This window comes from Tachysurus fulvidraco, chromosome 1 (genome assembly GCF_022655615.1).
Source record: "Tachysurus fulvidraco isolate hzauxx_2018 chromosome 1, HZAU_PFXX_2.0, whole genome shotgun sequence".
In the NCBI taxonomy this organism is placed as follows: domain Eukaryota; kingdom Metazoa; phylum Chordata; class Actinopteri; order Siluriformes; family Bagridae; genus Tachysurus; species Tachysurus fulvidraco.
This window is the reverse complement of record NC_062518.1, coordinates 47,556,452-47,693,491: the sequence shown is the minus strand read 5'-3', so window position 1 is coordinate 47,693,491 and position 137,040 is coordinate 47,556,452. Positions and strand designations below refer to the sequence as shown.

Genomic DNA, 137,040 nt, shown 5'->3' with positions numbered 1-137,040 from the left:
CAGGAACCCAAAGCTCTTAGTCTAGACTTTTATAGTGAGTCATATGACCTGATTTAATAAGAAAAAAAAACTGATTTCCTTTTCCAACCTGGTATTAAGGTGTGTCTTGGGTGATCGGCGATGAGCAAAAAATATGTAAATCAAAAGAAAGGAAAACAAGTATAACTTAGATATCACACCCTGAGAAAAAACAAATGGCTGACACAAACTGAGCATTACTTTACAGCAAGCTGAATCCTGGAGGTTTGTTCATATCCAAGCAGGTGAAAGATTAAACAGGTGTAAAATTCTGGGACATGTAGTCTGGAGCTGCCATGGTGTGTCATGGGTGTTGGGAGAAGTAGAGTTTGTTACACTGACTAATACGTTTGAACTCTTTCTTGAAGAAGCCGTGGGATAAAATGAAAAACTATTCTGACTCATAAACAGAGGTGATGATTCTGATGAATAATTCTGAAATGTTCCTGTAGTCATCAGTCACTCTGTTGTAATATTATGGAGGCAGTGTGTGTTTATCACATCACATGAAAACAGAAACCACAGTGACAGTGTGTGTTTGTAACACTGGGTTTAACATCATCCACAAACACAAACAAAAAGCTAGATAATTTAAAGAACCATCATTTTATCCAGCATAGACATTAACCTTACACATCACTTTGATATAAAAAAAATAGATAAATAAAACACAACATAGTTTATATTTGTACTAAGTAAATTTCTTAAAAAAAAAAAGGCCAAAATTAGAACGTGTGTCTGTGTGTGGGAACTGTGCGGTAAGTAGTGTGTTTATCTTGTTCTTATCAAAGTGCACACACACATTAGTATAGCATGCACACAAACATACACACACACGCACACTCACACGCACACACAAACACACACACTGTAATGAAAAATAAGAGATACTCTTTTACTCCAGTGAAGCTGCACATATCTGTCTTTGCTTTATTTGATGCATTTGTGCGATGTAAGTTTGGCATTGAAGTGCTAGATGTTCTTTTTCTTTAACTAGAACTTCATGCAGGTTGCCTGTGCAAGGGCTGCTTTTTATCTTTCTTAATCAAAGTGCAACTTTTTGTTGCCTTCAATCTGCCGCCATCATGTCAAACCACACTCTCTTCTTAAGCATGATGTTGCAAAAACAGATCAACAAGTCAATATTCAGTGTATCATGAGCAGATGTTCACATCCATATCGAAAAAAATGTGTGCTGCATATATCAAATCTCATTTCTTGGAAATGGCTGAACAGTTTGTTTATTAATATCATTTCTATAGCAACGTGGACTTGCTTAGTAGACATCCCACATCGTCGCACTGAAAAACTGTTTAAGTGTTTTCACACACAGCTCAGCTCTCGTCTGCAAAAAAACTAAAATCCAGTAAGATTAGAAAACCTCTCCTGAGTGGGTGTCAATGTAATCATAAGAATCTAATGTGATCGACTTTAAATCGTATCATTTATGATGAGTCACTGCTTTTTTTGGTTATGTTCATTTTTTTATTGAATATTTAACCTAAACTAATCAAATATTTAACAAAATATGCCAATATTTCCATTTTTAATTACAGTTTTTGTGAAAAGTAAGTGGCTGCTATTGGTAGTGGTGGCTTAAGTGGTTAAGGCTCTGGGTTGTTGATCAGAGGATTATGCCAAGTCAAGAATGGGGTTCAAGTCCCAGCACTGCCAAGCTGCTACTGTTTCCCTCCTCGAGTAAGGCATTTAACACTCTCTGCTCCAGAGGTACTGTATCATAGCTGCCTGTGCTCTGACCCCAACCTTCTCAGTTGGGTTATGTGAGTAAAAGAATTACACTATGCCACTCCGGTTTCCTCCCCCGGTCCAAAGACATGCATGGTAGGTTGATTGGTATCTCTGGAAAAAAATTGTCCGTAGTGTGTGAGTGTGTGAGTGAATGAGAGTGTGTGTGTGCACTGCGATGGGTTGGCACTCCGTCCAGGGTGTATCATGCCTTGATGCCCGATGACGCCTGAGGTTGGCACAGGCTCCCCGTGACCCGAGTAAATCGGATAAGTGGTAGAAAGTTAATGAATGAGTGAATGAGTGAATGAATGATGAATAAATGAACGAATGAATGAATGACTGAATGTAATGTATATGTGGTGATAATAAAGGCTTCCATTATTATTGGTGAAAATTGCCCATCCTTTTTTCCATGTTCCTTATCCTACACAGGGTAATGGGGAACATGCAGCCCATACATCCCAGGGAATTCTGGATAGAAGTCAGGGGAAACACTGGACAGGGTGCCAACCCATCTCTGGGCACAATCACACACTGAACTTTTTACCCATCACCCAACCAGTCATGTTCCTTGGACTGAAGGAGGAAACTGGTGTACTCAGAAGAAGCCCCCTGGCATACAGGAAGAATATTCAAATTCCATTCAGTCACAGTGTAGGCAGCGTTCCAACCCCCAACCCCGGAGGTGCAAGGCTAACCTGTAAGCCACGTGCCCCACTGTTATTTAAGACAAATAGCACAAATTGAGACAAACAAGAACTCACGATCAATTAACAAGAAAAGCTACAGTATAAAATGATAAGCTGCAGCAGCTCAGTGTATAAATAAAATCAGCTTTTTTAAATACTTTGCAACTAAGTCTTAACTGATTGATGTGAAATGACAGGGCTGGTATGTCAAGCTGCAATGTGCCATACACTCTGTAGTGCTCTGATGATATAAAGTATAAATTTCTTCTTTTCTAACATGGCATCAGGGCAGGTGTAAGAGATTTCAACCCGAAAGTTACTTTACTTTAAAACATGCTCCCTGGGCACTCTCTGGTTTTCGCAAAACAACAACAGAAAGTTGTCATATTAGAGAACTGCAAACTGGTGCTGAAAAAAATGAAGGTGTCATTGTGACATGTCAGGTCATTGGATACATCAGTGTAGAATGGAGTGAAGAGATATGTAGTGTAAGGGTGCAATCGAGTCAAACCAACAGACACCAGTTCTACACCTATCCCCTCAACTTTCACTACTGCTTCAGGGGTGTTAGACATTGCAGTTTAACAACAAACATGACTGTGCACTGAGTGAAACCACATGTTACACGCTCTTGCATCTAAATGTGGTACATGGCTTCATCAACATTCTTGTGATAGAGATCTACCCTCTAGGAAATCAAACATTCTATCTTTAAAAATACACTCTGCCATCTAAATGCACTAATGTTTCTGTGTTTACTGTAATTCATGTTCTGTTCATGTCTAGCATTCCTGCACATTGGGAGCTGCAGGCCTTCACCTCCATTATTAAGATCCAGGAGTTCACTGGGACTCATTGCCTGCCTCAGGGTTTTGTGGACTTCCAAAGGTGTTCATCAGGGTGGTATCTGCTTCTCTCTGCTGAAAATGAGACTTTGAGTATTGAGAATTGCTGCACATAATCAATTATCTGGCTGCCAAGTGTTTTAAAGCCTCACTGTCTAAATTACAGTTCTGTCAATCCACTGTAATCTACCTGGGTTTCACTTTGTCTCATGGACAGTGTCCGTTCTCCAATCAAGGATGTTCTCCAAAGACAAAGAAAGGTCCACTTAGTTTGCTGGGCAACTTTTGTCGCTCCCTTACTATGCCTGCTGGGGCAAGATTTTGAGGGCCCTGGTGAATTAGTTTAGACAAAACCTATGGCTACCACCTTCACACATCTCAAACAATCATTTCTTATACCCAAGGCCTAGCCACCAAAATACAACAATGTCCTCCACCAACCCCATTACTGGTGATTATCAGTTATCAGTACACTAACCCTATCAGAATATGAGTATTTTAATCCTAACCCCTAACTTTAACCCTAACCACAGGCCCACTCAAGTCCCTTTCAGTCTGCAGAGGCGGCTGAATTAGTGCAGCGCATTATCACGTGATATGATTGTGACATTTTACACTGACACCTGTTATGCATTCATTTGTAATCTGTTGTGCTCATGGTGTCCACTCTGCTGCCCAGTTTGCATGTATCCCTGCATTCTGATTTATTACATGCCTGTCTGCTACTCAAAGAGCTGGCTGTAGTAAAAGTGATGTTACCTGATGACCGATGGAGGTTTGAAGGTGTCATTAATTGCAAATTAGCTATAACTGCATACCTCTGTCAATTTGTGATTTCATTCATCAACATACACACAGGAATATGAGGAAAAAAACTTACTGAACTTTACTTTATCTTAGGGAATCTAGCAACAGGGTTTGCAAGCCAGTGATTTCTGTGAAACAAATGATTCGCTGTGGAGAAGATGAAGTAAATCAAAGAAACAGTAAATCTTGTGGAAATCATTAGGTTGGTTTGATGTAAATAAAAATGTATGTGTTTTTTTTTACATTATTTAAATGTAACTTTACAATAGGGTTGATAACATGAGGCCTGTTATTCATGAGATTGCACTCTTTCTGTCCTCTGATGCTGATGAGACCAGAATAAATTAGTGACCAGAATGAATTAGTGACTATGATGCAATTTCTCTTACAGATGTCATGTGACCCTTCCCAAAGCAATGGCTCTGAACCAGGAAAAGTGGTTCTAAAGTAGCACCAAAATATTGCTGTCTAGACTGTCTAGAAATGTTTTTTTTTTTTTAATTCACTCTGTTCTATTTTGTATTACTATGAGGGAAATGTGAGGTAAAACTGTGCTGTCATATAAAACCATGACCTAATTTACTTTCATCCACAAACAAAATGGAACTTAATTCAAATGTTCCTAAGTGTTTAATTCCACAATTTTTTGGTGTGGAGGTGAAGGTTGGAGTGAAGATCTCGAGTGTCCTGCACCGTTCTTTATTATACATGTTTACCTACGAGTGACATTGTTGCGCATCTACAAAACTACTTCTAAACTCTATGTGCCTGCTAATCGTTATTACATACTCATCAAACCACTTCCTCTCTACCACTTGACTCTGTAAAAAAAACCACAAACTACACATTTTCTACTGAAATCCCTGCACTAATAATCTTGCTCACATGCTCAGTCTTATTCATATCTTTTTTTTAACAATTTTCTTGACAATTGGCTGCCAAATATCACAAAATTTACAAATTTGACTTCTGGATATAAAAAAAATTAATAAATTTTTACGTAATACATTAACTATAGCTATTAGCTATAATTCCCACATTTTCCACATCTGTGTCGCTTGTGAATGATTCATTTATAACATTTTTCACACATTTTCATGTGTAGATGTTTGATAAATATGTAAAAAAAAATGTAGAGGTTTCTATTTTTACTTCAAGATTTTCTTACTTCAATGTTTTTTCGAAAGTGATCTCATTGTTATCTGCATGCCATCAAATGTATTTACTTGGGCTCACGTCTGCAGTTTCAGAACATGAAGAATACATGAAATATCAAATGATGCAATGATCCTTAATACAAATCTCCTGTGGGCCCACCACCTGCAGGAGGAACCGTAAGGGGCAGGTGCAATGTGGATTGGGTGGCACTAGGGACATGGATTTTTCCTTATCTCTGCTTTATTTCTTTTCCTCAGCAGCTTCTCTTTTTACTCTCTCAGAGATTTTTCCTTAATACATATCTTATATACATTTCCCATGATATCTATGGTGTATACAAACATTTTACCCTTTTTTAAGCCTGCAAGTTATTATGCACGTGCCCCCGTGAACGAGTTGCTATAGAAACATTGACATATCAGAACAAGTATATTACTATAAACATTAATATTCAGCAGTGATGTGGTTCAGTCCAACATATACAAAAGGCTGCATCTTCCACCTTCAATCTTTTTTTTTTTTTTTGTCAACATTTAATCACAGAACTCAATGCCTATGTTTTCACACAGGTGCACATGGACCATCTAACTGCTGTTTCAGATATCAGACACAGCCAATTTCTGCAAAAGCCATTGCAGCGTATGCAGTGACAGAGCTTCAGTGTACAAAACCTGGAGTCATGTAAGCTTTCAGCAACTTGTATTTTGAATTTTATTTAATGACTGTTAATTCTTTAGGTTTATGTGTAATAGAATTGAACTTGGTACTGAACCTAACTTATAAATCTTATATATGAATCTAACTTTATATTATCTTGGAGGTTTGGGGCCTGTCAGAGTGTCTGATTTTCTGATTTTATTACAGTTTCACACTGATGTAAATCTTCTCTCTCCTCTACAGCTTTACTCTACAGAACGGTCGTCATGTGTGTGCAGATCCCCAAGACAAGTGGGTGAAGAACAACATGAACAGTATTGACCAGTGCCTTTTTAACATCCTGATCAAAACTACAAAGTGTGTTTAAATCCTCTCTCCATTAATAAGACATGCGTTTATTATTTTGATTCTTATTTTATTGCCAAATGCTCTTTGTATAACTGAATTAAATCTTTTTTTAAATTTGGTATTTCATTTTATTTTTATATTAAAAAACATTTTAAATGGAACATAATTTTTATTTCTTTTTTTGATAGTTTTCACTAATCACTATCTTGTATTCTTTCAAAATTATTTCCTCTGATTGTTGAGTTCCTGTCTAGCTACTGAATTGCATTTGATTTGCTGATGCACTGAACTATAAATATACAAAAAAAAAAAACAGTATGATGTTCATTAATAAATAAAGCTTTAATATTTGTCAAACTGCTGTTGGTGTGAGAGGATTTTTAAATTCAAATGATGTGGTTCAGGACATGTGGTAGCATCAAAGATTAATATATTTGAAAAAAAATTCTACTTGAAAGTAATGTTGATTGTATTTAGAAAAAAAATAAAATAAAAACAAAAGCTGTTTTATAATCTGCATATTTTTATTTATTTTTATTGGTCCTCACCTGAAATCCACTGATCAATGCTGCAGGCTGCATCACACAAACAGAAGATGTGGCTTCAGTCAATAAAACCCAGACAGACAAGTGAAGTATTAAGAAAGTATGACCATATAACCCCAATTGTATCATCTCTACACTGGCTTCCTGTTAAGTTTAGAATTGATTACAAACTGCTGCTACTTACATACAAGGCTTTAAATGGTTTAGCTCCCATGTATCTAACTAGTCTTCTAACACGTTACAATCCTTCACACTCTCTGAGATCACAAAACTCAGGAGACTTCTGGTAGTTTCCAGAATATCTAAGTCTACTAATGGTGGTAGAGCATTTTATTATTTAGCTCCCAAACTCTGGAATAGTCTTCCTGATAATGTTCAGGGCTCAGACACACTTTCCCAGTTCAAAAGCAGATTAAAAACTCATCTCTTTAGTTAGGCGTACTCATAATACATCCCATAATATTGTCCACTTTTACATTAGACTTGCAAATTTTTATGAACAGCAGATATGTTAATCCCTCTACACTGCTTCTCTCTTTCTACCCATCCCGAGGCATCCAGACATTGTACCAGCTCTGATCGTCTTCCGTGCGATGAGGATTTTGGACCGCCACTCAGATGAGGCCAAATCTGTGAGAATCCTGAGACATCTACTGATCTATCAGCTCCAGTTGGACTCTGTGCTACTAACAGGAGATCTGAACTCCATGTGATCCTTACACCAATACAACATTTGTTTGACTGTATATTTGTAATCACACCCTCTAGTTTCACCCATATGAGGATCTTATTAGTGCACTGAATTAGTGCAGCGCATTATCACGTGATACGATTGTGACATTTTACACTGACACCTCTTTTGCATTCATTTGTAATCTGTTGTGCTCATGGTGTCCACTCTGCTGATAGGAAGCCCAGTTTGCATGTATTCCTGGATTCTGATTTATTACATGCTTGTCTGCTACTCAAAGAGCTGGCTGTAATAAAAGTGATGTTACATGATGATTGATGGAGGTTTGAAGGTGTCATTAATTGCAAATTAGCTATAACTGCATACCTCTGTCAATTTATCTGTGATTTCATTCATCAACATACACACAGGAATATGAGGAAAGTACTTACTGAACATTACTAAATCTTAGGGAATCTAGCGACAGGGTTTACAAGCCAGTGATTTCTGTGAAACAAATGATTCGCTGTGGAGAAGATGAATTAAATCAAAGAAACAGTAAATCTTGTGGAAATCATTAGGTTGGTTTGATGTAAATAAAAATGTATGTGTTTTTTTACATTATTTAAATGTAACTTTACAATAAGGTTGATAACATGAGGCCTGTTATTCATGAGATTGCACTCTTTCTGTCCTCTGATGCTGATGAGACCAGAATGAATTAGTGACCAGAATGAATTAGTGACTATGATGCAATTTCTCTTACAGATGTCATGTGACCCTTCCCAAAGCAATGGCTCTGAACCAGGAAAAGTGGTTCTAAAGTAGCAACAAAACATTGCTGTCTAAACTGTCTAGCAATGTTTTTTTTTTTTAAATTCACTCTGTTCTATTTTGTAATACTATGAGGCAGTGGTGTAGTCTAGTTTTTTGTAGTGAGTATACTGTGACACACCCCCCCCCCCAGCCTCATACGCACCCATCCTAGAGCAACACCCCATAGGCACCAGCACACTCACTAATGCGTAAAATAAGCATCTACATGTAATTGAGAGCATTATTAAAGACTGCTTATGTGTTATCAACATTCCAATTTATTATAAGCAACAAAAGACAGTCAGCGGATAAAACCTGTGCTCCAGGTGCCATATTCATATAACATTTAAGGCTAAATGTAGCTCTTAAAAGATGATATTTTTGATATTTTCCAAAATATCATCTTTTGTGTTAAACAGAAGAAAGAAACTCATACAGTTTTGGAACAAATTGAGGGTGAGGAAATAACACAATTTTCATTTTTGGGTGAACTATACCTTTAAGAGCTACATTTAGCTTTAAATGTTATATGAATATGGGACCTGGAGCACAGGTTTTATCAGCTGTCAATTTTCAATGTACATTTAAGAGTGAACAATAAACACTGAATGAGATGGTAGTTTACAAAGCTTTCCAAATACATTTGTACTGGGGCTGTGGGTGAAATGCCAACCGAAGCTGCTGTAGCTTTAAGCGCAGGCTTCCGAAAACACTCAAGTCAAGTCAAGTCAAGTCACCTTTATTGTCACATCACCACGGCACATGTGCCTTGGTGAGTGAAATTCTTGGGAGCGAGCTCCAGAAATTGCAGAACCATTTACATACAATAGTAGAAACATAAACAGAACAATTTACAGACAGGTTAGAAAAAAGAATGTGCAAAATGCTCAGTACCATTGAAATGTGCAAATGTGGAAAATGTGGAAAGGATGCAATGTGCTCATACATAGTCAGTAAACACAGTGTACTACTAGACATATATATATAACCATACATATATGTATGTATAAGTATAAATATAAATAATATATATAAGTATTATATACATGTAATATATATGTAACATGTTAAGGTGCAACGGACTGTACAGATACAGAAATGTCCTGTGGTACCGATAGCTTATTGTCAGATAGATTTTTTTATTATTTTTTTATTAATTATTATTTATTTATTTATTATTATATTTATTTATTTATTTATTTATTTTAGATTTTTAAATTAAATGCAGTGTGTGTGTGTGTAGTCCCGTGTGTATTGATGCAGTATGAATGCAGTGTGCGTGTGTGCATGTGTGTATAGTCTGGTGTTGAACTGTTGAATATTGTGGGAGTGTTCTGTATGCTGTGTTAGTTATGGCTGTTAATTAGTCTGATGGCCTGAGGGAAAAAGCTATCCCTCAGTCGACTAGTGCGGGATCGGATGCTGCGGAGACGTCTTCCTGAGGGGAGCACAGAGAGCAGTCTGTGGGACGGGTGGCTGGAGTCATTAGTGATCCTCCGAGCTTTCCTTATACACCGCCTGTTGTAGATGTCCTGGAGGGAGGGAAGCTCACCTCCAACAATGTGGCTGGCAGTTCGCACGACCCTTTTCAGAGCTTTACGGTTGCCAGAGGTGCTGTTTCCAAACCAGGCGGTGATGCAGCCCATCAGGATGCTCTCTATAGTGCAAGTGTAGAATGTTCTGAGGATGCTGGGGCTCATTCCAAACTTCCTCAGCCGTCTCAGGAAGAAGAGGCGTTGGTGTGCCTTCTTCAGCACTGTGTCGGTGTGTGTGGACAAGGTGAGATCCTCACTGATGTTAACACCCAGAAACTTAAAGCTGCTCACACGCTCCACAGGTGTCTTGTCGATGGTGATGGGTCTGTGTTCTCTGCTCTGTCTCCTGAAATCAACCACCAGCTCCTTGGTCTTGTCAATGTTTAGTGAGAGGTGGTTCTTCTGACACCATTTGGTCAGGGTGCTCACCTCTTCTCTGTAGGCCGTCTCATCGTTGTCGGTGATCAGGCCTATCACCGTTGTATCATCAGCGAATTTGACGATGACATTGGAGCTGTGTGTGGTTGTACAGTCGTGTGTATACAGGGAATACAGGAGTGGGCTGAGGACACAGCCCTGAGGTGCACTGGTGTTGAGGATCAACTTGGATGAAGTATTGCTACCCATTCTCACCAACCTAACTTCTGCCTGTCAGGAAGTCCAGAATCCAGTTGCACAGAGATCTGTTTAGTCCCAGAGTCTGGAGCTTCGCTAGAAGTGTGGCAGGCACTATTGTGTTAAATGCTGAGCTGTAGTCCACAAACAGCATTCTCACATAGGTGTTCTTATTTTCCAGGTGGGAGAGAGCGGTGTGTAGGGTGAAAGCGATAGCATCATCTGTGGAACGGTTGCTGCGGTATGCAAACTGTAGCGGATCAAGTGAGGCAGGCAGCACAGAGCAGATGTATTCTCTGACTAGTCTCTCAAAACACTTACTGAAGATGGGTGTGAGAGTGTGACGATTGTTAATATAAGTAAAATATTGATGTATTTCACTAATTATCCTTTCATTTCCAACTGTTTATTTAGTGTTAATTTGCTCATGAAAACCTTATTATTTTCATTCGTATTTTATTTTTTTGCCATTTTGGAAAAATATTTTGTATGTCTCTTTAATGGTGACGTCATTCTGGTTCAGCCCGCGCTGCTTCCTCAGACCGCAGTGTGCGTGCTGAGTAGAGGTGAAGAATCACAGACTACGGTTTATTCTTGTGCTGTACTCTTTGGTTTGTGCAGAATAAACTCTCCAGTTCAGCAGCAGCTCCAGTTCTTCCGGGTCTTTTATTACACAACGCAGGGAGTAGAAGTTGCCAGAGCTCGGCCGGTTACAAGAGCAACTGGCCTCCAGTCATTTAGGCATGTGATTTTATTTTTCTTTGGTATGGGCACAATGGTGGATTTTTTGAAACATGATGGAACCACAGACAGACACAGGGAGAGGTTGAAAATGTCTGTGAACACACCGGCCAGTTGGTATGCGCATGCTCTGAGCACACGGCCTGGGATACCGTCAGAACCCGCAGCCTTGCGGATGTTTACCCTTCGGAAGGATCGGGTTACATCCGCGACAGAGACGGAGAGTGCACTCACATCTTCTGCGGCAGCCGCGGGAGCGCTCTCTGTGTGGGCGGGGTTGTGAGCCTCGAAACGAGCATAAAAGTTATTTAGCTCATCCGGTAAGAGGCAACAATGTTCACAGTCGCTGGTTTGTTCCCTTTAAAGTCCGTGATGTTGTTGATGCCCTGCCACATGCTTCTTGCGTTGTTGGTGTTTAAATGTTCTTCAACTTTGTGTTTGTATTGTCTTTTTGCGGCTTTGATGGTTTTCCTGAGATCGTAGCTGGCTTGTTTGCGATCGTCAGGATTCCCGGATTTAAAAGCAGACGTCCGCGCTGACAAGGCCGCTTGAACATCGCTATTAATCCACGGTTTTTGGTTGGGGTAGACGTGTATTGTTTTTGTCGGCACAACATCTTCTACACACTTCCTGATGAAACACGTGACAGAATCTGAGTACGCCTCTATGTCGTCATCAGACGCTGCCCGGAACATGTCCCAGTCCACGTGATCAAAACAGTCCTGTAGTATAGCATCTGATTGGTCCGACCAGCATTGGATTGTCCTGAGGGCTGGTGCTTCCCGTTTCAGTTTCTGCATATAAGCAGGCAGGAGCAGAATGGACGAGTGGTCCGATTTGCCGAGAGGTGGGCGGGGGAGGGATTTGTAAGCATCCCGGGAGGGTAGCAGTGGTCCAGTATACGGTCACCAGGCGTGTTGATGGTGATGTGTTGGAGGTATTTTGGAGATATTGTTCTGAAGTTGGCTTTCTTAAAGTCCCCTGTTACAATAAACGCTGCATCTGGGTGCGCGGTTTGCTGCTCACTTATATTCCCATACAGTTCCTTGAGTGCCTGGTCTGTGTTAGCTTGAGGAGGAATATAAACAGCTGTGATAATGACCCCTATAAATTCCCTCGGTAGCCAGAATGGTCGACACAGAAGCATAATAAATTCCAGATCAGGGGAGCAGAAGGATTTAATAGAGTGTAGGTTCCTTTCATCACACCACGAGTTGTTGATAAAAAAACAAACACCTCCACCTCTGCTTTTCCCTGTGAGCTCTTTTGTCCTGTCTGAGCGGTGCACGGAGAACCCCGTGAGCTCAATGGCTGAGTCTGGAACCTCCGCAGACATCCAGGTTTCTGTGAGGCAAATAATGCAGCAGTCCCTCGTTTCTCGTTGGTAGGAGATACGTGCCCGTAGTTCACAGAGTTTGTTGTCTAGTGACTGAACATTAGCCAGCAAAATGGTTGGGAGAGGAGGTCGGAGGGGACGACGTCTGAGTCTAACAAGGACGCCGGCTCTCTTCCCTCTTTTCCGGCGGCGATTCCTCTGTCGCATTCGTGCGGCCCAGACAAAGGGCTCCGATGCGGTGTTGGTAAACAAATCGCCAGCGTTCAAGAACTCAAAGTCCAGTTTGCGTTTTGCGACATAGGAACCTATATTTAGAAGCGTGTGTCTGTCGTAGGCAGTTATGCAAACAAATTCCAACATGCAGAACAGCAGAATAACTAGTAAGATAAATGAAAAACTGCAAAGTTTCCTCGGAGCTCGCAACACGGCTGCCATGCTCGGCGCCATCTTGCTCAAAGAGTGTAATTTGAGTCTGCTTTCGTTTCATATCTTCTTTTACATTACTTAGTTAATTTCAAATTTGCACCCAAAAAACACTGCCTAGCAACTGATTTTCCTCCTTGGTAGGTGACGTCAGATCAGGTCACAGGCCACGGAAGCCCCAATGGTCCAAAAACGTTAGTGATTCGCAATTGCACCCACAGTCTGTGTTCGCAACACAGACGGGGTGAATTTATGAATGAAAGTTCTGTCACAAAACGATATTGTTACGTATCCTCACGCTTTTTAAGTGGGTATACGGAAATCCTTGGCCTTTCCTAGTGGGTATACGGCGTATACCTGCGTATCACGTAGACTACACCAGTGCTATGAGGGAAATGTGAGGTTACGCTGCACTGTCATATAAAACCATGACCTAATTTACTTTCATCCACAAACAAAACGAAACTTAATTCAAATGTTCCTAAGTGTTTAATTCCACAATTCTTTTGGTGTGGAGGTGAAGGTTGGAGTGAAAATCTCGAGTGTCCTGCACCGTTCTTTATTATACATGTTTACCTACGAATGACATTGTTGCGCATCTACAAAACAACTTCTAAACTCTATCTGCCTGCTAATCGTTATTACACACTCATCAAACCACTTCCTCTCTACCACTTGACTCTGTAAAAAAAAAACACAAACTGCACATTTTCTACTGAAATCTATTTTTCTCTGCACTAATAATCTTGCTCACATGCTCAGTCTTATTCAAATCTTTTTTTAACAATTTTCTTGACAAATGGCTGTCAAATCTCACAAAATTTACAAATTTTGCTTCTAAACATAAAAAAATAATAATACATTTTTACATAATACATTAACTATAGCTATTAGCTATGATTCCCACATTTTCCACATCTGTGTCGCTTTTGAATGATTCATTTATTACATTTTTCAGACATTTTTATGTGTAGATGTTTGTGCACGTAGTTTATATTTTTACTTCAAGACTTTCTCACTTCAGTGTTTTTTCAAAAGTGATCTCATTGTTATCCGCATGCCATCAAATGTATTTACTTGGGCTTACGTCTGCAGTTTGAGAGCATGAAGAATTCACATGGGTTACAGTCAACAGGAAATATCAAAGTCATCTATCTATCTATCTATCTATCTATCTATCTATCTATCTATCTATCTATCTATCTATCTATCTATCTATCTATCTATCTATCTATCTAAAACAACACTTTCGAAAGTGATCTCATTGTTATCCGCATGCCATTGAATGTATTTACTATTTACTTGAGCTCACTTCTGCAGTTTCAGAGCATAAAGAATTCACATGGGTTACAGTCAACAGGAAATATCAAAGTCTATCTCTCTCTCTCTCTCTCTCTCTCTCTCTCTCTCTCTCTCTCTCTATCTATCTATCTATCTATCTATCTATCTATCTATCTATCTAAAACAACTTCTTTCCAGAAGCAGTGAGGCTCAATGATGAAGGTGTGTTGCAAGGCCCTTAACCTTCAATTGCTCCATTGTATAAAAATGAGATAAGATGTATGTTGCTCTGGATAGGGATGTTTGACAAATACACTTATTGATATTTTAGTATTTTTATAAGTTGTATCATTTTTGGGACCTCAGTAGTTTTGTTCCATTACGCCAGGGTTAGGGTTAGGGTTGGTATTGTTGTTTTGGATAAATGAGGTGTTAAAGTGTTAAATGATTGTATCTATTTTTTATTTTGTAAGTGAAAAACACGTAGTCGTTTCTGACGAAGGTTCGCTTTTTTCACAGTCACAGTCACAGTGAAACTTTTATGTCACCTCCAAACCCCTAAACCACACTCCACCCGCCTCCACTTTACAGCTTATATAAACTCTAGACTCAGGTGAAACCTGCATTAATATCGTTCGGTTTGCATCAAGACCATCATCCTCATCCTCATCATCCTCATCATCATCATCATCAGCAGTCATGTTCACTCGTTGTCTCCTGCTGTTTCTTCTGGCTCTCTACAGCTTTCAGTTCTCAACAGCTCAGAGTAAGATCAATTTAATCATTTTTATACCATTTATTAGGTAGCTGTATGAGCTGTTACATAGTTTTGGTGTATATAGATACATTAGAAGACGAGCAGGTCAGAAAACATGAGATTAATAGTAAATAATAATAAAGTTTGTTACACTGTTGCAGTAAAATCCTGAGTGATGTGGGGGTGTGATGAAGCAGAGTTACTGCTTAAGACAATAATCTTTCTGTAACATCACGCCCCTAATAGTTTTAGTCCTCTTATACCAAGTTACTGTACTCCATTATACTTATTATCTATTTAGATTTTTTTCCTTATCTCTGCTTTATTTCATTTCCTCAGCAGCTTTTCTTTTTACTCTCTCCGAGCTTTATTTTTATAACAGATGAGCTCCTTAATATATATCTCATAGACATTTTCCACCATATCTATGGTGTAAACATTTTACCTTTTTTTAAAGCCTGCATGTTATTACGCACGTTCCCCCGTGAACGAGTTGCTATAGAAACATCAACATATCACAACGAGTGTATTAATATAAACATTAATATTCCACTGTGATGTGGTTCAGTCCAACATATACAAAAGGCAATCTTTTTTTTTGTCAACATTTAATCACAGAACTTGATGCCTATGTTTTCACACAGGTGCAAATGAGCCAGATACGTGCTGTTTCAGTTTTCAGACACAGCCAATTCCTGTAAAAGTCATTACAGCGTATGCAGTGACAGACCTTCGGTGTACAAAACCTGGAGTCATGTAAGCTTTCAGCAACTTGTTAATTTTTTTAATAAATTTTAATTAATGTATATTAATTCTTTATGTTTATATGTAATAGAATTGAACTTGGTACTGAATCTAACTCATAAATCTTATATATGAATCTAACTTTATATTATTTTGGAGGTTTGGGGCGTGTCAGAGTGTCTGATTTTCTGATTTTATTACAGTTTCACACTGATGTAAATCTTCTCTCTCCTCTACAGCTTTACTCTACAGGACGGTCGTCGTGTGTGTGCAGATCCCCAAGTCAAGTGGGTGAAGAACAACATGAACAATATTGAACAGCGCCTTTTTAACAACCCGACCAAACCTACAGATAATTAAATCCTCTCTCCATTAATAAGACGTGTTTATTATTCTGATTATTATTTTATTGACAAATTATTTTTTGCATATATTTAGACAGAAAGACAGAATATATTTTTGTTTACCTGAATTAAATCATTTTTTAAAATTCAGTAATTCAAATTATTTTTAAACATATTAAAGAACATTTTAAATGGAACATAATTTTTCTTTCTTTTTTTTTTTTGCTAGATTTTACAGTCAATATCTTGCATTCTTTCATATTATTTCCTATGATTGTTGAGTTCCTGTCTAGATACTGAATTGCATTTGATTTGCTGATGCACTGAACTATAAATATACAAAAAAAAAAAAAAAAAAAAAAAAAAAAAACAGTATGATGTTCATTAATAAATAAAGCTTTAATCTTTGTCAAACTGCTGGTGGTGTGAGAGGATTTTTAAATTCAAAGGATGTGGTTCAGGACATGTGGTAGCATTAAATATTAATATATTTGAAAAATTAATTTTTCTACTTGATAGTAATGTTGATTGTATTTAGAAAAAAAAATTAAAATCAAAAACTTTTTATAATATGGATATTTTTATTTTTATTTATTTTTATTGGTCCTCACCTGAAATCCACTGATCAATGCTGCAGGCTGCATAACAAAAACAGAAGATGTGGCTTCAGTCAATAAAACCCAGACAGACAAGTGACAGTTTAAGGAGAAACCTCTAAAGTGTGTTACTGAAGCTTTAAACCATCAAAACATTCTCTTCTGCACAGATACCATGTGCTTCTAAACCATGTTTTCCCTCAGTTGGTGTTGTGATGGTGGTGGAAACACTTGACTAATACATCAATCCAATATCTGTCACGTTTGTTTAAGATTTACACAGAATCATTCTCACAAAACCTCTCAGGGAGGCATCTCATCCTGTGATGGGGGTGGAGTCACCCTGAAACTGAAGGAACCACAGATTTTCCTTTATTTTGTCATCCAGCTGTAGCTCAGTGTGTGATTCAGTTGAATTTTTGCAGTTGAATTTCAGCTTAAAGCTACAGCAGCTTCGGGTGACATTTCACCCACAGCCCCAGTACAAATGTATTTGGAAAGCTTTGTAAACTACCATCTCATTCTGTGTTTATTGTTCACTCTTAAATGTACATTGAAAATTGACAGCTGATAAAACCTGTGCTCCAGGTCCCATATTCATATAACATTTAAAGCTAAATGTAGCTCTTAAAGGTATAGTTCACCCAAAAATGAAAATTGTGTTATTTCCTCACCCTCAATTTGTTCCAAAACTGTATGAGTTTAACAACAAATATGACTGTGCACTGAGTGAAACCACATGTCACACACTTAAGCACTGAGCTCTCGCATCTAAATGTGGTACATGGCTTCATCAACATTCCTGTGATAAAGATCTCCCCTCTAGGAGATCAAACTTTCTATGTTTAAAAATACACTCTGCCATCTAAATGCACTAATGATTCTGTGTTTAATTCATGTTCTGTTCATGTCTAGCATTCCTGCACATTGGGAGATGCAGGCCTTCACCTCCATTATTAAGATCCAGGAGTTCACTGGGACTCATTGTCTGCCTCAGGGTTTTGTGGACTTCCCAAGGTGTTCATCCGTGAACACCTTCCCAAGGTGTTCATCCACTTTGTCTCATGGTCAGTGTCCGTTCTCCAATCAAGGATGTTCTCCAAAGACAAAGAAAGGTCCACTTAGTTTGCTGGGCAACTTTTGTCGCTCCCTTACTATGCCTGCTGGGGCAAGATTTTGAGGGCCCTGGTGAATTAGTTTAGACAAAACCTATGGCTACCACCTTCACACATCTCAAACAATCATTTCTTATACCCAAGGCCTAGCCACCAAAATACAACAATGTCCTCCACCAACCCCATTACTGGTGATTATCAGTTATCAGTACACTAACCCTATCAGAATATGAGTATTTTAATCCTAACCCCTAACTTTAACCCTAACCACAGGCCCACTCAAGTCCCTTTCAGTCTGCAGAGGCGGCTGAATTAGTGCAGCGCATTATCACGTGATATGATTGTGACATTTTACACTGACACCTGTTATGCATTCATTTGTAATCTGTTGTGCTCATGGTGTCCACTCTGCTGCCCAGTTTGCATGTATCCCTGCATTCTGATTTATTACATGCCTGTCTGCTACTCAAAGAGCTGGCTGTAGTAAAAGTGATGTTACCTGATGACCGATGGAGGTTTGAAGGTGTCATTAATTGCAAATTAGCTATAACTGCATACCTCTGTCAATTTGTGATTTCATTCATCAACATACACACAGGAATATGAGGAAAAAAACTTACTGAACTTTACTTTATCTTAGGGAATCTAGCAACAGGGTTTGCAAGCCAGTGATTTCTGTGAAACAAATGATTCGCTGTGGAGAAGATGAAGTAAATCAAAGAAACAGTAAATCTTGTGGAAATCATTAGGTTGGTTTGATGTAAATAAAAATGTATGTTTTTTTTACATTATTTAAATGTAACTTTACAATAGGGTTGATAACATGAGGACTGTTATTCATGAGATTGCACTCTTTCTGTCCTCTTATGCTGATGAGACCAGAATGAATTAGTGACTATGATGCAATTTCTCTTACAGATGTCATGTGACCCTTCCCAAAGCAATGGCTCTGAACCAGGAAAAGTGGTTCTAAAGTAGCACCAAAACATTGCTGTCTAGACTGTCTAGAAATGTTTTTTTTTTAAATTCACTCTGTTTTATTTTGTATTACTATAAGGGAAATGTGAGGTAAAACTGTGCTGTCATATAAAACCATGACCTCATTTACTTTCATCCACAAACAAAACAAAACTTAATTCAAGTGTTTAATTCCACAATTTTTTTGGTGTGGAGGTGAAGGTTGGAGTGAAAATCTCGAGTGTCCTGCACCGTTCTTTATTATACATGTTTACCTACGAGTGACATTGTTGCGCATCTGCAAAACTACTTCTAAACTCTATCTGCCTGCTAATCGTTATTACACACTCATCAAACCACTTCCTCTCTACCACTTGACTCTGTAAAAAAACCACAAACTACACATTTACTACTGAAATCTATTTTTCACTGCACTAAATCTATAATCTTGCTCACATGCTCAGTCTTATTTTTTAACGATTTTCTTTACAAATGGCTGCCAAATTTCACAAAATTTACAAATTTGGCTTCTGAACATAAAAAAAATAATATTTTTTTCATAATACATTCACTATAGTATATAATAACTATAATCTGTCATTTTTGAATTTTCATGTTTAGATGTTTGTGCACGCAGTTTATATTTTTACTTTGATTTTCTTACTTCAATGTTTTTTCGAAAGTGATCTCATTGTTATTTGCATACCAGCAAATGTATTTACTTGAGCTCATGCCTGCAGTTTCAGAGCATGAAGTGTTCAACCCATGTGAGCTTTTACATGGGTTACTGTCAACAGGAAATATCAAAGTCTATCTATCTATCTATCTATCTATCTATCTATCTATCTATCTATCTATCTATCTATCTATCTATCTATCTATCTATCTATCTATCTATCTATCTATCTATCTATCTATCTAAAACAACTTCTTACCAGAAGCAGTGAGGCTCAAAGATGTTGGTGTGTTGCTATAAGTGTTTAAGGACTCCAGCTACTGATCTAAATGTTTCAAGATCAAATCCCAAGCTGTCACTGCTGGGCCCCTGAGCAAGGCCCTTAACCTTCAATTGCTCCATTGTATAAAAATGAGATAATATGTATGTTGCTCTGGATAGGGATGTCTGAAAAATACAGTTTTAGAGTTATATTTTAGTATTTTTCTAATTTGTATCATTTTTGGGACCTCAGTAGTTTTGTTCCATTACGACAGTTGTGTTGGATAATTGAGGTGTTAAAGTGTTAAATGCTTGTAGGTATTTTTTATTTTGTAAGTGAAAAACACACTTCGCTTTTTTTTCTCAGTGAAACTTTTTTTTCACCTCCAAACCCCTAAACCACACTCCACCCGCCTCCACTTTACAGCTTATATAAACTCTAGACTCAGGTGAAACCTGCATTAATATCGTTCGGTTTGCATCAAGACCATCATCATCCTCATCATCCTCATCCTCATCATCATCATCATCATCATCATCAGCAGTCATGTTCACTCGTTGTCTCCTGCTGTTTCTTCTGGCTCTCTACAGCTTTCAGTTCTCAACAGCTCAGAGTAAGATCAATTTAATAATTTTTATAACATTTATTAGGCAGCTGTATGAGCTGTTACATAGTTTTGGTGTATATATAGATACATTAGAAGACGAGCAGGTCGCGGAACGTAAGATTAATAGTAAATAATAATAAAGTTTGTCACACTGTTACAGTAAAATCCTGAGTGATGTGGGGGTGTGACGAGGCAGAGTTACTGCATAATCTTTCTGTAACATCACGTCCCTAATTGTTTTATTCCTCTTATACCAAGTTACTCCATTATACTTATTATCTATTTAGATATTTTTCCTTATCTCTGTTTTTATCTCATTTCCTCAGCAGTTTCTCTTTTTACTCGCTCAGAGCTTTTTTTTTTTATATAACAGATGAGGTTATACATGTCTCATAAACATTTTCCACCATACAGTATCTATGGCTTATACAAACATTTTACCTTTTTTTAAGCCCGCATGTTATTACGCACCTGCCCCTGTGAACGAGTGTATTAATATAAACATTAATATTCCACAGTGATGTGGTTCAGTCCAACATATACAAAAGGCAGTCTTCTTTTCTGTCAAAATTTAATCACAGAACTCAATGCCTATGTTTTCACACAGATCAAAATGCACCAGATAAGTGCTGTTTCAGTTTTCAGTCACAGCCAGTTCCTGCAAGAGTCATTGTAGCGTGTAGAGTGACAGACCATCGGTGTACAAAACCTGGAGTCATGTAAGCTTTCAGCAACTTGTATTTTGAATTTTATTTAATGACTGTTAATTCTTTATGTTTATGTGTAATAGAATTGAACTTGGTACTGAATCTAACTTATAAATCTTATATATGAATCTAACTTTATATTATCTTGGAGGTTTGGGGCGTGTCAGAGTGTCTGATTTTCTGATTTTATTACAGTTTCACACTGATGTAAATCTTTTCTCTCCTCTACAGCTTTACCCTGAATGATGGTAAGCAGGTGTGTGCAAATTCCCAAGACAAGTGGGTGAAGAACAACATGAACAAAATTGACCAGCACCTGATTAAAAACCAGAACAAACCTACGTAGAATGTTTAAATCCTCTTTCCATTAATAAGACATGCGTTTATTATTCTGATTATTATTTTATTGTCAAATGCTCTTTTTCATATATTTAGACAGAAAGACAGAATTTATTTTTAGCTGAATATTTTTTTTAATTCAGTAATTAATTTTATTTTTAACCATATTAAAGAACATTATAAATGGAATATACTTTTGATTTCTTTTTTTTTTTGCTCTTTTTTTAGTTTTCACTAATGAGTATCTTGTATTCTTTCATATTATTTCCTCTGATTGTTGAGTTTTGTATACTACAAATATACAAAAAAAAAACAGTATGATGTTCATTAATAAATAAAGTTTTAATCTTTGTCAAACTGCTGGTGGTGTGAGAAGATTTTAAATGCAAAGGATGTGGTTCAGGACATGTGTTAGCATCAAAGATTAATATATAGAAGAAAAAACTAAAAACGAAAGCTTTTTATAATCTGGATATTTTTATTTTTTGGTCCTTACCTGAAATCCACTGATCAATGCTGCAGGCTGAATTACACAAATAGAAGATGTGGCTTCAGTCAATAAAACCCAGACAGACAAGTGACAGTTTAAGGAGAAACCTCTAAAGTGTGTTACTGAAGCTTTAAAACATCAAAAGATTCTCTTCTACAGAGATACGACGTTCTTCTAAACCATGTTTTCTGTCAGTTGGTGTTGTGATGGTGGTGGAAACACTCAACTAATACATCAATTCAATATCTGTCACATGTTTGTTTAAGATTTACACAGAATCATTCTCACAAAAGCTCTCATGGAGTCATCTCGTCCTGTGATGGGGGTGGAGTCACCCTGAAACTGAACATGCCCCTCAAAGCATCATGTGTTGCATAATTAGATATAACGGAACCACAGTTTTTCCTTTATTTTGTCATCCAGCTGTAGCTCAGTATGTGATTCAGTTGAATTTTTGCTGCACACAAGTCAAATTCATTTCGGGAAAAAAAATTTAAAACCGAAGCAGAAATATCAGTTTACTGGCCCATTAAAAAAAAATGCGAATAGAAATTTTAAAAACACAAGAGTCTGTAATATTGTGTAAAATAAGTCCCTTATTTCCTCTTGTACTTATAGTAGCTTTGTCCTTAAGTGAACATTTCACTAGTCTCTAGTAAACAACTCTCATCTCATTTAAATAAATAAATAAATAAATAAATAAATAAATAAATAAATAAATAAATATCCTGTTGATTTCTGAAGTTAAAATGGGGTGTGTGTCTTAAGGTCGCATCTATCCAGCCTCATTTTCAACCATCCCAAAATAAACCTGCGTTAAATTTGAGGCCTTGATGCTCACGATCTTCTCTGGAACAACATCGCCAACCTCAACACTCCCTTGAGGTTTTATTTTCCCTCCCACAACTCGCCTTCAGTTTTGTGCCACCACCAATGCTTGGTTTTGCCGACTCAGCGAGGCACAAGGTTTCTTTCTATAACCTTCTGTCTGTCCTTCAGCGAGAGAACATGAGAAATCTTGAAAATAAAAAAAAAAAATTTTTCACTTTTTTATCTGCATTGCAAACCAACTCTTGAACCTCTACTCTCTGCTTTCCGTCTTTCCTCTAAGGCTCTGGCAACAGAAAAAGAAAATACTACTTTGACTCATAAATAGAAGTTCAAATGAAATGAGTGACGATGCTGTCTGACAGGAATAATTCTGAAATGTTTCACTTGTCATCATGTTATTAATATTACGATGGAAGAGTGTGGTTTAGCAGATTTGTCATATTAACCATGACCTAATTTTTCCTGTCCACACCTCCTCCCTCCACTCTCTCTCTCTCTCTCTCTCTCTCTCTCTCTCTCTCTCTCTCTCTCTCTCTCTCTCTCTCTCTCTGTATTTTCCAAATCTCTTACTTTCTCCACTCTATTAACCCACTGACCACCACATGAGCTAAGCATTTCTCCCACATCAACACTGATTATTAAATAAATCGATTCCTATTCTCGATACCTTTTTCTATTCTTATAGTGATTTTTTTATTATTCCGCCTATACCACAGTGGTTGGACTAGAATGCTATATTTTTTTATTTATTAAATATATTTTTCTTTATCTGTTCAGGGATATATAGAATTCAGTAAAAGGTCAACAAAACTCATTATTTCTAGCTATTTGTTCTCATCATTATCTAAACCCTCCCCTCCCCCACTCCACTCTCCAGACCACAATCTGAACTTTTTTCTACTCTTGTCTCTAAGTCTTTTTCCCCTCATTATGCCCTTCCTTTTTCCCCTTTCATATGTTTATTCTTATTCACAGCATGTATTATTTCATTATTTACAAATTTAGAAAATGGACTTAATTTAAAAAAAAAAATAAGACATTTAACATTTCTCACCAACTGTTTTCAGTTGGGATCAAAGGTTTGTCCAGTACACCCTTATATTCTTCTGAATGTCTTGTTACAGATTTATTTCTTCTCTTTTTCCTGTTATAACCAGCTCCACTCTTCTCTTCTCTTCTGGAAGTCTTACCACTACATTGTGTGTGTGGATTAGTGTTCATTCAGCTACAAGAGCATCAGTAAGATCAGACTCTGATGTTCAGGATGATGTTGAGGAGACTCCAGTTCCAGTTCATTATAAAGGTGTTCAGTGGGGTTAAATCACAGTCAGAGCTCAGTGCAGGACATTCGAGTTCTTCACTCCAGCCTTCACCTTCACATTGTTTCTTAACGGAGCTCTGTGCTTTGTACACAGCAGCATTCTCATGCTCAAGGGTTTGAGTCTCTGAGTTTTAAAGAAAAGTATAAATACATTGTGTGCTTCAGACTCAGTATGAAGACGAAACAGAGCATTGGAAAATAGGTTTTATGGGGTGCGCATACTTTTGACTTTGTAGTTTAATAACGTGTGCGGCTTGAATGCCTTAATGTGGTGAAATGCACCTTCACCATGTTTTTTTTTGGTCACATGCAGAAAAACACATGCGGATGTGAAATCTAGGGGATTTTTCAGAATCATTATTTAAAATTAATGACAATTTTATACTTTTTTATTAAAGGGTGATGAGAAAGTACAAGATGTGTGAATAATGAGTAACATTTAATAATAAATGTATACGATCATTTTGTATTGTGTGTGATATGAGAGTTTTGATCTGAACAGATTTAGTGTTTCACTTCAGTAAAGTTTCAATCATTCATCTTTCTTTGTCTTAATTACAAACTATTCTCACTTCTTTCTTGCTGTAGGAAAGTGGATGTGAAAACCGCAGACAGGCTTCCAATAGAAGATGATTTTATTTTTACTTCTGGTAGAACTTTTTCCTCACCTTCAAACTCAAACCACACTCTCCACCTTCTCATTTCAGCTTATATAAACTCTAGAGTCAGTTGATGCCTGCATTAATACCTTTCCGGTTGTGTTGAGATCATCACCATCATCATAATCATCATCAGCAGCAGCAGCAGCAGCATCACCACCATCATTCTCATCAGCAGTCATGATCCCTCGTTGTCTCCTTCTGGTTCTGCTGGTTCTTGCCTGCCTTCAGTCCTTCGCGACAGCCGAAAGTAAGATAAACTTCACCTTTATAATATTTAAACCTTTTGCGATCACTTATAACATGACAGCAGACCTTTAATCCGGTCAGGGATTCTTCCTTAAAACTAGTTCTTTCCCTCTCTCACTTACATTATAGCAGCTACAAACAGTCATCTCTTCACCAGGCTCTCTTTATTCTGAAAAAAAATATATATTATTAAAAAAAAAGTTTATTAAAAAAAGATTCTTTTATCCCAGAACTAAAATGTTTTTCTGCAGGTGAAAGCGGACCATCTCAGTGCTGTTTCAGGTTTCAGACACATCGAGTCCCAGTGAGACTCATTTCAGTGTATCACAGAACAGAGCGTCAGTGTCCAAAACCTGGAGTCATGTAAGTGTTTATTTTACATTTAGTTAATAATATTTTTGTACATTTTTTATTTAAATCGATGTCTATTATTGCTTTATGTACAATTCAATTCAGTTTTATTTGTATAGCACTTTTTACAATTGACAATGTCTCATAGCAGCTTTACAGAACAAAAACACAAAATTTTATTATAAAGAATAATATAAAGATTAATATAATCTCCCTTGGATGGTAAAGGAAGAAACCTTGAGAGGAACCAGACTCAAAGGGGATCCTCATTTTCATATGGATGACACTAGAGGGTGTGATTATAAATACAGTATACAGTCTGACAAATGTTGTATTGATGCAAAAGACCATACAACGATATACATTTAAAATATCAGTTTGGGGAGTGTCATAGAAGGAAGGAAGGAAGGAAGGAAGGAAGGAAGGAAGGAAGGAAGGAAGGAAGGAAGGAAGGAAGGAAGACAGACAGACAGACAGACTGACTGACTGACTGACTGACTGACTGGACTGACTGACTGACAGACAGACAGACAGACAGACAGACAGACAGACAGACAGACAGACAGACAGACAGACAGACAGACAGATAGATAGATAGATAGATAGATAGATAGATAGATAGATAGATAGATAGATAGATAGATAGATAGATAGATAGATAGATAGATACTTTATTCATCTTACATGGAAATTCACAAATTCAGTATCCACAAACTTGGACAAACTAAGACATACAATAAATTCTAAAATAATAATAATAATAATAATAATAATAATAATAATAATAATAATAATAAATTAAAATTTAAGTTAAAACGTCTGTGCAGATCTAGGTGTTAAGGTGTGTTATGTACAGTACATTGTGTATTATGGTATAGAACAGTAAGGAATGTCAGCATTGACTTTTTCCCCCTGAGTGGAATTAATGAGTGTGTGATGGTCTGATTTTATTACAGTTTCACACTGATCACTCTTTATCTTCTCTCTCCTCTACAGCTTTACCCTAAAGACCGGCCGTCATTTCTGTGCAGACCCCGAAGTCCAGTGGGTGAAGAACAACATGAACAAAATTGACAAACCTAAAGAAAGTGCTTAAAACCGCTCTCATTATATATATATATCTATATATATATATATATGAACAACATTTGTTTGGCTGTGGACATGAATTAATGATGTTCCCATTCAGACCAGCAGAGGGCTGGCAACTGTTACATCATAGCCTGTTTTATTTGTCATTATTGTCCCAATGTGTGTTATGCCATGCCACTCTTACTGTTTCACCTTTTTCCCCATTTACCTTTTTACCTTGATGTTCTGCCTTGTCTTCTTGTCTCTGTTCTAATCAGTCATTATATTCAAGCTGTACAGTTGAAGCCATTGTGTTTTCACCTTCCCATGTCATAGTTATGTTTTTTTTTTTACTTGTGTTGTATTATTCCTGTGTTTTTTTTAATAAATAATCATTCTGCATGTAGGTCTGAGTTTCTGTACACGAGTGATCGAGACCACCTTAGAGACCCTTAGAGACCCTTAGAGACTTTAGAGGCTGGCTAGGTCACAGATTAAGCATACCATCAGTGTAAATCTCTGTTTGGAGGAAATACGGCACCCAGACAAACATTTTTTAAGCAAACAAGAAGCGCTAGTTTAAGTATTTCAGGAAGAGGTAGGTCTTCACGTTTGTCTTTTAGTGTTTATTTGTCTTATGCTTAAAGAAGTTCTGAGACCCGGTGTGGCTGCAGGCCTTCGTTCCTGACATATAAAATGTAAACCTGATGGCTGATAACAGATGTGAATTGATTAACAACTGGAATCAGATGTTTTTTGGAATGAAAGTCTGGAGCCACAATAAAAGCAATGACCAAAACATATCCTTTATAATTCATAGTGACATCACAAAATAACTTTGTGTTAACCTTTCGCCACCTACTGGTCACATATATTAATCCAGAAGGCCACATCAGGAGAAAAAAGATGTGATTTGCCCAGATGACTAAAAGCCTGCTCCATAATGAAGAAACCAATATAAAGTATGTTACTGAGGCTTTAAAGCACAATCTCCACCCACCATTTAAAGATGTTGAGGTTCCTCTTAACACTTTTTTCTGTCTTTTCAAATTTATTTCTATAGCGCCTTTTTCAGTTGATGTTGTCTCAAAGAAGCTTTACAGAACATAAACATAGAACAAAAGGTTAATATAAAGAATAATATAAGGATAATAGAAAACAAAATTCAAGATTAATAATATTAGATATATTTAAATGTCTTTGTATTTATCCACAATGAGCAAGTCTGAGGTGACTCAGGTGACTGTGGTGAGGAAAAACTCCCTTGAATGTAAGGAAGAAACCTTTAGAGGAACCAGACTCAAAGGGAAACCCATCCTCATATAGGTGACAATGGAGGGTGTGATTATAAATATACCGTCTGAAAAATGTTCAGGATTCTCACAAAGTCGACCTTATCTCAGTGGGGGTCCAAAATTATCATGGCATAGAAGACAATCAGAGCTGGTACAATTTCTGCATGCCTCGGTATGGGTAGAAAGAGAGAAGCAGTGGAGAGGGATTAACATAGCTGTTGCTCATAATATTAGCAAGCACTAGATGATAGTGTGCATTTGGTCAGATGTAATAGAGCACAAAATGGTAATTTTGTAAGCGATCTAGGAGAATGTTGTGCTCTATAGTGTCGAATGCAGCAGTTAACAATATTAAGAAGAGGCTCAGCAGCTTTATGTAACACTTCTTTCAGTAATTTAGTTGGAATGGGGTCTAGTGGACAAGTTGTTGATTTAGCTGTAGTAATGTTTATCTAACTCTTCCTGTCCTGTGCTTGCAAAGCACTGTAGTTGTGAGTGTAGCACTTTAGGTGAGACTGGGTCACTAGTTGCTCTCACATGTTGAACATCAACTATTTTGTTCCTGATACTTTCAATGTTATCAGTGAAGAATCTCATAAAATCCTCACAACTGAACTGTGATGGAATAGTTTGTGTTCAGATTTCTGTTTTTTTTTTTTTGTAAATCTAGCCACTGTGCTTCCGACATTTAAAGTATTTAAAAAATAAAAAGCTTTTTTTTTTCACTTGTTAATAGAAGAGACCTTATTTTTATTTGTATATTTTTATCTGTACAAGAACAAAGTAAATGGATGAAAAGTTAAAGCAGCCTAATGTGTTAAAATACAGTCAGATTTAGGTATTTTTCTCTTGTCATTGTTTTGATCAACTCACTTTGTTGTGTTTTGTAATATTGCACAGGAAGTGTGTGGTAAAGAGGCTTTATTGTATAAAACCATGACCTAATTTACTTCCTCTACACCCATCCTCCACTACTCTCTGTCTCTGTAGATCAGGATGGAAAAAAACAAATCAGCAGTAAATCTGGGAGCTATTCTTCTGAGATGGAGAAACCCAACCTATGCAAAAAGGGATTATTATCATGTTACAAATGATTGCATATGATATCATTACTGTAACAGACTTGGTGTGCAGAATTAAATCAGTAGGTTATTATCAATACTTCAGGTTACATGTTTATGATGGTTTTTTGATCACTGATACGAGAATCTGTCTTTCCTAACCAATCACTGATCACTATTGTTCCTACTAACCAATTAATGAGCTCCAGTGTTCCTACTAACCAATCAATGATCACTGTTGGTTCCACCAGCCAATCACTGATCAGCACTAGTTTTAACCTTGTTTTTCTTTGTGTTAAACCATTTTCATTGTGATATTTCTCACAAGAACAACATGTTTAATCTGAGTTTATCATTGACGAATAAAATCTTGTCATTATATAAATAATCTGCTGTCCCATAACCAGCCTGTAAGAGATCTGTTTCTTCCTGTAAGAGATAAGTTATAATCTCTAAAACTATTCAGCACCATTCTGATCTATTGCAAGCAGAAAATCTTTCTTTTTTTAACTAACACATTTTGATATGAAAATATTACAACAATCTACTTAATATGCAATTCATTCCATTGTGTCACAGGATGACCCCTAGTGACTTTTTTCAGCAGGTATTATCTAATTTCACCTGAACAGGCTTTACAGCAATGGTGTCACCACTGGATTGTTCATCAGAGAATTTCTGAATTTTCTGAAAAGCTGCTTCGTGGCATGTGGATTTCGAAAGGCTCGATGTAAATAAAATGGAATTAAAATGAAGGAAATCTAGAGTGATCAACTTAAATCTAGTGGAATAAGAAATCTGTTAGTTTGCTGGTTCTTCAGGCTCGAAGTGTTGAATATGGACTATAGACTTGTGTGTGACAAACAGCAAGCTGATAGATATTTCCTTCTCATCAAACCACACAGAGCTCCTGCTGACCACAAACAGCACATGTAGCACTGAGTGTGGTTTTGTTTCTCATCACAGCCTGCCAGCTTTTTCCGGATGTTCAGACTCTTTCCATTTGATTTCAAAAGAACAGGTGATTTGATTTTATTCTTTTACTTTTATCTATTTATCTATCTACTTTTATCTAAAAATCTAACTTAGCAGAATTCTTGCCAAAGGTATTAATCCTAATATAAATACCGATGCTGTCATTTTCCCGCTGTCATTATGTTAACTGAACTCACTCTGTACTATTTAACAATATCAGAAAGGAAGTGTGTGGTACAAAACATTTATAAAACCATGACCTAATTTTCTTCCTGCCCACCCCTCCCCTGCTATTCTCTATCTCTCTAATTTATAAATGAAAGAGAAGATATGACATATTGTATAAATGCACACTAATATCAAATAAAAATAAATCTAACAGGGAGAAATCTGTTGGATGAAGAGTTTATACTGCACTTGATACTGCTCTTTACCTCATGCCTATAGCCAATGAGAAAGCAGGTAAACTTGACTCATTAGCAGTATGCAAGTTCAAAAAACAATCATTGTTCACCATTATTTTCAGCTGGCTAATAAATAAATAAAAAACAATGTTCCCAACAACCAATCACTTATCTATCTGACCCGTCACCGATCACTATTGTTTCCTCTGATCAATCAGTAGCGGTTCCCTCAGACCAACCATTGATCAAGTCAAGTCAAGTCACTTTTATTGTCACATCACCACAGCACATGTGCCTTGGTGAGTGAAATTCCCTAGAGCAAACTCCAGAAATTGCAAAAACAATTAACATATAACAGGGTCACGGTGGCTTAGTGGTTAGCACGTTCGCCTCACACCTCCAGGGTTGGGGGTTCGATTCCCGCCTCCACCTTGTGTGTGTGGAGTTTGCATGTTTCCTCTTGGTACTCTGGTTTCCTCCCCTGGTCCAGAGACATGCATGGTAGGTTGATTGGGATCTCTGGAAAATTGTCTGTAGTGTGTGAGTGAATGAGAGTGTGTGTGCCCTGTGATGGGTTGGCACTCCATCCAGAGTGTAACCTGCCTTGATGCCCCATGATGCCTGTGGCACAGGCTCCCCGTGATCCGAGAAGTTCGGATAAGCGGTAGAAAATGAATGAATGAATGAATTAACATATAACCATACAGACTTCAACAGGTGAAAACGTGCAATATGCACATACATATAATCAGTACACACAGTGTACTACTACACCTTACACATAGGGAAGTCATGGCCTAATGGTTAGAGAGTCTTACTCTTAACCCTAAGGTTGTGGGTTTGAGTCTCGGGCTGGCAACGAATGAGGTGCCCTTGAGCAAGGCACCCCCCCCCCTCAACTGCTCCCCAAGTGGCTGCCCACTGCTCTGGGTGTGTGTTCACTGCTGTGTGTGTGTTCACTGCTGTGTGTGTGCGCACTTTGGATGGGATAAATGCAGAGAACGAATTCTGAGTATGGGTCACCATACTTAGCCGTATGTCATGTCACTTTCACTTCATTGTACGCAATATGTACATACATACAGTTAGCATTACACATTATACACTATACACAGAATGTACACATTTGTACATTATATAAACATATACAGTATACACATACATACTAATATACATACAAACAGACTGTATGTGAGCTACATACAGAAATGTCATGGATGTGCATGGGATGGTATCCAGTGGTAACAGATAGATTATTGTATTAAATGCAGTGTGTATGTATAGTCCAGTGTTGAACTTTTAGAGTTAAAGTGCACTGTGTGGCATACCATATTGTGGAAGTATGCTGTAGGGTGTATTAGTTTTGACTGTTAATTAGTCTGATAGCCTCAGGGAAAAATCTATCCCTCAGTCGGCTAGTGCGGGATCGGATGCTGCAGAGATGTCTTCCTGAGGGCAGCAGAGAGAGCAACCTGTGGGACGGGTGCCTGGAGTCACTGATGATCCTCTGGGTTTCCTTATACACCACCTTGTGTAGATGTCCTGGAGGGAGGGAAGCTCACCACCAACAATGTAGCTGGCAGTTTGCACGACCCTTTTTAGAGCTTTAAGGTTGCCAGTGGTGCTGTTTCCAAACCAGGCAGTGATGCATCCCATCAGGATGCTTTCTATAGTGCAGGTGTAAAATGTTCTGAGGATGCTCATTCCAAACTTCCTCAGCCATCTCAGGAAGAAGAGGCGTTGATGTGCCTTCTTCATCACTGCATCAGTGTGTATGGACCAAGTGAGATCCTCACTGATGTTAATGCATGGGAACTTAAAGCTGCTTACCCGCTCCACAGGTGTCTTGTCGATGGTGATGGGTTTGTGTTCTCTGGTCTGTCTCCTGAAATCTCATCGTTGTCGGTGATGCAGCCTTGTGGATGTTTACCCGTCGGAAGGATCGGGTTACATCCGCAACAGAGACGGAGAGTGCACTCACATCTGCTGCAACAGCCACAGGAGCGCTCTCTGTGTGGGCGGTGTTGTGAGCCTTGAAACGAGCATAAAGGTTATTAAGCTCATCCAGTAGAGAGGCGGCAATGTTCACAGTAGCTGGTTTATTCCCTTTGAAATCTGAGATGTTATTGATGCCCTGCCACATGCTGATCATGACTGTTTCTACTGTACAATCAGTGACCACCCCCCCACAACCAATAAAAGATCACTATTCTCCCCTCCAACCAATCACTGAACACCATAATTCCATATTCCCTCTGTCACTGATCGCCTCTGTTCCCAACAATCACTGATCTATCTGACCAATCAAAAGTTACTATTCTTCCCTCTGACCAATCACAGAACACCATCATTCCCTCTGACCAATCACAGAACACCATCATCCCTTCTAACCAATGACAGAACACCATCATTCCCTCTGACCAATCACATATCACCATTGTTCCCTCAGACTATTCATTTATCACTACTGTTCTGACTGATCATTATTGTTCTCTTTGACCAATCACTGATCATCAACATTCCCTCTAACCAGTCACTAACCACTATTGTTCCCTCTGATCAATACTGTTCCTTTTGACCAATCACTGTTCCCTCTGACCAATCACTGTTCACTCTGACCAATCACTGACTACATCTATGTGTTTCATTTGTGTTATTGCTAGAAAGTATAATATTTAATACATAAATATGTAAATATGTGACTATATCCAGATTTCTGAAAAGCCTGTGACAGCGTGGATTTCTAAAAGTTCAATGTAAATCAACTTAAATCTAGAAATCTGTTAGTTTGCTGGTCCTTCAGGCTTGAAGTGTTGAATATAGACTCTGTGTGTGACAAACAGCAAGCTGATAGTTATTTCCTTCTCACCAAATCACTCTGAGCTCCTGCTGACCACAAACAGCACATGTAGCACTGAGGGTGGTTTTGTTTCTCATTTTTTCCTGGGTGTTTGAGCCTGTATTTTCATAGATTTTTTTTTAACTTTATAAATACTGATTTCTTTTTATCTGATCTTAATAGAATTGCAATCCATTAAACTAAATGACTAGGCTAATTTATTAATTAATTATTCATATACACTGTATGTGAGTTTGGTTATGAAGTGTGAAACAGTCCTCAGTGTCAGTTAAGGTAAAAACCACAGACAGGTTTCCTGTTTAAGAGGTGCACCCCCCCCCCCCATCATATTGCATTGCATATAAACTGCCATCCTCTCCTTAAACCACCTTTGTCCACGCCTCTAATCAGCTAATAAAAGCACTGCTGTGCTGATATTTGCATTAAAACGATTCTATTCAAATTGTCTTTATCCTAATCATCACCATCAGCAGTCATGATCTTCTGTTTTCTCTTGCTGGTTCTCACCTGCCTTCAATCCTTCTCAATGGCCAACAGTAAGATAAAGTCCATCTTTTCTTTTTAATCTATTGTTATTTGCCTTATTGTCCATATTTTATGAATCAAAGTTGGAGCATAATTGCTTAAGACATAATAAGGGCTGTTTATTATGCAACCAACAATCTCATACAGATGTAATATTGATATTAGATAGATTCTTGTATTTTTCTTCTTAATAATATTAATATTCATTACATCCACCCCCTCATTTTCCATTTGCTTTCATTAAAATATTTGAATATTTTTTAATATTTACAAAAATCTCTCTAAAAAAATTTACTACTCTCATGCTACCATAATTTATCACCGTATTTAACATCATTTATACCTTATATGCTTATAGAGTGTGCATAATTGGAATGTATGAAGTGCTTGTATTCATACTCTTAGGCTTTCAGGCACAGTTTGGACATTTCCGAATCTGACCACCAGAGGGAAACCTTGCAGGAATATTTATATGACATTGTTTGGAATAAAAATATCATAGTATGCTTACATTTACATTTACATTTTTAACATGTGACAGACTCTCTTATCCAGAGCAACATACAAAAGTGCTTTAAGTCTCTATCATCAAAAACTGGTTCACTAGGTAACAGACTTCAGATACCATGAGACTAAAACACTGTTCAAAGTTTTTTTTTTTTCTTTTTTTTTTTTAAATACAAACATACAACAAACAGGGGAGAAAGTGCTAGTTCAAGTATTTCATAAAGAAGTAGGTCTTCAACTGCCAGTGACGCAAAGTATCAATGTTTAAATCTGATGTGTTCAGATACCGGATGGTAGTGGACGGAGCACAGCAGCTGCACACATGCTTCCTTTTTATCCTCACCTGTTTCCCTTGTACCCTTGATTACTTGCCCTATTCATACCTGACATTTAGTGTCTTCCTCTGCTGAGTTTTGTCGAGTGATTCTGTGAGGCCATTTGGGTTTTTGTTTGTTGGGTTTTTCATTTCACAGTAAATTACCTTGTCTTGTTTTTATCCTGCCTTTGGCTCTGGAACTTTGTACAATGGGTAAATTTTCTGCCCTCTTCTGGGAGTTGTTTTATGACATACTGTAGGTAGGTTTTCCACATACAGTACATCTCACCAGGTAAAGTATCTAAACTAAAATACAAAATACAGGGTGGAAATAAAGGTAAGATGGGATAAGGTAACATAATATCAGTCCATAATAGTAAATAGTGAATAAACGTTTTCCCACACATTTGCTAAGAATCCAGTCCCTGTAAAATTCATTAAAGACTACACAGAAACAAGGCATGACTGTACATATCCTGGAGTCATGTAGGTTTTCAACAAAAAATCTTAATTTCTTTCTCTTATGGATATTCTGATATTTTCTGTAGTCCGCATAAATGTCCTAACCCATTTCTCTTCTCCTACAGTTTTTCCTTCTTTAATGGTCGCAGGCTGTGTGCCAACCCAAGCTTGGCCTGGGTGCAGCGAACACTGAAAAAAATTGAACGCCATTTGTATGAAAACTCAACTCGACCAGCTTCTACTGTTTAATTTCTTTTCCTTAAAACACCTTTCACCAATAGCTTGTTGCTCTGCATCTGAGGTCTTCAAGTGTGCATGAATTCATTTTATATTTTGCACTCGCTATTACTTGCATTATTTGTTATTGCCATGCTTTTGAAATAAATTCACATTTTCAAAGAAAACATTGTTATTTGTGTATAACAAGCCATCAGTAGCTACATTTCTAAGCTATGTCTTTATTTTAAAAAAAGCATAAACATTTCAATGTGTTTATTTCACGTTTCCATTCTGTAACTCATTCCATATATATATATATATATATATTTATATATATATATATATATATATATATATATATATATATATATATATATGTTTCAACAAACACTGTTACAGAGCACTAACACTCCATAAATGACTGTTGTGGTTGTTATGGTTAGGGATTTCTAATAATGAGAAGACCTATCTGGAGGAAAATAAATGCCTGGAGAACTAGTGCCAGGAAAACAACCTCCTCTTGAAAGATAAATTAATTGATCATGGACTTCAGCATGATGAGATTCCAGCCACTTCAGGAGATGAGATTCCAGCCACTTAAGATCAACAGGACCCCAGTGAAGAGAGGGGACAGTTTCAGATACCTGATCGTTCACATAACACAGGACTTGTTATAGGTCGGTCACATCAACACCCTACTACAGAAACATTCATCAACATTTTACCACCTTAGGTTTTGGCTTATTTCACTTCAAACAGCCGTCTTAGGTGCTAACGAACTTTTACACCTTTGCTAATAAGTTCATTCTTTTGGGAATCGCCACAGCCAGGGTTAGGAAGAGTCAGGACTGGTGGCTCCTCATAGGGTGGTGCAATCAGCTTATTGTATCATCTGTTCTGAGTTCCTGACCTGCAGATGATCTACTGCAAGTGGTGCTAGACCAAGGCCAGGAACATGGTAAAGGACCTCAACCATCCCAACAATGTAATCTCTCTGTTGTGGTCTGAGAAGTTCTTTTACTTTTATACCATGTGTACCTCAGCATGTGTGCAGCAAAATATCTATCCACCACAACATTAAGTTCCTAACTGAAAAGCTATGACTTATTACTTAAAATGTCTAGTGAACATTTTTGCTGGAAATAAACATGTTAACCTTCAGTCATCTTTTTCAAGGTCATGGCAGACGCCTATCCTGGGAAAAATTTCTACAAGGTGTGAGAGTATGACCTGGATGCATATATACAGCTTCGCAGTGATTTAGCACAGCCAACACATCATCTGCATATTTTCAAACCTGGAACATTTACAGCATTTGGCAGACACCATAATGCAGAGTGATTTATATGTTATACAGCTGAACAATTCAAACACTGAGCCTTCTGAGTGGTAGGCTACCACATTCCCCTTGTACTGGTGTCCTGATCTCAGAGTTAAACCAGGGACTGAGATGCTGTAAGGCAGCAACACTGCCCACTGACATTTTCAGCTTATTAATGGAAACAACATGAGAGAATGAATTGAATAGTGAACTTCCTGTAAGTAAGGGCTTTAGTGCTTCTCTCTAGAAAATGCTCTAATTTCACCACCTGCAGTACCAACTCTGAAATGCAAAGCTTCAACTGTTTAACAACTGTTTAGTTGGAACTACAGAAGCCCAGGGCCCTAAACCACCCCCTATGAAAAATATGTTTAGATTGTTTGTTTGATATTTTATTATGAACATGTGGCTATTTAAGTCAGGTTTGATTTAATACACTGTCTGCCCATGTATATATTAGAGTTAGCTAGCACTTTATAATGACCTTTTTAATATATGAGAAAGAGCTAAGAATAAAATATTACCTATTGAATTGAACTATAAGCTTTATTAAATTTTCCACTTTATTAGAAACACCTACACATTACCTAATTAAACAATGTATACATTCATACAGCGTTGATTTGACCATGACATGGTTGATGCTACCAGATGGGATAGTTTAAGATGCTGATCTCATACATAACAGTCCCTAGAGTTCACACAGAATGGTATAAAAAAACAGCAGACATTTTAGCCAATTAGCTTATCACATTATTTGTTAATTATGTTTGTGTTGTTGTTCTACTGGGCTGCTCCCTTTTCAGAGTCACCACAGCACATGGTCCACATATTTGATTTGTCACGTTTTATGTTTTCTGACATGACCCTTCTGTTTTATACGGGGTTGGGACCACCACTTAGAGCTAACTCTTTATTTGCTGCTAGGTTTGTTCTCTGCCCAGAAATCGTCTCTTTATTGCTCTATGTATTTTGACAACTGTCCACTAGGGGCGGTATTTAACCAAGTGATAGAACCCGACATATTTTTATTTATAGATTTATTTAGTTGGATAGATAGATAGATAGATAGATAGATAGATAGATAGATAGATAGATAGATAGATAGATAGATAGATAGATAGATAGATAGATAGATAGCAACCAAATGCAGTTTAGAATCTTCCAGAAATGCAGGTTGAATATGTAACACATGTAAAACAGTTTATACAGTAACTGAATAACAATGATATAGGAAGTGAATATGTGCAGTATTTCTAATGTATTTAGATAACAGAATGGTAATTAAACTATGTTAGAATAGTAACATATTTTAATAGGTATTAAAAGACATTACATATGCAAGTAATAGTTATAAACATGCATAAATGTCATATATAAAACAGTACTTGGATTATCCGGTGATAATATTGTGATATTATGATCAATGGAGGTTTTCATCATCCTTTACTTTCAGACACCATGGAGCCATCAGACCATGCTGTGTTTGAGTGTTGATTAGGATGCTCTCATTTGTGAACTCCTCTGGAACTTCAAACATTGTTGTGCCTGAAATATTATGATTCCAGGAGAGATCCTCAGAGATGTAAACAGACAGGATCTTGAAGCTGGAGACATGCTCTATACATCTGTCCTAAGCAGTGGCACAGGAAATTGGCTAACAGACTGAGACAGAGTCTAACTGCATTATTTTCATATAAAAAACATTTGAATCTGCCAGTGCTGATTGGTTACATCAATTTGATTTAGCTGTTATTTAACTTTTAATACTGACACACTATTTGTGGTTGTTATTGACCTTATATTAATGTACACTGATTACCTTATTTTCCAGGACACACACCAAGACTATTAAAATTTTTTTGATGTCAATGGATATTTAAGAAAATCTATGCAAAATAATGCAAATCATAAATCAAACTCCAGGTGGCGTCTCTGCCTGTAGAACATCTTGTTACATCAGCATTTTCATTAGAATGAGTAGCAACACTGGAGAAGTAGAGATGCCAGTTTGCTGCCTAAACCTCATCTGAAGGGAATTATACCTTAAATAAATAATTCAGCAAAAGACTGAAGAGTAATAAGAACTATAAATGATTAATTGTACCCTAAAAGTGAGCCTACTGCATTTGTCTTCAAGGTATTTTTCAATGCTATGTATGGTGGAGCATAAGGCTGAATACTACATCTTTGTGTTCTGAAAAAGAGACTCAGGACAAACAGGATGTTCAAAATGCTGACTATACTCTTTTACATATTGAATTCCCAGAAAATTGGTATTGTGTAAAAAACACAAAATAAAAACAAAATGCCTGATGATATCTGAAGGTTATATGTAGAAGAAGAAGAAGAAGAAGAAGAAGAAGAAGAAGAAGAAGAAGAAACAGAGCCTTAATGGGATGCATGTCTGATGAAATGCATCTCAAACTTTGCCAATTAACTTCAATATTTATGGTATTAATAAATATTAATCATTTAAGGTATGGAGTTTATCACAGGAGACTCGGGACAATAGGTCGAGGACACCCTGGATAAGGTGCTGACTCATCACAGGGCACAAAAGCATACTGCGGACAATATAGATATGCCAATTTGCCCACAATGCATGTGATTAGACTGAGGTAAGAAACTGAAGTACCCAGAGGAAACCCCCGACTCACGTGGAAAATATGAAAACTCCACACACAGGGCTGAGGTGAGACTCGAACTCTGGTTATGCGAGGCAAACGTGTTAACCACCAAACCACCAAAATCCCATATTATACATTATAGTACTATTAATGCTCTGTTATTATTAGTTTTGTGTTTGTTGTTCTTATTGGTAGTAGTGGTGGAAGTTCAGTTGTTAATGTCAAATGTTGACTTTTTTTTTAGAAATATTTTAGGGATAAATTAAAGCACGTTCAACCCAAACACAAATCTTTATCAGTGGTTTTCTCACAGTTCTGGAAATTGAGTTTTAGTATTTATCAGAGGACTTTAACCACCAAGTTCCCACAGTCATCAAACCACAGTAATGATTATTATGTGACCTCTCAGTATATCAAACCAAATCCTATCTGTGTTAATGTGGGTTTGCTATCACTGGGTGAAATCAGGAAGTTAGAGAAATCTCCCATTTAGTGTGATGTGGTTTGATGTGGTTAATGATACTGAATTGTTCTATAGAAAATTAACAGTATTTTGTAATTTGGTTGAAAATAATAATAATTAAAAAAAATACTTCTAAATCTAAGCACATAAAATTGCAAGGGTTTTTTTATATTGAAATATTTTTTTTTCTTTTAATATGTTTTTTTTACACATTTGAAACATTTTTTATTCTTACAGATGAGTTGATGATGCAGTTGATAAAAGATAAAGGCTTCGAGGTTTTTGCCTTGGAGCTTCTCACCTACTTGATGTGGTTAACACACACACACACACACACACACACACACTATATAGGTGCATTTGGAGTGTGTGTGTATGTGTGTGTGTGTGTGTGTGTGTGTGTGTGTGTGTGTGTGTGTGTGTGTGTGTGTGTGTGTGTGTGTGTGTGTGAAACTTCCTGCTTGCTGCTCGTGTATGACACTCAACTCGCCCATGCTAGGGAATTCACACCTATATATTTAGAATAAAAGTGTGCTTTTGTGTTTACATCTTTGTGTGGATGTGTGTGTAGGTGTGTGTATGTGCTCCTACTGAAACAGAGAAGGTGCAAGTGCTTATATTTAGAAAGCGGGCCATGGATCAAGAGGTAAAAAAACACCAGCGTTACCTGTAAACCGTGTAAAGTCTGACCTGTAGAGTTTGACCTGTAAAGCATGATCTGTCAGTTATAAAAGAGATATTGATCTAGAATATAATAACACACATAAAGGTTATGTTTACAATTTTGACATTTTCAGTTCAACTCATGTTGTTAGTGGACATGATTTAGATTTTAGGTAATTGGCAGACATTCTTATTGAATAACTTACATGTATCATATTTATTCAACTGAGCAGTGCTTCCAGTGGTAACTCCAGTGCTTGTGGCTCTGGGATGTTGAGTAGAATGTCAGGGTTCAAGCCCTCAATCAATAACTTTGACCCTCTATACTACATGGTTTGTGTATTGTAGATGTAGCTATTGGTGTTACACCTATAATGGGTTATAATATAATTTATGAGCTTAGGACTTTATTTATAATCGCACTCTCTGGTATCACACTCTCCACTGTCTGGTGTCTGAGGTTCACTTCTGAGTCTGCTTCCTTTCGAGGTTTCTTCCTCATATAATTTAAGGGTCTCAGGCTTGCTCATTAGGGATAAATACAAATTAATTTAAATATATATAATATTATTAGTCTAATAATATTCTATATTTCTTATGTTTTGTAAAACTTCTTTAAGGCAATGTCTTTTTTGAAAGCGCTATACAATTAAAATTGAATTGAATTGAATAACATAAGTGACAACTTCACCTTTTGGCTTATGGATGTCAGGCTTTCAAGAAACTTTACAAAAATCAGGCTTTCAGGGAAACTAGGGCTTTTACACCTCTCTGCATGCAGACACACACACACACACACACACACACACACACACACACACACACACACACACACACACACACATACACACATTGACTCCACTGGAAACAATAAGTTTAAACAACGGCGATAAATGGGCAAAAGAATAAACCCATGTATCATATTAACTGTTTGTTAAGATGCACTAGTGCTAATTCTGTCCGTACAGCATCCTTTCTAGCACAGAGGATGTGACGTCTAGAGCAGTGTCTCTGAGGGCTTTCCAGGCTGACCCAGAATTTAAACCACCATATCGACCTCAGGGGCATCCGGGATGTTTTTCCTAGTATGCAGGGACTTTTTCCTGATTTTAATATGATTCCACCACCAACCCGACAAGTCTTTTCCACGTCTACTCTGAAGTTATTTCTACTCTCTTTTATTGAAGACATTTTATTTTTTCCCCCATGCTGTCATTTTATTGCCCTTTAACCAAATAAGCTGACAAACCACTACACCTTGTGTTTCTTACTTTTTCACACCTTCACCACCCTCTGTTCCTTCACCCTTATAATACTTATTGTTATTTTGTATAATCTAAATAGATTCTAATAGCTCATTCAGCTCATTCTTATATTTACATAATTTACACTCTGCAAACAAAAATATTATATTATATTATATTATATACAAGAATTAAATATTTATGGAAGGAGTCTCTTCCAACACAGAAAGGTTTCCATGAAAAGTCCATGTAGTATTGCTGATATTAAATTCGTAAATGAATAAAATATGACTTGTCGCTCTGATAAAATGAAAATGATGCAATATATGCAATTTATATATTTAAAATTGCTGTGATGTGCTTTCATAGGAACACTCCAGGGGGGTAACAGTGCATCTCTTAGCAAAACACAGTGTTTTATTCCTTACTTATTCACTCTTTTGCAGTGTTCATGTCTCTATATACGGTACGTTTGCCTTCTGATTCAAGAATCAAGTGTGTTTTTATTCTGATGAGTTTAGGTTTTCATACTATGTTTTGCGCTGCTATTCTAATTAAAATGCCTGTTAAGTTTCAGCTTTTGACTTCCCCTTTCTTTACCTCTAAGGTTTACTTTACTGTAATATAAATTGTAGAAGGGTTGGGGGACTTTTTTAAGAGCGAGTCAGCTAGCAATGCCGCAGAACAGTTTCCTCTCAGCGTTTGTGAAACTTTTTCTGCATAATAAGGTTCCGAAAGTTAGCTCGTTCTCATCAAACCACACCTCCATCCCCCTACTCGTCTCTCTTGACCACAAACAGGACTGCAAGAGCTGCAGCAAGCACATTTTGCACTTCAGCCTCCACTCTTTTTCTCTTTGTTAAATGCCAAATGTCATGTCTTTCAAATAGCTTTCAATGCACATCTCTTAGTTCTGTATTTGTTTAAATAATTTTTGTATGTTGATTTACATTTTAAAATTTAAACCACAAAAAATGTCATGTGACACAAACAAACAAGCAAACACACACACACACACACACACACACACACACACACACACACACACACACACACACACACACACACACACAAACTAATAACTAATACAAAATTGCAATCAATCAAGCAATGAACAAATCTACACCTCTAAATACAACTCATCTGTAACATTTAATATTAGTAAATATGGTCTCCTTGAGGGCCACATGACCTTATCACACGAGATGTTTGCTCTCCACAGCCAGCAGGGAAAGATTCTGCACAAAGATTCTGTGCTGAATTTCTTGTATGTAAATAATGTAGTTGGCCATGATGTTGTTCATCTAACAATATAGTTCTATATATCTGCCTTGATTTATATCCTGCTCAATTCTACAAATATACAGAAAAATGTGTTCTCTTACTATCAGGTCTAGAGTTATAACTTTGTATGAAATATTACTACGTCAGAAATATATTCTTCCCATGGTTCCTCGTTGTAGCCTTTCCTGTAAAAAGCAGAATGCAGTGAATTACTCGTTCTCCTGCCTGAAGGTGCAGACTATAGAAACGTCTGTGATGCAGATTATATTCAGTTAGTATTAGTCATAATACAGTAGCAACCTTATGTTGAACATACTTATGTTGAATATACTCGGTGGTGCAAAGGGACCTACACAATATTATGCAGGTGTTTTTAATGTTATGGCTGATTGGTGTAGCTGTTTATAGCTCCTAACACTCCAAGTCAAACAATTTGTTGACTTTTGACATTTTCTTGTGCATAAAATTATTACAGAGATATATAAAAAGGGCCACAAGTTTTGATTGGTGTGAGAACGGCCTTTGGTTTGGTGCATATAGAGACCTGTGTAAAATCAAGTTCACACGATTTGTTTGATGATATATAAAAATATTACAGTAAGTGGTAGTGCATTCTGAGAAAGTGCACAGTACATTACATTGCACAGTACTTGTACATTAGTTGTGCGGTCTGTGTGTATTGTTTTGCTCAAATAGCAGAACCATGAGTAAAAGCACATTAAAATGAAGTCTATTCTAATGAGACATAATTAGAAACATAGTTGAACACTATATTGTAATATAATCCCATGATTCGAAGTTGCGCTTTTGTCAGAGATGCTGTCAGAGAAATTTAATTCAGCAGATTTGTGTTAATAAAAAATGAACGATTTAGTTTGTGATCAGTGTTTTGAATGTGGCAATTTCGCCATCATTTTAGAGTGGTAGATTGGATTTCTCCACAAAAGGCTACAGGTGTTTATTTTATATTTTGGTTAATGTGTGTGTTTAACGTGGTTTTATCAGGTGAATTTGGCTTCAAAGTGTTAAACACGACTCTCCTTTTTCACTTTAGTGTAAACCACATCTGGTGCTTTTTTCTCTCTCAGTCAAGGTGGAACATTTTGTCACCTACAAACCTCCCCTTCACTCAAACCACACACTCCCCCTGCTCTCAGGTTATATAAACCCAAGGGTGAGGTTATATCAGCACTGTTCCCACACATTATACATCAGTAATCTTCATCAACTTCCTCATCATCACCATCAGCAGCCATGCTCGCTCGTTCTCTTCTGGTGATCATGCTGGTTCTCACCTGCCATCAGTACTTCACTATGGCACAGAGTAAGACTTTTAATTTGTTTTATAAATATCTGCATTTGCAAATTGTTTTATTACAATAGTTTAATGACTTATAAGTTTTATGTATTTATTAAATTTGAAGATGATTTTTTTGTGAATTTTGGAAGTAACAAACATATCACATCACAAAAACAATATATACCGTGTCTTATAAGTGATGTCCAGCAACTTCAAATAACAGATTTGATCTTTTTGCCTGAAGTATGTTCTTCCATATGTTCATTACACTCTTTATTTCAAGGTCATTTATGAAATTACATTCACAGAAAACAATTAAATAATAATTAAAAAATACGGCTTTATCAGTAGAGTCTTATCTAAGTGCCTTCTATTCTCTACCAAACAGCTGGACAGTCTTCGTCATCTACATGCCAGTTAAATAGATCAATAGTTCAGTGATTAAATGTTTTACCTAAAACCCGTTTAGAGGGAAGTTTGATTATCATGAAAAACAAAAGGATTGTCATTGTTTAAAGATGGTGACGGAGCTAATTGGAAATCTATCAATTCCTCCAAATTTATTTATTTATTTATTTATTTATTTATTTAAAACCTTTGTTAGGCAATTTTTCATACCAGGTTAAATTTTTTGCATTTAATTACTTATTTTACATGAAAATGAAATTCATTGAAAATGCTCTCCTTTTTTATTTTTTGTCACAGGTGCAAAAGGACCAGAGGACTGTTGTTTTAAATTCTTTATAAAACCGATACCTGTTAGAGTCATTAAAACGTATATTAATACGAGCAGTGACTGTCCGAAAAATGGAGTCATGTAAGTATTTCTATTCCATTCTTTAATAATAAGACTGTTTGTTCTTAGTTCTTAAGTTTTTAAAAAAAGAACAGTGACTGAAATCCTCTTTATTTTCCAGTTTTACTACCCAGAATTCCAGCCGTGTGTGCGTGGACCCAGGCTTTAAGTGGGTTCAGAGGGCCATGGACCTAGTTGACCAGCGCTTGTATGAAAGTTCAACCTAAACCCAGCCAAGCTGTTATATCCCATACCCATTAATCAGAATATTACTTTACATCTACCATTTAAACTAATGGTATATAATAAGTGGTTTAATGGGATAACGCTTTTTATCATATATCACCTTTTGCTAAGATAAAGTTGCAAAAAAGATTTCAAAAATATTGATCTTTTGACATAAATACATTTAACATATATTTTACATTTTATCACTCAATGTTGCATAATTTTCTAAAATAAAGCCATGTTTTAAAAAAATAGGTGGAATTCTTTTTTTTATTGAAATATGCACCATCAGCAGCAGCTGCCGACAATTCTGCACAAAAAGTGAGCTATGAGACAAAACATTACTAAGGGATTATCTAAGCTTCCTACCAAATAAATGCAGCACAATAGATATATAAATGATATATGACTATATACATACAGGTACATGCATAAAATACAGATACATGTGTTCTAAATGCACAGATCATTATGGCTGCTTCAGTACTGTATATGTGCCATTTTGTCAATCAAAGATTACAAACAATGCTGAGGAATGTTAGTGAAACAAGTTTGGTCCTCTTATATAGAGTATCATAATATGCTGTTATAATTACACATTATAACACCTAGAAACAGTCTTTCTCTCACCCTTCACACATTTTCTCGCTTTTGAAGATCTTCAGGCAAAACCTATGCAGCATGTTGTTTTACTGAGAAACTTCCTAAAGGTCTAAAAAAAAAACAACTTTACAGTCCAAGCTAAAAAAAAAACAAAACAGCATTGCTGGTCCAGTATAAGGTATGTTTTGCATGCTGGGACCACCTTGGGATGCTGGTTTCCTGGTCCAGCTTTAAGTGCTGGTTGCTGGTGTGCTGGCTGACCAGGCTGGGATGCTGGTGTGCGAGCCGACCAGCCTGGGATGCTGGTGTGCTGGTCAACATATGTTGTGTGCTACCCAGAGTCATTTGCCTTTAGACTCCTGCTCTATCTCTTCTTTATTCTCTGAAAAATTATAGAAACAAAATAAGAAACAAAACTATATATCACTCATTTGTTTATATTGTGCAGTGAACGAGTTACAATAAAACCTTTCAAAAACCATCATTCGTTATGATTTATATGCTGCTTCCCTCCTGGAGCCCGGGAAGTCAACATTTGTTGGTATTATTATATGGTATTACTTTTTCTTTCGTGTAATTAAATTATAAATGTCTTGTTTAATTGTTTAATGTCTGTATGGATGTTGCACCGTTTGACCTGTGAGACATGACATCTCGTTCCACTGCATGTCTCAACATGTAGTGAAATGACAAATAAAGAAACTCGAACTTAATCTATATTAATGTGTTACATAGAAACATACACAAGCAAAAATAAAGGTTGTTCCCATAAAGCTCATTCCAGAAAGATCATACTGGTTAACCAGTTAAACCAACCCTGTTTTGCTTCATAACACCATGACTATGCTGGCCACCCATCTATACCCGCACTGACCAGCATTATACCAGCACTATACAAGCATGAACCCATAAAAACCAGCCTAGACCAGCATGGAATTCATGCTGGTTTATGCTGGATTTTTCAGCAGGGTTTTTTCTCTGTTTTAAAATGTACATCTATATTAAAATTAATTTAATGAAAGTAAGTAAAATAATACAGACATATAAACAGAAAGAGATTTTTGTATACATTTTTACATTGCTGCCATCTATTGAATAAATTCTGATACAACAACTCTGATACAAAGGTAGCAAAATAATTATTGATTAGCTTTTGTTAAGTTTTGGGCATATGAAAATAACTATACTATTGGTTTTGATTAAATTTTGAGATCAAATTACAATTAAGGATTATAACATGTATGCATCTGATGAGAAATTTAAACTTTATGTTGCAAATTCTATTGATTCCTCATTGATTCCTCCTTTTAAAAGTATCACATTTGAATGCTTTTCATTTTTTCCCGGTGCAACCCAAGCCTAGCAACATTTTGAGCAGAAGTCAGACAGTGGCTCTCCAGTGCACATCATTGCTGCTGGTTAGAGGGCACATGTTCAACAAAGCAGCATTATGTAAGTGCTGACTGAGTAACACTCACACAAGTCCATCTATCAAGTGACAAATCACAGGTTATTAGACATGGGGGACTCATGTCATATGATTTGACTCAAGAAAGACTTAAGTCACAAATTTGAGACTTGAGACTTGCTTGACAAATATTAAAAAAAGAATCGACTTCACTTAACAACCTATGCTGGTTATCATTGGCCTCAACATTCCCGGGTTGCAACCAGGAAGAAATATGCTGAAGCTTTTGAAAATTACTGGAGCAGTTTCTCCACAATGCTATACTGTATGCTCAAGTGATTTTTGTAGGTGAAACAACTGGGAATCAAAAACAGGTCAACAGCTTAGAAGGCAGCTATGCACACCACTATACCACAAACACCTTGACTTCAGTAAAAAAAACAACTTTGGTGACTGAAAGGTGATGCTTTTTATTAATTTTGTTATTTGGATAATTCCCAAGTGGGCAGGCTTTGCTGTGGTTTCTGTAGTGTAGTGGTTCCTCACTTCCTCACACGCGAAAGGTCCCTGGTTCGAAACCGGACAGTAACAAGCATTTGGTCTGAGGGGCTTTTGATTTACAGCAAATAGAGTCGAGTTTGGTGCTCTGTGTCGGCCGTTCCTTCTGGAACAACCTGAAACCGGCCTGATTCCCACATAGTGCGACAGTTTTCACGTGGGTGCCAATCTGCTATTGAGATCAAACGAAGAAACAGTTTCTTTCTTTCTTTTGTCGGTTCCTTAATTTACTTTAAGACTGGGAGCCTGAAGTCAAGCCTTGTAGTTTCTGTATTGTAGCGGCTATCACGTTCGCCTAACAAGCGAACAGTCCCCGATTCGAAACCGGGCAGAAACATGCTGAGGCTTTTGAGCGTTGCTTCAGTAGGCAGCCAGTTGTTTCAACTCGCGTGACACAGTTAGACATTGAGACTCTGAATGTGACAGATGCATTTTCACCACAACAAGGTGCCTCCCTTAAAATTCGCTATACTGCATGAACGAGTTTTTGTTGCAGCTGAAACAACATACTGAAAATTTTGGAAAAAACAAAACAAAAAACAACCACCCACAACACGAGTGGAAATCAGAAAGAGCTCTTACATCAGGCTGTATCAAAAGCAACTCAATTGTGTCTGCTTCTCGACAGTGGCACTCAAGTCTTTTAGCCTCAAACAAGCGCGTTAATGGTCGTGCGTTGGCCGGGCTATCTGACCCGGTCAACTTCTTTTAAATGCAGGTCTTTTCACCACTATACCACCAACATTTTGGCTGCCGAATTTGAAAAGTTTGGTGAATGAAAGTTGAAGCATTTTAGTAACGCTTATTTATTTAGATACGTTGTTGTTTCCCAGGACTCGGCATAGGTTGAGAAGTCTTTGATTTGGTTTCTGAAGTTTATTGGTTATCTGCTTTGGTGATCAAATGCTGAAACATTTTCTGTCTTCCATAAGTCATTTCCAGAATTTTTCCATTTTATTGAAAGCCTACGGTGGTGCTTTGAAGTTTCTGTATTGTAGCGTTCATAGCGTTGCCTAAGATGCGTAAGGGCCACGGGTTGCAACAGGGCAGAAACATGCTGAGGCTTTTGAGCGTCGCTTCGGGAAGCAACCTGTTGTATTCAGCTCGTGTGAGAGCAGTCAGAAATTGATACTCTGAACGTGATTGGAGCAGTTTATCCACAACGGCGACTAAACTGCATGCAAGTGTTTGTTGCAGCTGAAAAACCATAGAAAAATTTTTGAAACAGACAACCACTTACAACACAAGTGGAAATCAGAATGAGCTCTCACATCCAGTTGTAACATAAGCGATTCAATTGTGTCTGCTTCTCAGCAATGGCACTCGAGTGTTTGAGCTTCAAACAAGTGTTGTTAAAGGGCATGCGTTGGCCGGGAATCGAACCCGGGTCAACTGCTTGGAAGGCAGCTATGCTCACCACTATACCACCAACGCCTCATCTTCAGTAATGCCAAGTTTGGCCACTGAAAGTTGATGCTTTTTACTAACTCGTATATATTTTCTTACTTTGCTGTTGCCCAGGCCTCGACGGTAGCACTCAAGTCTTTTAGCCTCAAACAAGCGCGGTAATGGTCGTGTGTTGGCCGGGCTATCGGGTCAACTTCATTTAAATGCAGGTATGCACACCCCTATACCACCAACATTTTGGCTGCCGAATTCGAAAAGTTTGCTGAATGAAAGTTGAAGCATTTTAGTAACGCTTATTTATTTAGATACGTTGTTGTTTCCCAGGCCTCGGGATAGGTTGAGAAGTCTTTGATTTGGTTTCTGAAGTTTATTGGTTATCTGCTTTGGTGATCAAATGCAACTCTTATTTTTTTTCTTGCTTTGCTGTTTCCCAGGACTCAGCAAGGGATGGGCAGGCTTTGCTGTGGTTTCTGTAGTGTAGTGGTTATCACGTTCGCCTCACACACGAAAGGTCCCCGGTTCGAAACCGGGCAGAAACAAGCATTTGGTCTGAGGGGCTTTTGATTTACAGCAAATAGAGTCGAGTTTGGTGCTCTGTGTCGGCCGTTCCTTCTGGAACAACCTGAAACCGGCCTGATTCCCACATAGTGTGACAGTTTTCACGTGGGTGCTCATCTGCTATTGAGATCAAACGAAGAAACAGTTTCTTTCTTCCTTTTGTCGGTTCCTTAATTTACTTTAAAACTGGGAGCCTGAGGTCATGCCTTGTAGTTTCTGTAGTGTAGCAGTTATCACGTTCGCCTAACACGCGAAAGGTCCTCTGTTCGAAACCGGGCAGAAACATGCTGAGGCTTTTGAGCTTTGCTTCAGTAGGCAGCCAGTTGTTTCAACTCGCGTGACACAGTTAGACATTGAGACTCTGAATGTGACAGATGCATTTTCACCACAACAAGGTGCCTCCCTTAAAATTCGCTATACTGCATGAACGAGTTTTTGTTGCAGCTGAAACAACATACTGAAAATTTTGGAAAAAACAAAACAAAAAACAACCACCCACAACACGAGTGGAAATCAGAAAGAGCTCTTACATCAGGCTGTATCAAAAGCAACTCAATGGTGTCTGCTTCTCGACAGTGGCACTCAAGTCTTTTAGCCTCAAACAAGCGCGTTAATGGTCGTGCGTTGGCCGGGCTATCTGACCCGGTCAACTTCTTTTAAATGCAGGTCTTTTCACCACTATACCACCAACATTTTGGCTGCCGAATTCGAAAAGTTTGGTGAATGAAAGTTGAGCATTTTAGTAACGCTTATTTATTTAGATACGTTGTTGTTTCCCAGGACTCGGCATAGGTTGAGAAGTCTTTGATTTGGTTTCTGAAGTTTATTGGTTATCTGCTTTGGTGATCAAATGCTGAAACATTTTCTGTCTTCCATAAGTCATTTCCAGAATTTTTCCATTTTATTGAAAGCCTACGGTGGTGCTTTGAAGTTTCTGTATTGTAGCGTTCATAGCGTTGCCTAAGATGCGTAAGGGCCACGGGTTGCAACGGGGCAGAAACATGCTGAGGCTTTTGAGCGTCGCTTCGGGAAGCAACCTGTTGTATTCAGCTCGTGTGAGAGCAGTCAGAAATTGATACTCTGAACGTGATTGGAGCAGTTTATCCACAACGGCGACTAAACTGCATGCAAGTGTTTGTTGCAGCTGAAAAACCATAGAAAAATTTTTGAAACAGACAACCACTTACAACACAAGTGGAAATCAGAATGAGCTCTCACATCCAGTTGTAACATAAGCGATTCAATTGTGTCTGCTTCTCAGCAATGGCACTCGAGTGTTTGAGCTTCAAACAAGTGTTGTTAAAGGGCATGCGTTGGCCAGGAATCCAACCCGGGTCAACTGCTAGGAAGGCAGCTATGCTCACCACTATACCACCAACGCCTCATCTTCAGTAATGCCAAGTTTGGCCACTGAAAGTTGATGCTTTTTACTAACTCGTATATATTTTCTTACTTTGCTGTTGCCCAGGCCTCGACGGTAGCACTCAAGTCTTTTAGCCTCAAACAAGCGCGGTAATGGTCGTGTGTTGGCCGGGCTATCGGGTCAACTTCATTTAAATGCAGGTATGCACACCCCTATACCACCAACATTTTGGCTGCCGAATTCGAAAAGTTTGGTGAATGAAAGTTGAAGCATTTTAGTAACGCTTATTTATTTAGATACATTGTTGTTTCCCAGGCCTCGGGATAGGTTGAGAAGTCTTTGATTTGGTTTCTGAAGTTTATTGGTTATCTGCTTTGGTGATCAAATGCAACTCTTATTTTTTTCTTGCTTTGCTGTTTCCCAGGACTCAGCAAAGGATGGGCAGGCTTTGCTGTGGTTTCTGTAGTGTAGTGGTTATCACGTTCGCCTCACACGCGAAAGGTCCCCAGTTCGAAACCGGGCAGAAACAAGCATTTGGTCTGACGGGCTTTTGATTTACAGTAAATAGAGTCGAGTTTTTTGCTCTGTGTCGGCCGTTCCTTCTGGAACAACCTGAAACCGGCCTGATTCCCACATAGTGCGACAGTTTTCACGTGGGTGCCCATCTGCTATTGAGATCAAACGAAGAAACAGTTTCTTTCTTCCTTTTGTCGGTTCCTTAATTTACTTTAAGACTGGGAGCCTGAAGTCAAGCCTTGTAGTTTCTGTATTGTAGCGGTTATCACGTTCGCCTAACAAGTGAAAGGTCCCCGGTTCGAAACATGCTGAGGCTTTTGAGCGTTGCTTCAGTAGGCAGCCAGTTGTTTCAACTCGCGTGACACAGTTAGACATTGAGACTCTGAATGTGACAGATGCATTTTCACCACAACAAGGTGCCTCCCTTAAAATTCGCTATACTGCATGAACGAGTTTTTGTTGCAGCTGAAACAACATACTGAAAATTTTGGAAAAAACAAAACAAAAAACAACCACCCACAACACGAGTGGAAATCAGAAAGAGCTCTTACATCAGGCTGTATCAAAAGCAACTCAATGGTGTCTGCTTCTCGACAGTGGCACTCAAGTCTTTTAGCCTCAAACAAGCGCGTTAATGGTCGTGCGTTGGCCGGGCTATCTGACCCGGTCAACTTCTTTTAAATGCAGGTCTTTTCACCACTATACCACCAACATTTTGGCTGCCGAATTCGAAAAGTTTGGTGAATGAAAGTTGAAGCATTTTAGTAACGCTTATTTATTTAGATACGTTGTTGTTTCCCAGGACTCGGCATAGGTTGAGAAGTCTTTGATTTGGTTTCTGAAGTTTATTGGTTATCTGCTTTGGTGATCAAATGCTGAAACATTTTCTGTCTTCCATAAGTCATTTCCAGAATTTTTCCATTTTATTGAAAGCCTACGGTGGTGCTTTGAAGTTTCTGTATTGTAGCGTTCATAGCGTTGCCTAAGATGCGTAAGGGCCACGGGTTGCAACGGGGCAGAAACATGCTGAGGCTTTTGAGCGTCGCTTCGGTAAGCAACCTGTTGTATCAGCTCGTGTGAGAGCAGTCAGAAATTGATACTCTGAACGTGATTGGAGCAGTTTATCCACAACGGCGACTAAACTGCATGCAAGTGTTTGTTGCAGCTGAAAAACCATAGAAAAATTTTTGAAACAGACAACCACTTACAACACAAGTGGAAATCAGAATGAGCTCTCACATCCAGTTGTAACATAAGCGATTCAATTGTGTTTGCTTCTCAGCAATGGCACTGAAGTGTTTGAGCTTCAAACAAGTGTTGTTAAAGGGCATGCGTTGGCCGGGAATCGAACCCGGGTCAACTGCTTGGAAGGCAGCTATGCTCACCACTATACCACCAACGCCTCATCTTCAGTAATGCCAAGTTTGGCCACTGAAAGTTGATGCTTTTTACTAACTCGTATATATTTTCTTACTTTGCTGTTGCCCAGGCCTCGACGGTAGCACTCAAGTCTTTTAGCCTCAAACAAGCGCGGTAATGGTCGTGTGTTGGCCGGGCTATCGGGTCAACTTCATTTAAATGCAGGTATGCACACCCCTATACCACCAACATTTTGGCTGCCGAATTCGAAAAGTTTGGTGAATGAAAGTTGAAGCATTTTAGTAACGCTTATTTATTTAGATACGTTGTTGTTTCCCAGGACTCGGCATAGGTTGAGAAGTCTTTGATTTGGTTTCTGAAGTTTATTGGTTATCTGCTTTGGTGATCAAATGCAACTCTTATTTTTTTTCTTGCTATGCCGAGTCCTGGGAAACAACAACGTATCTAAATAAATAAGCGTTACTAAAATGCTTCAACTTTCATTCACCAAACTTTTCGAATTCGGCAGCCAAAATGTTGGTGGTATAGTGCTGAAAATACCTGCATTTAAAAGAAGTTGACCGGGTCAGATAGCCCGGCCAACGCACGACCATTAACGCGCTTGTTTGAGGCCAAAAGACTTGAGTGCCACTGTCGAGAAGCAGACACCATTGAGTTGCTTTTGATACAGCCTGATGTAAGAGCTCTTTCTGATTTCCACTCGTGTTGTGGGTGGTTGTTTTTTGTTTTGTTTTTTCCAAAATTTTCAGTATGTTGTTTCAGCTGCAACAAAAACTCGTTCATGCAGTATAGCGAATTTTAAGGGAGGCACCTTGTTGTGGTGAAAATGCATCTGTCACATTCAGAGTCTCAATGTCTAACTGTGTCACGCGAGTTGAAACAACTGGCTGCCTACTAAAGCAAAGCTCAAAAGCCTCAGCATGTTTCTGCCCGGTTTCGAACAGAGGACCTTTCGCGTGTTAGGCGAACGTGATAACCGCTACACTACAGAAACTACAAGGCATGACTTCAGGCTCCCAGTCTTAAAGTAAATTAAGGAACCGACAAAAGGAAGAAAGAAACTGTTTCTTCGTTTGATCTCAATAGCAGATGAGCACCCACGTGAAAACTGTCACACTATGTGGGAATCAGGCCGGTTTCAGGTTGTTCCAGAAGGAACGGCCGACACAGAGCACCAAACTCGACTCTATTTGCTGTAAATCAAAAGCCCCTCAGACCAAATGCTTGTTTCTGCCCGGTTTCAAACCGGGGACCTTTCGCGTGTGAGGCGAACGTGATAACCACTACACTACAGAAACCACAGCAAAGCCTGCCCATCCTTTGCTGAGTCCTGGGAAACAGCAAAGCAAGAAAAAAAATAAGAGTTGCATTTGATCACCAAAGCAGATAACCAATAAACTTCAGAAACCAAATCAAAGACTTCTCAACCTATCCCGAGGCCTGGGAAACAACAACGTATCTAAATAAATAAGCGTTACTAAAATGCTTCAACTTTCATTCACCAAACTTTTCGAATTCGGCAGCCAAAATATTGGTGGTATAGGGGTGTGCATGCCTGCATTTAAATAAAGTTGACCCGATAGCCCGGCCAACACACGACCATTACCGCGCTTGTTTGAGGCTAAAAGACTTGAGTGCTACCGTCGAGGCCTGGGCAACAGCAAAGTAAGAAAATATATACGAGTTAGTAAAAAGCATCAACTTTCAGTGGCCAAACTTGGCATTACTGAAGATGAGGCGTTGGTGGTATAGTGGTGAGCATAGCTGCCTTCCAAGCAGTTGACCTGGGTTCGATTCCCGGCCAACGCATGCCCTTTAACAACACTTGTTTGAAGCTCAAACACTTGAGTGCCATTGCTGAGAAGCAAACACAATTGAATCGCTTATGTTACAACTGGATGTGAGAGCTCATTCTGATTTCCACTTATGTTGTAAGTGGTTGTCGGTTTCAAAAAATTTTCTATGGTTTTTCAGCTGCAACAAACACTTGCATGCAGTTTAGTCGCCGTTGTGGATAAACTGCTCCAATCACGTTCAGAGTATCAATTTCTGACTGCTCTCACACGAGCTGATACAACAGGTTGCTTACCGAAGCGACGCTCAAAAGCCTCAGCATGTTTCTGCCCCGTTGCAACCCGTGGCCCTTACGCATCTTAGGCAACACTATGAACGCTACAATACAGAAACTTCAAAGCACCACCGTAGGCTTTCAATAAAATGGAAAAATTCTGGAAATGACTTATGGAAGACAGAAAATGTTTCAGCATTTGATCACCAAAGCAGATAACCAATAAACTTCAGAAACCAAATCAAAGACTTCTCAACCTATGCCGAGTCCTGGGAAACAACAACGTATCTAAATAAATAAGCGTTACTAAAATGCTTCAACTTTCATTCACCAAACTTTTCGAATTCGGCAGCCAAAATGTTGGTGGTATAGTGGTGAAAATACCTGCATTTAAAAGAAGTTGACCGGGTCAGATAGCCCGGCCAACGCACGACCATTAACGCGCTTGTTTGAGGCTAAAAGACTTGAGTGCCACTGTCGAGAAGCAGACACCATTGAGTTGCTTTTGATACAGCCTGATGTAAGAGCTCTTTCTGATTTCCACTCGTGTTGTGGGTGGTTGTTTTTTGTTTTGTTTTTTCCAAAATTTTCAGTATGTTGTTTCAGCTGCAACAAAAACTCGTTCATGCAGTATAGCGAATTTTAAGGGAGGCACCTTGTTGTGGTGAAAATGCATCTGTCACATTCAGAGTCTCAATGTCTAACTGTGTCACGCGAGTTGAAACAACTGGACTCAAACAAAAGACTTGAGTGCTACCGTCGAGGCCTGGGCAACAGCAAAGTAAGAAAATATATACGAGTTAGTAAAAAGCATCAACTTTCAGTGGCCAAACTTGGCATTACTGAAGATGAGGCGTTGGTGGTATAGTGGTGAGCATAGCTGCCTTCCAAGCAGTTGACCCGGGTTCGATTCCCGGCCAACGCATGCCCTTTAACAACACTTGTTTGAAGCTCAAACACTTGAGTGCCATTGCTGAGAAGCAGACACAATTGAATCGCTTATGTTACAACTGGATGTGAGAGCTCATTCTGATTTCCACTTGTGTTGTAAGTGGTTGTCTGTTTCAAAAATTTTTCTATGGTTTTTCAGCTGCAACAAACACTTGCATGCAGTTTAGTCGCCGTTGTGGATAAACTGCTCCAATCACGTTCAGAGTATCAATTTCTGACTGCTCTCACACGAGCTGATACAACAGGTTGCTTACCGAAGCGACGCTCAAAAGCCTCAGCATGTTTCTGCCCCGTTGCAACCCGTGGCCCTTACGCATCTTAGGCAACGCTATGAACGCTACAATACAGAAACTTCAAAGCACCACCGTAGGCTTTCAATAAAATGGAAAAATTCTGGAAATGACTTATGGAAGACAGAAAATGTTTCAGCATTTGATCACCAAAGCAGATAACCAATAAACTTCAGAAACCAAATCAAAGACTTCTCAACCTATGCCGAGTCCTGGGAAACAACAACGTATCTAAATAAATAAGCGTTACTAAAATGCTTCAACTTTCATTCACCAAACTTTTCGAATTCGGCAGCCAAAATGTTGGTGGTATAGTGGTGAAAAGACCTGCATTTAAAAGAAGTTGACCGGGTCAGATAGCCCGGCCAACGCACGACCATTAACGCGCTTGTTTGAGGCTAAAAGACTTGAGTGCCACTGTCGAGAAGCAGACACCATTGAGTTGCTTTTGATACAGCCTGATGTAAGAGCTCTTTCTGATTTCCACTCGTGTTGTGGGTGGTTGTTTTTTGTTTTGTTTTTTCCAAAATTTTCAGTATGTTGTTTCAGCTGCAACAAAAACTCGTTCATGCAGTATAGCGAATTTTAAGGGAGGCACCTTGTTGTGGTGAAAATGCATCTGTCACATTCAGAGTCTCAATGTCTAACTGTGTCACGCGAGTTGAAACAACTGGCTGCCTACTGAAGCAAAGCTCAAAAGCCTCAGCATGTTTCTGCCCGGTTTCGAACAGAGGACCTTTCGCGTGTTAGGCGAACGTGATAACCGCTACACTACAGAAACTACAAGGCATGACTTCAGGCTCCCAGTCTTAAATTAAATTAAGGAACCGACAAAAGGAAGAAAGAAACTGTTTCTTCGTTTGATCTCAATAGCAGATGAGCACCCACGTGAAAACTGTCGCACTATGTGGGAATCAGGCCGGTTTCAGGTTGTTCCAGAAGGAACGGCCGACACAGAGCACCAAACTCGACTCTATTTGCTGTAAATCAAAAGCCCCTCAGACCAAATGCTTGTTTCTGCCCGGTTTCGAACCGGGGACCTTTCGCGTGTGAGGCGAACGTGATAACCACTACACTACAGAAACCACAGCAAAGCCTGCCCATCCTTTGCTGAGTCCTGGGAAACAGCAAAGCAAGAAAAAAAATAAGAGTTGCATTTGATCACCAAAGCAGATAACCAATAAACTTCAGAAACCAAATCAAAGACTTCTCAACCTATCCCGAGGCCTGGGAAACAACAACGTATCTAAATAAATAAGCGTTACTAAAATGCTTCAACTTTCATTCACCAAACTTTTCGAATTCGGCAGCCAAAATGTTGGTGGTATAGGGGTGTGCATACCTGCATTTAAATGAAGTTGACCCGATAGCCCGGCCAACACACGACCATTACCGCGCTTGTTTGAGGCTAAAAGACTTGAGTGCTACCGTCGAGGCCTGGGCAACAGCAAAGTAAGAAAATATATACGAGTTAGTAAAAAGCATCAACTTTCAGTGGCCAAACTTGGCATTACTGAAGATGAGGCGTTGGTGGTATAGTGGTGAGCATAGCTGCCTTCCAAGCAGTTGACCCGGGTTCGATTCCCGGCCAACGCATGCCCTTTAACAACACTTGTTTGAAGCTCAAACACTTGAGTGCCATTGCTGAGAAGCAGACACAATTGAATCGCTTATGTTACAACTGGATGTGAGAGCTCATTCTGATTTCCACTTGTGTTGTAAGTGGTTGTCTGTTTCAAAAATTTTTCTATGGTTTTTCAGCTGCAACAAACACTTGCATGCAGTTTAGTCGCCGTTGTGGATAAACTGCTCCAATCACGTTCAGAGTATCAATTTCTGACTGCTCTCACACGAGCTGATACAACAGGTTGCTTACCGAAGCGACGCTCAAAAGCCTCAGCATGTTTCTGCCCCGTTGCAACCCGTGGCCCTTACGCATCTTAGGCAACGCTATGAACGCTACAATACAGAAACTTCAAAGCACCACCGTAGGCTTTCAATAAAATGGAAAAATTCTGGAAATGACTTATGGAAGACAGAAAATGTTTCAGCATTTGATCACCAAAGCAGATAACCAATAAACTTCAGAAACCAAATCAAAGACTTCTCAACCTATGCCGAGTCCTGGGAAACAACAACGTATCTAAATAAATAAGCGTTACTAAAATGCTTCAACTTTCATTCACCAAACTTTTCGAATTCGGCAGCCAAAATGTTGGTGGTATAGTGGTGAAAAGACCTGCATTTAAAAGAAGTTGACCGGGTCAGATAGCCCGGCCAACGCACGACCATTAACGCGCTTGTTTGAGGCTAAAAGACTTGAGTGCCACTGTCGAGAAGCAGACACCATTGAGTTGCTTTTGATACAGCCTGATGTAAGAGCTCTTTCTGATTTCCACTCGTGTTGTGGGTGGTTGTTTTTTGTTTTGTTTTTTCCAAAATTTTCAGTATGTTGTTTCAGCTGCAACAAAAACTCGTTCATGCAGTATAGCGAATTTTAAGGGAGGCACCTTGTTGTGGTGAAAATGCATCTGTCACATTCAGAGTCTCAATGTCTAACTGTGTCACGCGAGTTGAAACAACTGGCTGCCTACTGAAGCAAAGCTCAAAAGCCTCAGCATGTTTCTGCCCGGTTTCGAACAGAGGACCTTTCGCGTGTTAGGCGAACGTGATAACCGCTACACTACAGAAACTACAAGGCATGACTTCAGGCTCCCAGTCTTAAATTAAATTAAGGAACCGACAAAAGGAAGAAAGAAACTGTTTCTTCGTTTGATCTCAATAGCAGATGAGCACCCACGTGAAAACTGTCGCACTATGTGGGAATCAGGCCGGTTTCAGGTTGTTCCAGAAGGAACGGCCGACACAGAGCACCAAACTCGACTCTATTTGCTGTAAATCAAAAGCCCCTCAGACCAAATGCTTGTTTCTGCCCGGTTTCGAACCGGGGACCTTTCGCGTGTGAGGCGAACGTGATAACCACTACACTACAGAAACCACAGCAAAGCCTACCCATCCTTTGCTGAGTCCTGGGAAACAGCAAAGCAAGAAAAAAAATAAGAGTTGCATTTGATCACCAAAGCAGATAACCAATAAACTTCAGAAACCAAATCAAAGACTTCTCAACCTATCCCGAGGCCTGGGAAACAACAACGTATCTAAATAAATAAGCGTTACTAAAATGCTTCAACTTTCATTCACCAAACTTTTCGAATTCGGCAGCCAAAATGTTGGTGGTATAGGGGTGTGCATACCTGCATTTAAATGAAGTTGACCCGATAGCCCGGCCAACACACGACCATTACCGCGCTTGTTTGAGGCTAAAAGACTTGAGTGCTACCGTCGAGGCCTGGGCAACAGCAAAGTAAGAAAATATATACGAGTTAGTAAAAAGCATCAACTTTCAGTGGCCAAACTTGGCATTACTGAAGATGAGGCGTTGGTGGTATAGTGGTGAGCATAGCTGCCTTCCAAGCAGTTGACCCGGGTTCGATTCCCGGCCAACGCATGCCCTTTAACAACACTTGTTTGAAGCTCAAACACTTGAGTGCCATTGCTGAGAAGCAGACACAATTGAATCGCTTATGTTACAACTGGATGTGAGAGCTCATTCTGATTTCCACTTGTGTTGTAAGTGGTTGTCTGTTTCAAAAATTTTTCTATGGTTTTTCAGCTGCAACAAACACTTGCATGCAGTTTAGTCGCCGTTGTGGATAAACTGCTCCAATCACGTTCAGAGTATCAATTTCTGACTGCTCTCACACGAGCTGATACAACAGCAACGCTTACCGAAGCGACGCTCAAAAGCCTCAGCATGTTTCTGCCCCGTTGCAACCCGTGGCCCTTACGCATCTTAGGCAACGCTATGAACGCTACAATACAGAAACTTCAAAGCACCACCGTAGGCTTTCAATAAAATGGAAAAATTCTGGAAATGACTTATGGAAGACAGAAAATGTTTCAGCATTTGATCACCAAAGCAGATAACCAATAAACTTCAGAAACCAAATCAAAGACTTCTCAACCTATGCCGAGTCCTGGGAAACAACAACGTATCTAAATAAATAAGCGTTACTAAAATGCTTCAACTTTCATTCACCAAACTTTTCGAATTCGGCAGCCAAAATGTTGGTGGTATAGTGGTGAAAAGACCTGCATTTAAAAGAAGTTGACCGGGTCAGATAGCCCGGCCAACGCACGACCATTAACGCGCTTGTTTGAGGCTAAAAGACTTGAGTGCCACTGTCGAGAAGCAGACACCATTGAGTTGCTTTTGATACAGCCTGATGTAAGAGCTCTTTCTGATTTCCACTCGTGTTGTGGGTGGTTGTTTTTTGTTTTGTTTTTTCCAAAATTTTCAGTATGTTGTTTCAGCTGCAACAAAAACTCGTTCATGCAGTATAGCGAATTTTAAGGGAGGCACCTTGTTGTGGTGAAAATGCATCTGTCACATTCAGAGTCTCAATGTCTAACTGTGTCACGCGAGTTGAAACAACTGGCTGCCTACTGAAGCAAAGCTCAAAAGCCTCAGCATGTTTCTGCCCGGTTTCGAACCGGGGACCTTTCGCGTGTTAGGCGAACGTGATAACCGCTACACTACAGAAACTACAAGGCATGACTTCAGGCTCCCAGTCTTAAATTAAATTAAGGAACCGACAAAAGGAAGAAAGAAACTGTTTCTTCGTTTGATCTCAATAGCAGATGAGCACCCACGTGAAAACTGTCGCACTATGTGGGAATCAGGCCGGTTTCAGGTTGTTCCAGAAGGAACGGCCGACACAGAGCACCAAACTCGACTCTATTTGCTGTAAATCAAAAGCTTCTCAGACCAAATGCTTGTTTCTGCCCGGTTTCGAACCGGGGACCTTTCGCGTGTGAGGCGAACGTGATAACCACTACACTACAGAAACCACAGCAAAGCCTGCCCATCCTTTGCTGAGTCCTGGGAAACAGCAAAGCAAGAAAAAAAATAAGAGTTGCATTTGATCACCAAAGCAGATAACCAATAAACTTCAGAAACCAAATCAAAGACTTCTCAACCTATCCCGAGGCCTGGGAAACAACAACGTATCTAAATAAATAAGCGTTACTAAAATGCTTCAACTTTCATTCACCAAACTTTTCGAATTCGGCAGCCAAAATGTTGGTGGTATAGGGGTGTGCATACCTGCATTTAAATGAAGTTGACCCGATAGCCCGGCCAACACACGACCATTACCGCGCTTGTTTGAGGCTAAAAGACTTGAGTGCTACCGTCGAGGCCTGGGCAACAGCAAAGTAAGAAAATATATACGAGTTAGTAAAAAGCATCAACTTTCAGTGGCCAAACTTGGCATTACTGAAGATGAGGCGTTGGTAGTATAGTGGTGAGCATAGCTGCCTTCCAAGCAGTTGACCCGGGTTCGATTCCCGGCCAACGCATGCCCTTTAACAACACTTGTTTGAAGCTCAAACACTTGAGTGCCATTGCTGAGAAGCAGACACAATTGAATCGCTTATGTTACAACTGGATGTGAGAGCTCATTCTGATTTCCACTTGTGTTGTAAGTGGTTGTCTGTTTCAAAAATTTTTCTATGGTTTTTCAGCTGCAACAAACACTTGCATGCAGTTTAGTCGCCGTTGTGGATAAACTGCTCCAATCACGTTCAGAGTATCAATTTCTGACTGCTCTCACACGAGCTGATACAACAGCAACGCTTACCGAAGCGACGCTCAAAAGCCTCAGCATGTTTCTGCCCCGTTGCAACCCGTGGCCCTTACGCATCTTAGGCAACGCTATGAACGCTACAATACAGAAACTTCAAAGCACCACCGTAGGCTTTCAATAAAATGGAAAAATTCTGGAAATGACTTATGGAAGACAGAAAATGTTTCAGCATTTGATCACCAAAGCAGATAACCAATAAACTTCAGAAACCAAATCAAAGACTTCTCAACCTATGCCGAGTCCTGGGAAACAACAACGTATCTAAATAAATAAGCGTTACTAAAATGCTTCAACTTTCATTCACCAAACTTTTCGAATTCGGCAGCCAAAATGTTGGTGGTATAGTGGTGAAAAGACCTGCATTTAAAAGAAGTTGACCGGGTCAGATAGCCCGGCCAACGCACGACCATTAACGCGCTTGTTTGAGGCTAAAAGACTTGAGTGCCACTGTCGAGAAGCAGACACCATTGAGTTGCTTTTGATACAGCCTGATGTAAGAGCTCTTTCTGATTTCCACTCGTGTTGTGGGTGGTTGTTTTTTGTTTTGTTTTTTCCAAAATTTTCAGTATGTTGTTTCAGCTGCAACAAAAACTCGTTCATGCAGTATAGCGAATTTTAAGGGAGGCACCTTGTTGTGGTGAAAATGCATCTGTCACATTCAGAGTCTCAATGTCTAACTGTGTCACGCGAGTTGAAACAACTGGCTGCCTACTGAAGCAAAGCTCAAAAGCCTCAGCATGTTTCTGCCCGGTTTCGAACAGAGGACCTTTCGCGTGTTAGGCGAACGTGATAACCGCTACACTACAGAAACTACAAGGCATGACTTCAGGCTCCCAGTCTTAAATTAAATTAAGGAACCGACAAAAGGAAGAAAGAAACTGTTTCTTCGTTTGATCTCAATAGCAGATGAGCACCCACGTGAAAACTGTCGCACTATGTGGGAATCAGGCCGGTTTCAGGTTGTTCCAGAAGGAACGGCCGACACAGAGCACCAAACTCGACTCTATTTGCTGTAAATCAAAAGCCCCTCAGACCAAATGCTTGTTTCTGCCCGGTTTCGAACCGGGGACCTTTCGCGTGTGAGGCGAACGTGATAACCACTACACTACAGAAACCACAGCAAAGCCTGCCCATCCTTTGCTGAGTCCTGGGAAACAGCAAAGCAAGAAAAAAAATAAGAGTTGCATTTGATCACCAAAGCAGATAACCAATAAACTTCAGAAACCAAATCAAAGACTTCTCAACCTATCCCGAGGCCTGGGAAACAACAACGTATCTAAATAAATAAGCGTTACTAAAATGCTTCAACTTTCATTCACCAAACTTTTCGAATTCGGCAGCCAAAATGTTGGTGGTATAGGGGTGTGCATACCTGCATTTAAATGAAGTTGACCCGATAGCCCGGCCAACACACGACCATTACCGCGCTTGTTTGAGGCTAAAAGACTTGAGTGCTACCGTCGAGGCCTGGGCAACAGCAAAGTAAGAAAATATATACGAGTTAGTAAAAAGCATCAACTTTCAGTGGCCAAACTTGGCATTACTGAAGATGAGGCGTTGGTGGTATAGTGGTGAGCATAGCTGCCTTCCAAGCAGTTGACCCGGGTTCGATTCCCGGCCAACGCATGCCCTTTAACAACACTTGTTTGAAGCTCAAACACTTGAGTGCCATTGCTGAGAAGCAGACACAATTGAATCGCTTATGTTACAACTGGATGTGAGAGCTCATTCTGATTTCCACTTGTGTTGTAAGTGGTTGTCTGTTTCAAAAATTTTTCTATGGTTTTTCAGCTGCAACAAACACTTGCATGCAGTTTAGTCGCCGTTGTGGATAAACTGCTCCAATCACGTTCAGAGTATCAATTTCTGACTGCTCTCACACGAGCTGATACAACAGGTTGCTTACCGAAGCGACGCTCAAAAGCCTCAGCATGTTTCTGCCCCGTTGCAACCCGTGGCCCTTACGCATCTTAGGCAACGCTATGAACGCTACAATACAGAAACTTCAAAGCACCACCGTAGGCTTTCAATAAAATGGAAAAATTCTGGAAATGACTTATGGAAGACAGAAAATGTTTCAGCATTTGATCACCAAAGCAGATAACCAATAAACTTCAGAAACCAAATCAAAGACTTCTCAACCTATGCCGAGTCCTGGGAAACAACAACGTATCTAAATAAATAAGCGTTACTAAAATGCTTCAACTTTCATTCACCAAACTTTTCGAATTCGGCAGCCAAAATGTTGGTGGTATAGTGGTGAAAAGACCTGCATTTAAAAGAAGTTGACCGGGTCAGATAGCCCGGCCAACGCACGACCATTAACGCGCTTGTTTGAGGCTAAAAGACTTGAGTGCCACTGTCGAGAAGCAGACACCATTGAGTTGCTTTTGATACAGCCTGATGTAAGAGCTCTTTCTGATTTCCACTCGTGTTGTGGGTGGTTGTTTTTTGTTTTGTTTTTTCCAAAATTTTCAGTATGTTGTTTCAGCTGCAACAAAAACTCGTTCATGCAGTATAGCGAATTTTAAGGGAGGCACCTTGTTGTGGTGAAAATGCATCTGTCACATTCAGAGTCTCAATGTCTAACTGTGTCACGCGAGTTGAAACAACTGGCTGCCTACTGAAGCAAAGCTCAAAAGCCTCAGCATGTTTCTGCCCGGTTTCGAACAGAGGACCTTTCGCGTGTTAGGCGAACGTGATAACCGCTACACTACAGAAACTACAAGGCATGACTTCAGGCTCCCAGTCTTAAATTAAATTAAGGAACCGACAAAAGGAAGAAAGAAACTGTTTCTTCGTTTGATCTCAATAGCAGATGAGCACCCACGTGAAAACTGTCGCACTATGTGGGAATCAGGCCGGTTTCAGGTTGTTCCAGAAGGAACGGCCGACACAGAGCACCAAACTCGACTCTATTTGCTGTAAATCAAAAGCCCCTCAGACCAAATGCTTGTTTCTGCCCGGTTTCGAACCGGGGACCTTTCGCGTGTGAGGCGAACGTGATAACCACTACACTACAGAAACCACAGCAAAGCCTGCCCATCCTTTGCTGAGTCCTGGGAAACAGCAAAGCAAGAAAAAAAATAAGAGTTGCATTTGATCACCAAAGCAGATAACCAATAAACTTCAGAAACCAAATCAAAGACTTCTCAACCTATCCCGAGGCCTGGGAAACAACAACGTATCTAAATAAATAAGCGTTACTAAAATGCTTCAACTTTCATTCACCAAACTTTTCGAATTCGGCAGCCAAAATGTTGGTGGTATAGGGGTGTGCATACCTGCATTTAAATGAAGTTGACCCGATAGCCCGGCCAACACACGACCATTACCGCGCTTGTTTGAGGCTAAAAGACTTGAGTGCTACCGTCGAGGCCTGGGCAACAGCAAAGTAAGAAAATATATACGAGTTAGTAAAAAGCATCAACTTTCAGTGGCCAAACTTGGCATTACTGAAGATGAGGCGTTGGTGGTATAGTGGTGAGCATAGCTGCCTTCCAAGCAGTTGACCCGGGTTCGATTCCCGGCCAACGCATGCCCTTTAACAACACTTGTTTGAAGCTCAAACACTTGAGTGCCATTGCTGAGAAGCAGACACAATTGAATCGCTTATGTTACAACTGGATGTGAGAGCTCATTCTGATTTCCACTTGTGTTGTAAGTGGTTGTCTGTTTCAAAAATTTTTCTATGGTTTTTCAGCTGCAACAAACACTTGCATGCAGTTTAGTCGCCGTTGTGGATAAACTGCTCCAATCACGTTCAGAGTATCAATTTCTGACTGCTCTCACACGAGCTGATACAACAGGTTGCTTACCGAAGCGACGCTCAAAAGCCTCAGCATGTTTCTGCCCCGTTGCAACCCGTGGCCCTTACGCATCTTAGGCAACGCTATGAACGCTACAATACAGAAACTTCAAAGCACCACCGTAGGCTTTCAATAAAATGGAAAAATTCTGGAAATGACTTATGGAAGACAGAAAATGTTTCAGCATTTGATCACCAAAGCAGATAACCAATAAACTTCAGAAACCAAATCAAAGACTTCTCAACCTATGCCGAGTCCTGGGAAACAACAACGTATCTAAATAAATAAGCGTTACTAAAATGCTTCAACTTTCATTCACCAAACTTTTCGAATTCGGCAGCCAAAATGTTGGTGGTATAGTGGTGAAAAGACCTGCATTTAAAAGAAGTTGACCGGGTCAGATAGCCCGGCCAACGCACGACCATTAACGCGCTTGTTTGAGGCTAAAAGACTTGAGTGCCACTGTCGAGAAGCAGACACCATTGAGTTGCTTTTGATACAGCCTGATGTAAGAGCTCTTTCTGATTTCCACTCGTGTTGTGGGTGGTTGTTTTTTGTTTTGTTTTTTCCAAAATTTTCAGTATGTTGTTTCAGCTGCAACAAAAACTCGTTCATGCAGTATAGCGAATTTTAAGGGAGGCACCTTGTTGTGGTGAAAATGCATCTGTCACATTCAGAGTCTCAATGTCTAACTGTGTCACGCGAGTTGAAACAACTGGCTGCCTACTGAAGCAAAGCTCAAAAGCCTCAGCATGTTTCTGCCCGGTTTCGAACAGAGGACCTTTCGCGTGTTAGGCGAACGTGATAACCGCTACACTACAGAAACTACAAGGCATGACTTCAGGCTCCCAGTCTTAAATTAAATTAAGGAACCGACAAAAGGAAGAAAGAAACTGTTTCTTCGTTTGATCTCAATAGCAGATGAGCACCCACGTGAAAACTGTCGCACTATGTGGGAATCAGGCCGGTTTCAGGTTGTTCCAGAAGGAACGGCCGACACAGAGCACCAAACTCGACTCTATTTGCTGTAAATCAAAAGCCCCTCAGACCAAATGCTTGTTTCTGCCCGGTTTCGAACCGGGGACCTTTCGCGTGTGAGGCGAACGTGATAACCACTACACTACAGAAACCACAGCAAAGCCTGCCCATCCTTTGCTGAGTCCTGGGAAACAGCAAAGCAAGAAAAAAAATAAGAGTTGCATTTGATCACCAAAGCAGATAACCAATAAACTTCAGAAACCAAATCAAAGACTTCTCAACCTATCCCGAGGCCTGGGAAACAACAACGTATCTAAATAAATAAGCGTTACTAAAATGCTTCAACTTTCATTCACCAAACTTTTCGAATTCGGCAGCCAAAATGTTGGTGGTATAGGGGTGTGCATACCTGCATTTAAATGAAGTTGACCCGATAGCCCGGCCAACACACGACCATTACCGCGCTTGTTTGAGGCTAAAAGACTTGAGTGCTACCGTCGAGGCCTGGGCAACAGCAAAGTAAGAAAATATATACGAGTTAGTAAAAAGCATCAACTTTCAGTGGCCAAACTTGGCATTACTGAAGATGAGGCGTTGGTGGTATAGTGGTGAGCATAGCTGCCTTCCAAGCAGTTGACCCGGGTTCGATTCCCGGCCAACGCATGCCCTTTAACAACACTTGTTTGAAGCTCAAACACTTGAGTGCCATTGCTGAGAAGCAGACACAATTGAATCGCTTATGTTACAACTGGATGTGAGAGCTCATTCTGATTTCCACTTGTGTTGTAAGTGGTTGTCTGTTTCAAAAATTTTTCTATGGTTTTTCAGCTGCAACAAACACTTGCATGCAGTTTAGTCGCCGTTGTGGATAAACTGCTCCAATCACGTTCAGAGTATCAATTTCTGACTGCTCTCACACGAGCTGATACAACAGGTTGCTTACCGAAGCGACGCTCAAAAGCCTCAGCATGTTTCTGCCCCGTTGCAACCCGTGGCCCTTACGCATCTTAGGCAACGCTATGAACGCTACAATACAGAAACTTCAAAGCACCACCGTAGGCTTTCAATAAAATGGAAAAATTCTGGAAATGACTTATGGAAGACAGAAAATGTTTCAGCATTTGATCACCAAAGCAGATAACCAATAAACTTCAGAAACCAAATCAAAGACTTCTCAACCTATGCCGAGTCCTGGGAAACAACAACGTATCTAAATAAATAAGCGTTACTAAAATGCTTCAACTTTCATTCACCAAACTTTTCGAATTCGGCAGCCAAAATGTTGGTGGTATAGTGGTGAAAAGACCTGCATTTAAAAGAAGTTGACCGGGTCAGATAGCCCGGCCAACGCACGACCATTAACGCGCTTGTTTGAGGCTAAAAGACTTGAGTGCCACTGTCGAGAAGCAGACACCATTGAGTTGCTTTTGATACAGCCTGATGTAAGAGCTCTTTCTGATTTCCACTCGTGTTGTGGGTGGTTGTTTTTTGTTTTGTTTTTTCCAAAATTTTCAGTATGTTGTTTCAGCTGCAACAAAAACTCGTTCATGCAGTATAGCGAATTTTAAGGGAGGCACCTTGTTGTGGTGAAAATGCATCTGTCACATTCAGAGTCTCAATGTCTAACTGTGTCACGCGAGTTGAAACAACTGGCTGCCTACTGAAGCAAAGCTCAAAAGCCTCAGCATGTTTCTGCCCGGTTTCGAACCGGGGACCTTTCGCGTGTTAGGCGAACGTGATAACCGCTACACTACAGAAACTACAAGGCATGACTTCAGGCTCCCAGTCTTAAATTAAATTAAGGAACCGACAAAAGGAAGAAAGAAACTGTTTCTTCGTTTGATCTCAATAGCAGATGAGCACCCACGTGAAAACTGTCGCACTATGTGGGAATCAGGCCGGTTTCAGGTTGTTCCAGAAGGAACGGCCGACACAGAGCACCAAACTCGACTCTATTTGCTGTAAATCAAAAGCCCCTCAGACCAAATGCTTGTTTCTGCCCGGTTTCGAACCGGGGACCTTTCGCGTGTGAGGCGAACGTGATAACCACTACACTACAGAAACCACAGCAAAGCCTGCCCATCCTTTGCTGAGTCCTGGGAAACAGCAAAGCAAGAAAAAAAATAAGAGTTGCATTTGATCACCAAAGCAGATAACCAATAAACTTCAGAAACCAAATCAAAGACTTCTCAACCTATCCCGAGGCCTGGGAAACAACAACGTATCTAAATAAATAAGCGTTACTAAAATGCTTCAACTTTCATTCACCAAACTTTTCGAATTCGGCAGCCAAAATGTTGGTGGTATAGGGGTGTGCATACCTGCATTTAAATGAAGTTGACCCGATAGCCCGGCCAACACACGACCATTACCGCGCTTGTTTGAGGCTAAAAGACTTGAGTGCTACCGTCGAGGCCTGGGCAACAGCAAAGTAAGAAAATATATACGAGTTAGTAAAAAGCATCAACTTTCAGTGGCCAAACTTGGCATTACTGAAGATGAGGCGTTGGTGGTATAGTGGTGAGCATAGCTGCCTTCCAAGCAGTTGACCCGGGTTCGATTCCCGGCCAACGCATGCCCTTTAACAACACTTGTTTGAAGCTCAAACACTTGAGTGCCATTGCTGAGAAGCAGACACAATTGAATCGCTTATGTTACAACTGGATGTGAGAGCTCATTCTGATTTCCACTTGTGTTGTAAGTGGTTGTCTGTTTCAAAAATTTTTCTATGGTTTTTCAGCTGCAACAAACACTTGCATGCAGTTTAGTCGCCGTTGTGGATAAACTGCTCCAATCACGTTCAGAGTATCAATTTCTGACTGCTCTCACACGAGCTGATACAACAGGTTGCTTACCGAAGCGACGCTCAAAAGCCTCAGCATGTTTCTGCCCCGTTGCAACCCGTGGCCCTTACGCATCTTAGGCAACGCTATGAACGCTACAATACAGAAACTTCAAAGCACCACCGTAGGCTTTCAATAAAATGGAAAAATTCTGGAAATGACTTATGGAAGACAGAAAATGTTTCAGCATTTGATCACCAAAGCAGATAACCAATAAACTTCAGAAACCAAATCAAAGACTTCTCAACCTATGCCGAGTCCTGGGAAACAACAACGTATCTAAATAAATAAGCGTTACTAAAATGCTTCAACTTTCATTCACCAAACTTTTCGAATTCGGCAGCCAAAATGTTGGTGGTATAGTGGTGAAAAGACCTGCATTTAAAAGAAGTTGACCGGGTCAGATAGCCCGGCCAACGCACGACCATTAACGCGCTTGTTTGAGGCTAAAAGACTTGAGTGCCACTGTCGAGAAGCAGACACCATTGAGTTGCTTTTGATACAGCCTGATGTAAGAGCTCTTTCTGATTTCCACTCGTGTTGTGGGTGGTTGTTTTTTGTTTTGTTTTTTCCAAAATTTTCAGTATGTTGTTTCAGCTGCAACAAAAACTCGTTCATGCAGTATAGCGAATTTTAAGGGAGGCACCTTGTTGTGGTGAAAATGCATCTGTCACATTCAGAGTCTCAATGTCTAACTGTGTCACGCGAGTTGAAACAACTGGCTGCCTACTGAAGCAAAGCTCAAAAGCCTCAGCATGTTTCTGCCCGGTTTCGAACCGGGGACCTTTCGCGTGTTAGGCGAACGTGATAACCGCTACACTACAGAAACTACAAGGCATGACTTCAGGCTCCCAGTCTTAAATTAAATTAAGGAACCGACAAAAGGAAGAAAGAAACTGTTTCTTCGTTTGATCTCAATAGCAGATGAGCACCCACGTGAAAACTGTCGCACTATGTGGGAATCAGGCCGGTTTCAGGTTGTTCCAGAAGGAACGGCCGACACAGAGCACCAAACTCGACTCTATTTGCTGTAAATCAAAAGCCCCTCAGACCAAATGCTTGTTTCTGCCCGGTTTCGAACCGGGGACCTTTCGCGTGTGAGGCGAACGTGATAACCACTACACTACAGAAACCACAGCAAAGCCTGCCCATCCTTTGCTGAGTCCTGGGAAACAGCAAAGCAAGAAAAAAAATAAGAGTTGCATTTGATCACCAAAGCAGATAACCAATAAACTTCAGAAACCAAATCAAAGACTTCTCAACCTATCCCGAGGCCTGGGAAACAACAACGTATCTAAATAAATAAGCGTTACTAAAATGCTTCAACTTTCATTCACCAAACTTTTCGAATTCGGCAGCCAAAATGTTGGTGGTATAGGGGTGTGCATACCTGCATTTAAATGAAGTTGACCCGATAGCCCGGCCAACACACGACCATTACCGCGCTTGTTTGAGGCTAAAAGACTTGAGTGCTACCGTCGAGGCCTGGGCAACAGCAAAGTAAGAAAATATATACGAGTTAGTAAAAAGCATCAACTTTCAGTGGCCAAACTTGGCATTACTGAAGATGAGGCGTTGGTGGTATAGTGGTGAGCATAGCTGCCTTCCAAGCAGTTGACCCGGGTTCGATTCCCGGCCAACGCATGCCCTTTAACAACACTTGTTTGAAGCTCAAACACTTGAGTGCCATTGCTGAGAAGCAGACACAATTGAATCGCTTATGTTACAACTGGATGTGAGAGCTCATTCTGATTTCCACTTGTGTTGTAAGTGGTTGTCTGTTTCAAAAATTTTTCTATGGTTTTTCAGCTGCAACAAACACTTGCATGCAGTTTAGTCGCCGTTGTGGATAAACTGCTCCAATCACGTTCAGAGTATCAATTTCTGACTGCTCTCACACGAGCTGATACAACAGGTTGCTTACCGAAGCGACGCTCAAAAGCCTCAGCATGTTTCTGCCCCGTTGCAACCCGTGGCCCTTACGCATCTTAGGCAACGCTATGAACGCTACAATACAGAAACTTCAAAGCACCACCGTAGGCTTTCAATAAAATGGAAAAATTCTGGAAATGACTTATGGAAGACAGAAAATGTTTCAGCATTTGATCACCAAAGCAGATAACCAATAAACTTCAGAAACCAAATCAAAGACTTCTCAACCTATGCCGAGTCCTGGGAAACAACAACGTATCTAAATAAATAAGCGTTACTAAAATGCTTCAACTTTCATTCACCAAACTTTTCGAATTCGGCAGCCAAAATGTTGGTGGTATAGTGGTGAAAAGACCTGCATTTAAAAGAAGTTGACCGGGTCAGATAGCCCGGCCAACGCACGACCATTAACGCGCTTGTTTGAGGCTAAAAGACTTGAGTGCCACTGTCGAGAAGCAGACACCATTGAGTTGCTTTTGATACAGCCTGATGTAAGAGCTCTTTCTGATTTCCACTCGTGTTGTGGGTGGTTGTTTTTTGTTTTGTTTTTTCCAAAATTTTCAGTATGTTGTTTCAGCTGCAACAAAAACTCGTTCATGCAGTATAGCGAATTTTAAGGGAGGCACCTTGTTGTGGTGAAAATGCATCTGTCACATTCAGAGTCTCAATGTCTAACTGTGTCACGCGAGTTGAAACAACTGGCTGCCTACTGAAGCAAAGCTCAAAAGCCTCAGCATGTTTCTGCCCGGTTTCGAACAGAGGACCTTTCGCGTGTTAGGCGAACGTGATAACCGCTACACTACAGAAACTACAAGGCATGACTTCAGGCTCCCAGTCTTAAATTAAATTAAGGAACCGACAAAAGGAAGAAAGAAACTGTTTCTTCGTTTGATCTCAATAGCAGATGAGCACCCACGTGAAAACTGTCGCACTATGTGGGAATCAGGCCGGTTTCAGGTTGTTCCAGAAGGAACGGCCGACACAGAGCACCAAACTCGACTCTATTTGCTGTAAATCAAAAGCCCCTCAGACCAAATGCTTGTTTCTGCCCGGTTTCGAACCGGGGACCTTTCGCGTGTGAGGCGAACGTGATAACCACTACACTACAGAAACCACAGCAAAGCCTACCCATCCTTTGCTGAGTCCTGGGAAACAGCAAAGCAAGAAAAAAAATAAGAGTTGCATTTGATCACCAAAGCAGATAACCAATAAACTTCAGAAACCAAATCAAAGACTTCTCAACCTATCCCGAGGCCTGGGAAACAACAACGTATCTAAATAAATAAGCGTTACTAAAATGCTTCAACTTTCATTCACCAAACTTTTCGAATTCGGCAGCCAAAATGTTGGTGGTATAGGGGTGTGCATACCTGCATTTAAATGAAGTTGACCCGATAGCCCGGCCAACACACGACCATTACCGCGCTTGTTTGAGGCTAAAAGACTTGAGTGCTACCGTCGAGGCCTGGGCAACAGCAAAGTAAGAAAATATATACGAGTTAGTAAAAAGCATCAACTTTCAGTGGCCAAACTTGGCATTACTGAAGATGAGGCGTTGGTGGTATAGTGGTGAGCATAGCTGCCTTCCAAGCAGTTGACCCGGGTTCGATTCCCGGCCAACGCATGCCCTTTAACAACACTTGTTTGAAGCTCAAACACTTGAGTGCCATTGCTGAGAAGCAGACACAATTGAATCGCTTATGTTACAACTGGATGTGAGAGCTCATTCTGATTTCCACTTGTGTTGTAAGTGGTTGTCTGTTTCAAAAATTTTTCTATGGTTTTTCAGCTGCAACAAACACTTGCATGCAGTTTAGTCGCCGTTGTGGATAAACTGCTCCAATCACGTTCAGAGTATCAATTTCTGACTGCTCTCACACGAGCTGATACAACAGGTTGCTTACCGAAGCGACGCTCAAAAGCCTCAGCATGTTTCTGCCCCGTTGCAACCCGTGGCCCTTACGCATCTTAGGCAACGCTATGAACGCTACAATACAGAAACTTCAAAGCACCACCGTAGGCTTTCAATAAAATGGAAAAATTCTGGAAATGACTTATGGAAGACAGAAAATGTTTCAGCATTTGATCACCAAAGCAGATAACCAATAAACTTCAGAAACCAAATCAAAGACTTCTCAACCTATGCCGAGTCCTGGGAAACAACAACGTATCTAAATAAATAAGCGTTACTAAAATGCTTCAACTTTCATTCACCAAACTTTTCGAATTCGGCAGCCAAAATGTTGGTGGTATAGTGGTGAAAAGACCTGCATTTAAAAGAAGTTGACCGGGTCAGATAGCCCGGCCAACGCACGACCATTAACGCGCTTGTTTGAGGCTAAAAGACTTGAGTGCCACTGTCGAGAAGCAGACACCATTGAGTTGCTTTTGATACAGCCTGATGTAAGAGCTCTTTCTGATTTCCACTCGTGTTGTGGGTGGTTGTTTTTTGTTTTGTTTTTTCCAAAATTTTCAGTATGTTGTTTCAGCTGCAACAAAAACTCGTTCATGCAGTATAGCGAATTTTAAGGGAGGCACCTTGTTGTGGTGAAAATGCATCTGTCACATTCAGAGTCTCAATGTCTAACTGTGTCACGCGAGTTGAAACAACTGGCTGCCTACTGAAGCAAAGCTCAAAAGCCTCAGCATGTTTCTGCCCGGTTTCGAACAGAGGGACCTTTCGCGTGTTAGGCGAACGTGATAACCGCTACACTACAGAAACTACAAGGCATGACTTCAGGCTCCCAGTCTTAAATTAAATTAAGGAACCGACAAAAGGAAGAAAGAAACTGTTTCTTCGTTTGATCTCAATAGCAGATGAGCACCCACGTGAAAACTGTCGCACTATGTGGGAATCAGGCCGGTTTCAGGTTGTTCCAGAAGGAACGGCCGACACAGAGCACCAAACTCGACTCTATTTGCTGTAAATCAAAAGCCCCTCAGACCAAATGCTTGTTTCTGCCCGGTTTCGAACCGGGGACCTTTCGCGTGTGAGGCGAACGTGATAACCACTACACTACAGAAACCACAGCAAAGCCTACCCATCCTTTGCTGAGTCCTGGGAAACAGCAAAGCAAGAAAAAAAATAAGAGTTGCATTTGATCACCAAAGCAGATAACCAATAAACTTCAGAAACCAAATCAAAGACTTCTCAACCTATCCCGAGGCCTGGGAAACAACAACGTATCTAAATAAATAAGCGTTACTAAAATGCTTCAACTTTCATTCACCAAACTTTTCGAATTCGGCAGCCAAAATGTTGGTGGTATAGGGGTGTGCATACCTGCATTTAAATGAAGTTGACCCGATAGCCCGGCCAACACACGACCATTACCGCGCTTGTTTGAGGCTAAAAGACTTGAGTGCTACCGTCGAGGCCTGGGCAACAGCAAAGTAAGAAAATATATACGAGTTAGTAAAAAGCATCAACTTTCAGTGGCCAAACTTGGCATTACTGAAGATGAGGCGTTGGTGGTATAGTGGTGAGCATAGCTGCCTTCCAAGCAGTTGACCCGGGTTCGATTCCCGGCCAACGCATGCCCTTTAACAACACTTGTTTGAAGCTCAAACACTTGAGTGCCATTGCTGAGAAGCAGACACAATTGAATCGCTTATGTTACAACTGGATGTGAGAGCTCATTCTGATTTCCACTTGTGTTGTAAGTGGTTGTCTGTTTCAAAAATTTTTCTATGGTTTTTCAGCTGCAACAAACACTTGCATGCAGTTTAGTCGCCGTTGTGGATAAACTGCTCCAATCACGTTCAGAGTATCAATTTCTGACTGCTCTCACACGAGCTGATACAACAGGTTGCTTACCGAAGCGACGCTCAAAAGCCTCAGCATGTTTCTGCCCCGTTGCAACCCGTGGCCCTTACGCATCTTAGGCAACGCTATGAACGCTACAATACAGAAACTTCAAAGCACCACCGTAGGCTTTCAATAAAATGGAAAAATTCTGGAAATGACTTATGGAAGACAGAAAATGTTTCAGCATTTGATCACCAAAGCAGATAACCAATAAACTTCAGAAACCAAATCAAAGACTTCTCAACCTATGCCGAGTCCTGGGAAACAACAACGTATCTAAATAAATAAGCGTTACTAAAATGCTTCAACTTTCATTCACCAAACTTTTCGAATTCGGCAGCCAAAATGTTGGTGGTATAGTGGTGAAAAGACCTGCATTTAAAAGAAGTTGACCGGGTCAGATAGCCCGGCCAACGCACGACCATTAACGCGCTTGTTTGAGGCTAAAAGACTTGAGTGCCACTGTCGAGAAGCAGACACCATTGAGTTGCTTTTGATACAGCCTGATGTAAGAGCTCTTTCTGATTTCCACTCGTGTTGTGGGTGGTTGTTTTTTGTTTTGTTTTTTCCAAAATTTTCAGTATGTTGTTTCAGCTGCAACAAAAACTCGTTCATGCAGTATAGCGAATTTTAAGGGAGGCACCTTGTTGTGGTGAAAATGCATCTGTCACATTCAGAGTCTCAATGTCTAACTGTGTCACGCGAGTTGAAACAACTGGCTGCCTACTGAAGCAAAGCTCAAAAGCCTCAGCATGTTTCTGCCCGGTTTCGAACCGGGGACCTTTCGCGTGTTAGGCGAACGTGATAACCGCTACACTACAGAAACTACAAGGCATGACTTCAGGCTCCCAGTCTTAAATTAAATTAAGGAACCGACAAAAGGAAGAAAGAAACTGTTTCTTCGTTTGATCTCAATAGCAGATGAGCACCCACGTGAAAACTGTCGCACTATGTGGGAATCAGGCCGGTTTCAGGTTGTTCCAGAAGGAACGGCCGACACAGAGCACCAAACTCGACTCTATTTGCTGTAAATCAAAAGCCCCTCAGACCAAATGCTTGTTTCTGCCCGGTTTCGAACCGGGGACCTTTCGCGTGTGAGGCGAACGTGATAACCACTACACTACAGAAACCACAGCAAAGCCTGCCCATCCTTTGCTGAGTCCTGGGAAACAGCAAAGCAAGAAAAAAAATAAGAGTTGCATTTGATCACCAAAGCAGATAACCAATAAACTTCAGAAACCAAATCAAAGACTTCTCAACCTATCCCGAGGCCTGGGAAACAACAACGTATCTAAATAAATAAGCGTTACTAAAATGCTTCAACTTTCATTCACCAAACTTTTCGAATTCGGCAGCCAAAATGTTGGTGGTATAGGGGTGTGCATACCTGCATTTAAATGAAGTTGACCCGATAGCCCGGCCAACACACGACCATTACCGCGCTTGTTTGAGGCTAAAAGACTTGAGTGCTACCGTCGAGGCCTGGGCAACAGCAAAGTAAGAAAATATATACGAGTTAGTAAAAAGCATCAACTTTCAGTGGCCAAACTTGGCATTACTGAAGATGAGGCGTTGGTGGTATAGTGGTGAGCATAGCTGCCTTCCAAGCAGTTGACCCGGGTTCGATTCCCGGCCAACGCATGCCCTTTAACAACACTTGTTTGAAGCTCAAACACTTGAGTGCCATTGCTGAGAAGCAGACACAATTGAATCGCTTATGTTACAACTGGATGTGAGAGCTCATTCTGATTTCCACTTGTGTTGTAAGTGGTTGTCTGTTTCAAAAATTTTTCTATGGTTTTTCAGCTGCAACAAACACTTGCATGCAGTTTAGTCGCCGTTGTGGATAAACTGCTCCAATCACGTTCAGAGTATCAATTTCTGACTGCTCTCACACGAGCTGATACAACAGGTTGCTTACCGAAGCGACGCTCAAAAGCCTCAGCATGTTTCTGCCCCGTTGCAACCCGTGGCCCTTACGCATCTTAGGCAACGCTATGAACGCTACAATACAGAAACTTCAAAGCACCACCGTAGGCTTTCAATAAAATGGAAAAATTCTGGAAATGACTTATGGAAGACAGAAAATGTTTCAGCATTTGATCACCAAAGCAGATAACCAATAAACTTCAGAAACCAAATCAAAGACTTCTCAACCTATGCCGAGTCCTGGGAAACAACAACGTATCTAAATAAATAAGCGTTACTAAAATGCTTCAACTTTCATTCACCAAACTTTTCGAATTCGGCAGCCAAAATGTTGGTGGTATAGTGGTGAAAAGACCTGCATTTAAAAGAAGTTGACCGGGTCAGATAGCCCGGCCAACGCACGACCATTAACGCGCTTGTTTGAGGCTAAAAGACTTGAGTGCCACTGTCGAGAAGCAGACACCATTGAGTTGCTTTTGATACAGCCTGATGTAAGAGCTCTTTCTGATTTCCACTCGTGTTGTGGGTGGTTGTTTTTTGTTTTGTTTTTTCCAAAATTTTCAGTATGTTGTTTCAGCTGCAACAAAAACTCGTTCATGCAGTATAGCGAATTTTAAGGGAGGCACCTTGTTGTGGTGAAAATGCATCTGTCACATTCAGAGTCTCAATGTCTAACTGTGTCACGCGAGTTGAAACAACTGGCTGCCTACTGAAGCAAAGCTCAAAAGCCTCAGCATGTTTCTGCCCGGTTTCGAACAGAGGACCTTTCGCGTGTTAGGCGAACGTGATAACCGCTACACTACAGAAACTACAAGGCATGACTTCAGGCTCCCAGTCTTAAAGTAAATTAAGGAACCGACAAAAGGAAGAAAGAAACTGTTTCTTCGTTTGATCTCAATAGCAGATGAGCACCCACGTGAAAACTGTCGCACTATGTGGGAATCAGGCCGGTTTCAGGTTGTTCCAGAAGGAACGGCCGACACAGAGCACCAAACTCGACTCTATTTGCTGTAAATCAAAAGCCCCTCAGACCAAACGCTTGTTTCTACCCGGTTTCGAACCGAGGACCTTTCTCGTGTGAGGCGAACGTGATAACCACTACACTACAGAAACCACAGCAAAGCCTACCCATCCTTTGCTGAGTCCTGGGAAACAGCAAAGCAAGAAAAAAAATAAGAGTTGCATTTGATCACCAAAGCAGATAACCAATAAACTTCAGAAACCAAATCAAAGACTTCTCAACCTATCCCGGGGCCTGGGAAACAACAACGTATCTAAATAAATAAGCGTTACTAAAATGCTTCAACTTTCATTCACCAAACTTTTCGAATTCGGCAGCCAAAATGTTGGTGGTATAGGGGTGTGCATACCTGCATTTAAATGAAGTTGACCCGATAGCCCGGCCAACACACGACCATTACCGCGCTTGTTTGAGGCTAAAAGACTTGAGTGCTACCGTCGAGGCCTGGGCAACAGCAAAGTAAGAAAATATATACGAGTTAGTAAAAAGCATCAACTTTCAGTGGCCAAACTTGGCATTACTGAATATGAGGCGTTGGTGGTATAGGGGTGAGCATAGCTGCCTTCCAAGCAGTTGACCCGGGTTCGATTCCCGGCCAACGCATGCCCTTTAACAACACTTGTTTGAAGCTCAAACACTTGAGTGCCATTGCGGAGAAGCAGACACAATTGAATCGCTTATGTTACAACTGGATGTGAGAGCTCAGTCTGATTTCCACTTGTGTTGTAAGTGGTTGTCTGTTTCAAAAATTTTTCTATGGTTTTTCAGCTGCAACAAACACTTGCATGCAGTTTAGTCGCCGTTATGGATAAACTGCTCCAATCACGTTCAGAGTATCAATTTCTGACTGCTCTCACACGAGCTGATACAACAGGTTGCTTACCGAAGCGTCGCTCAAAAGCCTCAGCATGTTTCTGCCCCGTTGCAACCCGTGGCCCTTACGCATCTTAGGCAACGCTATGAACGCTACAATACAGAAACTTCAAAGCACCACCGTAGGCTTTCAATAAAATGGAAAAATTCTGGAAATGACTTATGGAAGACAGAAAATGTTTCAGCATTTGATCACCAAAGCAGATAACCAATAAACTTCAGAAACCAAATCAAAGACTTCTCAACCTATGCCGAGTCCTGGGAAACAACAACGTATCTAAATAAATAAGCGTTACTAAAATGCTTCAACTTTCATTCACCAAACTTTTCGAATTCGGCAGCCAAAATGTTGGTGGTATAGTGGTGAAAAGACCTGCATTTAAAAGAAGTTGACCGGGTCAGATAGCCCGGCCAACGCACGACCATTAACGCGCTTGTTTGAGGCTAAAAGACTTGAGTGCCACTGTCGAGAAGCAGACACCATTGAGTTGCTTTTGATACAGCCTGATGTAAGAGCTCTTTCTGATTTCCACTCGTGTTGTGGGTGGTTGTTTTTTGTTTTGTTTTTTCCAAAATTTTCAGTATGTTGTTTCAGCTGCAACAAAAACTCGTTCATGCAGTATAGCGAATTTTAAGGGAGGCACCTTGTTGTGGTGAAAATGCATCTGTCACATTCAGAGTCTCAATGTCTAACTGTGTCACGCGAGTTGAAACAACTGGCTGCCTACTGAAGCAAAGCTCAAAAGCCTCAGCATGTTTCTGCCCGGTTTCGAACAGAGGACCTTTCGCGTGTTAGGCGAACGTGATAACCGCTACACTACAGAAACTACAAGGCATGACTTCAGGCTCCCAGTCTTAAAGTAAATTAAGGAACCGACAAAAGGAAGAAAGAAACTGTTTCTTCGTTTGATCTCAATAGCAGATGAGCACCCACGTGAAAACTGTCGCACTATGTGGGAATCAGGCCGGTTTCAGGTTGTTCCAGAAGGAACGGCCGACACAGAGCACCAAACTCGACTCTATTTGCTGTAAATCAAAAGCCCCTCAGACCAAATGCTTGTTTCTGCCCGGTTTCGAACCGGGGACCTTTCGCGTGTGAGGCGAACGTGATAACCACTACACTACAGAAACCACAGCAAAGCCTGCCCATCCTTTGCTGAGTCCTGGGAAACAGCAAAGCAAGAAAAAAAATAAGAGTTGCATTTGATCACCAAAGCAGATAACCAATAAACTTCAGAAACCAAATCAAAGACTTCTCAACCTATCCCGAGGCCTGGGAAACAACAACGTATCTAAATAAATAAGCGTTACTAAAATGCTTCAACTTTCATTCACCAAACTTTTCGAATTCGGCAGCCAAAATGTTGGTGGTATAGGGGTGTGCATACCTGCATTTAAATGAAGTTGACCCGATAGCCCGGCCAACACACGACCATTACCGCGCTTGTTTGAGGCTAAAAGACTTGAGTGCTACCGTCGAGGCCTGGGCAACAGCAAAGTAAGAAAATATATACGAGTTAGTAAAAAGCATCAACTTTCAGTGGCCAAACTTGGCATTACTGAAGATGAGGCGTTGGTGGTATAGTGGTGAGCATAGCTGCCTTCCAAGCAGTTGACCCGGGTTCGATTCCCGGCCAACGCATGCCCTTTAACAACACTTGTTTGAAGCTCAAACACTTGAGTGCCATTGCTGAGAAGCAGACACAATTGAATCGCTTATGTTACAACTGGATGTGAGAGCTCATTCTGATTTCCACTTGTGTTGTAAGTGGTTGTCTGTTTCAAAAATTTTTCTATGGTTTTTCAGCTGCAACAAACACTTGCATGCAGTTTAGTCGCCGTTGTGGATAAACTGCTCCAATCACGTTCAGAGTATCAATTTCTGACTGCTCTCACACGAGCTGATACAACAGGTTGCTTACCGAAGCGACGCTCAAAAGCCTCAGCATGTTTCTGCCCCGTTGCAACCCGTGGCCCTTACGCATCTTAGGCAACGCTATGAACGCTACAATACAGAAACTTCAAAGCACCACCGTAGGCTTTCAATAAAATGGAAAAATTCTGGAAATGACTTATGGAAGACAGAAAATGTTTCAGCATTTGATCACCAAAGCAGATAACCAATAAACTTCAGAAACCAAATCAAAGACTTCTCAACCTATGCCGAGTCCTGGGAAACAACAACGTATCTAAATAAATAAGCGTTACTAAAATGCTTCAACTTTCATTCACCAAACTTTTCGAATTCGGCAGCCAAAATGTTGGTGGTATAGTGGTGAAAAGACCTGCATTTAAAAGAAGTTGACCGGGTCAGATAGCCCGGCCAACGCACGACCATTAACGCGCTTGTTTGAGGCTAAAAGACTTGAGTGCCACTGTCGAGAAGCAGACACCATTGAGTTGCTTTTGATACAGCCTGATGTAAGAGCTCTTTCTGATTTCCACTCGTGTTGTGGGTGGTTGTTTTTTGTTTTGTTTTTTCCAAAATTTTCAGTATGTTGTTTCAGCTGCAACAAAAACTCGTTCATGCAGTATAGCGAATTTTAAGGGAGGCACCTTGTTGTGGTGAAAATGCATCTGTCACATTCAGAGTCTCAATGTCTAACTGTGTCACGCGAGTTGAAACAACTGGCTGCCTACTGAAGCAAAGCTCAAAAGCCTCAGCATGTTTCTGCCCGGTTTCGAACAGAGGACCTTTCGCGTGTTAGGCGAACGTGATAACCGCTACACTACAGAAACTACAAGGCATGACTTCAGGCTCCCAGTCTTAAATTAAATTAAGGAACCGACAAAAGGAAGAAAGAAACTGTTTCTTCGTTTGATCTCAATAGCAGATGAGCACCCACGTGAAAACTGTCGCACTATGTGGGAATCAGGCCGGTTTCAGGTTGTTCCAGAAGGAACGGCCGACACAGAGCACCAAACTCGACTCTATTTGCTGTAAATCAAAAGCCCCTCAGACCAAATGCTTGTTTCTGCCCGGTTTCGAACCGGGGACCTTTCGCGTGTGAGGCGAACGTGATAACCACTACACTACAGAAACCACAGCAAAGCCTGCCCATCCTTTGCTGAGTCCTGGGAAACAGCAAAGCAAGAAAAAAAATAAGAGTTGCATTTGATCACCAAAGCAGATAACCAATAAACTTCAGAAACCAAATCAAAGACTTCTCAACCTATCCCGAGGCCTGGGAAACAACAACGTATCTAAATAAATAAGCGTTACTAAAATGCTTCAACTTTCATTCACCAAACTTTTCGAATTCGGCAGCCAAAATGTTGGTGGTATAGGGGTGTGCATACCTGCATTTAAATGAAGTTGACCCGATAGCCCGGCCAACACACGACCATTACCGCGCTTGTTTGAGGCTAAAAGACTTGAGTGCTACCGTCGAGGCCTGGGCAACAGCAAAGTAAGAAAATATATACGAGTTAGTAAAAAGCATCAACTTTCAGTGGCCAAACTTGGCATTACTGAAGATGAGGCGTTGGTGGTATAGTGGTGAGCATAGCTGCCTTCCAAGCAGTTGACCCGGGTTCGATTCCCGGCCAACGCATGCCCTTTAACAACACTTGTTTGAAGCTCAAACACTTGAGTGCCATTGCTGAGAAGCAGACACAATTGAATCGCTTATGTTACAACTGGATGTGAGAGCTCATTCTGATTTCCACTTGTGTTGTAAGTGGTTGTCTGTTTCAAAAATTTTTCTATGGTTTTTCAGCTGCAACAAACACTTGCATGCAGTTTAGTCGCCGTTGTGGATAAACTGCTCCAATCACGTTCAGAGTATCAATTTCTGACTGCTCTCACACGAGCTGATACAACAGGTTGCTTACCGAAGCGACGCTCAAAAGCCTCAGCATGTTTCTGCCCCGTTGCAACCCGTGGCCCTTACGCATCTTAGGCAACGCTATGAACGCTACAATACAGAAACTTCAAAGCACCACCGTAGGCTTTCAATAAAATGGAAAAATTCTGGAAATGACTTATGGAAGACAGAAAATGTTTCAGCATTTGATCACCAAAGCAGATAACCAATAAACTTCAGAAACCAAATCAAAGACTTCTCAACCTATGCCGAGTCCTGGGAAACAACAACGTATCTAAATAAATAAGCGTTACTAAAATGCTTCAACTTTCATTCACCAAACTTTTCGAATTCGGCAGCCAAAATGTTGGTGGTATAGTGGTGAAAAGACCTGCATTTAAAAGAAGTTGACCGGGTCAGATAGCCCGGCCAACGCACGACTATTAACGCGCTTGTTTGAGGCTAAAAGACTTGAGTGCCACTGTCGAGAAGCAGACACCATTGAGTTGCTTTTGATACAGTCTGATGTAAGAGCTCTTTCTGATTTCCACTCGTGTTGTGGGTGGTTGTTTTTTGTTTTGTTTTTTCCAAAATTTTCAGTATGTTGTTTCAGCTGCAACAAAAACTCGTTCATGCAGTATAGCGAATTTTAAGGGAGGCACCTTGTTGTGGTGAAAATGCATCTGTCACATTCAGAGTCTCAATGTCTAACTGTGTCACGCGAGTTGAAACAACTGGCTGCCTACTAAAGCAAAGCTCAAAAGCCTCAGCATGTTTCTGCCCGGTTTCGAACCGGGGACCTTTCGCGTGTTAGGCGAACGTGATAACCGCTACACTACAGAAACTACAAGGCATGACTTCAGGCTCCCAGTCTTAAATTAAATTAAGGAACCGACAAAAGGAAGAAAGAAACTGTTTCTTCGTTTGATCTCAATAGCAGATGAGCACCCACGTGAAAACTGTCGCACTATGTGGGAATCAGGCCGGTTTCAGGTTGTTCCAGAAGGAACGGCCGACACAGAGCACCAAACTCGACTCTATTTGCTGTAAATCAAAAGCCCCTCAGACCAAATGCTTGTTTCTGCCCGGTTTCGAACCGGGGACCTTTCGCGTGTGAGGCGAACGTGATAACCACTACACTACAGAAACCACAGCAAAGCCTAACCATCCTTTGCTGAGTCCTGGGAAACAGCAAAGCAAGAAAAAAAATAAGAGTTGCATTTGATCACCAAAGCAGATAACCAATAAACTTCAGAAACCAAATCAAAGACTTCTCAACCTATGCCGAGTCCTGGGAAACAAGTCAAGTCAAGAGTCAAGAAGCTTTTTATTGTCATTTCAACCATATATAGCTGTTGCAGTACACAGTGAAATGAGACAACGTTTCTCCAGGATCAAGGTGCTACATAAAACAAAGACAGGGCTAAGGACATGTAAGTAGTCTTAGCCACATAAAGTGCAACTGTGCAACCTGGTGCAAACAGTGCAGGACAAGACAAGCAAGACAGTGCAGGACAAAAGACAGTGCAGGACAAAAAACAGTGCAGACATTAAGTTACAAGACAATACAAAAAGTACAAAAAATGCAATACACAGAAGACAATACACAGTAACAGAAACAGCGCCGACCGACCGGTGTAAATACTGAATGTTCAAACAGTATTTTGTGCAGTAAAAGAATGAACAGCAGCAGGTTCTTAGCAGCAGGTCCTTTGGATTATATATGGAGTTGTGCAAAAAACAGCAGATGACTGAGATATTGTCCAATATGTGCAAAAACAGCAGAAAAGTGTGCAAAACAGTGTGTGTGTTTTGTGAGGGTCTGTGCAGTCCATACAGATGATATGTGTGTATGTTGTGCTCAGTATAGTACAGTTCGGTTATTGAGAAGTCTGATGGCTTGTGGGAAGAAACTGTTACGCAGTCTGGTCGTGAGGGCCCGAATGCTTCGGTACCTTTTTCCAGACGGCAGGAGGGTGAAGAGTGTGTGTGAGGGGTGTGTGGGGTCATCCACAATGCTGTTGCCTTTGCGGACGCAGCGTGTGGTGTAAGTGTCCATGATAGAGGGAAGAGAGACCCCAATGATCTTCTCCGCTGTCCTCACTATCCGCTGCAGGGTTTTGCGATCCGAGATCGTACAGTTCCCAAACCAGACAGTGATGCAGCTGCTCAGGATGCTCTCAATGGTCCCTCTGTAGAACATGGTCAGGGTTGGGGGAGGGAGATGTGCCTTTCTCAGCCTTCGGAGGAAGTAGAGACGCTGCTGGGCTTTCTTGGTGATGGCGCTGGTGTTGAGTGACCAGGTGAGGTTCTCCGCTAGATGAACACCCAGAAATTTGGTGCTCTTGACGATCTCTACAGAAGATCCGTCGATGTTCAGCGGAGAGTGGTCGCTCTGTGCTCTCCTGAAGTCCACAACCATCTCTTTAGTTTTGTCCACATTCAGAGAAAGGTTGTTGGCTCTACACCAGGCAGTTAGTTGTTGCACCTCCTCCCTGTATGCTGACTCGTCGTTCTTGTTGATGAGACCCACCACGGTCGTGTCATCGGCGAACTTAATAATATGATTCGATCTGTGCATTGCTGCACAGTCGTGAGTCAGCAGAGTGAACAGCAGTGGACTGAGCACGCAGCCTTGAGGAGCTCCAGTGTTCAGTGTGGTGGTGCTGGAGATGCTGTTCCCGATCCGGACTGACTGAGGTCTCCCAGTCAGGAAGTCCAGGATCCAGTTGCAGAGGGAGGTGTTTAGTCCCAGCAGGCTCAGCTTCCCAATCAGGTGCTGAGGGATGATTGTATTGAATGCTGAACTAAAGTCTATGAACAGCATTCGTACATAAGTGTCCTTATTGTCCAGATGGGTGAGGGCTAAGTGGAGGGCTGTGGTAATGGCATCGTCTGTGGAGCGGTTTGGACGATACGCGAACTGTAGGGGGTCAAGTGAGGGTGGTAGCTGGGTCTTGATGTGCCTCATGACGAGCTTCTCGAAGCACTTCATAACTATGGGTGTGAGTGCAACGGGACGATAGTCATTGAGGCAAGACACTGTAGACTTCTTTGGGACAGGAACGATGGTGGTAGTTTTGAGGCACGTAGGAACAACGGCGCTGCTCAGGGAAATGTTGAAGATGTCCGTAAAGACATCCGCTAGCTGTTCCGCACATTCTCTGAGCACCCTGCCAGGAATGTTGTCTGGTCCAGCAGCCTTCCGTGGGTTAACTCTGCATAGAGATCTCCTCACGTCGGCCGTGGATAGACAGAGTACCTGGTCGTCGGGACGAGGGATGGTCTTCCTTGGCGTAACGTTGTTCTGTACCTCGAACCGAGCGTAGAACTCGTTCAACGCGTCTGGGAGGGAGGCGTCGCTATCACAAGCAGGTGAAGCTGTCTTGTAGTTTGTGATCGCCTGTATGCCCTGCCACATGCGCCGGGTGTCTCCGCTGTCCTGGAAGTGGCTGTGGATTGTCTGGGCATGTGCACGCTTTGCCTCTCTGATGGCTCGGGACAGTTTGGCCCTTGCTGTTCTTAGGGCCACCCTGTCCCCTGTTCTGAAGGCTAGGTCCCTAGACCTCAGCAGAGCACGCACATTAGCATTCATCCACGGCTTCTGGTTGGGGCGTGTAGTGATGGTCTTGGAAACGGTCACGTCATCAATGCACTTGCCGATGTAACTGGTCACTGCTGACGTGTACTCCTCCAAGTTGACGGAGTCGCCGTTGGTTGCAGCCTCCCTGAAGATATTCCAGTCAGTGCACTCAAAGCAGTCCTGAAGAGCAGAAGTGGCTCCTGCTGGCCAGGTTTTCACCTGCTTCAGAACCGGTTTTGAGCGTCTGACGAGTGGTCTGTATGCTGGAATTAGCATAACAGTGATGTGGTCTGAGTAGCCGAGGTGGGGGCGGGGCTCCGCACGGTACGCGCCGGGAATGTTTGTGTAAACAAGATCCAGCGTGTTTTCACCTCTCGTAGCAAAGTCCACATGCTGATGGAATTTAGGGAGCACTGACTTAAGATTTGCATGGTTGAAATCTCCGGCGATGATAAAAAGTCCGTCGGGGTGAACATTCTGTAGGTCGCTAATAGCTCCGTATAGCTCACTTAGCGCCTCTTTAGCATTAGCGCTAGGGGGAATGTAAACTCCGACAATGTAAACAGTAGTAAATTCCCGTGGTAAATAAAATGGTCTGCATCTAACAGTCACAAACTCTACTGACGATGAGCAGTAAGTAGAAACAAGCACAGAGTTCTTGCACCATTCCGTGTTGATATAAACACACACACCACCACCGCGAGTCTTACCGCAAAGAGCTGCATTTCTGTCGGCTCTAAATGAAGTTAGACCGTCCAGCTGAATGGCGGTGTCCGGAACTCTGTCGCTGAGCCACGTCTCCGTGAAAACAAACACACAGCAGTTTCTAACCTCTCTCCGTGTAGAGCGTTCGAGTCGGATGTAGTCCAGTTTATTGTCCAGGGAGCAAACGTTGGATAGTAGAATGGATGGGAGAGCCGGCCGGCTAGGGTTTGTTTTTAGCCTAGCACGGACGCCCGCTCGCTTACCGCGCTTCCGCTTCCTCGCGAACCGCTTTCGGCGTCCCCTCCCCTGGTCTCTGGTATCAGGCGACACCGGGGACTGGAGGCCTGGTCTCCGCAGCAAGCCGAGGTCACGAAGCCTAACCAGTACATCATCGTGCAGGTTGGTTGTTACACGATTTCTGTACTTTATTAGGTCCTGGTGTTTGTATACATGTTTGTATACATGAACACCGCTGTCTCTGGCATCCATGTAGAAGCAATGGTCGGGCTCAGAACCGTAAATAAAGACTTAAAAACGTAATTAGCACCGTATTGAATCCGGAGAGGCCGCTGCGTGCTACTGCCGCGCCGCCATCTTGGATCAGTAAACAACAACGTATCTAAATAAATAAGCGTTACTAAAATGCTTCAACTTTCATTCACCAAACTTTTCGAATTCGGCAGCCAAAATGTTGGTGGTATAGGGGTGTGCATACCTGCATTTAAATGAAGTTGACCCGATAGCCCGGTCAACACACGACCATTACCGCGCTTGTTTGAGGCTAAAAGACTTGAGTGCTACCGTCGAGGCCTGGGCAACAGCAAAGTAAGAAAATATATACGAGTTAGTAAAAAGCATCAACTTTCAGTGGCCAAACTTGGCATTACTGAAGATGAGGCGTTGGTGGTATAGTGGTGAGCATAGCTGCCTTCCAAGCAGTTACCCGGGTTCGATTCCCGGCCAACGCATGCACTTTAACAACACTTGTTTGAAGCTCAAACACTTGAGTGCCATTGCGGAGAAGCAGACACAATTGAATCGCTTATGTTACAACTGGATGTGAGAGCTCATTCTGATTTCCACTTGTGTTGTAAGTGGTTGTCTGTTTCAAAAATTTTTCTATGGTTTTTCAGCTGCAACAAACACTTGCATGCAGTTTAGTCGCCGTTGTGGATAAACTGCTCCAATCACGTTCAGAGTATCAATTTCTGACTGCTCTCACACAAGCTGATACAACAGGTTGCTTACCGAAGCGACACTCAAAAGCCTCAGCATGTTTCTGCCCCGTTGCAACCCGTGTCCCTTACGCATCTTAGGCAACGCTATGAACGCTACAATACAGAAACTTCAAAGCACCACCGTAGGCTTTCAATAAAATGGAAAAATTCTGGAAATGACTTATGGAAGACAGAAAATGTTTCAGCATTTGATCACCAAAGCAGATAACCAATAAACTTCAGAAACCAAATCAAAGACTTCTCAACCTATGCCGAGTCCTGGGAAACAACAACGTATCTAAATAAATAAGCGTTACTAAAATGCTTCAACTTTCATTCACCAAACTTTTCGAATTCGGCAGCCAAAATGTTGGTGGTATAGTGGTGAAAATACCTGCATTTAAAAGAAGTTGACCGGGTCAGATAGCCCGGCCAACGCACGACCATTAACGCGCTTGTTTGAGGCTAAAAGACTTGAGTGCCACTGTCGAGAAGCAGACACCATTGAGTTGCTTTTGATACAGCCTGATGTAAGAGCTCTTTCTGATTTCCACTCGTGTTGTGGGTGGTTGTTTTTTGTTTTGTTTTTTCCAAAATTTTCAGTATGTTGTTTCAGCTGCAACAAAAACTCGTTCATGCAGTATAGCGAATTTTAAGGGAGGCACCTTGTTGTGGTGAAAATGCATCTGTCACATTCAGAGTCTCAATGTCTAACTGTGTCACGCGAGTTGAAACAACTGGCTGCCTACTGAAGCAAAGCTCAAAAGCCTCAGCATGTTTCTGCCCGGTTTCGAACCGGGGACCTTTCGCGTGTTAGGCGAACGTGATAACCGCTACACTACAGAAACTACAAGGCATGACTTCAGGCTCCCAGTCTTAAATTAAATTAAGGAACCGACAAAAGGAAGAAAGAAACTGTTTCTTCATTTGATCTCAATAGCAGATGAGCACCCACGTGAAAACTGTCGCACTATGTGGGAATCAGGCCGGTTTCAGGTTGTTCCAGAAGGAACGGCCGACACAGAGCACCAAACTCGACTCTATTTGCTGTAAATCAAAAGCCCCTCAGACCAAATGCTTGTTTCTGCCCGGTTTCGAACCGGGGACCTTTCGCGTGTGAGGCGAACGTGATAACCACTACACTACAGAAACCACAGCAAAGCCTACCCATCCTGTGCTGAGTCCTGGGAAACAGCAAAGCAAGAAAAAAAATAAGAGTTGCATTTGATCACCAAAGCAGATAACCAATAAACTTCAGAAACCAAATCAAAGACTTCTCAACCTATCCCGAGGCCTGGGAAACAACAACGTATCTAAATAAATAAGCGTTACTAAAATGCTTCAACTTTCATTCACCAAACTTTTCGAATTCGGCAGCCAAAATGTTGGTGGTATAGGGGTGTGCATACCTGCATTTAAATGAAGTTGACCCGATAGCCCGGCCAACACACGACCATTACCGCGCTTGTTTGAGGCTAAAAGACTTGAGTGCTACCGTCGAGGCCTGGGCAACAGCAAAGTAAGAAAATATATACGAGTTAGTAAAAAGCATCAACTTTCAGTGGCCAAACTTGGCATTACTGAAGATGAGGCGTTGGTGGTATAGTGGTGAGCATAGCTGCCTTCCAAGCAGTTGACCCGGGTTCGATTCCCGGCCAACGCATGCCCTTTAACAACACTTGTTTGAAGCTCAAACACTTGAGTGCCATTGCTGAGAAGCAGACACAATTGAATCGCTTATGTTACAACTGGATGTGAGAGCTCATTCTGATTTCCACTTGTGTTGTAAGTGGTTGTCTGTTTCAAAAATTTTTCTATGGTTTTTCAGCTGCAACAAACACTTGCATGCAGTTTAGTCGCCGTTGTGGATAAACTGCTCCAATCACGTTCAGAGTATCAATTTCTGACTGCTCTCACACGAGCTGATACAACAGGTTGCTTACCGAAGCGACGCTCAAAAGCCTCAGCATGTTTCTGCCCCGTTGCAACCCGTGGCCCTTACTCATCTTAGGCAACGCTATGAACGCTACAATACAGAAACTTCAAAGCACCACCGTAGGCTTTCAATAAAATGGAAAAATTCTGGAAATGACTTATGGAAGACAGAAAATGTTTCAGCATTTGATCACCAAAGCAGATAACCAATAAACTTCAGAAACCAAATCAAAGACTTCTCAACCTATGCCGAGTCCTGGGAAACAACAACGTATCTAAATAAATAAGCGTTACTAAAATGCTTCAACTTTCATTCACCAAACTTTTCGAATTCGGCAGCCAAAATGTTGGTGGTATAGTGGTGAAAATACCTGCATTTAAAAGAAGTTGACCGGGTCAGATAGCCCGGCCAACGCACGACCATTAACGCGCTTGTTTGAGGCTAAAAGACTTGAGTGCCACTGTCGAGAAGCAGACACCACTCACTCAAGTCTTTTAGCCTCAAACAAGCACAGTAATGGTCGTGTGTTGGCCGGGCTATCGGGTCAACTTCATTTAAATGCAGGTATGCACACCCCTATACCACCAAAATTTTGGCTGCCGAATTCGAAAAGTTTGGTGAATGAAAGTTGAAGCATTTTAGTAACGCTTATTTATTTAGATACGTTGTTGTTTCCCAGGCCTCGGGATAGGTTGAGAAGTCTTTGATTTGGTTTCTGAAGTTTATTGGTTATCTGCTTTGGTGATCAAATGCAACTCTTATTTTTTTTCTTGCTTTGCTGTTTCCCAGGACTCAGCAAAGGATGGGCAGGCTTTGCTGTGGTTTCTGTAGTGTAGTGGTTATCACGTTTGCCTCACACGCGAAAGGTCCCCGGTTCGAAACAAGCATTTGGTCTAGGAGGCTTTTGATTTACAGCACATAGAGTCGAGTTTTTTGCTCTGTGTCGGCCGTTCCTTCTGGAACAACCTGAAACCGGCCTGATTCCCACATAGTGCGACAGTTTTCACGTGGGTGCTCATCTGCTATTGAGATCAAACGAAGAAACAGTTTCTTTCTTCCTTTTGTCGGTTCCTTAATTTACTTTAAGACTGGGAGCCTGAAGTCATGCCTTGTAGTTTCTGTAGTGTAGCGGTTATCACGTTCGCCTAACACGCGAAAGGTCCCCGGTTCGAAACCGGGCAGAAACATGCTGAGGCTTTTGAGCTTTGCTTCAGTAGGCAGCCAGTTGTTTCAACTCGCGTGACACAGTTAGACATTGAGACTCTGAATGTGACAGATGCATTTTCACCACAACAAGGTGCCTCCCTTAAAATTCGCTATACTGCATGAACGAGTTTTTGTTGCAGCTGAAACAACATACTGAAAATTTTGGAAAAAACAAAACAAAAAACAACCACCCACAACATCAGAAATCAGAAAGAGCTCTTACATCAGGCTGTATCAAAAGCAACTCAATGGTGTCTGCTTCTCGACAGTGGCACTCAAGTCTTTTAGCCTCAAACAAGCGCGTTAATGGTCGTGCGTTGGCCGGGCTATCTGACCCGGTCAACTTCTTTTAAATGCAGGTCTTTTCACCACTATACCACCAACATTTTGGCTGCCGAATTCGAAAAGTTTGGTGAATGAAAGTTGAAGCATTTTAGTAACGCTTATTTATTTAGATACGTTGTTGTTTCCCAGGACTCGGCATAGGTTGAGAAGTCTTTGATTTGGTTTCTGAAGTTTATTGGTTATCTGCTTTGGTGATCAAATGCAACTCTTATTTTTTTTCTTGATTTGCTGTTTCCCAGGACTCAGCAAAGGATGGGCAGGCTCTGCTGTGGTTTCTGTAGTGTAGTAGTTATCACGTTCGCCTCACACGCGAAAGGTCCCCGGTTCGAAACCGGGCAGAAACAAGCATTTGGTCTGAGGGGCTTTTGATTTACAGCAAATAGAGTCGAGTTTTTTGCTCTGTGTCGGCCGTTCCTTCTGGAACAACCTGAAACCGGCCTGATTCCCACATAGTGCGACAGTTTTCACGTGGGTGCTCATCTGCTATTGAGATCAAACGAAGAAACAGTTTCTTTCTTCCTTTTGTCGGTTCCTTAATTTAATTTAAGACTGGGAGCCTGAAGTCATGAATTGTAGTTTCTGTAGTGTAGCGGTTATCACGTTCGCCTAACACACGAAAGGTCCCCGGTTCGAAACCGGGCAGAAACATGCTGAGGCTTTTGAGCTTTGCTTCAGTAGGCAGCCAGTTGTTTCAACTCGCGTGACACAGTTAGACATTGAGACTCTGAATGTGACAGATGCATTTTCACCACAACAAGGTGCCTCCCTTAAAATTCGCTATACTGCATGAACGAGTTTTTGTTGCAGCTGAAACAACATACTGAAAATTTTGAAAAAAAAAAACAAAAAACAACCACCCACAACACGAGTGGAAATCAGAAAGAGCTCTTACATCAGGCTGTATCAAAAGCAACTCAATGGTGTCTGCTTCTCGACAGTGGCACTCAAGTCTTTTAGCCTCAAACAAGCGCGGTAATGGTCGTGTGTTGGCCGGGCTATCGGGTCAACTTCATTTAAATGCAGGTATGCACACCCCTATACCACCAACATTTTGGCTGCCGAATTCGAAAAGTTTGGTGAATGAAAGTTGAAGCATTTTAGTAACGCTTATTTATTTAGATACGTTGTTGTTTCCCAGGCCTCGGGATAGGTTGAGAAGTCTTTGATTTGGTTTCTGAAGTTTATTGGTTATCTGCTTTGGTGATCAAATGCAACTCTTATTTTTTTTCTTGCTTTGCTGTTTCCCAGGACTCAGCAAAGGATGGGCAGGCTTTGCTGTGGTTTCTGTAGTGTAGTGGTTATCACGTTCGCCTCACACGCGAAAGGTCCCCGGTTCGAAACCGGGCAGAAACAAGCATTTGGTCTGAGGGGCTTTTGATTTACAGCAAATAGAGTCGAGTTTTTTGCTCTGTGTCGGCCGTTCCTTCTGGAACAACCTGAAACCGGCCTGATTCCCACATAGTGCGACAGTTTTCACGTGGGTGCTCATCTGCTATTGAGATCAAACGAAGAAACAGTTTCTTTCTTCCTTTTGTCGGTTCCTTAATTTAATTTAAGACTGGGAGCCTGAAGTCATGCCTTGTAGTTTCTGTAGTGTAGTGGTTATCACGTTCGCCTAACACGAGAAACGTCCCCGGTTCGAAACCGGGCAGAAACAAGCATTTGGTCTGAGGGGCTTTTGATTTACAGTAAATAGAGCCGAGTTTGGTGCTCTGTGTTCCTTCTGGAACAACCTGAAACCGGCCTGATTCCCACATAGTGCGACAGTTTTCACGTGGGTGCTCATCTGCTATTGAGATCAAACGAAGAAACAGTTTCTTTCTTCCTTTTGTCGGTTCCTTAATTTTTGCAGCTGAAACAACATACTGAAAATTTTGAAGAAAAAAAAAACAAAAAACAACCACCCACAACACGAGTGGAAATTTTCTGATTTTTAGTGGTTATCATTTTTACCTCACACGTGATAAGTCCCTGGTTCAAAACCAGGCAAAAACAAAGTTTTGTGCTGAGGGGCTTTTGATTTACGAGACATCAAAGAGGAGTTTGGTGCAACAATAATTGCTTGGAAGGCAGCTATGCGCTCCACTATGACAACAACATTTTGATTGCCTTTATTACTAGTTCTGAGTGTCTTATTGCTTGGGAGTAGATTTACCTGAATTCTAAAGCTTTTTCAACAATAATGATCTATCATGCATTCCTATACATATTATGCAGTACAGAACAGAATCAGTACTTAACAAAGCAAAGTATTTGCTTTAAAAACAGATGCATTTTTTTCAGCTTAATTAGTCCAACCCTTTTCAAATTTAAAGTAGGTACATCTTTTTTGGATATAAAGTTTGTCATTACATTCATTTGACCAACACAATGTGGTTAAAATTGATAGATTTTATAATATTTTGCACAGCTTCAAAGAAATTATAAAGTCAGGTTTTTGCTAATATTAAAGAACGTACACAGTGAAATTACTACTGTGCTACAAAGAAGTATGGAACCAAATATTATCTTCTACGCTGAAATATCCTGTGATGAGTCAGGGCCCTAACCAGCTCAAAATTACAAGATTGCATTAAGGGCATTAAGACTTTTTTATCTGGGCAACACACACTCTGAGTTATTCCAAGACCATGAATAAAGATGGAACGGACTAAACATATGATGTACCACCTAAAGTTTTGAAAGGTAATGTTAGTTTCTTTATTATTCTATGTTCCTCCTTAGCAAGCAAACTACTTAACAATAGCTAATATAAATATGAACTGGAAAAGTGTTAGCTAGCAAGGTGCAGACTGATAGCCATTAATAACAGTATGGTCATTTGTTGAAAATACTTAAACTTTGATAAATTGATACCCTTGTGCATTATTGTCAGAAGTAGTGTTAATGTGCCCTTAAGTTTGACATCCTGTTAGCATCAACTTAGCTGCCTTTGGTGCAAAGTTAACATTATATAACTAAATAAATTTTTTTATTAGTTATATACTGTACTGGCGCAGTCAAGTGATGATGACAGGAGGAGGGAAAGCCTTTCAGCTGCTAATATAAGCACAGACATGCTCTGCAGCCTCTCTAATAAGGATTTACATGATCTCTTTCTGGGGCCTGAGCGCTTTTTCAGAAGGCATTTGGAGACTTACTAATGAGGAAAACAATAAATATATTTTAACAGGGTCAAGACATAAAATATGTCTTAAACAGGGTCAAGAATCAAGCCTGTGCAGACCTGGCACCTCCCATGGGACCTATGATTTCAGCCCCACCCACATTCTCTCTTTTTCTGGCCCCCACCTCCGTCCATCTCCTGAACCTTCTCCAAACACAGAAGTCCAGCATAGTGCCTCTAGCACCGTACAGCTTGTCAGTCTACAGTATGTTATATACCCAGACACAGAGTTGGAGCAATGAAGAAGCACCTTTTTTGAAAAACAGGGAGAAGGAGAATATATTCTTTCCAAAGATCTTCGATGTGGATTAATCAGAAATACAGTAACAAGTATGATTTCAATTAAAATCGCAGCAGGGGATGGATTCCAGTATCAATGCAGCAGTGAAGTTACAGTACTGGCGAAGCATCTCGTAGAGTACTACCCAATGCTGCTGGACAAGTCTACAACCAGTGGAACTGAGTGGGTATGTCACAAGTCAGGTTTTCATTACATTTCCAAACACAGTACCCTTAGATATATGGCAGCTAACGTGCAAACATCTGACACTCAGAATTCAATTTGTTGTTGATCTTTTTCTTCTTGGGAATCTGTGAAAAAGGCTTGAGAATGTACCACAGAGGGTGAAGAGTTAAATGGTAAGTACAAAAAATCAAATAGTGTATAATGTGTAATTGTAAATATGTAAATGTAAATCTTTTAAAGAAGAGACTAGAAACAAAGTGACAGTATAGACTGGTTCCTATAGAACAATTGTTGCTGTAGGGGGAATAATGCAAATATTTCACAATAAAACTTTTGTTAGGAAATGAAATGCTAGAAAATACAAAGAGTTCTCAGTATTAAAAGTGCTGTATTTGGAAAGCCGTTGAATATCTGACTAGTGACTTACCCATTCGCCTCCAGTGGTTGTATATTTGTCCCACATAATAAGGTAGCAAAACTTTTTACCAGGGCAAATGGGAGCTGGACAGAAAAGATGCAGGCTTCGTACTTAAATATACCCAAATATCTTTATCAAAACTGAATTAGAAATTAGAATATATAATTAGGCCCATCTGTAATATATGTAAAATATGTGGCTAACCTAGCTAAATAAATGCCTGTGCTTTTAACTTCTAAAATGATCTGTCTGGATTTTATAATGCAGGTGTGGGTGAGAAAGGTTGGCATCTGTCTCGAATTAAAGACTATATATTGAAATATTATTTGGTGGTTTTTGTTCTGTTTGTTGGCATCAGAAACTACTGAGAACCTACAAATCCTGGCAAGAACACTACAGGAAAAGGCCAAGGGTAATTATTGCCTGTGTTGGCAATGGAGAATCCCATGAACATACTGATGCTTGTTTATATAACTCACTGCAGGAAATGATATTATTTTTTAACAGTGAAGCACTCACTTGCCATGATAAAGGCTTTACCAGACATGTTTCCCTCACCTGTGGCTCCACTCAACAAGTTAGGACATGCAACTGAAGCTACTGTATGTTTCACATCCTTGAGGTAAATACATTTGAGCATGAATAAAAATTTTCAGTTCATACAGTATAGCTTATTTTACCATAAGACACAAAGAGTATGAATTGTCTTAGTGGTCATATTTGTTTTTCTCTGTGTTTGTGTCAGTCTGCAGAACACCTAAACACCTTTCTTTAGACAAGACCACTGTTCAGCCCTGTTGTGATTGTCTGTGAAACCAACTGCTTACTGCAACTGCCAACTGTGGTGACCTTCCTAAAAGAGTACATCTATGCTAGTGTGATGTATCCCATGCCATTTTATTGTCTTTCACCTCATATATCCTAAGTGTATTGCTACACTGTTCTCTGTGCTGCAGACAGAAGTCCAAGGACAAATTAAGAGGAATTCTTAAAATCTTTCTTTAGTATCTATATAAATGTAAATTGTTTTTACTCTAGCTCTTCTGATTTGAACATATAATTAAAGTACTTTTCCTATATATTTAGAAAAGATTTTTTTTTTTCGTTGTATAGCAAATTTACTCATTTTTAATCTAGCTGCACTAGTTTTAGGAAATCAGCGTTTTTTGTGTTTTTTTTAATTCATGGCAAGTGAAATTTTTCTGTTCTGTTAGCAGAAAATGTTGCTTATGTTAAGTAATATTGACCCTATTTGTTTTGGAAGGATGAGTGTATGCAGTATAAGTATTTTATGAAGTCTTTTTTTTTTAATGTATTTACTTGGTTTCCCAAACCACAGGACAGGGTGGGAACTCTTTGCCGTAATTTCTGTACTGTAGTGGATAACATGTTTGCCTCACGTCTAACAAGGACAAGGAGACAAGGCTTTGAGCTTTGCTTCACTGATTGCATCATTTTGTATGAGAGAAGACATTACACATGATGCTACACAAAGAGTGAACAATAACCATATTTGACTTTACAGCTTGGTATCTTTTTTATTACCTTCTTACACTAATTTGTGACATTAACAATCCAATTTAATCTGACATACTGGAAATTGTACAGTCAAACAAAATAATCAGAGTTTATCATTAAGAGTTGTTATTTATTTCAACAATTCTTTACATTTCCCTCTGTAGTCAAATGACAAAAAAAATTTATATATTTCAAAATAAATATGCTGTTATATATTTGTATGCATATTTGCATCTGTGTGGTCTTGTATGTCTCTTCGGCTTCTTTTTAGCATCTCTATTTGTCTCTCAAGTGCCTCACGCTCATCTTCTGTGTCCTCAAAGTTCCGTAGCAGTGTGGTGTTTCCCAGCAAGCCACAATCCTGCCGTCTACGCAGATTGTCAAAGCGCAGAGTGTCCCTTGCCTGCATTGTCTGTGTCAGAGCTTTCTGCTCATGTAGAACCAAGGCATCCAGTTCATCAAAATGTACCTGCTTCTCCTGGTTCTCCACCTTAACATACCTCAACTTCTCTTTCATGTGCATTAGAATCTGAGTCGGACACACAAAACATAATGAGCTTTGTGAAACAATATCCTGTCACTTGACTGAAAAAATTAAAAATGGTTGTTAAAGAATATTCTAAGCAGTAATGTCCCAAGCCCAGGATGGGAAAAGCGGAGGGTTGCACGTTGGGCTAGCAACCCACTGCATAAAATACGATTGCAATAGAAATGCAGACTAAATTTTCAAAAAATATATTAAATCCAGGGCAACAAGTTGAGGACTGAGGCAGTGGTGCCTTGTATGCTGGCTCGCCCAGGAAAGAAATATAATTACATTTATTTGCATAGCACTTTTAATAACTGACATTGTCTTAAAGAAGTAATGAAATGGAGTAATGAAATGGCTGGAGAACTAATAACATTCTAAGTGTAATGTATTCATTATTCATTTTTAGATAATTATCAAACAAATAAGAGAGAGATCATACCTGCCCAGTTTGGGGTAATGTTCTCTTCAGCTTAAGCAGATCCTCTGTGCACTCCTGGATCTTTTTACTGTAATTCTGGTTTTCAATGTTTAGCTGCTCAAAGTCAACGTACTGCATCCCTTTACCTAGATCCTCATTCCTGACATGGATCCCTGGCTCCAACTTGGGCATCTTTAGATTCAGCTTGAAGTTTTCATGCCTAACAGAGACAAACTCATCCTCGCATTTCTGTGCAGCTGTCAGTCGACGCTCAGTTATAGCTTGGGCCTCCATCTTGCCATGTGACTTCTCCAGCTCTGTAATGAGTACCTCACGCTTGGCTGACATTAGCGTGCTCCACTCAAGCTCAATTTGCTCCAGTTTCTCATTGTTCTGTTGAAGCAGATCATTAAGATGTTGTTGTTGGAGTTGCTTTTGCTTCTTCTCTTGCTTCTGCCTCTTAATATCTTCTATGATGTCTGGGTACGTTTCACAAGACTCTTGGTTGGGATACATCTTGTCTTGGACTTGCTGCAGTTCTCCGGCTGATTTAAGACAGAAGTATTCAGCCAGTGTATTTTGGAGCTGGTAACTGTGCCGACTCAGTTTTTCATGTTCTGTTTGGAGTTCTCGAAGGAGCTCCTGTTCATCTTCAGTGTCCAGTAGGTTAGGTTGAAGATCAGCTAAGAAAATTGATTTAAAAAAAAAAAACAACATTTTTGGTGAAAGATTCTGACCTTCCAACCAAACCACAAATTAGGAGATGTTCATTACTTTATTTGAATTGGTACATGTGCGGTTTTCTTTTCAAATCAAGCAACAATTTGGTGTGAAACACATTTTAATGTAGATTATTAAATACTATAATAACATATAAAAATTTTAACATTTTATCTACGTTATAACCGTTTTCACCTGTTGCCACACATACACACACACACACACACACACACACACACACACACACACACACACACACACATATATATATATATATATAAATACTGATATATATCGTCGCTGTCGGGTGGAAACGTCCTATGTCCAAATTTTCTCAATTTCACATTTTTTCACATATCGATGCTATTGGTCAGGCCCCACGTGGGTCTGTTATTTTTACAAGTTATTAACCAATCTAAAGTCTTGAAAATAGCTTGAGCGCAAATCTCTTAACTCCATTGGACACTTCAACTGTATGAGAAATCTCGTAACTCCACCTCTTCTTCACTCCGCGAGAGCTTTGTGGCATATTACTGCTTATTATACATGTTCATTGACATTTTAAAATGTTTCTAATATAATATTTGAATTAAATTGAATGTTTTGGATACCACTATTAAATTATTGTTTTTATTATTATTTTACTGACTTTAAGTCAGCCTACTTATAGACAATGCCTCTCTTGGCACTGTGCATGTAAAACACTGTTTTTTTGGACACTAACAAGTGAAAATAGTTAGGCTAGATACATTTCTGTGCAGAAAGAAACCTGTGAGCCAGGAAGGTAAGTTTGCGAGCAGATTTGACTAATTTCCCCCTATTACACAGCCTAATCAGCTTATCGTGTTTTGTATTGCATCACTTATAGCTCTTAAACCTTTAAAATAGAGTTTAAGAAGATGTATGTAACTACAGTCATTAGCTTTGGTTAACTATTGAAGCCTTGTCTCTTGTCAAAAGGCTCAACATGACCACAGACTTTATTGAACACTGCTGGCAGCAGCGACGTCTGTGTCCGTACCATTCTTATCAATGACAGCATAATCTCGTATCTCCCTGCTCCCAAGTCATAAAGCTTGTATCTCGGATGAAAAGTGACTTTGGGAAAATGTTGTGTTAATGTTGGTACACAACAGTATATGATAGCAGTATAAGGTATAATAACAACTTTAACGATACAATGTTTAACTAAAAAAAAAATAAATACGGCGTTTTTTTAATTTCCTGAAAAATACAGGTTTTCTGCCCGACAGCGACGATATATAAAGTGATAAAACTTCCGTGCACCTGTTGACTGTTTGCATTCTTCCACTTGTTCTTCATACTTGTTTTGAAAATTCTCTACATCTGATGTGACCCTCTCTTTAACTTCATCACCAAATTGTAAATCGTCTCTCAAAGAATCTTCAAATTCTTCTTCAGGTATTCCTGGTGCATTTAGCATGGTTCTCAATTCATCCTCTTCAGTTGCTGCTTGCTCTATCTCTTCAACTTCTTCTACTGCACATCTTTCATCGTCAGGTTTGGTCAGATCGTCACTGTCGATGATCTCCGCCGTCTCTGCCACGTTCACAGGACCTGTTTCCTCGAGTGACTGCTCCTCCATTTTCACACGATAATCTGTGAATTTATTTTGTAAACCATTATTAATTTTATTATGACTGGAAATTCTATTATTATTATTATTATTATTATTATTATTATTATTATTATTATTATTATTCATTCAATATTGTGAGCACTGGCAAACTCCTGTGGTATGAGATGGAGAAAACAAAGGTGCAAAGTTGTATTTGTATAACAGCGCCACATAGTGGTTTATTTGTTGTACAACAGCACCACATAGGGGTTTAATTGTTATATAACAGTAAAACTATAAAGTTTGTGATTAGTAAATCTATTACTAGTTTTGTAAAACTATTGTAGATAGTTTTTTTCTTTTGTTAAGCTCTGTGTAAAGATAAACAAAATTATTATGACTACCATTAATGTTATTATATTGCATTTTTTACGTCAATCGACCTATTTATAAAACAAAAGATACACAGAAAGATAAATAAATAAATAAATAGATAGATAGATAGATAGATAGATAGATAGATAGATAGATAGATATTATATAAGTCTATATAACTAAAAACAACACCAAATGCGCATAGTATTTAAATGATTTGCTCACCTGAGGTTAAATCGGAATCAGAATCAGAACCAGAATCGTGTTTACATCTTTCAGGGACCTATTGTATCTATGTGTTTGTGTTTTTACAGGTTGCCCTGGATACAGCCAATCAGAGCGTTAGCTCGTCGTATATATGAATATTTATGAGACACCGGAGAATCCGGAATGCGCATGCGCTAGTCACAAACGTCCGCGCGGCTTCCGAAAGCGCGCACACAGAGCGACAGAGAGCAATAAACCAGCGCCAAGATGGCGGATGTGGGCAAGAAGTACTGCGTGAACTGTCTCGCGGACGTTACGAACCTGCGGCTGCGCTGCACAGACTGCCCGGACATCGAGCTGTGTCCTGAGTGTCTGTCCGCCGGAGCGGAGATCGGGACCCACCGGAGATGGCACGGGTATCAGCTAGTGGACGGCGGCCGCTTCACTCTGTGGGGTCCCGAGGCGGAGGGAGGATGGAGCAGCAGGGAAGAGCAATCGCTGCTCGATGCCATCGAACAGTACGGGTTCGGGAACTGGGTAATCAATCAGAACTTTTAATCCACCGCACTTTAGATATTTAATTATAAAGTTTATTATAAAACAAGCTGTCTGTCTGTCTCTCTCTTTCTCGCTGTCTGTCTGTTTTTGATTGTCTGTCTCTCTCGCTCTGTCTGTCTGTTTGTTTGTTATTCTGTATCTTTCTTTCTCTCTGTCTGTCTGTCTGTCTGTCTGTTTGTCTGTCTCTGTCTGTCTGTCTGTCTGTCTGTGTGTGTGTCTCTGTCTGTCTGTCTGTGTGTGTGTCTCTCTCTGTCTGTCTGTCTGTCTGTTTGTGTGTGTGTGTGTGTGTGTGTGTGTGTGTGTGTGTGTGTGTGTGTGTGTGTGTGTGTCTCTCTCTGTGTCTGTCTGTCTATCTCTCTCTCTCTCTCTGTCTGTTTCTGTCTGTGTGTCTGTCTGTCTGTCTGTGTGTGTCTGTCTGTGTGTCTGTCTGTGTGTGTCTGTCTGTCTGTGTGTGTGTCTGTCTGTCTGTCTGTGTGTGTGTGTGTGTGTCTCTTTCTGTCTGTCTGTCTGTCTGCTTGTTTGTCTGTCTGTCTATCTCTCTCTGTCTGTCTGTCTGTGTGTGTCTGTGTGTGTCTGTCTGTCTGTGTGTGTCTGTCTGTCTGTGTGTGTCTGTCTGTCTGTGTGTGTCTGTCTGTCTGTGTGTGTGTGTCTCTGTCTGTCTGTCTGTCTGTGTGTGTCTGTCTGTCTGTGTGTGTCTGTCTGTCTGTGTGTGTGTCTCTGTCTGTCTGTCTGTCTGTCTGTCTGTCTGTGTGCGTGTCTGTCTGTCTGTCTGTGTGCGTGTCTGTCTGTCTGTGTGTGTGTGTCTCTTTCTGTCTGCCTGTCTGTCTCTCTCTCTCTCTCTCTCTCTAGTTTTACATGTTTGCGAGCCCATAGTGAATATTGCAGGGTGGCAGTCAGTCAGCTGTGTAACATTGTGTGTTGTCTTGTGGTTTAGTTTTGTTTAAAGGATAAAGTATGTTGGTTATGTTATGTTCCGTTAAACAGATCCCAGTTTGGTGACACCTTCAGAGTGGCCACTTGTGGGTAGATTTAACCAATTATTTAAAAAAAAAAAAAAAACCTGTTTGTGTTATCAACACGTCTGATACAACCGATATATTAGCGACACTGAGCATGACGAATGAGTGATGGTACTAAATGTAAATATATTAATGGTACAATGTGTATTAACTTGTCTATCAACAATGTTTTTATGTATGTGAATATTGCAACCATAAAATTAAAAAAAGCATGTGTGCTTGTGTTTAGGAGGACATGGCAGCCCACATGGGAGCCTCCCGGACACCTCAGGAGGTGATGGAGCATTATGTGACTATGTACATCCATGGTAACCTGGGGAAGGCGTGTATCCCTGAGCTGATCCCAAACCGTGTGACGGACCACACGTGTCCGGGCGGGGCACCTCTTTCCCCGAGCCTCACTGCGCCCCCACCTCCACTGGAGCTCACGCCGGCTGAACAGCAGCAGCTCGGCTACATGCCACTTCGTGACGACTATGAGGTGGAATATGAACAGGAGGCGGAGCTGCTTGTCAGTGGCTTGTCTGTAAACTACGATGATGAGGATGTGGAACTGGAGATGAAACGCGCTCATGTGGATATGTATGTTCGAAAGCTACGTGAGCGTCAGCGTAGGAAAGATGTTGGCCGTGACTACAACCTCATAAATGCTTTTTTTGGTCGTGAAAAGAAAGACAAAGGGAGTGGAGCTGCAGGTGCTGCTTTGGCCCCGCCCATTGTGGGTTCAACATCAGGTTCTGCAAAGCGTAAAATCACGAAGGAGGAGCGCGAGCAGCGGACAAAATTGCGTGCAATCTGCCAGTTCATGGCATTTCGAGAATTCGAGGACTTTTTTGAGAACATGCAAAAGGAGCGCTTGCTTCGTGCCAAAGTGCGTGAACTCCAGCGTTACCGGCGCAACGGCATCACGCGTCTCGACGAGTCAGCTGAGTACGAGGCAGCACGGCACAAACGTGAGAAACGGAAAGAAAACAAGAGCTCCAAAAGAGGCAGTGGAGGTGGAGGTGGTGGAGGAGCTGGGATTGGAATTGGAGGCGGAGCAAACTCTGGAAGTGGAGCTAATTTAGGTGGCGGAGCCAGCACCATAAAAGAGGAAGGAAAAGATGGTGAATTCTCAGCCATCGAGCACTTATCTGGCTTCGAGCTGCTTTCTGATCGTGAGAAAGTGCTCTGCAATTCACTGAACTTGAGTCCAACTCGATATTTGACTGTCAAAACGATCATAATTAAAGATCATTTGCAGAAACGGCAAGGCGTTCCCGCTAAGAGCCGCTTACCGGGCTACCTGGACAAAATGCTGAAAAGACGCATCCTGAACTTCCTCACAGAGAGCGGCTGGATATCTCGAGATGCTGCGTAACATTTCATGCTTCTTTTTTTGTGTTTTCTAAGTACATGGGACAGTGAATCTCAATCCTGGATCTGCTCATAGGAATGTAAATGTGGAAAGAAAAAACTTGACTACAATTTTGATAATGGTTCAAAGGAATAAATTTGTATATACATATATATATATTTTTGATATTGAGAAATCTGTTTGGGGGATTGTGTGTTCTGTTAATACTGCATCTAAGCAACGTTCAGAAACCTCTGAAAATGTGATATAATTTTTTTTTTGAGAATAGCCAGAACCCTGATTGAGACTTTCTTGTCATCTTGGATTCTTCCTGTTTAACGATTGGACAGCAGTCTTACCTTTAACTTGTAGGTTGCCATTAAAGACCTTTTCCTTGTGAATCTAGAATCGTTGTACAATCCTTAATGTAGCTCTAGAATGATTTAGAATCTTTGTGTGACTCTAGACTCTGTCACACGGCTCCCCAAACATCACTGTGATGAAATCATTGGTGTGCTTCTGGAATTCTGTGTGGTCATAGAGTCAGGTCTCAGAGTGATGATGGTCTCCCTGCCGAGGCTTTAGAATCTTCACTGTGTATCCAGACTCTTTAGAGATCCCGAACCCCCTTCCAAAGTAATTATCCTCAGAGTGACGATAATCTTCACTGTGGTTTACAAATCCTGTGTTCTAACAGGTCATGGGTTCTTAATATGGTTCTGGAACATTTGCTCTGGTTCCTAGAATCGTCTTCCTTCTGCGGCTCTAGATCCTTTTCTGTGTTCCTAGAATATTCCGAGTGATAATTTTTCCAGCTAAATTCCAAAATCTCCAATATCCTTAGAGTCGGAAATCAGTATCCTTAGAGCGATGCGGGTTCTAGTGTCTTTGCTGTTGTTCTAGGATTCGCTAATGTTTTTTGATTCTTCAGTCTAGTTCTTTAATGCACAGCGTAATTCTAGAATCTTCAGTTTGGATCCTAGAACCAGCAGTTTGGCTCAAAAAACTTTGTTCTCTTTTCCTGAAAGCGTGTCTGTTTGTTTGTGTTCAGTTCTCGCACTTCCTGTTTTATTTTGGGAATGGAATAATGGATTGCCTTTGATTCCTGGTGCTTCTTGTGATGCTACACGGGATTTGTGTTCATTCATAAGTTATCATGTAATTGTATGATAAATGATTTGCTGGTGCCTAGACACGAACAAGGCTAGTGGTCGGTGCTGTGGTTTATTTACATTCTCCTTAATACACTTTTTTAAGAGAGATGACTTTGGATCTTTATCTATTTTTTTTTTTTTAATTACTGCTGAAGTGGTTAGAGAGTCCTGTGCTTAAGGTCACCCCAACATGGTTCATCCATCTTCACTGTGATTCTACATCCTTCAGAGAAATTATGGTCTCCCCAGAAAAAACTCTAGATTCTTCGCTTTGGTTCTGCAGTGCTCAGAGTAATGTAAGTTTTCCTAGTTTTCCTAGTTTTACGTTTGCTTCTATTATCCTGGGTCTAGAATAGTCATGGTCCTAGGATCAGAAAGATTATAGTATCCCCAGTCTGTTTCTAGAATGTTGACTGTGCTTCAGGGTGATGACTGTTTTCCCAGCACAATTCTAGAATCAACAGAATGTAGTTTCCTCTGTGTGTACGTTAGTCTCTATTCTAGACGACTGATAATGCTCCACCCAGCCCATCTTTGCAAACATGACAGTGGTTCCAGAGTCCTCATAGTAATGTTGGTCACTCTAGTGAAATTCTTAGATTGAGATGATGAGAAGGTATTCTAGGGTCTTCTAAAACCTTCACTTTACATTCTGGGGTGCTACAATCCAAAATACAATGTCTGTTTGATAGCCTCCCACCTCAGTGTGGTTCTTAAATCTTCCCAGTGGAAGATGCTTGGATGCTCTTTCCCAGTGCAGTTCTAGAACCTTCACTATGGTTCTGCAGTCCACAGAGAGATTATAGACTCTCTGGTGTGATTTGATGGCGTTTTTGTGACTGTTACTCTTTGCTGTTTATTTTTTACAATCCTCAGGATGGTTCTAGAACAATTGTTTGGGTTCCAGAAATAACATAATCAATGTAGTTGAAGCAAGATTGTTCACTCCAAAAGACACTACTTACAGTTGTTTAGCTCCGCTACACTGAAGTGATGAGCCAATAACATCATTGACAACATTAAATGCCTGACTCTTTATCATGGTTTGTGATTAATCTCGTAGCATTGTGTTTACAAATTAAGCATTGTGTTTCATTCTGCGCACCATTCTGTCTGTGATAAAGACTTTCAGAAGATATTTGTCCTTATGCGGTCTAGAAATGGCGCTTAATGAAGGAAATGAAACACGAGGACGTCCACGATCGACAGTATTATCGTAAACATGTCGAATATCACCGTAAACGTCACAGAACCGATAACCGACGCATTTAGATACAAGAAAACATTTAGATAGGCTTTTTTTTTTGTTTCCTGATCTCGGTAACTTTTGAAGCTGTTTTTCTTTTCAGCACCGGGATGTTTTGTCCATCGCTAAGACGCTTCTTTTTCTGTCACTTTTTTATTTTTACCCCTCTGCTTGAGAGCTTTTGTGTGGTTCTTCAGACCCGAGGCTCTTTCCCTGTCCCATTTAAATGTAAATGACTCTGGAAAGCTGACTCGACGGCTGAATACGAACAAGGGAAGAAGTGCACAAGTGTCTTTCTCTCTCTCTTTCTCTCTCTCTCTTTCTTTTCTTTTTAAGCTTTCTTTTCAATCGCCCCTTGACCTTTTTTATTCCCCAGACATTTGAACATATCCATTTCAGGGTCAAGCTGTCCATGATGACTTGTAATTAACTCTTATCTGATTTATTTAACAAATAATCTAGTACCGATGATCCCTGTCTCGCGTTTCCTTCTTACGATTAGTACATAAATAACAATTTTTTTAAATTTTTTTCCTTCAAATAAAATATCCATATTTTATCACTCTGTGTATCCTATTTTAGAAACTGTAAATATTTTTGTTTTGTACAATTATTTAATGAGTAGAAAATGAGGGAAATAACACAGATATGTGAAGTGTAAAGTATTTTATTTCTGAAGCAATTTTTTAAAGATAATTTTTGTATTTAAAAAGAAAATAAATAAAAAACACTGAATCAATGTTTTAGTTATTAAAAATCTATTTGTTTGTAACAATGTTGTTGAGGGGGGAAAAAAACAGTTGTCATTTATTTTGTATTAAAGTGTTCATACTGAGCAAGATGTCTTTATTGTGTGTGTGTTTTGGGGGGTTTAATACCAAATAACCATATCGTTTTTATTAGAAATTGAGTTCAGTTTGTTAAAATAGTTTTAATAAATAAATTAAAAACATCAACATGAAGAAATAATTAGCATTAGCTTTCCGAATGACGTTCCGTCCTAAACCGTTGTTCACTATCTATATCTGTAGACTATCTAGTGGGCTAACCAACGACTTCTGCACCCTTTCTAATGCACTACTAAGTGCAGAATGTGGGGATTGTATCGCGGCCCAATAACCTTCAGTTCTGTCACAGACGTCCTTGCTTGTATGTGTTGCAACAAACTATTGCGTACGATTGGATGACATAGACCTACGTCACGGCTATACGCGATGGCTATTGGTCGTTGGATGTGTCCCGCCCACTTTTTCTTATTCTCCCTCTGACGTTCAGCTGTCCTTTGCGCAGCGCGTGAGAAGTTAAACATGGCGGCTTTGTGTGCGCGTGCAGTGCGGTGCATTTTAACAGCTCCTTCTTTATCGAGGTGTGTTTATAATCTTTTATATCATTGTTACACTTTAACGTGATCTTAAAGTTATTCTGCGCTTAAACCCGGACTTCAGTTGTCTCGTTTGTGTGTTCGTTTCCAATAATAAAGCGACCGGAGCCGTTAGCTAAGTTTGGGTCGTGTTCCAAATACCGCCCTTATTTCCTACACTAGTGTTCTTCACTGCCCGTGAAGTGTGTTAGATTCACGCGCCCTACTTAGTGCCCTTCATATACGTCAGACACGTTATTTAGGATCGAGCCTTGTTTAGCTTAGCCAGTTGTGTATATTTTATATTATTTACAAAATAAATCTTAGTGTCGCTTCAGAAGAGAAAGATTTTGGATTGAATAAATTTTTGTGGTGCAGAAAAATATAAAGTATTTAAGTTAGTAGTTAAAAATAATACAAAATGTACATTTAAATATATTTAAATATTACAGGAAAAAAATATATATATACATGTATGTGTGTACGTATGTATGTAATTATGGCAATTAAACTACAATATTAATAAACTATCTTTTATTAACATTTTATTTATTTTTACAGTAATTTAATGCTTTGCTTACTGACAGGATCTATAAATAAAACTGTCAAGTTCAATGTCTATAATACTGATAATTAAATTAATCATTTTGAATCTTTTTATTGAATATACATTATATTTAAAAACTGTTCATTCGCTGTCGCATTGCAGAGAAAACGCTTGAATAAAAAGCTTGATCATTAAAGCCTGGTTGATTTATTTATTTATTTATTTTTATTTAAATTGCTTGTAATAAGGTTTGATGTCATCATTCGTTCTAAAGGGATTGCTGTTGTGCCTGAGTCCCTACGTAGGCTGCACGCTCAACAGTGAGCGCTCCGAGGGTGTTCAGAGACTTTGTACACGTCAACAGAGTTTTAGGAAAGTCAGGAAAAGATCCAATCCTGTTGAGAACATCCCATGAATCCAGCAGTCGGACAATACACCAATAGCATGCAGTATAAATAAAACAAAATGGGTCATATGTAGCTTTACTTTTATCGGATCTTTTGTTTTCCGCACTTTGTACGTCTAAAGTTCGTTCTTAATAAATAAATATTTGTTCTTTCAGGAGGACGCCGCGGCTTCTATGCACGGCGGCTCAGCAGAAGAGTTCAGGAGGACCAGAAGAAGAAAACGGAGGTCAAAAACCAGAGCAGAGCGCAGCGGAGAAGGTGATAGCCGAGGAGAAAGGGCAGCTAGAAGAGCAGCTGAATGAACTGACGGTAAGAAGAAACGTGAAATTTAAGAATAACGTGTGTTGTTATTCCAACAGTCATTATAGTTAGATTTAACGTCTCTGAAACAAGCTACTTCCTGACTTATGTTTAAAGCAGTCATTCTCCCACTGAATCTCTCTTGAAATTAAGTCATGTTATTGTACATGTACACCTTCACCTCTCACACCAGAGACTTTCATACATGATTAATACAAACCTGTGGGCTAGAGAATTAATCAACACCTCCTGACCAATCAGGAGCCAGAACTCATCAGCACTGTGGTGTGATGTGAAATACAATCCAGCCATGTATTTGTTTGACTGACTTGACACTGTGTGTGTGGTTGCAGGATAAATACAAGCGAGCGCTGGCTGATACAGAGAACCTAAGGCAGAGAAGTCAGAAGTTGGTAGATGATGCTAAACTTTATGGTAAGAAAAATCTCTCTCTTCTGCATTTATCCTGAGCCCCGTTACTCTCACATGTTCTCCTTCTGTTGGTTTCCTCCATGTTCTCCGGTTCTCCTCACACATCTCAGAGACATGATGGTAGGCCTGTGCAGAATTGCCCCTGAATGCGCACGCATTTGTGTTTATACACTGGTCTCAGATCCAAAGATTCCCACCTCACTCCTAGTATTCCTGAGATAACGGCTCCAGATCCACTGCCGCCCTGACCAGTGTAAAGTGCTTTAAACTAAATAAATCTACATATTATAAACCTTTAATCTTTCCAACTCATGCTAAACCACTGTAGAATAAATCTTACCTTCAGATATGCTTCCTGGGTTAATTATGGAATAAACGAATGACAGCTTTTCTTGTCTAAAGAAAGAGTGGACCAGAAAGGACGTAGACTTTATCCCTGAGCATGAAATAATTTTTTTTTTTTTCTTTTCTTCTGAAGGAATCCAGGCTTTCTGTAAAGACCTTCTCGAGGTGGCAGACATCTTGGAGAAGGCAACTCAGAGCGTCCCGAAGGAGGAGGTGTCCTCAGAGAACCCTCACCTGAAGAACCTGTATGATGGGCTGGTGATGACCCAGGTCCAGATCCAGAAGGTTTTCACCAAACACGGTCTGGTGAAACTGGACCCGGTCGGGCTGAAGTTCGACCCGTACGAGCACGAGGCACTGTTCCAAATACCCCACGAGGGCCAGGAGCCTGGCACCGTCGCCACGGTTACCAAAGTGGGCTACAAGCTGCACAACCGCACGTTGCGACCCGCGCTTGTTGGCGTGGTTAAAGCTCAGTAAAAACCCGGTTTAGTCTGGCTCGGCCTTCCGGTTCGATCCGGTTTGCCTGAACTCGACCTGGACGTAGGGATGCTAGCGGACTGATGTGAATTCCTCTGTGATTAATATCACAGTTTATATCATGACGATAGAGGATGAAGACAAGAAAAGTTTTTTTTTCCGTTCACTTTAAGAAAAGGAGGCGTGATCCAAACATGCCACATGTATGTATGAAGATGTGATGATGAGACAAACCAGTGTGAACGCATTTCTGTCACTGCTCTTAAGAAATGAAAAAAAAGGGTCCATGAAAATGATGAAATCAGCTGTATTAATGTTTGTCCATGACTTTGTATCTATATTCATATATTTAAATGCCTTTTGTCCTGTCTTTTGTCTTCACTCACTGCTACAACTACCAGCTCACTCTTAACCCGATATGCAGAAATATAGAATGATCTCAAACATTGCATTCCATATTTCATGTTAATCAGCTTCTAGTTTTTAGGAAGCGTTTGTAAGTTTTATTTATGAATTTTGTCTTATTAACCACACTTTCTAATAGCATGAACACAATCTCAAGTCTACTGAAGATGGAAAGTAAAAAAAAAATAATAATAATAATATTTTTTTCCCCCAGAAGCCCAGCAGGGTTCTTCTAGATGTTTCCTAATCAGAGTGTTATCCCTTTGATGGCGCTAAGAACCCTTAAAGAATGTTGGTAGACACAAAAGGTGATCAGTGCTTTTTAATGTTAGTTAGGGGTTTGTGCCAAAATGTTCTGAAAGAGATTCCATACACATCTTATAACCCTGAATAATCTGAATTGGAGTTCTGACTTTTACTTTCCAGAAAAAACCAACAAGGTTCTTCAGTACCACGAGACACCAGGAACAGTCAGATCTATGCAGCATTTATGCCCAGTGTAAAAAAAAAAAAAAAAAAAAAAACACCTCAAAAAAGACTTTTGGAAGCATCACACACACACATTATATATATAACAGGGGTATTCAATTAAAATTCAAAGAGGTCAATTTTTACTAAAATTATACTAAAATAGTGTAACGCTCATGTTAATAAAATCAATAACACACATACATTTCTATATAATTTATTGTTAAATTTCAAGTGTTTTCAAAGTCTGAACTTGTCTGGCGCTTGAATGGAAAACAATCCTGTAGTTGGCTTTTGATGACACTCCTGTTGTAATAACGAGATTAACTGCGCATGAACAAGAGATTTATCTTTTTATTAATATCAAAGAGTTTATATAGTCTTATAATATTAGATTATAATAAGGAGATGCTTAATATGATGATAATAGAATTTTAACGGGTCCGGGCAGACCATTTGGTGATGCCTGATATATATATAATGTGTGTGTGTGTGTGTGTATATACACACACATATATATATATATATATATATATATATATATATATATATATATATATATATATATATATATATATATATATATATGTATATATATACATATATGTATATATATGTATATATATATACGTATATATATACACACACACAAACACAGTACTGTGCAAAAGTTTTAGGCAGGTGTGAAAAAAGGCTGTAAACAAAGAATGCTTTCAAAAATGGAAGTGTTAAACATTTATTTTCAGAAATGAACAAAATGCAGTGAATGAACAAAAGAGAAAACTAAATCTAATCAATATTTGCTGTGACCAGCCTTTGCCTTCAAAACAGCAGCAATTCTTCTAGGTACACTCGCACACAGTTATTGAAGGAACTCGGCCGGTAGGTCGTTCCAGACATCTTGGAGAGCTAACCACAGATCTTCTTTGGATGTCGGCTTTCTCACATCCTTCTGTCTCTTCATGTAATCCCAGACACACTGGATGATGTCGAGATCAGGGCTCTCTGGTGTGGTCGTGCCATCACTTCAAATATTGATCTGATTTAGATTTTTCTTTTGTTTGCTCACTTTTCATTTTTCATAAATTGACAGAAATAAACACTCATTATTTATATTTCTGAAAGCATTCTTTGTTTACAGCACTTTTTCACACCTGCCTAAAACTTTTGCACAGTACTATATATATATATATATATATATATATATATATATATATATATATACACATACACACACACACACACACATACACCCATCCAGGGTGTATCCTGCCTCGATGCCCGATGAAGGAGAACATGTGAGAGTAACGGGGCTCAGGATAATTGCAGAAGAGGGAGATAGGCACAGGCTCCCCGTGACCCGAGAAGTTTGGATAAGCGGTAGAAAATGAATGAATGAATGAATGAATGAATATACACACACATATACAATTGAGTGACACTTAATAATCATGTCATGTTTTATTGATTTAAAAAAAAAAAACAACAGCTTTTTATACAGTTCAGCAAATATAGCTGCAAGCAGTGATTAAGGGGTCCAAGCACTAGATAAGGTTTGTTGCTTTTCTTTTGTTTTTTTGGGATTAAATTGTAATCCAGTGAACCCTTTAATTCAAGCAAGGTTAATTATCAAATCTTTGAATCAACATGAACTCATTTGATCTGTTTGTCAGAAGGCCCACTTCAGGCAGTTGTACGTCTGTCTGATGAAATCCCGAGCCAAACGAATGCCGTGTCTCCTACAGTCACGTGTGCTGGCCGGGACGGTAAGGCTGCAGAAAAGAGACGTCTAAAGTCAATCTTGCACTCATAGTTGTATAACACAGTAAACTACACACGTAAAATAAAATAGGTGTAAATTATAAAGGAGGTCAAGATTTTACTTAAAGCTGATTTGTTCACAGACGTTAGGCGTTTTTTCTTCTCTTGGCATAAACACTTGGGCTGGACTCTGACTGAACAGGTAACAGCAGTCCTCTGTTGTTTTTGCATCTGTTCAGATTTAAAAATGAAAAGTAGATTACTTTATTCAGTACATTGTGTACACATAACCTTTGCTCAGAATAAAGCTGATTCTTGGTGGTTTTCTTGTTTTCAGGAGATCAACAGCTTCAGAAATCAAACCAGACCATTTGGTACTAACATCATCTAACATCACTAACATTAACCAAACCACTTGACCTGTATCTGTATGACATCATACACTGATTGGCTTATTCGAGAAAGGTGTTAACGCTCCGTAATAAAGTGCCGGGTCTCATTTCCGTACAGATTTTCTCTTTTTATATGAAAGACAAACAGATCCCTGTTAGATGTTCAGCCAAAGAATTAGCTGCATGATGATGTGCTTCTTCACCATTTACCTAGAAATTGATTGATGAACAAGGGGAAGGTTTTACTGCTGTCTTGTTTAGGCACGTAACCTGTAGTTCAACAAAAGAAAATACACAAAATATACAACTTTTACAGGAAAATACACAAAATATACAAAAGTGTACGACTCCAAATAACCTGAGATGATTATTATTGAACAGAAATCATCACTTCTCTTGCTTTTTGGACTGTCTAGTCTATCCATCTTAAATAAAAAATAAAACATCTACAAATATGATTCTGAAGCTTTACAAGCAAAATTTGCTTCAGGCTTAAATGTGATTTACAGTAAAATAAATAAATAAATAAAAACAAAAAGCCATGTCATGAGCTTTTGAGAGCAGAAATGACAGAGGAAGGATTTAACTTTTATCAGACACCAGTCATAAGCTTCGCCGACACTCTGCAACCATTCGGTGTCATGATCCTCACAGCGACTGCTGATGGTCTTCGTCCTGCAACAAGAAAATATTTTTCTCTGTAACAAAGCGAAAGTCTGTAGTCCGATTATCCATACGATGATTTGACAAATCAATAATCAGCGATTGTCTCAGCAACAAACTAGCGATTCAAATTAAAATACCAAGTGATGTGATGAAGCATGATTATTTTTCTTTTTCGGCATGAACCCAGGTTTGCTCCTCTTAAACGGTTATTTATTTATTTACCTGCTTATAGTTACATTTAATGCCTGTTCTCACTTATGTTACACCAGCTATAAACACCATCACCACCCCTTTTTCTCTCTTTCGAAGCTAACAATGAGGGAAGACGTCATAAAAATCACTCTGACTGTTAAAAAGTGCTGCCACACTGGAGTCTCCTTCCAAAAATCTCCTTACTTTAATTAAAAACCTTACCATATAAATCATTATTACTGAAATTGGCACATTAAATTAATCTAGAATTTAGCAATGTTTAAAAAAAGGGTTTGCAAGTCATGCATGTGATCTAGAACTACTGTAAGTCATCTACAGTCACCCTTCATCTTCCAAGTCAAGTAAGATGAATAAATAGAAAGAGTAGAAACTTGCAGGACGATACGCTCTGGACAGTCCTGTCTAGATTCTTCACGGCTTGTTGAAGGTTTACTGGAAGGCAGCGTGAAAGAGAAATGGACACAACATTCCTCTGTGGTTGGACCTGTGTGATGATAACAGAGTTCTGATTTAGTGAATTTCATTAAAATTAGTTCCATGGTGGTCCAGTGGCAGGACCGAGCCAGTCACTGGCGGTAACTACCAGTGCCGGTCTTGAGCCCTGGGTTAAGACAGGAAGACTCTGAGCAGGGAGAAGCCCAAGAACAACAAGAAGAACTAAAATAAACACTATTCATGTTTTTAAAGCTGAAAACTAGTGAATATTTACATTTAGAGCATGTGACAGATGCCCTTATCCAGAGCGACGTACATAAGTGCTTAAATCTCTAACATTGAATACATTCATGTCGGTTCACTAGGTTACATACTTAAGATACCATGAGTTTAAAACATTTGTTCAAAGTTACAATGAAAAAGTGTCAAAGGTTTTGGTTTTTTTTAATGCAAAAGATAAGGAAAGAAGTGCTAGTTGAAGTGCTTCCTGAATAAGTAGGTCTTCAACCGCCGCTTGAAAATAGCCAGTGACTCGGCTGTCCGGACCTCTATGGGAAGTTCATTCCACCACCTTGGTGCCAGTACAGAGAAGAGTCTTGTAGTATACTTGCCTCTTACCCTGAGAGATGGTGGAACCAGTCGAGCAGTGCTGGTAGATCGGAGGTTACGGGGTGCAGTGCGAGGAATGATGAGGGCTTTGAGGTAAGAGGGGGCTGGTCCATTTTTGGCTTTGTAGGCCAGCATCAGTGTTTTGAACCGGATGCGTGCAGCTACCGGAAGCCAGTGGAGGGATCGCAGTAGCGGGGTGGTATGCGAGAACTTTGGCAGGTTGAAAACAAGCCGGGCAGCTGCATTTTGGATCATTTGCAGAGGACGGATTGCGTTCATAGGTAGACCTGCCAGCAGTGCATTGCAGTAATCCAGTCTAGAAATGACAAGAGACTGAACAAGTACCTGGGCAGTCTGTGTGGACAAAAATGGCCGAATCCTTCTAATGTTGTAGAGAAGAAACCGACATGAGCGAGTCACATTTGCAACATGAGAGGAAAAGGACAGTTGATTGTCCATGGTTACCCCAAGGTTGCGAGCTGTGGCTGAAGGGGAGATCAGATCGTTGTGCAAGGATATAGCAAGATCGTGACCTGGGGATGAATCACCTGGGATGAACAGCAGTTCAGTTTTGCTAGGATTGAGCTTTAACTGATGAGCAGTCATCCATGATGAAATTTCTGCCAGACATGCTGAGATCCGGTCAGAAGCTGTGGCATCTGAGGGTGGGAAAGAGAAGATAAGTTGTGTATCATCAGCATAGCAGTGGTAAGAGAACCCATGTGATGAAATAACTTCACCAAGAGAGTGAGTATACAAGGAGAAAAGAAGAGGACCAAGTACTGAGCCCTGTGGGACGCCAGTGGAGAGTCTGCGTGGAGCAGATGTCACTCCCCTCCATGTTACTTGATATGAGCGTCCTTCCAGGTAGGAGGCAAACCATTCCCAAGCTGATCCGCAAATCCCAAGACTCTTGAGGGAGGATAAGAGAGTTTTGTGGTTGACCGTATCAAACGCTGCTGAAAGGTCAAGGAGGATAAGGACGGATGATAGTTTGGCTGATCTAGCAGTATGTAGCTTCTCAGAGACATCCAAAAGGGCTGTCTCTGTAGAGTGAGCTGCTTTAAAGCCAGACTGTTTGGGATCTTGGAGGTTGTTCTGTGAGAGATAGACAGACAGTTGATTATAGACAATGCGTTCAAGAATTTTTGAAAGAAATGAGAGAAGTGATACCGGTCTGTAGTTACTGATGTCTGATGGATCCAGAGCAGGTTTCTTTAGGATGGGAATAACCCTTGCTCTCTTGAAAGTAGTTGGCACCTGACCAGATGCTATGGATCTATTGACGATAGTGGAAATGAAGGGCAAGAGGTCTTGTGAGATGGTCTGGAGCATAGTGGTAGGGAGTGGATCCAATGGGCAGGTGGTAGGATTGCAGGACTGGATGAGTTGTAAAATCTCTTCTGCTGCCACAGTTGAAAAATGTGACAACGAAGGTGTAGGGGAATCCATACTCTGAGATGTAAGTGCAGTCGGGGCTGAAGTGAAGGTCCGGCAGATTTCCTCAATCTTCTCCTGGTAGAAAGAAGCAAAGTCTTCTGCAGTCAGGGAGGATGAAGAAGGTGGAGCCGGGGGGTTGAGCAGAGAAGAGATGATGTTGTGGAATTTCCGAGGGTCATGTGAGGAAGCTTCAAGCTTTTCCTTGTAGAAGGAAGTCTTGGCAGAAGTCACATCTGAGGAGAACTTGACAAGAAGTGTTCTGTAAAAATCAAGATCTGCATCAAGTTGTGATTTCTTCCACTTTCTCTCTGATGATCTTAGCTCTCTTCGATTGTTGCGCAGCACATCTGAAAGCCAAGGCTATCTGAAAGCTACTTAAAAATATATGTAACATGATAGAATCTACTAAGTATTTGCAAGTTAAGTTAACTTAAAATTTAAGCTCATTTATGTTAAAAAAAGATAATTTATTGAGTTGAACCAATGTAAAATTTTAAGTTCTTTTAGATCAGCAGTTATTGGTCTGCATATTGCACTGCTGCTTTAATGGGTTAAATGCAGAGCAGAAATTCCTAGTATGGGTCACCAAATGTCACTTCACTAAAATAAATTACACATGCAGATCACACAAAATAAAGGGGTAGCTGAGATTAATTGCATAAAATAGGCCAAGAAGAAAAATGCAAGGCCTGCCAACCCCGTCATCACCTCTATACCTTCCAGAACTATTCCAGTCTGTAAAGGATCTTCTGTTGAGCCACCTTTCGTGATGATGTTCAATGTGAGCAGTTTCAGTTCCTCTTCATTCCCATGAGTATCCTTTAAAAATAATAATAATTGTGCATTTACTTGCAACATCACATGGTATTGTTCACTGGTAAAAATACATTGCACACAAAACTGAGATAGAATGATTTGAAGTGACATATATACAGTGATTGATTTATCTACAGTGTGATTTATATATAGTGACGTGAAAGTTTGAGAACCACATGCAGAATCTGTGAAAATGGGAATGATTTTAACAAAATAAGATTTTAACAAACTCTTTGTTAAATGTATTAATTTTTTTAAGTTTCTAAAAGGGGTTCCCAAACGTTTGCCAATGTAAGTAAATTTAGGTTTGGAGCCCATTGCTTGATGAGATTCTCAGGATTTTCCAAGAGGTAGACAATTAAGCATCGAAGTACAACTTCTCTACGTTTTTCCACAGGACTGGTCTGAAAAGTACATAAAATTTAGTTTTTCATGGTGCATACACACAAAATCACAATTATACAGAGGCCGTAAAGAGTTTGGAAATGAAAGCAGAGAAATAACAGAAAAATCCACTCAGTTTCTACTGCTATAGACCACAACAATGATTTGAAACTGCTTAAGTGACAAGCTAATTTTTAGCTAACTTTGGATTATGAAACCCATGCAACACAAACATCATAATAAGTCATATGACCCCAGTTACCTCTATTTTAGACAATTCGTAATATTTTAGTCTTTTAAACTATAAACCACTGTTTTTGGTCATCTGTCATTCATTGGTTCATGACTGCATTGAAGTTACATCAGTTGTAAAGTGTGACACGTGTCTTTTGAAACTCATGAGAAGTGATGAGGAAGTGCTTAGGACTGTCAATTCTTCGAATTTAACAACACATCACACTTCACAATGTGCTGGTGTTTACATTGAGCATAAGTTAGTTCACCCTCATGTTGTTCCACATCCGTAATACTTTCATTCATCTTTGGAACAAAAACTCAAACAAAAAAGCTTTTTGATGAAATCTGTCTAATTTCTGTCCCTCCATAGTCAGCCTACACAATTGTAACTTTCATGCGTCAAAAAGTTTATAAAGAGATCATAAAACGAATCTATATTCATGCATACAAAAAGTATTCTCATTGCTTCATAACATTAAAGAGGAACCAGTCATGTTGATTATATTAACAATGTTTTAACTTTCTGTACATCAAAAGATACAATGACGTTGCAGCTTATGTGTTGATCAGATACCCTCGGACTTCATCAAAAATATCTTAATTTGTGTTCTGAAGATGAATGAAGTTCTTACAGGTGTGGAAATGATGACAGAGGTTTAATTTTAGGGTGAATTAACCCTTTAAAATTTAAATTTCAACTTGGTACTGAAGTACTGGTACTTTTGACAATCATTTTTGACAACAAACTAGCCACATACCTGGTTTAGCATATTCATATTCTAATTTGCTGTCCAGCATTTCCTCCATCTGTGTGTTTGTCCAGGTTGGCCATGAATGTTGTTTCCAGCTCAACAGCTGTTAACCTCCTGAACTCTTCTTTGACCTAAAAAGACAACAATACATTACTCAAATCTCAGACAAATTTAGAGCAAAATTAAAACAAAGAAATAAATGTAGATACCTGAGAGGTGTCGAACAAAGCAGGCCATCTGTCTTGAATACTTGCTATTGAAGGACTATTTTCAACTATATCCTGACGGCGGTAGGAGAAAGTTCTGGCCATTTTTATATTAATATTTCTCCAGTTATTCTTTATCTTGACTTCATCAAGAAGCTCCACCTGTTCTTGCTCTAGACTCTGTATTGTTACCCCAGAAGGGTGTGGAGGGAGGTAGTTTATTTCTGCTTTCTTTGTTTTTTTTTACAGCAGCAGGTCTTTTATTTTTAACCGAGTTCACAGCTACTTCTGGGCAACCGATGCTTCTCAATTTTGACCGATAGTTTCCCATCTTGTATTTTAATCTTGTCTGCCATCCATAGAACCCAGAGTATGACCCAGGCTCCTTTAGGCAAGGATGTTTTTGGATCAATGCCTCTGCAATGGATGAAATTTGCTTGCTGGTTGGGTATGCACAAAAATGGAAGATTTTTTCTGCTAATTTTTCCAAAATATCTGACTTTACACTTGGATTGTTCAGAGGAGTTCCATTGTTCCTGAATGCATCATTAGCAGACTTTAAAAGTAGCTCAGTATTATAGGCAAACTCCGGAATTTCAAATGGTGATGGCCAAGACTGTGATCTTCGTTCATGACTTTCTGGAGAGGAGAGCAACACTGTGTCATCTGAAGACCCAAATGATGAGAGAGCTACAGAGGCAACTGAACAGTCATCTGAGGAAATTGTAACATCGGAGGTGGAAGGGCCAGCACACTCTAAACTGTTGATTGTTGTCATATTTATTATCACTGGCTCAACTTGCACTACTTTGATAGTGTCCTTATCCTTAAGCTCCGATGTTGAAGTCAGCGAAAAGAAATCATCAAAAATCAGTGTCTTTGTAATGTAAGGTAAAGTTCCCTTTAATCTGAAATGTCTCTCTAACTACTGACTCCAACTCCACACAGGTATCTGGAATTCCAGAGGCCAGGTGAAGTTTGCGAATGGAGTTCTGATCAAGAATCACCCGTAATATTGCTGGTTCACACATGTCCTGTTTGAAACAAAAACACTATTAGATAAAAATTTGTATCAATTAAAGGGACAGTTCAACCATAAAAGAAAATAGTCATAGTTTACTGTACTATATCTTATGTTGTTTCCCTTGACAGTGTATGCAGCTAAAGGTACAACATCACTCAAGTCTTCCTGGAGAAGTACTTTAACATGGCCAGGTGCATCCAGTTCAAAAGACCTCAAATGCTCATTGTACCAGGCTCTACGTGTTTTCACTATAAAGCCTACAGAGTTGTTTACAACCATCAGCTGGTGTATCTGAACAAAGTCTGGAAGTCCAGCAGTGGAACCATAAGCCAGAATCATACCTTTACTGTATCTTGTTCCGTAACTATTGCCAACACTATTGATGATTTGTTTGGAAATTTTTTACGAACTGCTTCTTGTACATCATCATGTAGCAAATCCAAATTGACATTGGACACATGTGAAACAGAAAGTGATGGTTTAAAGTTATCTGAATGAGAAAAGTGAAAAGCTATCAACAACATGTGTTTCACTGCAAGTGAAAGCAGGATGTTTCTGAAGATGTTGCTTGGCCTCAAAGCGCATGGTCCACATAGCCACCAGAGGACCAAAAGCCCGTATCAGCTCCTAGTGTTTAGGAAGCAACTTCTGCTGTGGAAATAGACTCAAAAATATGTGTCTGTGCTCAGATATTTTGATGTCAAGGTAGCCAATGGACTCTTGAGTATGAACTGGTGAAACTATCAGTTCCACAATTTCTTTAAGGTCCATAAGAATTAACCATGCAGGTTCATCCACTGGAATTTTGGGACCTATGAGAAATGAAAGAAACCTTATCAAGGCCCAGTTCTCATGGGCATTTCCACCGATACTCTTTCGAGTTCCAAAAGACATAGGCAATGACTTTGGACAGTTGGTTTTGTCTGTCCATTTAAATGGGAAATGCTGGATTGCAGCATTTATCTCATTCACTGTCAAGTATTTCTATTTGATGAAAATATGCAAACATAAAGCCAGTTTCTTTCCCAGGCTAGAAATAAAAATTCCTTCTTTCTCCAATACTCCTAGATTTTTCAATAGGGGTTCTAGCACAACTGAATATCCATGCCGTTTTACATCTTCTGCTTTGCACAGAACTGCCAAATAAATGGACAACAACTCAGAACAGAGTACTGATGGTACATTTCCTAGAACCCAATATACTGCAGTGATTTTATGTTTTTTTGGGATATTCCAAGTGGATTGCATATCTCAAATTCGTCAATGTAAATAATCAGGGAAATTTTAACGTCTCCTTCAGATAGAAAAGTGTTTTGCTGAAAATGTAGCCCATTCTGAAAAGATTTATATATCGGGACATCCGTTTCAGAGATCCGAGATCTTTGAAGTGACATCTGTCATTCATTAAATGAGACAGCACTTTGAGAATGGGAACATACTGAAAACTCTGTTTTTCCTTTGCATCAATAACATATTCAACAGGTTCCACAATTTGGAAGTTCTCTTTATAATACTCTTTTCTCTTATAAGAGGAACTAAAAGGACCATTTCTTCCTCATGAGTTATGCTACTAGGATGGCCACAGGCAGAATCTAAATAAGAATTAAGTAATTGTGGTTTAAAGTCAGTGACACAATGAGGCATATATCCTTTCTGCTTTTGTGAGCAGCAAATGTGCCATACACATTTGTCCTGAAACTACACTGGTTAAAAAGACAATCAACAGTCTCCTGTTTCTTTAAATGATGTCTAAGATGTGTAAAGAATTCTGCCTCTGTTAAAAAGTAATAGAGGCACAATGTTGACACACAAAGGAAATGTTATCTGCAGGTGTCTGTACATGACAAGGGGCATGGTGCCTTTTCAAGTGTGAATGAACTGAGTTCAATGTTTTAAATGAACAGGGACAATCGGGAAAAATACATGGCATTGATCTGTGCCGTCCAAGACAGTCATGCTGTAATCTGTAATGTTTAAGTAAGTTTGCTTTTGTAGAAACAACTGTACTACAAAACTTGCAATTCCATTTCATTCTGAACTAGAAGGAGAAAAAAAAAAACAGTTTAATATTTAGTATGAATAGCCAAGTAGTCTGCAGTGTCTTACTAGCATAGGCATTTTCAGTAAATTGAATGAAGTGAATTGTTACCTCCAATTACTCAATTCTAACTGGATCCAAGTTCTTGCATACCGTCTCATATACTGGTAATTTATCAATACTGTTATTTAAAGATATTAATAGATTACGCTGGTGCATAGTGTGCCAGCTGAGATTTGACCAGCGGATGTCGCTAGCATGTCATGCCCTTCTGCTCCTGATTTAAGCATGCGTAGAAGGTTCTCATTATTATAACAAAATATGTTACGAGAAACTTTTTCGTCATTATGAGAAAATAGTACTGGTGGTATAATCCACCCGTGAGAGCTAATTATATAAATGGAAAATCAGAATAATGTCATTTTTAATTTAATTTTGTTTAAAAATCAAGATTCAGACACAACAAACCAAACTTGCAGAATCTAAACTTAACCTGATTGTCAATTATCTGTTTGTGAATTATTCTAAAAAATGAAAAAAATAAAGTTTGATGCCAACTCTTAATTTGGTTCATCTTGTAGTGGGAACTTAACAAAGGACTGCAAAGCGTTACACGGAGCAGGGCGGGAACAGCTTCGTCCGAATCTGCCCTTATCTTAATGCAAACGTGCCAACGCGATGCATGGTCATATGCCTCTGAAATAGACAAATTAACCACTAACACATTCATTCGAGGCACACTGCTTTTAGGCTGACAATCGCGTACACATTTGTTCCTCATTTCATACAATAACTTACTTGTACAAACTAGACTTAATGAGACTTCATAGACTTCATAAGTATTCAAATAACACGTTTGTAATTGTTGAAGCTAAATTCATAGCAATTGAGAAATTCAATTTAAAAAAGTTTCTTTCTTGACCACAAACGCATTAACACATGAAGTGTTTATTAATGTCAAAACCTCAAAATCCAATATTTTGCTTAGTTTATAGAAAGTTAAGCTTACCTCTGTCCACCGTCTTCACGTGTGCATCACAAAATGGATCAATTTTTTTCCAGATTTGCATGTCACGTGGCTCAGTCATATACTTAAAATATTATGTTATAATTACTTAGTTTTGATGCAATTTTAATACTAGTTGATGTGACTTATGTTTTTTCATTATATTTATGCATACACTTAGATTCACCTTGTAACTTATATATTTATGTTACAGACACTATATATGCTAAGTAAAGGTTGGAAAGTACTTTGTTATTTGTGTTTAGTTTATTCATTTTTATAAGTAATGGTTGTTCAGCCAACGAATCGTTTGGAGGTTGTGGTGGGTAAGAGAGAGTGATAGAGGGAGGGATACTAGGTGATGATCGGAGATGTGTAGTGGGGTAGCAGTCATGTCTGTAGCTGGGGAAGGACGGGTGAAAACCAGGTCCAGGATATTGCCTCCTTTGTGTGTGGGGATGTAGCTGTTGATTGTCAGGGCGAATGAGTCGAGAAGAGACAGGAGGGATGATTGAAGCCTGTCAGAGGGGAGGTTGAAATCACCAAGCACCATCAGAGGGGAGCTATCGGAAGGGAAAGTACTAAGCAGTGTGTCCATTTCTTCCAGGAAGTCTCCTAGGTGACCAGGAGGGCGGTAGACAACAAGGTTGATTGGAGAGGTAACTAAAATGGCATGGAATTCAAAAGAGGAGATGGTGTAATTAGACAAGACAATAGCTGGTGTAGCAGTGTTCAGTGGGGATATCCAGGTCTCTGTTTGCATGAGAAAATCAAAGGAGTAGTGGGAAGCTAAAGCAGAGATAAAACCAGCTTTCTTTACAGTAAACTGAATTCCAGAGCCCATCTACTGTACCACCACTGTTTGACACTCACACAACAGAGGAGGGTAGATGAGGTTACTGGAAATGCAACCTTTGCTCTGTAGACGAGAGCTTCTGCGACGCTAAGAGGTGACTACAGAGATTGGTCTGAGGCACATATTTACAGTCAACCAAGAGTGAGATTTAAAATGCATGGAAGAATATATCAAAACAGTACTAGACACTTATTTACAATTGGATAATTACAAACAATTTAAATGAGTGAGCCCTGCCCACGATTCACACCTTAAAGGAGACTGAAACTACTCCTGGTTAATCAGCTGAGAGAACAACTAAGCAAAGGCCAACACTATGGGCCAGTTGTTCAAAGGTAAGCTGATCGGATTTTGGTTATCGGATTGGATCAACTCTTGAAAATGGGTTGTTCAAAAGGGAAAGAAGGAATCTGAAATCCGATTAGATTACGAAATCCAATCCTAGTTTTAATCTGGATCAAACCTTCAGTTTGTGTTGTTCAAAACTTGTCAATAGGATTTGGATAACTTTGATCCAAAAAAAACAGGATTATCCTGATCCCAACAGGGGGTAGGATTTCAAGGTGAATTCCAGGAGGAAAATGTAGTAAAACGTTAAAATGGGTCAAATATTTCTGTACATTTGTATCATTTAGTGTATAGTATATACTTTTATTGAAGCAAACTTCAAAACAAAAATTCAGATCTGCCTCCTAAAAGCAGAGCTTGGAAATGCTGGTCTCTCGTCCTCAGATGAAAAAGAACCCTGTACATTCTTTATTTTGTTAACTATTGGACATTTAGCCATTTTATTTTTTTAAGATGTTTTCAAAAATATCCACAATGTATTTGTTAATGTATATTTATTTTTTTATGACTCAGATGAGGGGGTCATAAAAGAAATTATGAATGGAAGTGGATGTTTGTTATTTTTGTTATTTCTGGGTTTTGTCTCTCTTACAGTGACCCCATGTTGGCTCTTCTTCCTGTTCTTTAGCTGGTAGCCCACGTTGTGATATGTTGTCCCATTTAGAGCACCGGTAATCCGGATTTGGTAATCTTGAAAACGGTGTATGTGGATCAGGGTGATCCAATCCAATGTTGCTTTGAAAAACCGGCATAAAAGTAAGACGGATTACCTGATCCTGAATAGAAAAAAATGGGATTTCCAAATCCGGATCATTTTGATCCAGATTAAATTTTTTTAACATCTGGCCCTATAAGATCAACAGTGGTATCGAATATAACAAAATTCAAACCACACAACTCTAAAGCAAAGTGAGTTAAGCAGATAGTACACAGAGTCAGGAACCTACCTTACCAGAATATTATGCTGGGTGCTGCAGCATAAATGGCTGCTCACTGCTCCGGGTGTGTGATCACAGTGTGTGTGTATGTGTGTGTGTGTGTTCACTGCTGTGTGTGTGTGTGCACTTTGGATGGGTTAAATGCAGAGAACGAATTCTGAGTATGGGTCACTATACTTAGCTGTATGTCACGTCACTCTCAATGTCAAAGATTAGAAACTAATTAGCTTTATCTCAATGTTTTTTTTCTTCTGTGATTTGTTGTGATTGTCTTGTCTTTTCCCCGTCTTGTGATTTATGTTCATCTGGTTTCATTCTCCTGCTGTTTTCTGTCTTCATGAAATCTTATTACTTTGTCCATGCAAGTTCTGCCTTCCTGTCTTCATCACTCTCTGGGGCTTTTCTTTAATTTAATATCTCGTACCTGTGTTTTAACCTCAGACACGGGATTTGATTGAAAAGCTCAAAGCTGATTAGGTTTTGCTGCGTAAACACTGCAATGACTTCTTCATCTTGCTGCACATTACAGCTCCACATCTCTCCGTCATTAATTCAGCTGCCGCTGGGACGTTAAACATGCATGACATTAACGTGACACTGATGCACCACTGACTAACCTCAATTTAATAAAACTCACACACGAGACTCTCAGTGCATCAGATCATATTCAGTCTTCTAGTCTTGAAGAAAGACAATTTACTAACACAAATGAACGTATAATCACATTACCTTCATGAAGTTATGACCGGATTTCTCAATCCAGTTAAGCAGAAAAGTTTCTCTACATGATAATTAAAGTTCCTCAGAGTTCATTTATGATTTTTGGATGTTTATAAAAACCTGGATGAAAAAAAAAAGCCATTTATCTGATATTTTTTTTAATCAATGTGTGAGTCAATGAATGAATCAACGAATCAATCAGACAAGCAAATGAAATTTTTCTTCTTACTACTGATATAATCTATAGTAACAAATGAAAAGTACACTAACATTTTATTATTATTTTATTATTATAACAATTCAAATTACAATACAGAAATCGGTTTATAAAAAAAATCGAGTTAAAATTTTTTTTACAGTAGATAAAAAATAGAAATGAAATAAAATACACCAGAATCGATAAGAAAATAAGTGTAATTCAATTGACAATAATGTATTATTTTTATTGGTAATTCTGTTAATTAATGAATTCATTTTGATGTGTGTTTGTTTATTTATTTTTGGTCAGAGGATTAAATGTAAAGTAAACATTAAGGGCCAGTCTGCAATGTACTCCAGTATTGGATGACTGTCCTGAAAGAGAAGCAGTGAGGTTCAGTGCTTGATTAAGAGCTAGCATGGTGGATTTGTTTGTTAATAGCATGATTAATGAGGGAGAAGCATGTTGCATAACAGGATAAGTGTTTTGTGTGTTGGAAGGATGAGCTGTGAACAAAATATTCCATTATGCAGAAACTGGATATCTAAAGCAGTAAATGTGAGAGTACTGAGCCTTGTGGGACTCCAGAGGAAAGTGTGCATGTAACCTGTCAGTGTCATCTGATTGGAACGTCTGTCCTGGTGATGGAGTCATGCCAGTGCTGTTGATGTTGGACAGGAGATTACTGTGGTTACCTGTGAAGGGGATCGAGACAGAGCACGATTCTAATAAACTTCCTGCTGCTTAACGTTGTGCTGGTTTGGATCCTGGGGCTAGAAAGGAAAGACATTTTTATTGTTCCAAGGTAAAAATGAGAGCTATCATCTCCCGATGTGTGTTTGTGGTTTGTGTGTGTTTATTCTTATAAACGTTGTTGTCTGTTCTTGCCTTGGTGTCAGTTTATAAGGAACAGTTATTGCCACAAGATGGCGCTGTGTGTTTGCTGAGAGTTACAGATATCCAGGTGCTTTAAAGGAATCAGTTTGTGTAGATAACAGGTTACTCATGAAGAGCAGTCCATATAACAGCATTGAGGTGAGGTTTCTAGAGATTTCTATACACCAGTAACACACCTGTGTGTTTGTGTGTGTGTGTATGTGTGTGTCATATTCCTTATTTGCAGAAGCCCTGTGGAGATTCTGACTCAGTATCTCATTTTTCTGAGTAAATACTATTTCCTTACTTTTGACTTAATAACTCACTATTTTAATTTATCTCTTTTTTCCCCACAAACATTTGTTACTTTGAATTAAAACTCTTTATTTTGACGTAGATGTCACACACTATTTCTCACAACTTTCCATGCATTTATTTATTTATTTATTTATTTATTTATTTATTTATTTATTTATTGAATCACAGGATTCGTTTATATTTACTTGCGTCTCTCCATCACTAGAGCGAAGCCTGCTGGTGGTAGCATCATCGTCAGAATAATCCCTGCTTTACTCATCCATCATCTTCTGATGAAGGAGAAGTGGTTGTACTTCTTTACATTTTCTTTCCATTCCATTAAAAAAACTATTTAATGCTACTCTTTAGATTGCACACAATAGTAAGGGGTAGGCTACTGTACAGAATCTACATACGATTCCACTGAAGTTTATTTCATCTCCAGCTTTTAACCCTGCCGTTGATGCAACACACTTTTGTTCACTCGCATGTGCAAAATTAATTTTATTCATTTATTTTATTTATCTGTTTTCTGTTGTTTTCTTTTGTTTTGCAAAAGACACGTTGATCATTTTTACAACTAGAGTCAGAAAAACGCTTTTAAACGATATGCGTGAACTCTTTTTCCCCCCTGATATTTTACTATAGAGATTTATTCTTATACGATTTATTGATATAAAATTATTAAATTAACTGTAATTAATTAATAAATAAATAATTCAAAGTTCTGGTGTCTGTTGTGAAAAATCTTAATTCATGTCTTAAATCATGTGTGTCATGCGGAAACTTTCTTTCTTTCTTATTTATTTATTTATTTATTTATTTATTTATTTACTGACCGAACTTTAAGAGAGGATATGAGCGCGTGCCTGTCAGCAGATGGCAGCCCGGTACTCCGGTTTTCGCCTCCTGGCACACGGACATCACCGATCCTCTGCTCTCTCTCTCTCTCTCTCTCTCCCTCTCTCTCTCTCTCTCTCTCTCTCTCTCTCTCTCTCTCTCTCTCTCTCTCTCTCTCACACACACACGGAAGAGCCACCGTGTACTTGTTCCCCGCGAATCGGTTCTCCGTGGTTTTTTTGGGATACCACGCGCACACACACGCATACACAGACACGCACGCACACACACAGAGACACGGGCGCGCGTCATGGCGCACGTCGCGCACCTGTTCGTCGCGCTGGCGTGGATTATTTCGGTGCACGGATCTTTCTGCAGCGGCGGTGCTGGCGTTGGTGTCGGCGTGTTGAACCGGAGGCACGAGCATCACCGCCTCCACGCTGAGGGTCCGGAGGAGGAGGAGGACCAGACCCGAGCAGCACCGCGGAGGCTCGCGAGGTCGCCGAAAGTGGCGTCTCTCCTGAGCAGCTCATTCGTGCTGAAAGGTGATGCCGCGCACAACCAGGCTATGGTTCACTGGACGGGCGAGAACAGCAGCGTGAGTCCACTAAACACACACACACACACACACACACACACACACACACACACACACACACACACACACACACACACACACACACACACACTCACACACACACTGACACTTATTACACATCGCGTGCGTGAAGAAGCACGTGCATGCTGGTTTGGTGCATCTTGGATCCCAAATCAGGGAGCAACAAACTTTTTACAGGCTTTATCTCACTATCTGTCTGTCTGTCTGTCTGTCTGTCTGTCTGTCTGTCTGTCTGTCTGTCTGTCTTCCTATCTAACATCCTCGTGGATCCAGAGATTATTGCCAGAACTCAGGATACATTCACCCTGTTTTTAGTGAATTCCCGGTGGAAGCTGTTTGTTTGAAATAAATAAATAAATAAATAAATAAATAAATAAAGAGAGAGAGAGAGAGAGAGAGAGAGAGAGAGAGAGAGAATTCAGTACAGTAGGGAATCTGCATCATCCACACACACACACACACACACACACACACACAGTATTTTATCAGTATTCTTTATTTCCTGCGGATATTTGAGCTTAGAAGCAATACCAAAAAACAGCACTTTTACTGCTTTAATAAACTCAAATAATTAAAAAAAAAGAGATTATTTATATTTAATAATTTTAACAATGTCCTTTGGGATGAGTTTCACGGTGTTGACATTATCTGTGCCTGTTTTTAAAATGTACTTACCTTCAGATGAGGAAACATTTCTTCTAAGACACTTTCAAAGTGGTTTGAAGACGGTTCCCTACAGAACCCGATGAGGAAGCTGAGAACCCTTAAGTTAGAACAATAGAGAGGCTTCTAACAGTGAAATACTGATTATAAGGATAACAACCAGGAGATAAAATCATCATCATCATCATCATCATCATCATTATACCATTCCAGTGAAATGAATAACTGATAGATCACATCACTAAACCTCTGGGAGAACCCTGGTTAGAGAACCCGGGCTTCCTAAAAGTTTTATTAAGAATCTGAATCTCTGACAGTAAAATTCTGTCCTCCGTCCTTGTCCTCGTTTAAACTTTGTGTGCGTTATATTTACTTTGCTCGTGACAGATGAAGTGATCATGCTTCTGCTTCATAACACCATTCCTGAGGATCTTAAAAACGTTAAAAACGCTCTAGGTTTAGGAAGGAATACACATCATGTGATCCGGATTAGAGCAGAATGAATTGTGCAGCTGTATTAAATTACTCATCTGCTCTGTGTGTGTGTGTGCGTGTGTGTGTGTGTGTGTGTGGGTTTCTTTTATCCAGTTATTGTATATTTGCGTTTCCAGTCGCTGGGGTTTGACAGTGAAGCTCCTTCAGGCCTGTAATTTCACTTCCTGCTTTTTTTTTTTTTTTTTTTTTTTTTAGTAATAAAAATTATGTACAAATTCATATTCACAATATGTTACACGCATTTAAATACTTATAGAAATTTGAATTGCTCTTAATAAAACTGTGAGGAACGTGACGAGTTCATAACAATCACCTGCTTTTTCACAGTATTTAATGATATGTTTCTTTGTAATTTTTTTTCTTATATATAAATATAGATTTAAAAATCAACAGTCCAGTCGGCCAGTTTGATATGTTTCATTACGTTTCCTGTCTAGGAATAAAATGTGTCCCTCACGCTGCTTTTCACGGGACAGAGTTTATCTCTGGAGCACAGACGCTGCTCGTCCTTCATCACAGAACGATAATAATACAGTATGTGTCTTTGTTAATCGCAAATAATTAACGTAAGTCTTTTAAAACCTTTTATTAAAAAAATCATGAAAGACTGCCGGTGAAGTGAAGTAGCTGTTGCTATAGAAATGATAGCGTACCAGAGTGAGCATGCTAACGTACAGTGAACTACTGTTCTAGAGAATTAATCAACACCTCCTGACCAATCAGGAGCCAGAACTCAGCAGCGCGGTGGTGTGATTCGTTAGCAGCAGCTTGGTGCTCGGTGTCGACGTCCCACATTCACACAGCTGTAAACAAAGAGACTTTTCATGCATGAAGACTTTTGTGCTTTCAGATGCGAGCGTATTGTTCATTAATTAGACAGTTAATGCAACATTTAATTGAACCTTCAGACAGTTCTGCTTCCTGCTTTATGTTCAGTGTCTCTTTAGTGTTTTTGTTTGACTTTTTCTTACAGGAAGTGGTGCTTGTAAAAGCTGCTGCTTCTTTCCACAAACAACAGCTTAAGCTTATTTAAAGCCCAAAAGGGAAGTGAAACAGGCTGTGTGTGTGTGTGTGTGTGTGTGTGTGTGTGTGTGTATGTGTGTGTGGGTGAATTCTGTTTGTCAGCCTGTGTCTCTTTCTTTCAGTGGGAATGAAGTGTTCAGAACGGTCCAAAGGTGCCGTTACAATCAGCGTTTTGTTCACTCGAAACTTAGAAAGCCTCTGGGAAGATCACACACGGAGTGTGTGTGTGTGTGTGTGTGTGTGTGTGTGTGTGTGTGTGTGTGTGTGTGTGGAAATGTCCTTGTTGTAGAAATGCCTGTCACCATGGTATGATGGTAAGGAGAAAAAGCACGATGATTGAGTTGTAAAAGCGAATGAAAAAGAATAACTGTGTGACAGAGACAGGGGGAGAGGGGGTGACTGGGAGGGGGGGGGCAGAATGAGAGAGAGACAGGGAATTAGACACAGGAGAAGAAAGAGTAAAATGGAGAGAGGGAAAGCGAGAGAGGGATAGAAGTGGGACCGGGAGTAAGACACAGAGGGAGAGAGAGAGAGAGAGAATGAGAGAAAGAGAGAGAGAGAGTTTTTTTCATTATTTCTATTCTTCACATTTTGTAATGTTGCACCAGGAGAGAATCATAAACATTAAATGCTGCATCAAAAAAAAAATGTAATCATCTTATATGGAGCTTGGAGTGACTTCATTACTGTCAGAGCTGCTGTAGTCCACATCAGGGGTCAGGGGTCAAATCCCAGGCTGCCGGCATTAAACGAACATAATCCATTCTTTACAATGAAAAAGGAAGAATCATGATAGTGGAACACAGAGAGAGAAAAGTAGACTAGGGAACACAATCACAGTAACCCAGGTCTGATCTCAGGACAGAGGAACACACAGAGTAACAAGCCAATGCATATACAGGGGGCGGAGACAGGACCAAAACCATGATAATACAGGGGGCGGAGTCAAGACAGAAACCATGATAATACAGGGGGCGGAGTCAAGACAGGAACCATGATAATACAGGGGGCGGAGTCAAGACAGGAATCATGTTAATACAGGGGGCGTAGTCAAGACAGAAACCATGATAATACAGGGGGCGGAGTCAAAGCAGAAACCATGATAAGTGGAGTCAAGACAGGAACCATGATAATGCAGGGGGCGGAGTCAAGACAGAAACCATGATAATACAGGGGGCGGAGTCAAGACAGGAACCATGATAATACAGGGGCAGAGTCAAGGCAGAAACCATGATAAGACAGGGGGCGGAGTCAAGACAGAAACCATGATAATATAGGGGGCGGAGTCAAGACAGGAAAAATTATAATACAGGGGGCGGAGTCAAGACAGAAACCATGATAGTACAGGGGGCGGAGTCAAGACAGAGTCCATGATAATACAGGTGGCGGAGTCAAGACAGGAAAAATGATAATACAGGGGGCGGAGTCAAGACAGGAAAAATGATAATACAGGGGCGGGGACAAGACAGTAACCAATGGCACAGAGGCACCTGATAATTTTTTCTACATTTAGGTGTATGTATTTTATATACATGTACAGTTATGTATTTGCTCATTGTTATAAGAGCTTAAAAATTAAACATGATCAATTCATGAAATAAATTCTCAAGGTAACCAAATCACATCCAGTCACAGAATAAAATGATTTTTTTTTTTTTTTTAATGAAGGCCCAATATGGAAGGCCCTTTTCCCAATATGTTTTTGTAATAAATGAACTGATTCCTGATAGAGAGCATCCTCTCTATTAGTTAGGGATGTTATTCGTTTTGAAACCCAGCGGTCGGCATTTGTGTGTGTGTCAGTAAGTGGGACTCAGATATTAACTGTGTGTTATTAAAGTCCGAGCTTCATTGTAAAGTCTCCCTTTAATAAGATTTCAGGTGAAAATGGGAAGGAAGGAGAGAATGAAGGACAGGAAAAGGATTTGAAGATTATTCGTTTTTTTTTCCCCCTATGGATGAGGTTTAATAAGATGTGAAAGGAGATCTGTGTGAGAGTGACAGCTGCTGCTGCTTTCGCTTCGGTGCCTCTGACCACACGTCAGGAAGCTAATATTAATAATGACTGGGATTTAAGTATTTTACAGATTCTGATGATTTAAAAAAAATGCTTTTTGGCCACGCCCACATCAACTTAGATACTCAAATCTGTCAGTTATCTTGCTGTAGATTTTTCCCTAATGTGTTGCATCTGATACCTTCCTGTTCCTTAGGGTGCTTTCACACCTGCCTTGTTTGGTTCGGTCGAATCGTACCAGAGTTCGATCGCTCATTTGGTGCGGTTCGTTTGGGCAGGTGAGAAATGCAGCAATTGAACTCTGAAGCGCACCAAAAGCGGACCAAACAAGCGTACCGAGACCTCCTTGAAGAGGTGGTCTCGGTACGCTTTCAAACGAACTCTGGTACGGTTCGTTTGTGGTGAGAACAAGGTCCGAGATCGAATAGACCTAACTGCAAAAAGTATTGCGCATTTTGGACTAAACCAGCTGCCGTAGTGGGTCATTGGCAACATTTTCGGAAGATGAGCATTTCATAGTTTCGCAAAAGTAATGCTCGCCGCCTCCTGAAGTGTCTCGCGATGCGTCTTCGCCGTTTGCGGTGCAATAAAATGATATTTTCAAGCCGCATCCACGCTTCATTCTGAAAATGAAGACTTTGCATAGAATGCTGTATACAAGCGATGTAGTAGATTACAACCACGAACATAATCGCAGCGTGCAGTCGTCTCTCCATGGTGTACTGTACGCTGTATTTTCCTCTTTTTGTTTACATCTGGAGTTTCGTTGGAATTTCCCGCACGTTTATTCTGACCGATCGAGAAGCGGTTTAGGAAACACGCTCAAAGACGTGTGGCCAATGAGTGATGTGGATGTTATCACATGACTGCATTTTGGTTCGTTTCAACTGGTGCGTAACAGAACGATCAGTGTGGTGTGAAAAGGAACCAAAACTGATAAAAAGCTACAATGGGTCATTTTTTGCTTTTGGTCCAGACCAAATGACCCAAACTATAGGTTTGAAAGCACCCTTAGTGTTGTGATAAGCTTTGCTTCTCTGTTTATATTGCTGTGTTCTGGGTTTTGAGTCTTAATTATTGGTTTTTCATCAAATAAAAACAAACCCTGAAGTCCTGCTCATCTCTGTGACCACTAGATGTATTAGCCTTGTGCACAGCATCATGTCCGATCTGTTCAGTCTGCACCTACAGTGAACTTGGATCACTCGGACTTGTGCGGGGGGAAAAAAAATTCTTGGACCTCAGTGATCGCTGCACTTGGCAACTTTGTACTATTCCTCAGCTACAGCAGGGATTTTTTTTACAAAGTGTGACCCTGACCGTTGACCTCAGTGGTCTTCTGAAGCTGGGATATTATAATGAATTCTAAAGTGTATTTTAAATTATACTCAGAGAAGAAATAATAGAATTCTAGATACTAACTGGAGAATTCTTGTGCCGTCGCTCTCCTGGAGGTCTGCGGTTCTGGGAATGAACAGTGACGATCACAACATGATCTCAGCGTTCAGACTGGAGCAACTCCAAGAGCTGAAAAGGCCCTCTGTGTGTGTGTGTGTGTGTGTGTGTGTGTGTGTGTGTGTGTGTGTGTGTGTGTGTGTGTGTGTGTGTGTGTGCGCGAGTCAGATTTTTTATTCTCCAAATACAGGCTGTAAAAGGAATTTTTTGTCTCCTGCTGCGTCTGTTAACACAAATCACAGTAAGATAAAAGGCTAAAAATATACACACGTGAAAGTCTGAATAAAACGTGAAGATGTGTGAGGAGCGTTCTGTGTGTTTATAAGCGTCACTGCCTGCTTTAGCTTCGGAGCAGAACGAAGTGGAAAATAACGGGGGGGATAAAGGGAACACCAGGGGACATGCATAGGGCAGATAGACAGATTAGAAACACAGCAAGACAAACTAAAGGACAGACTGACTGAAAGACAGACAATCAGGTAGACAGACAGACAGAGAAACATATTGGCAGATAGACTAAAGGACAAATAGACAGATAGACATATTGGCAGTTAGACAGACAGACAGACAGACATACTGGCAATTAGACAGACAGACAGAAAGACAGACAGAAAGACAGACAGCAGATAGACCATATCAGCAGATAGACTGAACGACAGAGAGACAGACAGGCAGACAGCCAGAGACACATATTGGCAGTTAGACTGAAAGACAGACAAAGAGCTATACTGGCAGAGAGACAGACAGACAGTCAGACAAAGAAATGGACTGAATTGCAGGCAGATTTAAAGACACATATAGGCAGATTAAAAGACAACAAAAGGCAGACAGACAAATATGACACAAATAGACAGACAGATTGTACAACAAGCCGAATAAACATAAAACAGACAGACGAGAGACACAGAAAAACAGACAGACAGCTTGAAGCCCCAGCTTGTGGAATGTAAAGTAGGTGGTTAAATGCAGTGGTCACAGAAGAGCGATCTTCCACATCGTGGGGGATAATGAAAGTGTGTGTGTTTGTGTGTGTGTGTGTGTGTGTGTGTGTGTGTGTGTGTGTGTGTGTGTGTGTGTGAGTGTGAGTTTGAGTGAGTGGAGTGTGTTCAGTAGCCAGTTTGAAAAATTTGGGACAGACAGACCACTGACACTTCCATGACTGGTCCAACAAACACACACACACACACACACACACACACACACACACACACACACACACACACACACACACACACACACACACACACACACACACAAACACACACACACACACAGCTGACCTCTGACTGTGACCAAGCTGGAGCTGACACTGAAGATTCCTTCCATACAAGATACATAAACATCTCCTTACTGATAACTTCACCATATATTTATATCTATGTGGAGCGTCTGCTCCCCGTGTCCGGGTGCTATAGAAATAGTGCGTACGTGTGTGTGTGTGTGTGTGCAGGGAGTGATAGAGGAATGAGGGATGAACTCGTGCACATGAGTGAAGATAAACGATGTAAAGCTTGCTCTTCATCCACACACATGTGTAAGTGATTTGAGAGAGAGACTGAGGACAGAATTAAGCGAGTGCTATTCAGGAGACGCTGAAACGGGATTCTTTCCACATGAAGTCAACTCACACACACACACACACACACACACACACACACACACACACACACACACACACACACACACCTAACTCATTATAATGTACATTATTAGAACTTCATTATTAAATTAACTACAATAATCTGTTTGTCTTGCAGCACGTCTGTCTGTCTGTCCGTCTGTCTGTCTGTTTGTCATTGTACATCGATCATTAATAAATATTCATTTAATGTTAAAGAATTTTAAAAGAACCTGAGGATTAGAGTACAGTATAGAGTATTATAGCATGAGACAGAGTACTAACGTATTATATAGAGATCTGAGTATTAGAGCATTATACAGTAGATTAGATAAATGACCTTTAGAGCTCTGAGAGAGCAATAAAATACTAACTGGAGTATTACAGTACTATATACAGTGTTGAGTATTAGTTAGTTAGAGTATTACAGTATTATATACAGTGTTGAGTATTAGTTAGTTAGAGTATTACAGTATTATATACAGTGTTTGAGTATTAGTTAGTTAGAGTATTACAGTATTATATACAGTGTTGAGTATTAGTTAGTTAGAGTATTACAGTACTATATACAGTGTTTGAGTATTAGTTAGTTAGAGTATTACAGTATTATATACAGTGTTGAGTATTAGTTAGTTAGAGTATTACAGTACTATATACAGTGTTTGAGTATTAGTTAGTTAGAGTATTACAGTATTATATACAGTGTTGAGTATTAGTTAGTTAGAGTATTACAGTACTATATACAGTGTTTGGGTATTAGTTAGTTAGAGTATTACAGTATTATATACAGTGTTGAGTATTAGTTAGTTAGAGTATTACAGTACTATATACAGTGTTTGAGTATTAGTTAGTTAGAGTATTACAGTATTATATACAGTGTTGAGTATTAGTTAGTTAGAGTATTACAGTATTATATACAGTGTTTGGGTATTAGTTAGTTAGAGTATTACAGTATTATATACAGTGTTTGGGTATTAG

At 40.0% G+C, this 137,040-nt stretch overlaps 8 protein-coding genes, 1 long non-coding RNA gene and 62 other non-coding genes across 74 annotated transcripts in view; 33 read left to right on the top strand and 38 right to left on the bottom strand.

Annotated features, from left to right (window-relative positions):
* The first annotated feature begins 14,843 nt into the window (after window positions 1–14,843).
* LOC113663548 (C-C motif chemokine 3-like) lies at window positions 14,844–16,495 on the top strand. Its single transcript, XM_027178886.2, has 3 exons — window positions 14,844–14,999; window positions 15,635–15,746; window positions 15,974–16,495. The coding sequence occupies exons 1-3, from the start codon at window positions 14,933–14,935 to the stop codon at window positions 16,092–16,094; spliced, it is 300 nt and encodes a 99-aa protein (XP_027034687.1). The 5' UTR covers window positions 14,844–14,932; the 3' UTR covers window positions 16,095–16,495.
* Window positions 16,496–17,608: 1,113 nt separating this feature from the next.
* Window positions 17,609–21,604, top strand: LOC113663544 (C-C motif chemokine 13-like). Its single transcript, XM_027178882.2, has 4 exons — window positions 17,609–17,741; window positions 20,127–20,297; window positions 20,899–21,010; window positions 21,230–21,604. Exons 1-4 carry the CDS (start codon window positions 17,609–17,611, stop codon window positions 21,342–21,344), a joined length of 531 nt encoding a protein of 176 aa, XP_027034683.2. The 3' UTR covers window positions 21,345–21,604.
* Window positions 21,605–24,750: 3,146 nt separating this feature from the next.
* On the top strand, window positions 24,751–26,359 carry LOC113663545 (C-C motif chemokine 4 homolog). The gene is made up of 3 exons (XM_027178883.2): window positions 24,751–24,888; window positions 25,139–25,250; window positions 26,235–26,359. Exons 1-3 carry the CDS (start codon window positions 24,819–24,821, stop codon window positions 26,332–26,334), a joined length of 282 nt encoding a protein of 93 aa, XP_027034684.1. The 5' UTR covers window positions 24,751–24,818; the 3' UTR covers window positions 26,335–26,359.
* A 17,347-nt stretch (window positions 26,360–43,706) lies between these two features.
* Window positions 43,707–44,881, top strand: LOC113638210 (eotaxin-like). The gene is made up of 3 exons (XM_027139248.2): window positions 43,707–43,862; window positions 44,544–44,655; window positions 44,756–44,881. Exons 1-3 carry the CDS (start codon window positions 43,793–43,795, stop codon window positions 44,859–44,861), a joined length of 288 nt encoding a protein of 95 aa, XP_026995049.1. The 5' UTR covers window positions 43,707–43,792; the 3' UTR covers window positions 44,862–44,881.
* Window positions 44,882–48,793: 3,912 nt separating this feature from the next.
* trnag-ucc lies at window positions 48,794–48,865 on the bottom strand. The gene has a single exon. It is a non-coding gene; the product is annotated as a tRNA-Gly (tRNA).
* A 439-nt stretch (window positions 48,866–49,304) lies between these two features.
* Window positions 49,305–49,377, top strand: trnav-cac. Its single transcript has one exon. It is a non-coding gene; the product is annotated as a tRNA-Val (tRNA).
* Window positions 49,378–49,608: 231 nt separating this feature from the next.
* trnav-aac lies at window positions 49,609–49,681 on the top strand. The gene has a single exon. It is a non-coding gene; the product is annotated as a tRNA-Val (tRNA).
* Window positions 49,682–51,215: 1,534 nt separating this feature from the next.
* Window positions 51,216–51,288, top strand: trnav-cac. The gene has a single exon. It is a non-coding gene; the product is annotated as a tRNA-Val (tRNA).
* Window positions 51,289–52,605: 1,317 nt separating this feature from the next.
* On the bottom strand, window positions 52,606–52,677 carry trnag-ucc. Its single transcript has one exon. It is a non-coding gene; the product is annotated as a tRNA-Gly (tRNA).
* Window positions 52,678–53,576: 899 nt separating this feature from the next.
* Window positions 53,577–53,649, bottom strand: trnav-aac. The gene has a single exon. It is a non-coding gene; the product is annotated as a tRNA-Val (tRNA).
* A 231-nt stretch (window positions 53,650–53,880) lies between these two features.
* Window positions 53,881–53,953, bottom strand: trnav-cac. The gene has a single exon. It is a non-coding gene; the product is annotated as a tRNA-Val (tRNA).
* Window positions 53,954–54,392: 439 nt separating this feature from the next.
* Window positions 54,393–54,464, top strand: trnag-ucc. The gene has a single exon. It is a non-coding gene; the product is annotated as a tRNA-Gly (tRNA).
* Window positions 54,465–55,576: 1,112 nt separating this feature from the next.
* trnag-ucc lies at window positions 55,577–55,648 on the top strand. Its single transcript has one exon. It is a non-coding gene; the product is annotated as a tRNA-Gly (tRNA).
* A 1,024-nt stretch (window positions 55,649–56,672) lies between these two features.
* On the bottom strand, window positions 56,673–56,745 carry trnav-aac. The gene has a single exon. It is a non-coding gene; the product is annotated as a tRNA-Val (tRNA).
* Window positions 56,746–56,976: 231 nt separating this feature from the next.
* On the bottom strand, window positions 56,977–57,049 carry trnav-cac. Its single transcript has one exon. It is a non-coding gene; the product is annotated as a tRNA-Val (tRNA).
* Window positions 57,050–57,488: 439 nt separating this feature from the next.
* trnag-ucc lies at window positions 57,489–57,560 on the top strand. The gene has a single exon. It is a non-coding gene; the product is annotated as a tRNA-Gly (tRNA).
* A 1,024-nt stretch (window positions 57,561–58,584) lies between these two features.
* Window positions 58,585–58,657, bottom strand: trnav-aac. Its single transcript has one exon. It is a non-coding gene; the product is annotated as a tRNA-Val (tRNA).
* Window positions 58,658–58,888: 231 nt separating this feature from the next.
* trnav-cac lies at window positions 58,889–58,961 on the bottom strand. Its single transcript has one exon. It is a non-coding gene; the product is annotated as a tRNA-Val (tRNA).
* A 439-nt stretch (window positions 58,962–59,400) lies between these two features.
* trnag-ucc lies at window positions 59,401–59,472 on the top strand. The gene has a single exon. It is a non-coding gene; the product is annotated as a tRNA-Gly (tRNA).
* A 1,025-nt stretch (window positions 59,473–60,497) lies between these two features.
* trnav-aac lies at window positions 60,498–60,570 on the bottom strand. The gene has a single exon. It is a non-coding gene; the product is annotated as a tRNA-Val (tRNA).
* A 231-nt stretch (window positions 60,571–60,801) lies between these two features.
* trnav-cac lies at window positions 60,802–60,874 on the bottom strand. The gene has a single exon. It is a non-coding gene; the product is annotated as a tRNA-Val (tRNA).
* A 439-nt stretch (window positions 60,875–61,313) lies between these two features.
* Window positions 61,314–61,385, top strand: trnag-ucc. Its single transcript has one exon. It is a non-coding gene; the product is annotated as a tRNA-Gly (tRNA).
* A 1,025-nt stretch (window positions 61,386–62,410) lies between these two features.
* On the bottom strand, window positions 62,411–62,483 carry trnav-aac. Its single transcript has one exon. It is a non-coding gene; the product is annotated as a tRNA-Val (tRNA).
* Window positions 62,484–62,714: 231 nt separating this feature from the next.
* On the bottom strand, window positions 62,715–62,787 carry trnav-cac. Its single transcript has one exon. It is a non-coding gene; the product is annotated as a tRNA-Val (tRNA).
* A 439-nt stretch (window positions 62,788–63,226) lies between these two features.
* trnag-ucc lies at window positions 63,227–63,298 on the top strand. Its single transcript has one exon. It is a non-coding gene; the product is annotated as a tRNA-Gly (tRNA).
* A 1,024-nt stretch (window positions 63,299–64,322) lies between these two features.
* On the bottom strand, window positions 64,323–64,395 carry trnav-aac. Its single transcript has one exon. It is a non-coding gene; the product is annotated as a tRNA-Val (tRNA).
* Window positions 64,396–64,626: 231 nt separating this feature from the next.
* Window positions 64,627–64,699, bottom strand: trnav-cac. The gene has a single exon. It is a non-coding gene; the product is annotated as a tRNA-Val (tRNA).
* Window positions 64,700–65,138: 439 nt separating this feature from the next.
* Window positions 65,139–65,210, top strand: trnag-ucc. Its single transcript has one exon. It is a non-coding gene; the product is annotated as a tRNA-Gly (tRNA).
* Window positions 65,211–66,234: 1,024 nt separating this feature from the next.
* trnav-aac lies at window positions 66,235–66,307 on the bottom strand. The gene has a single exon. It is a non-coding gene; the product is annotated as a tRNA-Val (tRNA).
* Window positions 66,308–66,538: 231 nt separating this feature from the next.
* On the bottom strand, window positions 66,539–66,611 carry trnav-cac. The gene has a single exon. It is a non-coding gene; the product is annotated as a tRNA-Val (tRNA).
* A 439-nt stretch (window positions 66,612–67,050) lies between these two features.
* Window positions 67,051–67,122, top strand: trnag-ucc. Its single transcript has one exon. It is a non-coding gene; the product is annotated as a tRNA-Gly (tRNA).
* Window positions 67,123–68,146: 1,024 nt separating this feature from the next.
* Window positions 68,147–68,219, bottom strand: trnav-aac. The gene has a single exon. It is a non-coding gene; the product is annotated as a tRNA-Val (tRNA).
* A 231-nt stretch (window positions 68,220–68,450) lies between these two features.
* On the bottom strand, window positions 68,451–68,523 carry trnav-aac. The gene has a single exon. It is a non-coding gene; the product is annotated as a tRNA-Val (tRNA).
* A 439-nt stretch (window positions 68,524–68,962) lies between these two features.
* On the top strand, window positions 68,963–69,034 carry trnag-ucc. The gene has a single exon. It is a non-coding gene; the product is annotated as a tRNA-Gly (tRNA).
* Window positions 69,035–70,058: 1,024 nt separating this feature from the next.
* On the bottom strand, window positions 70,059–70,131 carry trnav-aac. Its single transcript has one exon. It is a non-coding gene; the product is annotated as a tRNA-Val (tRNA).
* A 231-nt stretch (window positions 70,132–70,362) lies between these two features.
* trnav-cac lies at window positions 70,363–70,435 on the bottom strand. Its single transcript has one exon. It is a non-coding gene; the product is annotated as a tRNA-Val (tRNA).
* A 439-nt stretch (window positions 70,436–70,874) lies between these two features.
* On the top strand, window positions 70,875–70,946 carry trnag-ucc. Its single transcript has one exon. It is a non-coding gene; the product is annotated as a tRNA-Gly (tRNA).
* Window positions 70,947–71,970: 1,024 nt separating this feature from the next.
* Window positions 71,971–72,043, bottom strand: trnav-aac. The gene has a single exon. It is a non-coding gene; the product is annotated as a tRNA-Val (tRNA).
* Window positions 72,044–72,274: 231 nt separating this feature from the next.
* On the bottom strand, window positions 72,275–72,347 carry trnav-cac. Its single transcript has one exon. It is a non-coding gene; the product is annotated as a tRNA-Val (tRNA).
* Window positions 72,348–72,786: 439 nt separating this feature from the next.
* On the top strand, window positions 72,787–72,858 carry trnag-ucc. Its single transcript has one exon. It is a non-coding gene; the product is annotated as a tRNA-Gly (tRNA).
* A 1,024-nt stretch (window positions 72,859–73,882) lies between these two features.
* On the bottom strand, window positions 73,883–73,956 carry trnav-aac. Its single transcript has one exon. It is a non-coding gene; the product is annotated as a tRNA-Val (tRNA).
* Window positions 73,957–74,187: 231 nt separating this feature from the next.
* trnav-cac lies at window positions 74,188–74,260 on the bottom strand. The gene has a single exon. It is a non-coding gene; the product is annotated as a tRNA-Val (tRNA).
* Window positions 74,261–74,699: 439 nt separating this feature from the next.
* trnag-ucc lies at window positions 74,700–74,771 on the top strand. The gene has a single exon. It is a non-coding gene; the product is annotated as a tRNA-Gly (tRNA).
* Window positions 74,772–75,795: 1,024 nt separating this feature from the next.
* On the bottom strand, window positions 75,796–75,868 carry trnav-aac. Its single transcript has one exon. It is a non-coding gene; the product is annotated as a tRNA-Val (tRNA).
* Window positions 75,869–76,099: 231 nt separating this feature from the next.
* Window positions 76,100–76,172, bottom strand: trnav-cac. Its single transcript has one exon. It is a non-coding gene; the product is annotated as a tRNA-Val (tRNA).
* Window positions 76,173–76,611: 439 nt separating this feature from the next.
* Window positions 76,612–76,683, top strand: trnag-ucc. The gene has a single exon. It is a non-coding gene; the product is annotated as a tRNA-Gly (tRNA).
* Window positions 76,684–77,707: 1,024 nt separating this feature from the next.
* On the bottom strand, window positions 77,708–77,780 carry trnav-aac. Its single transcript has one exon. It is a non-coding gene; the product is annotated as a tRNA-Val (tRNA).
* A 231-nt stretch (window positions 77,781–78,011) lies between these two features.
* Window positions 78,012–78,084, bottom strand: trnav-cac. Its single transcript has one exon. It is a non-coding gene; the product is annotated as a tRNA-Val (tRNA).
* A 439-nt stretch (window positions 78,085–78,523) lies between these two features.
* On the top strand, window positions 78,524–78,595 carry trnag-ucc. The gene has a single exon. It is a non-coding gene; the product is annotated as a tRNA-Gly (tRNA).
* Window positions 78,596–79,619: 1,024 nt separating this feature from the next.
* trnav-aac lies at window positions 79,620–79,692 on the bottom strand. Its single transcript has one exon. It is a non-coding gene; the product is annotated as a tRNA-Val (tRNA).
* Window positions 79,693–79,923: 231 nt separating this feature from the next.
* Window positions 79,924–79,996, bottom strand: trnav-cac. Its single transcript has one exon. It is a non-coding gene; the product is annotated as a tRNA-Val (tRNA).
* A 439-nt stretch (window positions 79,997–80,435) lies between these two features.
* trnag-ucc lies at window positions 80,436–80,507 on the top strand. The gene has a single exon. It is a non-coding gene; the product is annotated as a tRNA-Gly (tRNA).
* A 1,024-nt stretch (window positions 80,508–81,531) lies between these two features.
* Window positions 81,532–81,604, bottom strand: trnav-aac. The gene has a single exon. It is a non-coding gene; the product is annotated as a tRNA-Val (tRNA).
* Window positions 81,605–81,835: 231 nt separating this feature from the next.
* trnav-cac lies at window positions 81,836–81,908 on the bottom strand. Its single transcript has one exon. It is a non-coding gene; the product is annotated as a tRNA-Val (tRNA).
* Window positions 81,909–82,347: 439 nt separating this feature from the next.
* trnag-ucc lies at window positions 82,348–82,419 on the top strand. Its single transcript has one exon. It is a non-coding gene; the product is annotated as a tRNA-Gly (tRNA).
* Window positions 82,420–83,443: 1,024 nt separating this feature from the next.
* Window positions 83,444–83,516, bottom strand: trnav-aac. Its single transcript has one exon. It is a non-coding gene; the product is annotated as a tRNA-Val (tRNA).
* Window positions 83,517–83,747: 231 nt separating this feature from the next.
* Window positions 83,748–83,820, bottom strand: trnav-cac. The gene has a single exon. It is a non-coding gene; the product is annotated as a tRNA-Val (tRNA).
* Window positions 83,821–87,856: 4,036 nt separating this feature from the next.
* Window positions 87,857–87,927, top strand: trnag-ucc. The gene has a single exon. It is a non-coding gene; the product is annotated as a tRNA-Gly (tRNA).
* Window positions 87,928–88,951: 1,024 nt separating this feature from the next.
* trnav-aac lies at window positions 88,952–89,024 on the bottom strand. Its single transcript has one exon. It is a non-coding gene; the product is annotated as a tRNA-Val (tRNA).
* A 231-nt stretch (window positions 89,025–89,255) lies between these two features.
* On the bottom strand, window positions 89,256–89,328 carry trnav-cac. The gene has a single exon. It is a non-coding gene; the product is annotated as a tRNA-Val (tRNA).
* Window positions 89,329–89,767: 439 nt separating this feature from the next.
* trnag-ucc lies at window positions 89,768–89,839 on the top strand. Its single transcript has one exon. It is a non-coding gene; the product is annotated as a tRNA-Gly (tRNA).
* Window positions 89,840–91,226: 1,387 nt separating this feature from the next.
* trnav-aac lies at window positions 91,227–91,299 on the top strand. Its single transcript has one exon. It is a non-coding gene; the product is annotated as a tRNA-Val (tRNA).
* A 635-nt stretch (window positions 91,300–91,934) lies between these two features.
* trnav-cac lies at window positions 91,935–92,007 on the top strand. The gene has a single exon. It is a non-coding gene; the product is annotated as a tRNA-Val (tRNA).
* A 231-nt stretch (window positions 92,008–92,238) lies between these two features.
* On the top strand, window positions 92,239–92,311 carry trnav-aac. The gene has a single exon. It is a non-coding gene; the product is annotated as a tRNA-Val (tRNA).
* Window positions 92,312–92,943: 632 nt separating this feature from the next.
* On the top strand, window positions 92,944–93,016 carry trnav-cac. The gene has a single exon. It is a non-coding gene; the product is annotated as a tRNA-Val (tRNA).
* A 231-nt stretch (window positions 93,017–93,247) lies between these two features.
* trnav-aac lies at window positions 93,248–93,320 on the top strand. Its single transcript has one exon. It is a non-coding gene; the product is annotated as a tRNA-Val (tRNA).
* A 3,911-nt stretch (window positions 93,321–97,231) lies between these two features.
* On the bottom strand, window positions 97,232–104,836 carry ccdc96 (coiled-coil domain containing 96). 3 transcript variants are annotated; one of them, XM_027139246.2, is made up of 4 exons: window positions 104,335–104,836; window positions 100,189–100,521; window positions 98,203–98,864; window positions 97,232–97,760 (listed from the first exon to the last, which is right to left on the bottom strand). In XM_027139246.2, the coding sequence occupies exons 2-4, from the start codon at window positions 100,505–100,507 to the stop codon at window positions 97,440–97,442; spliced, it is 1,302 nt and encodes a 433-aa protein (XP_026995047.2). In that variant the 5' UTR covers window positions 100,508–100,521; window positions 104,335–104,836; the 3' UTR covers window positions 97,232–97,439. The 3 variants fall into 3 exon arrangements, with proteins under 3 accessions (XP_026995047.2, XP_026995045.2, XP_026995046.2); XM_027139244.2 differs by lacking the exon at window positions 104,335–104,836 and adding an exon at window positions 101,384–101,522; XM_027139245.2 differs by lacking the exon at window positions 104,335–104,836 and adding an exon at window positions 101,081–101,219.
* On the top strand, window positions 101,330–104,148 carry tada2b (transcriptional adaptor 2B). Its single transcript, XM_027139243.2, has 2 exons — window positions 101,330–101,599; window positions 102,869–104,148. The coding sequence occupies exons 1-2, from the start codon at window positions 101,330–101,332 to the stop codon at window positions 103,997–103,999; spliced, it is 1,401 nt and encodes a 466-aa protein (XP_026995044.1). The 3' UTR covers window positions 104,000–104,148.
* A 2,751-nt stretch (window positions 104,837–107,587) lies between the features above and the next one.
* grpel1 (GrpE-like 1, mitochondrial) lies at window positions 107,588–110,616 on the top strand. The gene is made up of 4 exons (XM_027139247.2): window positions 107,588–107,741; window positions 108,845–108,998; window positions 109,343–109,424; window positions 109,900–110,616. Exons 1-4 carry the CDS (start codon window positions 107,683–107,685, stop codon window positions 110,244–110,246), a joined length of 642 nt encoding a protein of 213 aa, XP_026995048.1. The 5' UTR covers window positions 107,588–107,682; the 3' UTR covers window positions 110,247–110,616.
* A 1,967-nt stretch (window positions 110,617–112,583) lies between these two features.
* On the bottom strand, window positions 112,584–114,870 carry LOC113638212. Of its 2 annotated transcripts, XR_007144250.1 has the most exons (4): window positions 113,860–114,870; window positions 113,483–113,542; window positions 113,003–113,111; window positions 112,584–112,891 (listed from the first exon to the last, which is right to left on the bottom strand). It is a non-coding gene; the product is annotated as an uncharacterized LOC113638212 (long non-coding RNA). The 2 variants fall into 2 exon arrangements; XR_007144248.1 differs by having other exon boundaries at window positions 113,483–114,865.
* Window positions 114,871–128,333: 13,463 nt separating this feature from the next.
* sorcs2 (sortilin-related VPS10 domain containing receptor 2) overlaps window positions 128,334–137,040 on the top strand; it is a 199,707-nt gene continuing 191,000 nt past the window's right edge. The window contains exon 1 of the mRNA XM_027145523.2: window positions 128,334–128,770. Coding sequence (XP_027001324.1) covers window positions 128,483–128,770 — 288 coding nt within the window. The 5' untranslated portion in view covers window positions 128,334–128,482. The remainder of the gene's footprint in view (window positions 128,771–137,040) is intronic.

Bases quoted from the DNA above. Each gene is read 5' to 3' on its own strand.
- LOC113663548 (XM_027178886.2), top strand. From the start codon at position 14,933: ATGTTCACTCGTTGTCTCCTGCTGTTTCTTCTGGCTCTCTACAGCTTT. The intron at 15,000-15,634 runs GTAAGATCAATT...GTTTTCACACAG, and splicing joins TCAGTTCTCAACAGCTCAGA to GTGCAAATGAGCCAGATACG. The intron at 15,747-15,973 runs GTAAGCTTTCAG...TCTCCTCTACAG, and splicing joins TGTACAAAACCTGGAGTCAT to CTTTACTCTACAGGACGGTC.
- LOC113663544 (XM_027178882.2), top strand. From the start codon at position 17,609: ATGCAGGCCTTCACCTCCATTATTAAGATCCAGGAGTTCACTGGGACT. The intron at 17,742-20,126 runs GTCAGTGTCCGT...TATAAACTCTAG, and splicing joins TTCATCCACTTTGTCTCATG to ACTCAGGTGAAACCTGCATT. The intron at 20,298-20,898 runs GTAAGATCAATT...GTTTTCACACAG, and splicing joins TCAGTTCTCAACAGCTCAGA to ATCAAAATGCACCAGATAAG.
- LOC113663545 (XM_027178883.2), top strand. From the start codon at position 24,819: ATGATCCCTCGTTGTCTCCTTCTGGTTCTGCTGGTTCTTGCCTGCCTT. The intron at 24,889-25,138 runs GTAAGATAAACT...GTTTTTCTGCAG, and splicing joins GTCCTTCGCGACAGCCGAAA to GTGAAAGCGGACCATCTCAG. The intron at 25,251-26,234 runs GTAAGTGTTTAT...TCTCCTCTACAG, and splicing joins TGTCCAAAACCTGGAGTCAT to CTTTACCCTAAAGACCGGCC.
- LOC113638210 (XM_027139248.2), top strand. From the start codon at position 43,793: ATGCTCGCTCGTTCTCTTCTGGTGATCATGCTGGTTCTCACCTGCCAT. The intron at 43,863-44,543 runs GTAAGACTTTTA...TTTTTGTCACAG, and splicing joins GTACTTCACTATGGCACAGA to GTGCAAAAGGACCAGAGGAC. The intron at 44,656-44,755 runs GTAAGTATTTCT...TTTATTTTCCAG, and splicing joins TGTCCGAAAAATGGAGTCAT to TTTTACTACCCAGAATTCCA.
- ccdc96 (XM_027139246.2), bottom strand. From the start codon at position 100,507: ATGGAGGAGCAGTCACTCGAGGAAACAGGTCCTGTGAACGTGGCAGAG. The intron at 98,865-100,188 runs GTGCACGGAAGT...CAATTTTCTTAG, and splicing joins AGAATGCAAACAGTCAACAG to CTGATCTTCAACCTAACCTA. The intron at 97,761-98,202 runs GTATGATCTCTC...TGTCCGACTCAG, and splicing joins CATTACCCCAAACTGGGCAG to ATTCTAATGCACATGAAAGA.
- tada2b (XM_027139243.2), top strand. From the start codon at position 101,330: ATGGCGGATGTGGGCAAGAAGTACTGCGTGAACTGTCTCGCGGACGTT. The intron at 101,600-102,868 runs GTAATCAATCAG...GCTTGTGTTTAG, and splicing joins AGTACGGGTTCGGGAACTGG to GAGGACATGGCAGCCCACAT.
- grpel1 (XM_027139247.2), top strand. From the start codon at position 107,683: ATGGCGGCTTTGTGTGCGCGTGCAGTGCGGTGCATTTTAACAGCTCCT. The intron at 108,999-109,342 runs GTAAGAAGAAAC...GTGTGGTTGCAG, and splicing joins AGCAGCTGAATGAACTGACG to GATAAATACAAGCGAGCGCT. The intron at 109,425-109,899 runs GTAAGAAAAATC...TTTCTTCTGAAG, and splicing joins AGATGATGCTAAACTTTATG to GAATCCAGGCTTTCTGTAAA.